General features: G+C 45.7%; 4 protein-coding genes across 20 annotated transcripts in view; 3 read left to right on the plus strand and 1 right to left on the minus strand.

The window, feature by feature from the left end:
• The first annotated feature begins 8547 nt into the window (after positions 1–8547).
• Positions 8548–20360, plus strand: USP1 (ubiquitin specific peptidase 1). Of its 2 annotated transcripts, none has more exons than XM_036387774.2 (9): positions 8548–8637; positions 8812–9005; positions 10188–10311; positions 10634–10741; positions 11235–11395; positions 11898–12610; positions 13711–13881; positions 15084–15285; positions 18726–20360. In XM_036387774.2, exons 2-9 carry the CDS (start codon positions 8845–8847, stop codon positions 19435–19437), a joined length of 2352 nt encoding a protein of 783 aa, XP_036243667.1. In that variant the 5' UTR covers positions 8548–8637; positions 8812–8844; the 3' UTR covers positions 19438–20360. The 2 variants fall into 2 exon arrangements, with proteins under 2 accessions (XP_036243667.1, XP_036243668.1); XM_036387775.2 differs by having other exon boundaries at positions 8840–9005.
• A 2282-nt stretch (positions 20361–22642) lies between these two features.
• On the minus strand, positions 22643–119327 carry DOCK7 (dedicator of cytokinesis 7). Of its 12 annotated transcripts, none has more exons than XM_036387772.1 (51): positions 119241–119327; positions 109404–109509; positions 95742–95917; positions 95573–95641; positions 93053–93182; positions 92735–92947; positions 92293–92378; positions 90345–90411; positions 88580–88729; positions 87779–87859; positions 86576–86741; positions 85790–85932; positions 84136–84229; positions 82231–82393; positions 65950–66067; positions 65159–65229; positions 64314–64452; positions 64043–64144; positions 63705–63791; positions 62722–62953; positions 61247–61411; positions 59322–59491; positions 55580–55672; positions 54291–54380; positions 53175–53270; positions 52940–53080; positions 52712–52825; positions 51432–51602; positions 50579–50718; positions 46966–47135; positions 45990–46144; positions 45197–45379; positions 44661–44796; positions 43561–43657; positions 43106–43123; positions 41204–41300; positions 40325–40459; positions 39543–39695; positions 38910–39068; positions 38551–38651; positions 37589–37781; positions 36970–37113; positions 36079–36210; positions 35482–35496; positions 30193–30318; positions 29257–29346; positions 28215–28451; positions 26500–26643; positions 25611–25717; positions 24493–24660; positions 22643–23185 (listed from the first exon to the last, which is right to left on the minus strand). In XM_036387772.1, the coding sequence occupies exons 1-51, from the start codon at positions 119276–119278 to the stop codon at positions 23143–23145; spliced, it is 6414 nt and encodes a 2137-aa protein (XP_036243665.1). In that variant the 5' UTR covers positions 119279–119327; the 3' UTR covers positions 22643–23142. The 12 variants fall into 12 exon arrangements, with proteins under 12 accessions (XP_036243665.1, XP_036243657.1, XP_036243666.1 ...); XM_036387764.1 differs by having other exon boundaries at positions 55568–55672; XM_036387773.1 differs by lacking the exon at positions 55580–55672.
• Positions 71533–80073, plus strand: ANGPTL3 (angiopoietin like 3). Its single transcript, XM_036387776.1, has 7 exons — positions 71533–72143; positions 73220–73330; positions 74136–74253; positions 74946–75059; positions 76216–76311; positions 77854–78120; positions 79892–80073. Exons 1-7 carry the CDS (start codon positions 71646–71648, stop codon positions 80071–80073), a joined length of 1386 nt encoding a protein of 461 aa, XP_036243669.1. The 5' UTR covers positions 71533–71645.
• Positions 119328–126494: 7167 nt separating the features above from the next.
• ATG4C (autophagy related 4C cysteine peptidase) overlaps positions 126495–142212 on the plus strand; it is a 20835-nt gene continuing 5117 nt past the window's right edge. The window contains exons 1-10 of one of the 5 annotated variants that reach the window (XM_036387979.1): positions 126495–126574; positions 126806–126891; positions 129131–129261; positions 130067–130150; positions 130794–131027; positions 133450–133771; positions 136150–136220; positions 137367–137503; positions 139697–139775; positions 140440–140516. In XM_036387979.1, the coding sequence (XP_036243872.1) occupies positions 129186–129261; positions 130067–130150; positions 130794–131027; positions 133450–133771; positions 136150–136220; positions 137367–137503; positions 139697–139775; positions 140440–140516 (1080 nt within the window). In that variant the 5' untranslated portion in view covers positions 126495–126574; positions 126806–126891; positions 129131–129185. The other 4 variants (XM_036387981.2, XM_036387983.2, XM_036387982.2 and 1 more) reach the window with 4 other exon arrangements.

The raw sequence follows: 142212 nt of genomic DNA on the forward strand, positions 1-142212 counted from the left end.
GATTTAGCTTTTATGTGTGTTTTTTAAGAGAGGCACTGGGCTTTGCTGGCTGGCAAATGCCTGGGAGGGTGGGTGGTGGTTTGGATGGGGAAGGGACTCCCTGGGGAAGGTGGTTTCCCCACAGGGGTGGGACTGGACCCTCCTGGAGGCCCTGCAGCTGCCAAGAGCAGCCAGACAGGAGCAGGGAGAGGCTCCTGCCCTGTGCTGGGAGGAAAACAGAGTTGATGTTGTGTCCAGAGCCTGCAGTGCCAGGGCAGGGGCTGATGTGATGCAGCCCCTTTGGAAAGGCAGTACAGAATCACTACTGTTCTATAGAATGTCACGTTTGTGCCAACATCCATTTTTGTAGATTCTCTGCAAACTTCTGCTGTGCTCACAGAGCTGCCTTGTATGGTCTGGGAATGCCAAAAGCCTGCCCCATCCACCTGCCAGGCCTGTGGCCTTCCCCTTTTGGCTGGCAGCATGAACGGGGGGCAAAATGCTTCTGCCAGGATCTGGGTGCTGCAGGAATACAAATATCAACCCTCCAAAGCAGCTCCATTTGAGAGAGTTTTATGGATCAAACCACGATTATCATGAAACTTGACTGTGCATCCCCTTTCACACCCCAAACCCAGCGCTTCCCTACACATCCCAGCCAGCTGGATGCAGGCAGGAAAAATTGTGGAGTGTAGATACAACCTCTGTGTCCAGGAGAAGAAACAGCCTCCAGGAACCAACCTTCTGCTCATTCAGCCCTGTGCCACATCCTGTGATCCCCAAAGTGATATGGGAAAGACTTCATTTGCTTAGGTGGCACACACATCACCCTTGTGATGTTCACATCAAACCACAAAATAAATTTGCTGTAGTTGTGTTCCCAAAAAGAAATTGTTATGTCCTTCACGTATTTAGGTTGCTTAGAGAAGTTGTGGCTCCCCCTGGATCCCTGGAAGTGTCCAAGGCCAGGTTGGACAGGGCTGGAGTAGCATGGAATAGTGGGAGGTGTCCCAGCCCATGGCAGGGGTAGGAATGGGATGAACTTCAAGGTCCCTTCCAACCCAAACCAGTCTGGGATTCTGCAATGAACAAGAAATGCTGCTGCTCATAACTCAGGTGGCCCTGGCACAGCCACAGCTGGAATCCACACATCCATTGACAGACTCCAAATCTACTCAAAGGGAATTTCTTTGCTCAGTTGTCCCTTGTAAAGTGGTTCTCATTTTTCCATAAATCTCTTGTGGACAGGTGTGTGCTCATGACCCTGGGCTTACTGTGATGCTGCTCTCTTAGGAGAGGGCACCCACTCACATCACAGAGAGAGGCTCAGCTGTTCTCTGCCTTAGCTCTGGTTTCCTGGATTTTCACTCATGTGTCATTTGTGCCCTGCTCCATGGCCTGATTCCACTGAGTCACCACGCTGGGAGCTCCTGCCCTTCAGCAGTGGTTCAGTGCCTGATGACTCAGGGGCCAACTCCTCAGTAATCCTCCCCAGGAGCTGCACCTGGAGAAACCCTAGAGATCCTCCAGTTCCATCCTCCAGGCTGGAGGGCCACATGTGACCTGTTGGCTTGGCAGGGATAAAGATGCTGTTACCTGCTAGAAAACTGCCAATTCTCTTTAAAAGCCAAGCAAGGGCATCTAGTGATGTTCTTGGTGCTGTGAGCTCCACACACTGCAGGAGGAGAAGTTGGTTTTCCTGGACACCTCCCTCCTGTGATCCACTTAGAGCCTCCTCTGGTACCAAGGGGTGGGGCAGGAGGAGGAACTGATTTACCCCTGCACACCTCAACAGCACAAATGCTTTCATCAGGTTTCACTTTCACTTGAGCCATTCATTCACTCACATGGTGATGTTTGTGGCTGTAACAAAGGGCTGTGTTTCATTTGTACATATATCAAGGCTCTGGGATAGGCAAGGAATCTGACAGGATCCCATTCTTCAGCTGGGATTCCAACAGGGAGTTCAGGAATTCCCAAGGGGATGGCTCTGTGCTGGGGACAAGACCTGGCACAGTTCTGGATGAGGCCAGCACAGGCTCTGCAGCTCCCTGTGAGGTGGCTGTGTTTGGGTCACTTTGCTGTGTAATTCCTTAAAACCTGTCAGAAATGGCTCTGCTATGGAGAAAAACAAGTACTCACCTGTTGATTCTATTTGCTTCTTTTTTCTCCTGCCAAGGTGGGGATTAAATGCACAAGATGGAATTTCTTGTTCAGACTCAGATGTTTGTTAGTTCTTATCTCTGTCACAGTCTCACAAACCCTGACTTCTGCAGCACTTCACTCTCACCAACTGAAAATGGAGCCCCATCTCTCTCTCTGCAAGGCCTTTTAAGGATAAACTGTCCAATTAAGAAATGACACCTGAATTATTTTTACTTTTAACCCAATACCCAACCACCCATGCCCCCAATGGGGACTTTTTATGCCGTTACAAACCACCCAAACCCATGGAGAAGAAGGTGAGGAAGAAGGACCAGCCTCTGCCCTAAAACCTCCATCTTGCTTTATATATATATATCACTATATTCTAAAACCTTAAACTCTGTTTCCCCCATGTGATGTTACAGCCTTCTATTCAAACTCCACACCCACAATCCCAGTTCCAGTCATTCCATTCTGGAAGCTTCTCCACGGCCTCAGGTCAATGCAGTGTTTTTCTCTTGGGGGTCAGTGCCTGGGAGCAGAGAAAGTCTGAAATTCTCAGCACCCAGGGCTCCAACACTCACCTGAATCTTTACCCTTTATAACGGTGGCCTCGTCTCCCTAGGTGTGGATGAGGAATTCCAGAATCCCTTCTAGGAATGTCTGTCAGTGGAGATGCTGCCAGCAGATGGTGCAAGCATGTGCAGGTCGGGCTCTCTCCTTCTGTGCTTTCCAGGAGTGAGTAACAGCTCTGTGCGATGTCATTCCGACCTGAGAACGGAGATGGGGAGGGATTTTGTGTGCATTTTTATTTTGGTTATGGTTTGCAGTGTAGCACCTGCCTTCTGATGTGGATTCCAGCCCCTGGTAGCAAACTGCCTCTGCTACCAGAGAAGCTCTGGATCTGTTTTTATATCAAACAGAGCTGCAGGCTGTGAGCTGTGGAAGAAAATATGCACAGCCAGGCAAAAACTGGGGGAAACACCCTTAAGGATGCACCAGCACCACATACAGAACATCCCCTTTTTTTCTGTAGCTTTGCTTTCAGAGAGATCTGAGGAGAAATGTTCTGTTTCAGACCTTGCCACAGAAGCCTCTTGCCCTTGGCAGATTTTCAGAAGCACACTTTTATACCGTTATGAACTAATTAATCTACTTTATCTCTACATTATGGGTGCAATTATTGCTATTTTCTGAGATATCACACATGCATATGTAGCTCTAGAAGTTCACAGATCACATCCAACTGTGTTTTCTCCTAGGAGGGAGATAAACAAGAGCCAAGGCTGTGCTATCAGTGGCTAAATACCTTGACCTCCAAACTTATAAACTCTCCCACATGGAGGAACTTGTTATGGTTTGTGCTTAGACAAGCTCATGGTTTGTGGCTCAGGCCTCCAAGCTGACATTTGCCTTCTGCAGCTGAAAAGAAAGGAGCTCCTTGCAGGCTGTCCGTGGAGTTTACAGAACTGTAGCAATTCCTGATTTATTCTTTCCTGCCTCCCCTAAAGTCTGTATCTTTATGGATGCCAGAAAACAGCTGGCCACAGAGGTCAAGGTTTTGGGCCAGGTTTTACTTGGCAGAGGCTGAAGCTGCTGTAAGGCCCAGGTGGGAATGAGTTGCTCTGTGGCCCAAACTAAGATCTGACCCCTGACAAGAAGACAGTGGCTCTGCTGCTGCCTCACCCCCTCAGTCTGACATCAAATTGCCCAAACTCATCCTGTTTGCTTGCCAGAGCCAGGCACAGCCCTGCAGAGGTGCTGCTCTCACAGGGACTGGAGTTCTGCAGTGGCCAAATTGTTCCCACGTGCCCCGAGGCAGCAGCAGCAGCAAAGTGAAAGGAAGGGTTATGAAACGATCTGAGATGCTCTGAAAGCAGATGTAGCTCGTCAAGCAGGCATAATTCAGGGTTTGTGACATTCCCAGGCTGCTTGCTGTGGGAAGAGTCAAATTTCCTTTCCTGTGGAGTAAAGCAAGTCAGACAATTTGTTCCTGTTTCTGGCTGTGAAAGGGCACAGAGTCTGCATGAACTGTGGGGATCACCAAACAATAAAATCCCTAAATATTCCTTTCTATTCCTTGTGCCTGAAGCCAGTCCTGTCCTGACTATTATAGTCAGTATTCTTATTAGTCTGAATGGTTTCTTACCTTTTCTGTGTGGGGAATTTGACCAACAGTCCTATTCCTCAGGAATAAAATGAGTTTTACCCGGCGTGGGCTGCAGAAATTCCCACCCCGAGGTGCCCGTGTGATCCAAGGCTGCTGAAAGAGCACATTGTCTGCACACAATCTGCACCAAAACTCAAAGAATAATTCTAACAATACCAGGCCCTGACAGATTTATAGGCCTATCACTGATATGGCTGCAGGCTCTGGAAATTGATTTATATGATTCAGCAACAGCCAAAGGTTGGGGAGGTTTTCCCCTGCTGGGAATCGTGCTCTGTACTGGAGGCTGCCTCCAGGACTCCAGAAATCCCATCTCTGGGGAATCTGCTCCTTCCAGGCATTTCATGTGGTTATTTTTGGCCGTGCCTGTGAAGATTTCTGGTCTCCCAGCACAGCTATTTTTGTAACACATGGCTGTGAAGTCCATAGTATTGGACATAATTTGATTTTGCACATTGGACCCTACGTAAGGAATCACTGCCTCCTGCACCTGCTCCCTCTTTGGCCTGTGCCTGAAACACTCCTTTACTGCATGGAGTGAGGCTTCATGAGACAACAGCTCCTTTATGGAGCGTGCTAAGCTGCCATCAATATTTAATTAGGTGTTACTGTGGGTTTGGAGAGATACAGAAAAAAATAATCCCCATTTCCTTACATTTAAACAGAACCTTTTCCTGCTGGAAAAATTTCCCCGCGTTAAGAACTGACAGGGAGACATATTTTAAGAGGGGGCATAAAAATCTGAGATGGTGAGAGGCTGGTGAAGAGGAGATTTGAGGGAGCTGAGGGTTTTTCCGGGGTGGGAAGGAGCTGCTGGATGGCAGGTTTGAGATGGAGCTGTGTGGGTGTCTCTGAGGCAGCACAGCTCCATGTCAGGCTGGTGGGTGAAGCTTCTTCCCAATCAGGGCAGCTCCTGCTTCCTGAAAATAAATCAATCATGGCTTCAGGGGCATTTTGTAATGAATCAGCAAAGCAGGCTGTCCTGGGCATCCAGGGGCTGGCACTGCCTGGATTCCTCCCCGTGCCCCAAACTTTGGATACAACAACGACCTGGACTGGGATTACAGCTGATGAACTCATCAGTGAAAGGTGACAGGGAAGAAAGAAGAGGCAGAAGTGTGACTGTGTTGCCTAATTAAAAAAAATCAATCCACTGACAGACCTGCAGCTCAGATTTCACCCCAGTTTTCCATCCAGGTGGCAGAGGGGAAGCTTAAATATCACTCGGAATGTCTCACAATTATATTGGCTTTGTCTCTCAAAGCCAGAGAGAACTAATTTAGAGTGGAAATTAAAAATGACATATGCATGGTTTGGTTAAAATAATGATGATGGGGAATTAGGGAGCAATTTGTGAGTATATTAAGGGAGAGAAATTATTTACAGCAGGCTCAGGGTTATATGTAATCAGATGAAATTACCAGCAGAAAAAGTAAAACAGGAAGTTTTCATTTTAATTTTAAAAATCCAGGAAGGAGACCTGACCTTGAGCCCTGCTGGGCTGCACAACAGCTCAGCACAGACCCCTTTAAAGGGAGCATTTGGGAATTGTCCCCACACTGTGGGAAAAGAGCAGGAAAAGCTGTTCCAAACGAGTGCTGAGTGAGTATTCTGAGAGGTGTTGGGCTTACCCATATACTGCTAGCATGGCAGATGCATTTGTGTATTGAAATAATGATTCTACCTATGGAAACTGAGCTGGCTGTTTCATTAGCCAAAAAAAAAAAAAATGTAACACACAGAGCAAAGCCCATCACCACCATGAGAAATGCTGTGTGCATTTCCAGTCCCCCAAATTTGCTCTGCAAACATCTCCCTTCCCTCCTTCACTCGGTTACTGCCCCTGAAAAGTCAAGCCATGAGCCTGGCAATGTCCCCAAGTCTGCCTTTACCCCCAGATCTCGGCCCTTTGATGTCACTGAGGCATTCCTAGGCACGAGCACACCTGGAGTTCAGCTAACACATGAAATGAGGAATTACCTAACGTGGACTTAGCCTGTAAAACTCTTGGATATAAATAGTCTTTTCTCCTGTTTGCTGAAGCAGATTGCACAGCACACACTGGGCAGGGCAGGCCTTGGCTGAGGTGAGCAGCCAGGGTCAGGGCACCTCTGCATCACACCAGCCTGGAGCCCTGCCCTCGGAGCTTATTCCAGCCTGGAACCCAGCCCCAAGGCCCAAACACTCCCAGATTTTCTCATTACAGCCCCAGTTTGACTGCCCAGCACCCTCCAGCTGCCACTGAAATGACTCCTGAGCCAATGCCTCAAACCACTGATGCCTCAGGTTTGGCTTTTCTATTTTCACACTCTGTGCTGCTTTAGTGTGTGGGGCTGGGCTCACATCAGGAGATGCTGAGCTCTGTGCACAGAGCAGGGAGACAAAACAATTCCTGCTCCAGCTGGGCACCAAGGACAAATGATCCAAATCTCAGCCCCAGAGCACAAACCCCGTGGGCTGCAGAGAGAAAAACAAGCAGGGTGGGACTGCAGGGGCTAAAGCTGGAATGGGACAATGAACTGCAAGGTGCAAATGGAGCAGAACTGATCCCAGGGACAGAGCCCGTGCCCGGCCGTGCATTTTGGGGCCATTTTGGTTCATCTTGGGTGCAGCCCTGGCTGGGCTCTGGTGCTGCCCAAGGTGGATCCATGGAGGAGATGCTTTGAATAAATTCCTGCTTTATTCTGGAACTCTGTCCAGCCTCTGCTCCAGGGCAGCCTGCACAAGGCGTCACCAGCAGCATCACACAGACTTAATTAATCACTTTATTAATCAGCCAAGCACTTCCTGGACCTTGGGGCACCACCCACCTGGATAAGACTCTTGTCTCACACAAAAGAGCCTCTGTAGTCCTGAGTGTCCATTAACTGCAGGGACCTCGGGCAATGTTTGCTGAGTGGAGCTAAAGTTCACATGGCAGAGCTGTGGGGGAAATCCATCCTTCCATCCATCCATGCTCAGTGGGAATGCAGTGTCCCAACAGCTTCTGGGGAGCTCTGGGCATCCCACAGGCCAAGGAAATAAATCAATATATTCACCTTGGGCATGTGAACCCTGCATGTGCAGGCACACATGGAAACTTTACCTGCAAGAGAAATCAAAACCTGCAAGAGCAAGAAATTTTACCTGCAAGAGCATGGACATGACTGTTGGAATATACACAATTGGAATATACACAATTCCTTCCATAATTCATATGAGTATTTAGGCATAGTGACCTGCTGCAATAATTAATTTGTGCAGCAGCAGAAGAAAAAATCTAAAAATATTGCAAGACTGCAAAAAAAAAAAAAGGGTGATTTTTATGGAGTTCAGTTTGCTTTAGTGTTTAACAGGAGTGCGATGCTCAGGGGAGGCAGCAGCAGCTGGTCCTGGGGAACCTCAGCTTTTGACTGCTCAAATTTAGGGTAATTCCCCCGAAAACCCAGATCTGGGTATTGTCCAAAGTCAGTTATGTAACTAAACCTATAAAGTATCTTACGTGAATAAACTTTCCTGTTAGAAAACCTTTATGTATGAGCAATGTGCATTCTTTATGTACAGACTGGAGGTCCTGGAGGGGCCAGTTTAAAGAGCAGACCGCAGAAATTTACAGCATTTCCCACATTCCGGACCGCTAAACCGCCAGTTTTGCAGCCCTAACAGCCTCGGTAATAACTACAATTCACCGTGGGGTGCACAGGCATGCCGGTGGGGCCTTGGGGCCGAGCAGCGCTGGGAGTTCCCGCAGGGCCGTGCGGTTTCTATGCCAAAGCGCGGGAAGGCCCCGCTCCGGACACTGCGGGCCGGGCCCTCAGGGCGTGAGGGGAAACGGAGCCGCCGCCTCTGATTGGTCGAGCCGCGGAGGGGGCGTGGTCACAGCGGGACCAATCCACCTCCCGCCGGCGGGGGGGGGGGGGGGGGTGAAGGCTCTCCCCACGCAAATGGTACAGCCCGAACCCGAGCCCTTTGGCCGGGCCGTTACCAGCGCCCGCGCGCGCCCAGGCAGGACCCACAGCGGGCTGCCCGCCGCGCTGCCTGATGAGGCGGCGGCCTTGCGGGGCCGGTGGCGGCGTAGTTCCGATGCCCAGCCGCCGCCGCTCTGTCCGCCGGCTCCCGGCAGACGCCCCGCCGCCGCTCGTCATGCCTTTCTCCCGCCGGCCTGCCCCGGCGGGGCGCGCTCGGTTTTCCGGCGTTCTCGCGGGGCGACCGCCGGCGGGGCGGGGGGGTTGCGGCGCGAGGCGGGGCGCGCGCGGGGCGGGGGGGTCCTCGTCGGCGCGCGGAAAAAAACGCGCCAAGTTCGCTGACGGTGTCCCCGCGGTCTCCATGGCAACGGCGAGCGGGAGCGGGGCCGGCATGTAGCGGTGAGTGAGGGGGAGCGGCCGCACCGCGGCCTCGGGCCCCGCCGGCCGCGGGGAACATGCGGGGGGCGCGGGGGGGCGGCCCGAGCCCGGGGCGGGGGGCGGCGGGTCCGCGCTCGGCCCCCTCGGGGAGTAAATGGCGCCTGGTGTGCGCGTGTGTGTGTGTGTGCGCGCCAGGTGTGAGCGCCCCGGCCGCGCCCCGCAGGAACCATGCCCGGCGTCCTGCCCGGCGACAGCGCCAGGGCCAGCCCCTCCAAGAAGAACAGGCTGTCGCTGAAGCTCTTTCAGAAGAAGGAGGCGAAGCGAGTGCTGGATTTCATCGAGGCGCAGGAAAATGAGCCGAAGGGCGCGGAGTTCCGAGGCGCCGAGATGTGAGTGCCGCGCGGGAGAAGTTGTGTGGCGGCGCCGCGGCGGGCTCGGGCTCATCCATCCATCCTTCCCTCCATCCTTCCCTCCACCCATCCTGCCTTCCTTCCTTCCCCGCTCCTTTCGCTTTCGTGTTCTCGCAGCAATAACGCGCTGCAGCACGCGCTCCATGCGTGCGCTTTAATTAAATGAATTAACGTGCGCTTTAATTAAATGAACGACCACGCGCTTTCGTTAAATTAACGTCCGGGCGGCCTCGGCACACTGAGCCAACTCATGGCTGGGACCAATTCCCGTTTTGAGAAAGCGGATTTGCCGCACCGGCGATGTTTAGTTGGCACTAACTTTGGGATCGCGTGCTGAAGTTAGTTTTTAAAACCTATTTAGTCACTGTAACCAACTTCTAATAACTGTTCTAAGAAAACAAGTTTTGTTTTTTTTTCTTTTGGTGTTTAGTTGGCACAAACTTTGAGATCAGTCAAAAAAAAACTTGCTTTGGTTCAAGTTAATACCAGTAGCTATTGTGTCACTGAACTATTTATATTAAAATTAAATTTTCTGCAAGGTGAGCTTTAATGGAAATATGTAGGATGTTTAGTTGTGGGGTTGGCTGTCATTCACTGGGGCTTTTCAGGCCCTGAGCAAATCTGTTTCATTGTTGGTGAGGGATTTAAGTGGGGTAAAGAAAATTGTAGTCAGTTAGAAATAGTTGGAGATTTTAAATTTGCTTCTGTTGTGTTATTACAGTGTATTAATCACTTCTATCAGTAATTAATAATAATGATAATCAGTGTATAGTGTGTCAGGTTTATTGGTTTCTTTTTTTTAGATTTTTTTCCTGGTTTTTTGCTTTGCATCTAGAAATGAAGTGATGTGACTGGAGCAACGTAAGAATATATTCTAGGCACGTTTTTTCTGCCTTATGAATGAAGAAAGAACATACAAAAGTGTCTAAATATGAAATTTTTGATCCATTAAATCAGTCTCCTGCTATTTGATGTGTTGGAACTTAGAGCAGGTTTTCCTCCTGTGTGGCTTTGGGTGGGTTGCTGAGGAGCCAGAGTGAATTCAGACACACTTTTGCAGGGTTTAGATCTGCATTTCTCAGTGCTGAATCCTCTGAGGTGGGGAGGGATGAAGGAGTGCTTTTTCCAGAGTGTCTCTTACCCCATTTCTCTGTTTCCCAGTGACCAGGTGGTTCCTGCAGCACAGCCCCCCTCCTTTGTCAGCTGTGAGAAAAAAGACAACATGCTGCCTTTTGTGGGCTTGAACAACCTGGGCAACACCTGCTACCTGAACAGTGTCCTGCAGGTGAGGCCATGGCCAGGGGGGCTCCAAAATGGACATTCTGGTCCAGCACAAATGGGGGAAATTGCTTTATTCGGGGTGCAGTGAAAAGGGCAGCTTATTACAGCAGGGAAATAAAAATGCTGCTGCAGGAAATGTGTGCCCTGTGGTTGTCCTGATTGGGAAATTCTTCAGTTTCCATACTCAGGGCTCCTCCCTGCTGTGAAAAATCCTGGATCTTTGTGTGCCTGGGGAGGTGCAGAGCTGTGTGGATTATAAATGTGCATTTATGTGTGGAATAACTTCTTACTCCAGTTATTTTCGTGTTGTCAACTGTTGCTTTCAGGTATTATATTTTTGTCCTGGTTTTAAAACTGGAGTAAAACATTTATATAACATCATTTCAAAGAAAAGAGAGTCTTCAAAGGATGAAGGAGAGCAAAAGGCAGAAAAGGTAACAAATCCCCACGTGTTCTTAATTTGTAACCTTGCAAGCGAGGCTGTCCTGAATGCAGGGAAGATGTAACTGGTTTCTGTTCTTAAGAAGCTTTTCAGCATTGTTTTCTGCACTGTTACTTCAGGTGAAGATGTATTTGAGTTGTTTTGAACTTTAGCACAAGTTTTAAAGTCTAACAGAAGAAATTTGAGGAAGATACCTGACCATGCTTCTGGCACAAAGATAATTATGAAACAGTGCCTGGAGCTGATGGAAATGGGAGTTTGGGCAAGGATGGTTTGGGATTTTAAACCAATGGTTAATTGGGCTTTTATGTTTGTTTCCTACTTGAAAAAAACCAAAATACTGTCTGAAACCCACCTGCCTCCCATAGCAGACAAAAAATTCAGCCAAATATAGAAAACCAAGCGAGGGGAGGAGAGAAAAATATTAATTTGTGACCGATGTACCTGTTGCAAGTGTTTTTATTCCTTTTACCTTGTCATTGCAGGGAAGTTGTAAAGAAGATCCCTTGGCAAGTTATGAACTCATCTGCAGTTTGCACTCCTTGATCCTTTCAGTTGAGCAGCTCCAAGCCAGTTTTCTCCTGAACCCAGAGAAATACACGGATGAATTGGCCACGCAGCCCCGGAGGCTGCTGAACACCCTCAGGTACAAATCCCCCCAAATGCTGGCAGAATTCTGTCCTGACATTTCCAGGTCGTTACATTGCCCAGCCTTAGAGGCTGGTGCAAGGTCGATGGTGTTGGAAATTTGAAAATAAATTGTAAGACTGTAATGCAGAAAGGGTTTAAAACAGTGCTTAGGTACAGAAGTGTTACTAAATTACAGAGAGGTTTGGGTTGGAAGGGACCTTAAAGCTCATCCAGTTCCACCCCTGCCATGGGCAGGGACACTTCCCACAATCCCAGGGTACTCCAAGCCCTGTCCAGCCTGGCCTGGGACACTCCCAGGGATGGGAAGGATCCCCTTGGAGCTGAGGAGCTCCAGTGCTGGGTGTGTGTAAATCCTTAATGCAGATCCTTCCCTCAGCTCTGTGACAGAGAGGACACATGATCCTCTATGACTTCTAAATCCCTGATTTCAGTCAATCACATTCCCCAGTTAGCAGAGGATACCAAACCCTCATTTTTTTGCTCTTTTCTTTGCACAGAGAGCTGAACCCCATGTACGAAGGGTACCTGCAGCACGATGCCCAGGAGGTGCTGCAGTGTATCCTGGGGAACATCCAGGAAACCTGCCAGCTGCTGAAGAAGGAAGAGCTGAACAAACTGCCTGTGGAAGAGCCTGCAGCTAAAGTGGAGGAGAAACCCAGCCAAAACTCCGAGAGCAATGGGTGTGTGAGCCCTGCTGAGGAGGAGGATCCCAGCCCGGGCAGCCAAGGCGGAGACGCGGCCAAGGAGAAGCTGCTCAAGGGAAACGGGAAAAGGAAAAGCGACGCCGAGGGCGGCAACGCCAAGAAAAAATCCAAAGTATCAAAAGAGCAAATTGCAGCAGAAGAAAATCAAAGACAAACCAGGTCCAAGAGGAAAGCCACGGGAGAAAAGGTGGAAAACCAAACGGACGCCATCGCCAAGTGTTCCGGGGAGAGCGAGAGCGCCAAGCCCACGCAGAAAAAGTCGCGCCTTAGGTTAAACTGGTTAAAATCTTCCTGCAAACAGCCCAGTATCCTGTCCAAATTTTACAGTCTAGGAAAGTTAACTACAAACTTGGGATCCAAAGAGCCAGGGAAAGAATATGACTGTGAGTTCGAAGAGTCAGCTGTCAAGTGTGAAAATGGTGACAGTAAAGAAGAATATCATGAACCAGCATCTCCTGTGGAAAGCCATCATGGAAAAGGAACTGAAAAAGAACCGAAAAAGGAAGGTTGGTGCACAAGTGGATGGGCTTAAAATTAGTAGGATTAAGAAAGTACAGTGCGTGGGAAGTCAGCCTTCAGACTGCACAGCCTGCAGAGCTCTAAACACAAAATTAGATTTTTCAGGAATTGAAGATGATTTTTAGGAAAGATAATTTATTTTTATACGTGTTTGTAATTTTTTTTCTTTTAGAATTTGACCTGTTTAGCTTAGATCTCGAGGCATTTCTCTTAATATTCTGTAATCATTGTACAATATGTATAAAAAAGGCTGAGTATTACCAGGTTTGTATTTACCACTAATTTTTGTCATCCATAGAAGAGAGCAAGTGAATTTGAGATGTAAAGGGATATTTCTGGCAGGAGCAAGCAGAACCAAACACCACTAGCTATGGTTTTACACACAGTATCCTCTTTTTCCCTTAATCTTTCCATATTTCCAACCTTCCCAAGAACCAGGAAGGACTCAGGATGTATTAAAGATCTAATCCATTTAGATCTAATAGATACCAATTAGAAATGCTAATTGGCTGGCAGGTCTGGATTTTGTTTATGTCAATGAAACAAGATACATGTTGAGGGAAGGGTCTCAGTATGAATCCAGTACTTACTAATTTGGAACTTTCCACCTACCAATTTTTTATAAAAATTTGAAGGAATGAAGAGCCTTTTGAGTTCTGCACTTCTTCTGCAGATTTGGCCAAAACTGGCCGATAAATTTAGGAAGGAGGAGAGGACTGAGAATGAACAGAAACCAGGCAAACCCCTCCGTGTGGTGCTCCTTGAGGAGCTCAGCAGTCCATGCTGAGGAGCCAGAGCATTGATGACAACCGAATATTCCAGAATGTGACATTGTCACACTTCAAGCACAAAACAAGAACCCAATCTTAGAACAGAAATTAAAGTTTGAGGCCCAGGAGACAGAGGGCTCCTTATTTACTTACAAGCAGCTGATACCATGAAAACTGCTCGTGATTTGCTTTGCTTTTGAATTCCTGTCAGAGCTCCCTAAAGGCCATGGTTTAACAGTGATTTTGTGAGGATAACCAGGTTCTGAAGGGTCTCTGGAGTGCCCCTTGCTCAGGGATGTGCCTTGTGCTCTCTGCAGGTACAGAGCTGGCTGTCTTCGAGCTGGTGGAGAAACTCTTCCAGGGCCAGTTAGTGCTGAGGACCAGGTGCTTGGAGTGCGAGTGCTTCACGGAGAGGAGGGAGGATTTTCAGGACATCAGTGTCCCAGTGCAAGAAGATGAGCTTTCTAAAAGTGAAGAGAGTTCTGAAAGTAAGTAATTCCCTCCAAAAAAAAAGGGTTGTGAGGTGTGTTCCTGCCTCAGCCAGCCGTGGGGAAGGACAGTGCTGCAGTTTAGGAAGGAGCGCAGCTCCTGTTTGTGCTGGCTAAAATTAGAGGCTGTTATCTCCTGTCCTGATTAACTTTAGACTTTGGAAACATAGTGCTGATAATGTTGGCAGATCCAGATAATATTCAAATTGTTCCAGATCTTAACACATAGCTTGGACTGCCTACAATCTGTCACATAGGCACCTGCTTTCCTGCTTATGAGTAGGTATTTCCTTTTTTTTTTAAGTCTTCCTTTTTCTTCCTGGATAAGAAATTTTGCTTTTTCTTCTTTTTATAAGAAATATTTACATTTCTTCTTTTTATAAGAAATATTTACATTTCTTCTTTTTATAAGAAATATTTACATTTCTTCTTTTTATAAGAAATATTTGCATTTTTTCTTAGAAATAAAAGAAACAAGAATCCTGGGTTTTTTTCTTAGTTACTCAAAAAAATTTTAGTATTTTAGATTGTTATTTTAATAACATTCGTATTATGTTTGTAAATGTTAGTCATGTGGTCTCTTTCACAAATTTTATTGATCTATATGCAGTTCTTTAGCTATTTTCAAAAGGAAGCGTGCCAAAAACACATCTTGAAATTGAGAATTTTAAGGGAATTAATTTTAGTTGCCACTGACTTAATTTGGAGCAGCTTTTCCTGCTTTTGCTCCCCATTTTGCTGAAGGATTCAAAGGAAAATGTGTGGGGTGGTGTTCATATGTGAGGCACTGCCGACAGCGGGTGATCCTGTCAGCAGTGTGAGGGTGGCAGGGGAGGCAAAATGCAAGAAGTGAGAGGGAACTTTCTGGTTATTTTGGGGGTTTGGCCTTAATAAGTGAAATTCTGGTCTCATACGAGCTCTCCATTTCCAGACATGGCAACAAAATTGTGTGATCTGAAAGGAGCTTTGGGAAAATCCTAATTTTGAGTAATGACATCCATTAAGGGATGTTTTCATCCCTTCCTGAAATGCTCCAAAGATGGGAATACATCACATATTTCACACATACTGAGTGTTCTTTGCAGCCTTGCAGGTTTGGAGTGGTCTGAACTTGGCATATTTTGTTTTGTTGCTCTTCTGGCGGGATGAGTTGGAAATATAAATATTGGCAGATCTGCGAATGCAGCGATTTTCTTTTCTAGTTTCTCCAGAGCCAAAAACAGAAATAAAGACTCTGAAGTGGGCAATTTCCCAGTTTGCCTCAGTGGAGAGGATTGTGGGAGAGGACAAATACTTCTGTGAGAACTGCCACCACTACACGGAAGCGGAGCGCAGCCTCTTGTTCGATAAAATGCCCGAAGTGATCACAATTCACTTGAAGTGCTTTGCTGCCAGTGGCCTGGAGTGAGTATGCATTGCCTGTCTTACCAAAAGGGTCCTGCAGCAAGGGAGGTCTTACCCCAGGAGCTGGAAATGCTTTGGAGTATTTCCAGAAGATTCCCAGATTGGGATGAAGCCCCCAGTGCCATAAAGGCTTTGTGGTGTTCCAGGTAGTGGCAGAAATTATTTCCAGAAAAAATTGACTTCTAGGAGACTCCTTAACAAAATGTTTTAGCTCTACTCTTAGAACAACCTGATATTTCTTACAACTTTATTTACTGTAAATATCCCCCTATTTAAAGGGATAGTTAAGTTTTAAGTAAATAAACTCTGAGTTCAGAGGCAGCTTTAAGTGCTTTACCACAACAAGTAATGAGAACAAATCTGCATTTTATGGTCTGATGTTATCTCTGCCTGAATGTGAATACTAAAAAGATGAATGTTAGTGGGGAAAAAAAATATAATCAGGAGTTAACACACTTTCAAGAGCCAACACTTGTTACCCCAAAATTGACCAATTCCTTTAAGCAGACTTTGGTCTTTACTTGATTGTAAACATGGAATTTTGGGGAAAAAAATAATCAGGTAAACATTTTAAAGAGCTAATATTTAAAAAAAAAATCAATTACTTTGTAAACACAGTAGTATCAGTATCATTGATATTCAATTACAAAGCAATCAGTTTAGTATTGTAATTGTAGCAATCCTTCTATTTTGAAAGAAGTTGTGGGAGTGTTCTTTATCTTTTTTTTAATACTTAAGAATTTAGGGATTTTCTCTCAAATGACAGGAAACAAAGAAAAATCCATCCCTACAGCACTGTACAGGAATATCCAGGTTTCTGACAAAGCAGAAAGGAAATTTCCTCTGTCTCTGCACTGTCTTTCCATACAAGTCCAGAATCATAACATACAAAATTGTCTTTTCATTGATCTCCACAATATTTACTTGAATACTGATTTGTATATACTGACTTAGAGCTGCACACTTAAAAATCATCACAGTTGAGTAAGAAACACAAAAATTATCCTCCATTTGCTCCTGTATTTCCTATTTTCTTGTTTCCATGAGGAAGGACCTGCAGTTAACCAATCCTCTCCTGCCTCACTCACCTCTTCTGTGCTGGCCAGCTTCAGCTCCTTGCACCAAAACACTCAGACCAGTTTCCAGGTCAGAGTGAATTCGGTCTCTTGTGGTTTTCCTCATGTGTCCTCTCAGTTCTTCCATAAATTCTCTGCCAAGGGCTACCAGTCAGAGATTAAGGAAGTCAGAGTGGAAAACCTGACAGAGAAACCTGTGATGAAGCTGAAACTCTTTAGAAGAGTTTCTTGATTTTTGGGTTGGATGTTTTCTCTTGGGCAAAACCCTGTCATTGCTAAAAAACCAAACTTTTCTACTGGCTTTAAACAAAAAATTTTTTAAGATAAGAATCTTCAGACAACTTTTAGCTCCCACAGAAATTTGGGAATCTGGTCTGCTCAGTTTTGCTCTACTGAGTTCTCTGGTGACTGAGTTGTAAACAAATGAGAAGTGAAGGGTACTATAAATATTTGCAGTTAATAGGGATTTTATTCATCTTTTCTAGATGCTGCTTTGCAAAGTGTTTTGTTTTAAAATAAAGCAGCCAGTGTGAAAATCTCCTTGCCTGGGGAGGAGTCATTCTCTTTGGCAAGTGTGTGTGTGGGGAAAAATGCCAGGCCATGTGTGAGCAGGCTGTGAAGCTGCTTAGGAGGAATTTGTTAACTGGTAACACGTAATTAAGCATTTCCACTATAGAAATTTAACAATCTGTGAGAAAACCAGCTTTTTGTCTTGTGAAATTCAGTGCAGTGGGTAAAATGTCACTCATTTATGGTCTCAAAAGATGTGGCTGCAGAAATCAGGTTTGATGTGTTTGAAGTGCATCAGTCAGAGCAGGCAGAGTACTTGGCATGCAATTTTTCTGTCTTCAGATTCTTATCATTAAGAAGAACAAAAAGCTAATAGGAAAAGATTTCCTCTCTTATTTCCTCCTCTCCAAATCTTTCTGATGCTGGATTCATTGAGAAGAAAGGTAGAGCCTGCTTTTTCCTGTTTTCTGTGAATATGATTGTCCCAGTGTGCTTGAGTGGAACTGGATTTGTAATCCAGGTATCAGCCAGCAGTTCTGTGTTTCTTGACTCTCTTCTGAATATCTCTATTTCTGGCTGCTGCTAATAGGGATTTTCAGAAGATTCAAGTTTCATTATTTCTGATTCTGTGCTCTTCTGTGTTCTTTTTGGTGGAGTGAAATGTGATGGTGAGAGAGGTCTGAAGTGAGGTTTCACTGAACTGGAGTGAGTGAGGATCTGTGTGTGTCACTGTGTTTATTTCTGTGTCTCAGGGTTCATGGCTCTGAACAGGAGTGAAGCAGAACCAAAATTAAATCCAGGATAACAATAATCATAACTGCAGTTATGCCATGGCTGCAGTTTCCTTGGATTTAAGTTATTTATTCCTATGATAAGAGCAGTGAGCTCTTGGAAACCTCAGTTTTACAGGGCTTGTCTGTACTCCCCAGTATTTTTCCCTGCAACACCCTCACAGTTGAGTAAGACTTTGAGTCATCCCTGGAATTTATTAGGACATCACAACCTATTGTTAAATAAAGGGGTTAATTGATCTGGGCTGATGCAATGTGCAAGTCATCAAGAGCAGAATCACAAGGAGGCTGATGCACAGTGAAATCCCAACACTGACTTTCTCTTTAAACTCTGTAGAAGATCCTTATAATGAAAGGATTTCTTCCCCTCCTGGTAAATTTGTGTGCTGAGAACGAAATATTGAATATTTATGGAATACTAGAGGCTTTTCCAAAGTAAATTAGCCACAGAATTGATTGAAAAATTAGAATGCCACAGGATAGCTAGAGAAGAATCCCAGGTGAGCACCACTGGCACAGCTACAGTGCACTGAGGGGAGCTGAGGAAAATTAGTCACCATCTCTGAGTGATATTAAAGCTACTTGAAAGTAAAATAAGTAATGCTTTATTTAGTAAATGACTCTTTCAGGAGGAGGAAAAAACAAATCCAACCCTGCTTGGTTCAGCCTTGACTGTTGAAAAGGTTTTTGGTTTGTTTTTGAGCAGGATGGTGAGAGAGAGAAGGGAGTGTTGGTGCAGAAATAGGAGCAGGAGTGATAACAATCAGCTGAACCTGTATCATCACTATTTAAAAGTTATCTTTAGCTGATACTTTAGAAAAATGGGATCTCAGAAATAGCTAAAATTTACAGTTTCTGGGCTGTAAGATTTAACATTACAGTCATAAAAATGCCTTTCCTGACTGGAGGTGCTTGGGGTGCTGGTGCTGGGCCAGGGGAGCAGGGAGCAGTTGCCATCATCCATATCCTTGAGGAGAAAGGGTATGGCTGCACCTCTGGGCCAGCTGAAGTGGTGTGTGGGAGCTGCTGTGGCAGGAGGTGTGAGCACTGTGTCCCTCGGCAGGTTTGACTGCTACGGGGGCCTGTCCAAGATCAACACGCCGCTGCTGACGCCGCTCAGGCTGTCCCTGGAGGAGTGGAGCACGCGGCCCACCAACGACACCTACGGGCTCTTCGCCGTGGTCATGCACAGCGGCATCACCATCAGCAGCGGCCACTACACGGCCTCGGTGAAGGTGACGGACCTGCAGAGCCTGGAGCTGGACAGGGGCACCTTCCTGCCCGAGCCGGCCTACGCCGCCGCGCTCAAGCCGGAGCCGCTGACCGAGGAGGAGGCGCGCGCCGTGGCCGAGGACTACGACGACGGCGAGGTCTCCTTCAGGCTCAAGGTGCTGGGCAAGAAGAACGTGGAGGCTGTGGGACTGCTCGGGGGGCAGAAGAGCAAGGCTGACTGTGAGCTGTGTGCCAGCAAACAGCCCAACCCCGAGAAGCTCCCGAGCGCGGTGCCCGAGCCACGCGGCGAGCCCAGCGCCGAGCCCCGGGCGGAGCAGGGCGAGCCCCCGGCGCTGGCGGCCAACGGACTGGAGAACAAAGCTCTGGAGAACAAAGCTCTCTGCGTGCTCCAGAGCCTCAAGGAGTACGAGGGCAAGTGGCTGCTCTTCGATGACTCCGAAGTGAAGGTCACAGAGGAAAAGGACTTCCTGAATTCTCTTTCTCCGACGTCGTCATCTACATCGACTCCTTACCTACTGTTTTATAAGAAAATTGTAGAGTGATGCTGTACTTGGACTGTAAATATTTGGGATTTGCATACACCTCTGGCTCTGATTTGCATCCAAACTACCTGGAAGCAACGGCTGTATGTTTTTTGAAGCTACTGATTCTTCATCTTTCTGGTCTTTTTTTCCTTCGGTGTCCAGTGGCTCGACTTGAATTAACAAAACATGACATAGGACTTGACTCACACTGTAACTTTTCTGCTGGAGAGTAGTGCTCTGACCTTTTAGAAATACCAGTTTGTATAGATTCTAAACGATGCCTACAGCACCCAGTAGTGGTTTTAATGCAGCTCTAGGTCTCAGACATGCCTGTTGTATTACTAGCTTTTTTTTTTTTTTTTTCCCTTTTTTCTGTTTTTTTTTTTTTTCCCTGGTTTTGGTTTTTTTTTTAAATAAAAGTTATTTGTATTCATACCCTGGAGTAAATGTATATTAACTATCAAATTTCATCAGAAGTTGTGTATTTTTGTAACTTGGGAAGTAACACTTCATATTTAGTCTTTGAATAATGGACATGGTTCATTCTCCTGCTCCCGTTATTTCCTGCTCCTTGCAACTTGAAGCACAAAGAAAAGTCTGAAAACCTTGTCCAAAGCATTGGAGGGAACTGAATTCATGGAAGTGTTTGACTGGTCTAATTTGCATCTTGGTGCATAGGTGTTAATGAGCAAAGTGTAAATAGATGTGATTAATACTTCAAACCAGGGGCAGAGTGTAGTGTAATTAAAATAATTTTGTACTTTGAAGAGTGAAGCCCTCAAATCTGCATCTCTGTTTGGGGTGGTTGGGAACTTAGTGGTGACCTTCTAACTGAAGTTAATTTGTACCTGGAGCTCACTGAAACTGGGGGGAAAGGAGAGGATTTGGCTTTGATGCTTTGTTAAGAATGTACATATGAAATAAAAAAGTTATGATCCGCATCTGAGACAAGCAGATCAGCCTGTTGTGTTTGGAGAGGGGAAAGCAGAAAGGGAAAGGGCTTTGGGAACAGGTAGAAAAAGGCTGGGGAATCATCTTAAAGAACTAAAGTGCTTCTAGAATACATTCTGTGGTTTTTAGCTGGTTCTTGGGCAGTACCTCCTAATCTGAAGGTACTTTTTGACTACTGTGAGGTTAAGGGGAAACACTGCAAAACCAAAAACATTTGCACTAAATACTAGAGGTGAAAATCCCAAACTGTCTGTCAGAGAATCGAAGGTGACTCCTGTAAACTGGTCATTAAGATCTTAACAAATCTGACTCAAAATAGGGGGATTATTCAGTCTGTCCTAGGATGGATGGAATGACACCAAGTGTCACTGCAGGCTTTGAGCATGCCCTGGATATATTTTACCTTTTTCCACTACAAATTAATTTATTTACAGGAAGACCCCTAAAAACCTCTGCCTAGTTAATTCTGCAATACTTAATTTTTACTATCTTTTATTATAATGTTGTATAAACATGGAGGTTAAGTCAGGAAAAATCTCTTTTAGTGCATTTTCCATGTTAGGTTTGACCTCTGAATGTTGTACAGGCCTTGACTTTGCAGCATTAAAAAAATCTGCAATGACAAAATACACTTTCCCTTTTCCAAAGCATTGCACCATAATAATAAATAATTTCAGAATCTTAACCCAGAAAAAAGCTACATTACAAAAATATCAGTAAGCTTACCTTGCAAGGGCAGCCCAATCCCATTACAGAATGCAATTTTTTAGGCTTTGCTGAATTTCAGCCTGCAAATGAAAGTTTATTTTTCCACACCTGGTGCAAGACTTCATCTTTTTCACTCAACTGCAGCAGCAGGAATGTTCCAAGGAAACAAAATACCATTATTTACACCAAAATAGGATGTCAGGAAGACCCAGCTGCCTTCCATCATCCCAGCACAGCCTGGGAGGAGATTCTTTGTGGCAGCTGAAGAGAAACCAGCCTTAGCTGGAAGATGCTGAATGAAAACCCCTCCTCTGGCACAGGGAGAGGGACTGGGGGTGGATTTTTGGGATATTCACTCAAGCACCACTTGCCACCCCCTGAACTTGTTGCTCGTAACTCCTGTCCTGGAGCAGAACTGCTGTAAATTAAAGTTTCATCCTTTCATGACTCCTGGGATTTGTTTGCACTGTGTAAATATTTTCAATGCCTCTTCCTGTAAATCTCTTCCAAAGCCCTTCCCTCCTTCCTTATAATTTTCCATTCTGAGATTTCCCTTATTCCTGTAGCACCTCCAAGGCCTTGTCAGCACCCCTGAGCTTTGCAAGAGCTTTGGAATATCCATGAAAAGCTTGGAGTTTTCCTTCTGCAGAGAACTCCATGCAGGTGTGACACAGAACCAATTCAGGATTATTCTGTCCAGGGAACCTTGCAGAGCCTGGCACACAAAGCATCCCAACTGTGCAGCTGCTGGGATAAGAGAGCATGGGAGAAGTCTCCAATAACCTAAAATAAGTACCAGGAAGGGAAAAAAAGACCCTCCCCACCCTAAACTTCAGTGCTGCTGCAGAAGGGGGCACTTCAAGTATAAACCCATTGTTCCTTCTATTTTTTATATATATAAAGAGTATGTTTATCAAATTCAGGCTTTGTGTGTATATCTGGTTTTTTATGCATATTTAGGTATTTATGGAGAGAATAACTGTGTTTAATCACACACCACATCTTCCAGGGGACTTTGTTCACCACAGAGAGGAAAAATACTAAGGACAAGATTTAGGAGTTGTGGACTCAGCTCCAAATCGGATGTTTCCTCAAAGTGCAGTGTTAGACCCCAAAATATCTGCTGTAAAACATCTTTCTTCACATAAACAGCAATGCAAAGAATGCTTTGTACCCTTTTAAACTGTGACACCATTTTAGGGTTTTTTGCCCTGTGAAATTAGGCTATAATTAAAAAATGACATAAAATGAGTTTAGTTGCATGGACACTGCTAATCCCAGGGGTGAGGAGATGCTGGGACCTCCCAGCTGGTGGAGATGTCCATGAACACACACACAAGTGAAGCTGAAACTTCCCCTGCTGGACTGAAGGAGGTGAAGGGGTACCAAGCTGTGCCTCCATCTGCTGCTGGCTAGAGGTGGAATTATTGGGTTTTTTTTGTTTGCAGCAAAAGAACAGGGATAACAAACAATCAGCACTCTGTTAATTAATGTTACCATGACTTACCTTGCTCTGAACCTTTTCCCCAAGGATGCTGAGCCCTGAAGTCCAATGCACAGGGAATTAAAGTGTAAACATTCACATATTTAATAGTACCATCAAAATAACCATCAGCATCATCACTACATTAAAAACTTCCAAAATGCATTTGCGTATGGTCCTAATATAAATTAAATATAGGAACTAAAAGTAAAATAAATTTAACATTAGGTAATGCTATAAATAAAGGTAAATGCGTTTAGTGTACCTTTGAGTCATAAAAATGCCTTAAAAAACAGGTAACTTTACAGCTCATCACCAATACTCTGGATACCACTGCCATGATGGGTTTTTTTTTCTTTTCAAACATTGAGAAGTCTACATTTGACATTTCAGAATGATTTTTTGGCCACTGAACACTTTGATGGAGGAAGAGGTGTGTGGGATGTCCAGGATGAAGTCCAAGTTTTATTTCACAATAAAACTTCTTTGATTCCCAGCGCTGATAACAAGGCTCTTTTTCTTTTCAAAACCTTAAATTTTTAAGTGCTTTTTTTTTTTTTTTATTTTGGTTTTTAACTCGTTTAGATTTCCATTTTGCGAAGGCTCATCCTGCTGAAGGAGTCTCTGAGGGAGAGAAAATACAATGATGAGCTCAGATTTTCCATGGTGAAATAAGAAGCCTCACCAGATGAATGACTCTGAATTGATTTCCAGTATTTCCTAGAGCTGGTTACAACAAAAATTAAATCCACTGGCATTAAAACTCATTGCTTTTCCAAGGATTTGGGTTTGGGTTTGTATCATCCAGAGCACTGACAGAAAGTTTAATTCCTGTGTACACACAGAAGCAGCACAAACACCTGCACAACTGAAACCTTATTTAAATCTTTCAAACACATCCCTAAAGTGGAATTTGCCAGGAATGCTTGGAGTTGGACTCAGTGATCCTTGTGGGATCCTTCCAACTCAGGATATTCTATGATTTTCAGGGTATTTTATGTCATACCTGTATTAGGCTGATTATCTGATCAGACAATAATTACCACACCAAAAGCACTCGTAGGGTGCCTGGCTGGGTGGGGAGGGAAGCTCTGGTATTCCCACCATGCCAGTCAGGAAAATTTGCCAGGGAACAGCTGGGACACAGAGCTGGGGAGAGCTGCAGCATCCCAAAGCTGGGCAGAGAGGGAAGGGACCTTCCTGCAGCACTCCCAGCCAGAAACCCCCTGAGTTCAGCTCCAGGAACATCCAGCCTTGCCCTGCTGCCAAGGAGCTCCACAGGGGTCACAGATTCCTGCTGGGAACCACTCCTGGCCCTGTTCTGAGAGCCACAGCCTGGCTGGAAAGTGCTGTACCCCAAATCCCCCTGCTCATCCATCAGCTGCACATGGAGGGTTTGGTAACCCCAACCCTGGAATCTTTCCAGACCAGGTTGGAGCAGCCTGCTCTGGCAGAAGGTGCCCATGGCAGGGGTGGGACTGGATGGTGTTTCAGATCTTTCCAACCCAAACCCTTCTGTGATCCTGTGATTCCCACTGGGATTTTTATGTCCTGTCTCACACAAACCCAATCTCCAGCTCCCTGGTCTTCCAGCACCAACAATTCCCCCTGCCCTGGAGCGCCTGATCCCATTTTCATTGGGAATAAACTCCTGCCACGCTGAGGGTGGTTTTGCATCTAAAAGGAATGGGATGCAGGATGGAAACAAACAAAAAACCAACTGTCCTAGCTGAGGAACAAAAGGAACATTGCAAACACCACCTACCACAGCTGCTGGGAAGGGAATGTGCTCTCAGGAGGGACAGAAGGGAACAGGGATGGGCTCAGCCAGGAGAGCCAGGACCGAAAACAAACGGATGGCGCAGGATCCCGGGAAGCTCAGAGCCCTCAGTTTCACACCCTGTGCCCCGAGAGGAACCCCAAATATGCACCTGTGGCATGTGACAGGCAGCACTGCCTTGTAGAGCTGTGGGATCTTCCTGTTGATCAGGGGCTGCAGGGCCTCCTTGAGCCGGTGGTAGTTGCGCTCCAGCTCCCGCTGATATTCCTTCTGGTCCGGCCCGATCAGGCTCTTGTTCTTCCTCAGGGCATCCTCACACCTGCAACACAAACCCTCTGAGAGCTGGGCACGCAGAAACAGCCCCTTGCTGCAGGTCTGTTCATCCAACAGTACAAACACAGCCACTCTGTCCCTCTGGGATCACAGGGATCACCCTTTGTCCTGTCTTTTGGTCATCAGGGCTCAGCTGAACCACCTGGTGTCCAGGGGGCAAGGAGAGGGTGTCACATCTCCCATTTCCAGAGTGACAACTCCTTTTTTATTGTCATTTACCCTCCACTTACATTTATCCTCTCTGAAGAGAAATGAAAAGCTAATTTCCACAGAGCCACTTCCAGTCCCAGAGGATTTAAAGATGACTAGAGTCAGGAGAGATTAACAAACAGCAGCCTGGGATGTTCATCAAGAACTCTTCTGCTTGCAAAGATGTAATTTAAATAAAGGGTAGGAAAACAACTGTATCAGTAAATCCATTTATTTCACAAGGGAAAGCTATGCTTCCACTGGATCTATTTGCTCACAGCTTTTTCATTTCAATTATTTTGGTGGTTTTTAAAATGTTTTGGTGCTATAAAAGATGCTGCAGTTTGCATGACTCAAGGAAAGTAGAGCAGCCAGCACATTTCTCCAGGGAATTGTGCCAGCATCCCTCCACTCTGCTTGGAGAAATTCACTTCAGAAGGAAATTTCATCTCCTGGCCAGTCCAGCAATTCCAGCTGACCCTGCCAGGCTGGGAGCTCTGGCCTGTTGTGATTTTTCTGGGACATTTCACAGCTGAGCTGGGATCAATTCCTCCCTGCTGAACAGCAAGGGCCACGAAGCCAGGGAGCAGCAGCACCAAGAGGGAAGGGCAGGGCAGGTGAGGAAGGAGCTGCACATGGAACCTGGCAGGTGGAGGGACAGCAGGACAGCCCTGGGTCACTGCACTGGCCCCGCTGGGGTGGCAGCAGCCTCTGCACCTGGCAGTGCCCTGGGGACCCTTCCCATACCTTTTGGTGAAGTCCTTGAAGCAGAGGCGGAGTTTGTTGTGGTGTCTGAAGAGCTTTGGATCGTTGGGGATTTCAGACAAGAAAACTTGTGCAACTTCTAATGGTCCCTTTAGGAGAAGAAGGGGCACAGTGAGCTTCTGGGAACTGTCTGTCACACCCAATCACTGGAGAAAGTTCAGCCACATAGAAAACATCCACAAAACACAACGTTTCCTTACACAAAGCATCCTGAAGAGCTGCAGCTGGGAAATCTGGTGTAAATCACCAACCTCAGTGACAACCGAGTCGCCTTTAGGCCTTGCTTTGTTTTATTTAAAACTCTGCTTTTGGAAAACAGTGTGAGAAACTGCACAGATTCTCCATTTGTTTTCCTTTATAAGGACTCCTGACAAAGTTTGCTCAACTCACAACTGAGGCAAAGTTTAAACAATGCAGATGGAAGCCAGGGAGTGTTTGCCAGCACCACAAACTCAACCCAGCACTCAGAACTCCAGCTGATTTTTTTCCAGATCGTGCACTGTGCTTTACTCAGGCTCCTTCAGCTTTTCCTCAGTTTTTCTCCACTGCTTTCCATTTTGTTGAAAATCCACAGCAGGACACAATCCTGCAGAGCCTGGCTAACAAAGGGAAAGTTTAGGCAAGAGGAGCAGGCAGAAACTGCTGCAAGTGCCAGGAAGGAGCAGTAACTGAGGGAGGGATGTTTCTTCCCAGTTTCTTTCCACATTTTCAAGACTCTTACTCAAATAGCAAAATCACTGGGAACAGCTGGCCTAGACCTACCCTAAGTGACCCTAAACACATCCCACAGACTGAGCAAATTCCAGGGGAATTGAGAAACAAGGCCCAAGGCTGTGCACTGCCAGAGCCCAGCTGGGACAGTGATCCTCACCTGATTCACTGTGGTACCTACTGATCCCTGCAGCACCATCTGCAGCATCTTGGGGTCTGCGGGGTCTTGGTGGGTGGCAAAAGCCAATTCCTGGGTTTTCTTCTGCATGTCCTCGATGGCGACCTCGATGGGAGTCAAAATGATCTAAGCAAGAAGCCAGAAGAGGATTTTTGTTATGGCTGAGCTTGGGAACCAGGCACAGACCTTCAGCAACACCCAGGCCACAGTGGGGTGGTGTTGGAACCCTGCTTACTGAGAATTTCAGACTTTCTGCGCTGACAGGCACTAACCCCCAAAGAACATTACATTTGACCTAAAACCATAAAGAAAGCTTCCAAAATTAAATAATATAACTAAGATTATAAATATATAATTTAAATAAAATTATATAATAGCACATAAAAACTTAGAATTCAAAAATTTAAAATATAATATATATAAAACAATATATAAATAGAAATTTTGTTTATATATAAAATAATATATATAAAACAAAAACTAATCCTTCTTCACTTTCTTCAAAAATTAAAATATTATATAATTAAATAAAGAATCCACATTACAAACTCAAAATAATTAATTATTAAATTAAAAATAAAAATAATTTCAATATAATTTCTTAATTAAACAATTTATCCTTAAGAAACGTTATTAAAAAATACAACTCCATTTTTAATTTATTAAAATTCTATAAAACTCACAATTTATAAAACTATAATTTAAATTAAAAACTAGTAAACAGCTAAATCCAAACAAAAATACCATCTCACACATTTAATCCCAACCTTAACAAAAACAAAAACAAACAAACAAAACAAACAAAAAAAAAGGTTTGATTTTTAGCTGTGTTTCTGGGTGCCCTAGAGCTGTCTGAGATGTTTCTGAGTGGCACTTGTGTCCCTTTGGGTCACTGCTCACAGTGTCCCAGTGACCACACCTGATCCTGCCCATCCTTGGAAAATTACCAAACCTCCATTATCACAGAATCATGAAATGGTTGGGTGGGAAGGGCCCTCAGAGCTCATCCCATCCCACCCCCACCATGGGCAGGACACCTTCCCTGGACCAGGCTGCTCCAACACCAACCCAGCCTGGCCTGCAGAGCTCTTCAAGCATCCCTCCCTGGTGTGGAGGTGGTGGGGCAGACACAGCCCTGAATCAGTCTGGGCCTACTTTGGGTCGAATGGCAACAGGGAGAATTCCCTAGGAACTCCTAAGCTGTCACGGACATATTTCATGAAAAATTTTTTTGTGAAGATCTTTTCTCCTGAGAAGCTGAGAAAGTACAGCTTCTCCATGTTTTGCTGCTTTAGAATGTGATTCAAAAAATTGTTTACCCAGCATGTGAAATTGTTTTTACTTGATGACCAATGACAGCCACCTGTGCTGAAGCTGTAAGCAGTACAAGATTTTATTATCATTCCATTCCTTTCTATACCTTGCTAGCCTTCTGATGAAATCTTTTCCTCTATTCTTTTAGTATATAATTTTCTTTTAATATAATATACATCATAAAATAATAAATCAACCTTCTGAAACATGGAGTCAAGATTCTCATCTCTTCCCTCATCCTGGGACCCCTGTGAACACCACCCCACATTTGGTGCCCCCGAGTGAAGAACATTCCCACACTGAGCTCCTAAGGCCAGCTGGAACGGAGCTGAAGGAGCCTCCTGCACCACCAGGCCCCACTGCCCACCCGGCTGCAGCCTCACCTCCTCCTTGTGGATGACGTTGATCCTGGTTTTGATGTAGGGGAAGGCGTGGGAGGTGGTGAGGATGGTCTTGCGCTTGAACTGCTCGTGCAGGTCGCCGTGGGCGCGGCCGTCCAGCGTGAAGGGCGTGCAGTACATGAAGCGCCGCAGGTTGTAGTTCTTGTCAAAGTAGGTGATCCTGTCCTTCATCTCGTACGTGTCGAAGTAGGGCTCCACGTAGGTGATCTGGATGTAGGCCTGCAGCAGGGAATGTGCTCCTCAGCTGTGCTGGCCCAGCTGGAGCTGTGCCCTCCCAACACCGCTGCACCAACTGGGGCTGGGCTCTGCCTTCAGAAATCCCACTCAGACCAGAGGGAGCCAGGTGCTGCTGCCAGTTTGTGGGCTGGGCAAAGCACAGCTCGCTGTCCTTCCCTTCTCATGCCTCTCACATCATGGAATCATGCAATGCCTTGTGTGGGAGGGAGCTCAAAGCCCATCCAGCCCACCCCTGCCACAGGCAGGGACACCTTCCCCTAAACCAGGGGGCTCCAACCTGCTCCAACACTTCCAGGGATCCAGGGGCAGCCACAGCTTCTCTGGGCACCCTGTGCCAGGGCCTCACCACCTAACAATGAATTTCTCCCCAGTACCCAATCTAAACCCTTCCCTGCAGGTCATGCCCTGCCCTGTTTCCCAGGCCTGCTCCTGCTCTTTCTGCTACTCTCAAAGGACGTGGCACAAAGGTGACAAAATGCTGCAGCTGCACAAAGCCAGGGAATGGCACAGCCCCTCCTGCCTTGCACCCAGCAGAGCAAGGCCAGCACAGCCTCTGTCCTTTCACCTCCTCCCTTCCCACCCACCACTACCAGGCCAAGGAAGGGAATGGCCAATCCTGCATCCCTTGCTGGAATTATTTTCCCAAACTCTCCTCCCAAGCAGCCACAACATGCTCAGAACATGGATTTTGTTGCCCACGTGGTGAAATTCAGGGCAGAATTTGTCCCACTGCATTTTCACCCATTCAGGACCTGTTCTATCTCTACACCTGTACTTGTGCCCTTACCTTGTTGGGATCAAGTTTACATTTGTCCACAGGGTTTGAGTCCTTGATCACCTCCAGCACATCTTCCCCAAACCGTTCTCCATAAAACCCCTACAACCAAGGAGAAAAAAAAAATCAAATGCAGCCCTGGTGAGGGCTGGAGGGCAAAGGCACCATTCAGGGCAGGTGAAGCTCCACATGCCTTTGGCAGAATGTGACCTGCTGAACCCAGGAGAATTCCAACAGTCACATTCCAGGGTAATGGGAAAAAACAAGCCCTGGAAAGCAGGAGAGCCTTCCAGCAGTGCCTGGTTCTGAACAAGGCATTTGGGTTTGTTTTGTGTCTGTGTGCAACTAAAATGGGTCAGTTCAGGATCCACTGGTGCTGGAAATAGAATGTCTGAATTTCAGTTATTTATTTTAATTAACATTTAGATTAACTGTTTTAATCATAACCTATATATATATATAAATTATAAATACTGTGATATTCCTAAATTACTCTCAGCCAGCATTTAGCAACGTTGTCATAACCTACTTTTGTGGCAGCACAGCCTGGGAAAATTAATGAAGCTTTAAGTTTTGTTAAACCAACTCTGCTGTGCTTCAATGAACAAAGGCTGGGAGAGAGAGATGGACTGTTGAGTGAGGTTGGACATCTGGAATGCAGAACTTATGGACCACAGGGACATCTTGGAGAAACCAGAAGATAAAGAAGAGACTAAAGATTCAGTCTATGCCTTAGGAAGACCTTACTGGAGTAGAAAGATAATGGGAACTCCACAAATTTTCAGGGAGAGCCTCTGATCAGGGAATTCCTCTCCTCCCACAGAGGTGGCACCAGCAGGAGGGCAGGGGACACCAGCCCAGCTCTCAGACACCCAAACTGCTTTTCTGAGGGGCTGCTCCTGTGAAATAACTGATGATGAAGTTAAACTTCCAGTGAAACCCTCTCACCTCCAGCCGATGGGAGATTTCAGCCAGCTTGGTTATTGCAGGCTCCTTGTAAACAAACTCTTGCTCATCCAGGTCTCCAAACTTGGTTCCATAAAAACCAACTCGGAAGTAGGTGCCAAACATCCTCTTTCCATCCTAGGGATGGAGAAACAAGAGGTTATTTCAGGGTGGAGACACGCACACCCCCAAGCACGGCTGCAGGCAGGCTCCTGAATTTATGCAAAAATGAAAAGAAATTATAAAACAAGAGAAAAAAATTAGAAAGAAAGAAGGGAAAGAAAAAAAAAAACCACACCTGGAACTCAGCATGGATGCATTTAGCAGCAAACACCACAATGGAATTATAAACTAACATGGAATTCTATGGATCAGTTACGACCATCAGCCCAACCCTGCAATGACTTCTCCCAACCCAGGAGGAGCCTGGAGGTGCCAGCATGGAATTATGGAATGGTTTGGGTTGGGAGGGGCCTGAAAGCCCATCCAGTGCCACCCCTGCCATGGGCAGGGTCATCTCCCACTAGCCCAGGTTGCTCCAAGCCCTGTCCAGCCTGGCCTGGGACACTTTCAGGGAGCCAGGGGCAGCCACAGCTGCTCTGGGAACTGGAGACTCACCATCTTCACAGGGAACAATTCCTTCCCAATATCCCACCTAAATCTATTCTCTTTCAGCTTAAGAAGCATCAGATGTCTCTGAGAGGCAGCCAAAGGCAAATAAATCCCTTTGTTGAGATAATTATCTGAGGCTCTCCAAAGCCTGTGCAGAGACCCTGCAGGGGGTCAGACACCCCTGGAATCACCCAGCATGGATTCCCCCCAAATCCACCGTCCAGGAATTGCAGGGTTGGGCCCAAGTCAATGTCCAGTTCACTCACACACACACACACAAGTGCTTTTGAACCAGCATTCCAGCTGGGAGGTGTTACACTCTCTAGGAACTGCCTAGGAGAGAGGGCCAAAGTCACTCCTGGTGAAAGCAGATGCAATCCTGTGCCATGTACCTGCTTCCAGGGGAGCCAGTGGTGAATTTGGCCCCGAAACGCAACAAAAGGAGAGAAACAAGAAAGATTTTTTGCTGGAAAGGCAACGGAGAAAATCTGATTAAAAGAGAGAGAGAGAGAGAGAGAGAGAAGAAAAATGCTTTAAAAATTAAACACACCTTGCTTGTGTTAAAGAACTCACGCTGCATGCACAAACCAGGGATGCCTTTCAGCAAGAAACTCCAAAATGTTCACCTTTACTCTCGTGACAAAGTGTGATGCAGTTAAGGACACTCTGGGTCCCTGAGCTGGGTTAGGGTTTGGCTTCAAACAGCCCTTACAGGTGTCCTGGCTGCCAGGTTTTATTTTAGTATTTTGCTATGGCAAAACTGATCTCTTGTGGTGATGCTGAACACGATCTATGGAAGGCAAAGAGGATAAATAAGCCAAACTAAAATTAAAAAAAACCCTTCAGGCAAACTCCAGACTGCAAAAATCACTGGCATGGCCACTTCTCCTGGCTGGAGGAAACTCTGGAGCATCCCCCTGGAGGTGCCTGAGGGCCAAAAACTTCCACTTCAGAGCTGAGCTCTGCCCTCCGGGAGGCACCTGGGGTGAGTAGCAGCCCTCATCCCAAAAAAGCAACACCAGGGCTCCCTGGACCCTGCTCTAGAGCCTGTCCCTCTGGGAATCCTCCTGCAGAGAGGGGCTCTTCTCCAGCCCCACTGAAACCCCCAGAGCTTTCAGCACACCACAGGACCCCAGGAGCCCTCCAGGGTGGGAACTGCAGCTGCAGAGCTGCTGCTGTTTCACTGGATGTTGCCATTTCCCTGGACTCCCTGCCTCTGTCCAGTGCCCATCCCTCTGGATCCATGCAGGACTGAGCTACTGAACCCTTTTTTCCTCATCACTACCTTTTCAAAGCCACAGTTTTGGATAACATTATCCACACTAAAATCCCTCAATATTCAGCATTTCCAGCTTCCATCTCACTCTCACAGACAGAAGGCTCTGACTCCAGGGCTCCTTTCTCAAAGTCCTTCCCAAGGCAGCACCTGGGGCAAGGTGGGGTTGGAACCTGCTCTCTTTAAGGTCCTTTCCAACCCAAACCATTCCATGACTCCGTGTCTGCCTGGGGGGAGCTGCCACATGGATCAGCTCCCCAGAGCCAAAGTTTGTGGGATCCTGCCCCAGCCCTGGCACTGGGTAGTTGAGGACACACTGATTTCTAATTCATGAGCTTTTTCCTCCCTCCTGGGCCAGGGGTTTCCAGGATGGGAAGCATTTGCAGAACCAGATCCTTACAAGTGAGTTTTTGCCATGGACACCTGCCCAGGCAGCTCCTTTTTACAGGCAGGGTAAAAATGACAAGGGAGGAAGAGAATGCTGTCTGCTGATCAGCATAAATCCCTGAGGAGTCCTGCTGGCATTTTCTAAATGCATAAAATAAGAGTTTTGGGGCACTGGGGAGCCCCAGGAGTGGCAGGGCTGCAGGGAAGCCTGGTGAGATTCCCTGTCCCTGTGTGAGGTCAGCCCCCAGCTCATCCCCACGCTGCTCTGGCTCTCCCTGCTAAATCCAGATGCTGGATCCCAGTTAAAGGGACCCCAGAGGCAGCAGGGAGGAGCACTGCCAGCCCCTGATGTGACTCATGTTGGGAATCTGTGCCTGGAGGCAAGGGAATGGGAGCAAAGGCCTTTGGGGAAACACTTCCAGGCCTGCCAGGGATATTCAGGAGCTGCCACTTCCCTGGGATCAGCCCCATGCCTGGCACTGGGGACAGGGGATGGCTCTGTACTGGCATCTCCAACTCAGCCAACACCAAACCACTTCCCAGCCACAGCAGGGAAAACTGAACAAATCATTAAATGCTCTGTGGTCTTGTTTCTGGCAAGAGCTAAAAATGCAGATATGAGGGAGGAATTATTAAAAGCATCATATCTCCTATTATTTTATCAAAAAATAATAGGATTTTGGGAGGAGAAGAGAATGAAGGTGAACACTGAATAGCCATCACACAACTGGCAGAGCAGGTAACAGCCACCATGACTTATGAAGGTTCATGATTTGTTATTATGCATGGTAAATACCTTTCCAAATATTGCTGGGAATAAAGTTTTGGGGTTATCTCTTGCACGCACACAAAAAGCTTTGCCAACAAGATTTGGGGGGAAATAAAAGATAAATCAGATGCAAGAGGGATCATTGCTTCCTCCTCCAGGACAGCAGCAGCTGCCTGAAGGGTGCAGGAACAAAGCAACTTCTTCAAAATACAGAATTCAACCCATCTTTACCAAACCCAGCACTGTTATTTTCCTGCTCAATTTTAACCCAAGGTCCTTTACAGTGTTGCCAACTACTCCAAGTCTTCCAATATTGATTTTTTTTGGGAAAGAATCAGCTCCTGGAGCCCTGTTATCCACTGGCAACCTCCCCATGCACAGCTTGAAAAGAGTTTTTAGATTCTCGTGGCACAGCATGAAAAGATTTTTTTCTTAATTTTCCTAATTGGAAAGCAAACAAATAGAATGAATTCAACAATTATTCCATGAATAAGCACACCAAGCCCATCAGTTGGTGTGTTTAAGGAGAGCTCAGGAATGCTCTGGTGCCAGCCCCAGGACACTGTAATGCTTGTAGATGGCAACACCACATTCCTTGTGCCATGAGGGGGGTGCTGCTGTTGGCATAGCTCTTTGCTAAAATGAAATTGGGGGTTCCACAGTGTAAAACAAAAAAAAACAAAAAAAAAAAAACCAAAACAAACCAAAAACAAACAGGGGAGGTGGGGGAAAAGGGGCAGAGAAAGGGAAAAAAAATTCCACAAGTAGGAACTTACCACAACAGACAATAGTAAGAGTGGGGAGGAGGGTCAGCAACCAGGGCGATAGAGGAGAAAACAGAAAGTATTTAATTAGGGAAATTCCATAAAACAAACAAGCAGCAAATTGGCAGCAAATAAATTTTAAAATTAAAAAAAAAAGGGGGGGGGGGCGAGCATCCATTAAAATATTTAAAATAAGGGGAGGGGGAAAAAAGGGCAAAACATGCAACAAACCTGAAAGCTACAAAGCACAAAGGTCAGAAAAAGTGTGGCAATGAAGGAGCACGATGACAGACGAGAGCTGAACCCACGGTGTCTTTTACCATGCAGTAAAACATGACCAAGTGGTGTTAGAATCATAACCAATGGCAGGAGTCTCTCCAGGGGTCGATTTAGGGGCAGAATAATAAAACAGATGCTCACAGGCCTTGTTGGCTTGAACACATTTGCATCATTTCCACACCTAGCACAGGTTCTCTGCTGGGCTATGTCTGCCTGGACCTTCCATGGGGACAAAGGGATGATTTCCAGGGCCAGCCCTGAAGTGTCAAGGTTTTTAAGCTGCTCAATTTCCATTTTTTTGCCAGGCTGGAATTGAAGCTGACATTCAGACATCTCCAGCCTTAATTATGTCCCGCAACACCAAAGGTTTTTTTGTCTCAGCCTCGGTTCAGTAAATTTGTGGTGGAAACCTGGAGGGAGGTGGCCCAAAATGAGCTGCCTGATCCATAGAAAAGCAAAAATAAGCTGAAAAGATGAAGCCTAAACAAAGAACATCATATTCACAGAGCTTTTTAGTGCTTTTTGAGACTTCTCCATGCTCATGCACCCACTGTGCCAGCTGGACTAGGGCTGGAGTCAAAGTGGCCCTGCAGATCATTCAATTGCTTTGTCCATTTTTAACCCAAAAGCGTGGTTCTCGTGGTGTGTGTTGCAGAACTGTGAGCACACAGCTTTCCTCAAAAACCCAGGCAGCAAAACTGGCCCCAGTTAACACAACTGAGCCCTTTTACTGCCAGATAAACCCCTACATAAATTGACTGAGAACAGAAGGAAGCAGTTTCTCCTCTGAGATCAAAGGTGCACCTGCAGCAAACCAGGTTTGTGTTTGGTACCTCTGAGCATTGGTGCTTAAATCGACCCCTGTGGGTGGGGTGAAAATATGGTATGGAGGGATGATTTTCTGTGTCAATGCTGATGGAAAGAAATATAAACAAATTATAAAAACAAACTAGTGATGATACAGTGGCTCATTCACCAAAGAACCTCATTAGTGGAACACGTCAGCATCCATGCACTACCTACAGCTGCTTATGAAGAAATTCCTACTACAACCACGGTTTATTGGGATTTCTTTGGTTAATGAATTGTTTTAAACAGCAGACAGCAACAGAAACACCCACAGCTAGCACATGTGGGCAAGCGTTGGCGTGAGTCATCTGGAAACTCAATTAGTGTTCTTTGCTAACTAAGATGGAGTTACCTACCTCCCAGCCAGTACTCTGTGTGATAAAAAGTAAAAAGGGCATGTCACAGAAACCAAAAAAAAAAGAGTTTCAAAGGCCAAAACATGACCAGCAATAAGCCTGCAATGGTTTCAATGGTTCTAAGTCATCATACAGCCAAAGCAGCCTCCTCTGGCCCAGCACAGCCAGGCCCTCACAGCCCTTAATTAAGCTGGTGGCTTTTGCACCATCCAAGTTTGGAAAGGTTCCTTCAATTCTTTAACCACCACATGAACAAACAAATAAACCCCCCAGCACTTCTGGATGTTACCTACCAGGCTAAAGGCAAGGTACAGTGGGTTTTCCCAGCATGCAAAATACAGTTTAAAAGAACATCTGAAAGGGTAAACTGGAATTTTTAAGTCTTGGATAGTTCTGAAGTTACAACAAATCTTGGTTTATGATGTTCTCTTGTATTAAATTCCAGGAAAAAAAAAAACTGTTAATGATCCTTGTATTTACTGTGGATCATCATTTGACAATTCTCTGGAATCTGAATAATGGTTTTTCATTTTCCTTGCACTGAGCATTTGAAGTTTCTTCACAATTCACCCTGCAGCTGAAAATTCAAACCATTACCTGGTGAACAATCTTGCTGAATGCTTCCTGCAGTTTACCATGAATAGTAGACAACTTCTTGGCATCTCTGTTGGCTTCATGAATAGGAATAAGGACTTTGTAAACCTCATTAACTGCTTCATACATGCCAGCCTACAAAAATAAGGCCCATCAGATTGCTCTATCAATTCAACAGCCAGAAAAACACACAGCATTTAAATGATAAAACTGCAAAATGAAAAGGTGGCTGAGACTCCACTGTGGGATAATCACTTCATTTCTTGAAATGCACCCAGAGATAAATGGAATAAAATCCTCAGTTACCCCTGAAATCAAGAGCCTGGTGCATTACACCTTGCTGCCAGTAATTAGGATCATTAACATAACCAATCCTGGGATATTTTGGATGGACACAGGCACAGGAGTAAACAATCCTAACCAAACCTATGGGCATTAAATATGGAAAAGCTCAAGTGCACATTTCAGCTTTTTCTGTTCAGTACATCTTCAGCCTGTTTGACTTCTGCATCCACTTCTGGCACCCCAGAAGAAATGGACTTGGGAAGATGCTCAGGATCTCTCTCCTGGAATGGGTCCAGCCTATCTTGGGCAGTCACTGCACAGAGGGGCTGAGCAGGAACTCCAGGTTTTTGCTCTGGATTTATTGCTACTTGTGCTTAACCCCACTGAATGACACTTCATGTTGTGCCATGGGAATTAATTCACTCCTTCTCCTTGGTTTACTCCAGAGAGCAAACCAGGCTGTTTTAAACAATTAAAACTCCAACTGTTCTGTGCAAATGAAGCATTTACAATAGCATTACACACTCAAGAGAGAAAACATTTTCCTTCCTACTGCCCAGCAGTGTGAGGTTGCTGGAGAAGGGAGGTAAAGAAATGAAAGTCTTCTACCATGGAGAAAGATGCTGCAGCCTGTTCCAGCAATCCCACCAGGCCAGCTTCTGTAAAATACTTCCCAGAACAGATTCCTTCTTCATCTGGTGACACAACATCATCAGAAACTGCTGACTCTTCCAAAACATTGGAAGATATGTTCTGGGGAGATACAAGAGATAAAAATATATTTACTCAATTCAAACAACACTCAACTTTCAATACTTTGAAAGGCAGTCAAATCCTGGAATTTCTGTAGACGTGGCTTTCTATTTTTGTAGAGTATATATATAAAATACAGCTTTCTATTTTTGTGGAGTATACACGTAAAATACGGTTTTCTATGTTTATAGAGTATATATGTAAAATATTGCTATTTTTGTAGTGCATATATAAAATATATCTATTTTTGTAGAGTATATATGTAAAATACTGCTATTTTTGTAGTGTATATATAAAATACATCTATTTTTGTAGAGGATCTGTATAAATACATATTCCTCACAGAGCAGCATCTCATTCATGCAACAAACAGCGAGCATGGTTTGAGGATGTAGGCACAGAACTCCCAGCACATGGAAACACTTTGTAGCTCAGCAGCAAAGCCCAAAAACCCCTTAGAGAGGATGATGCCCACCTGGAATGTCACACAGCCCACAGGGAGGTACTTCCTGTCCTCCAGCATGCTCAGGTACTCGGCCACCAGGGCTGCAGAGTGCACCAGGCACTGGGCAGACTCGGCGTGGTTGCTCCTCTCAGAATGTTTCCCTGCCATGTTCTGCAGCCACGTCAGCCTCAGGTCAGGGGAATTCTGGTAGCCCTTGGCAATCCTAAAGGGAGACAAAACCTCTGTGCTTCCATGTCCTTTCCTTCTGAACCAGCACAGCCCTTCAGCATGGTTTTTTCACACTGTGTTTAGTCGCTTCTGCTTGAACACCAACCCCCTTGGTGCTGTCTGGAAATCCCTGAGACAAGAAGCTGTTGAGATGGAAGCCACCCTGAACTACAGATTTCTGAGCCAGTTAGTGGTGGGTGAGCAGTGGGTGATGCTGAAGCTCCTGCCCAAAGCCCATGTTTCACCTGAGGCTGGTGGCAATCCAAAGGTGTGGCACAATCAGAGCACACCTGCCTGGCTCCCTACAACAAAACCTCTGCTGACCACTAAGAAGCCCTCAGGGCCATTTGTGCAGACAGCACCATGAAATTTGGCACTTGGGAGCTTAACTTGGCTCTGGAATATCTTTTGCATATGGATACCATTGTATGTACCACCAAAAAGCCTTCTGGGCAAGCAAGTGCTGGAAGACCCCCAAGCTTTCCCTGCAGCAAGCAGGGAGAGTTCCCTACTCAGATGGAAGATGAGATTTCCAGGGGTGGCTGGGGAATGAAAACTCCTTTTAGCCAAGATAAGCTGCCCAAATGCCAAACAAAACCTCTCAGCACCACAGTCAAACACAACAGACAGGCATAGATTGGTCTGTGAGCAGTGAGACCCAACCTGCTCCACAATCAAGTCCTCTAAGTGCCCCAATGTGCAGCATCTGAGCCCAAACCCACGCTGAGCACTGACATCTCCTGTCCCTACAGTGCCAACTCTACCTGTACATCAGGTCAATCAGCATTTCTGGATCTTCCTGGTGCTCCTTCATTTTAACTGTGTCTGACAGGATCATATGGAGGTTGAACACTAAATCCTGGACCTGTGAAAAATAAGCTGTTGTAAGGAACTGGCAATGGGAATTGAGCTACACATTGTTATGTGAGGAACAAAGTCACTCTGAATTTTTGCATCTTGTCAGAACTAATCAAAGACCTGAGTTTTATGTGATTAGATGATTAAAAATACCAAAATCCAAACCCTTTCCAGGAACGCCAGCAAATTCCAGTTCTAGATGGAGGTTTAGGCAAAGCCTGTTAATGAATTACATATTGCATGTCTTGTAGTTTCTGTCTTTTACCTGGTCAGGAAATGTTGTCTCCCTAAGTTCCAGATCCTCCTCAGCATATGTCAGAATAGTCTTGAGGGAACGCCGCAGGAATTCTTCATTGAAGTTCTGGGATGTCCCCACCAGGGATGAGAGGGACATGGTCACCTGCATCTTCACTCTGGCAAAGTTCTGCAACAGAGATGTTGTTATGGTATTTCAGCAGCCTGGAGACAGTGCAATAGCAGTGCTTTGTTCATGGCACCCTCCTCCTGACCCGCCAGAGAAAGAAAACTGAAGTTTTGCAAGAAAGGCTGTCTCAGAGCAGTGATTAGAATCAACCTGGTGCAGCCAAACATCAAAATCTGATGATTATTTAGTTCCAGATAAAGGTTCTCCTGCAAAAATATTAATGTTGTCTGTTTGCACATGGTGTCCTCTCACACACTCTGAACAGGATGACCCTCTCATGAAACATCCTTGATCCCAGTTAGTTTTGATTTGGTCAAGCTTTAAAAACTTTAATCCCATTATCTTTGCTGTCAATCCCCCCCCCAGGCCCTGGCCAGAAGCAGGGTGCCCCCCAGTTCTGTGGGGGACTGCACCCACAGCCAGCAGCCCCAACCCCGTTATCTGCAATAACCCAGGGAGAGCAGCAGGACTCACGTTCCCGATCTCGAAGTTCTGCCTCATGAGGAGGTACAGGGAGGCACTGGCGTGGGACCTGATGGGGCCAATGCTGCTGCTGCAGTGCCTCAGGAGCCTCAGGCACAGGTCTGCACACTGCTCTGTCTCCTCCTCAAACAGCAGCTCAGGGAACTGGAAAACAGCAGGGGAGGAAATCGGAACAGGCAGGGATGAGCACTCAGACCAACAGGCAGCAGTGAGGGTGCACTGCAATGAGAGGGAGCCCAACCCCTTCTGTTTTGGGGGAATGATGCTCATTTCAATCACTTTACAGTAAGGCAGAACTGGCAGCACAGGAAGGCAACTCATTTTATCTTCCACTCCAACTTGCTCCTATATCTACACCCTCACAATGATTTACATCACTCCCAAAATCTCAGGCTTAAAACTTTGAGCTTCAACCCGCACACCTACAGAAACTGGGAAACAAATCCATTTAAAGTGAGATTTGTCCAGCTTAAACCCCACCTGTGCCTTGAGCTCCCCACACTGAGCAGAGCTCCCCTCTTCCCACTCAGTGCCAGCCAGCAGGAACTCACATCCCAGCCATGGTGTGTGAGCTGCACTTTTTGCTGCAGCCAAGCCCAAAATGCAGAAATGCAGGTACTGCCCATGAAAACCAGGCCAGGCTATGCTGCCTGAAAATTAACACTGCCCAAAATAATAATTGCTTGGGGAAGTGGCCCCATACAAAGGAAGGAACAGCACCTTCCTCCCTCAGTGCTGCTCAGGGGGGATTTGTGCCCCCACAGGGGATTCACCTTGGAGACCAAAGCTCTCTGTGTGGCAAAGCAGTGCTGGAGGTAAAGGGCACTTTGGTTGCAGGCCATGCTGTGCAGCAGCACTTTGAGCACCCCGCCGAGGATGCTCTCCTTGGACTCCGTCACCGACACGGTCTGCAAAGGAAACCAGGACTCCATGAGAAACAGGGAAAACAAGACTCCATGAGAAACAGGGAAACAAAGATTCCATGAGATACAGGGAAACCAAGATTCAATGAGAAAAATGGGAAACCAAGATTCCACAAGAAAAATGAACCTCCTGTGTGCCTGTCCAGGTGGGAGAGTGCAAATAGCTCTGACCAAGAGCCCTTTGCATGGGGAAATGACCCACTTAGCTGGGCCTGCCAAACAGCCCCGTTCTGAGGCAACCCCCGGGTGAGGAACACCTGAACAATCCTTGGGATTCCTGGGTCTCTCAGCAGATCAGAGGTGGATTTGGGAAGCATGGTCCTGCCTGCTCCCAGTCCATGCCCAGGTTCATCTGTACAGAAATCAGGGGACAAAGTGAGTACAGGCCCAGGAGGTTGACCTGGATCCCAGTGATTCGAGGCAGGTTTGGGGAAAAACTGGAGGAACTGTTTGGGATAGGGCAAGATTTGGAAATTTTTACAATTCATTCCTGAATAACTATTTCTTATATTACAAGGAAGGGAGACTCTTCAAATCTCAATTTCAAGACTGAAGGAAGGTATTGCAATGTAAAACCAGATTGTTCCAGGCTGGTATTTGAAGAGGCATCACTCCCTTGCTGCTGCAGCTGAACAGCTCTCTCAGCACCGAGGCAGTTCTGTTTAACCAAGTGCTGCCTGGCCAGGTGACTGCAATGCCATTACATCTCCATTTTCTTATCAGCCTCACCTGTACAACTATCTCTAGAGTATCCAAAATTATCAGGTTGGCTTCTGTTGCAAGATTCCCGTCGATGAGTGCTTCGTGTTCTATCTCTGCCCTTGACCTGATCAGAGAAAACAAAGAAATAAAATTACTTCCTGATTTAGAAACAGACCTACATATTTTCCAGTCAAAAATGTTCTCTCACTAGCAGGAAACTCCCAGTTACAGTTTGCATATTTATCACTGGACAACACCACAAAGATATTTCAATGCACCCCCTGAGAGGACAGGAAGGAAAACTCAGTTTTTTTACAAGTACAGACTTACAGAGGCTTCACGTTCATCATGCTTGGAGAGCTCACACTGCTCTCTGACACTTCACTACTCTCCCAGAAACACAACAACAGTTTAGAAGCCCAGTCCAACTCCAAACTGGCTCAGCAGCATCGTTAGGCATGCGACAGCACAACCAGGAACAGGACATGTGGCTTTATGCTGTGGACACACGGTGGTGCTACACGAGCTGGGAACCTGCACTCCCCCTCACACTGCAGCCTGCCAGGCTGCAATCTTATCTCTCCAAGCTACACTGCGTTTAATCCCTGAAGCACAACTTCCTCTCTCAGCTGAAGGACAAGGTTTTGCTGTTCCATGCCAGGCACTTGTTTTCCTGGAAAGCCTTGCAGAGTCCAGACACCCACTCACACCTGTGGCTCCAGGAATTCAGCACACCCAGCCCCTTCCAGTGGCACCAGCTGCACTGGGCACAGATCCAGGGGTGTACTCAAAGAGCACAACCCTGGCCTGCCCTGCCACAGGTGCCGTCACTGACAGACTCGTGCCAGGCCAAATCCCAGCAGCAGGGTGACCAAAATCCCAGAAAAAAACACACAGAAAGAGGGAGAAATTATTTGGCTCTTGGAGCTGTATTGCAGCAGCCCTTCCCTGCCACACTCCACATCTTCTGGGAGCTGGCTCACACCCCCAACATCTTCAGGAACCTGATCCCCCATAAAATAATACCATCTGCATAAAAAGACAGCTGTGCAGAGCTTTTGGAGTGAAAAGTCTTGTTTATGGGGTTTCAAAGGGCCAGGCTCTACCTACACACACAGGACACAGCAGAGCCAGTCACAGCAAGCAGGGGTTAGAAAGCAGCTCTAGAGAGTTTTATTTTATCTAAGCAGCTCATTTTGTGAGGTGAGACACCATCCTTTGACCACCAAGGAATTCCACAGCTGTTAGATGTGTACTTGAGATCCTTCTGGGAAGGACAGGACTCAGACCCAGTGTTGGCAGTGAGCTGCTGAGTCTTTCAGGCCAAATTCTAATCTGGTGTGACTCTGGAATTTTTATGTACATCACTTCATCAGCAGGGTGAAACACCCTGGTCATTTGGCTTTCCCAATGACTCAACAGGACTGGAGCCTTGGACAAAAAGCCACCACTTGTCATAAGGAGAAATTACATTTTTGTGTGGGACAAAACAATGAAAGGCTGTGAAGAATTGCTTTCTAGTCCAGGAAGAGTCAATGTCTGCAAGGATAAAATTTGGCCTGATCTCCATGTGGGCTCTGAGGATCCCATTCCTCAGTTTCTTCAGAGCTTCCCTCGGGCTGAGGTTGCTTCCCTAGGATAAGGAACAATTCTTTTGCTGGGAGGATGGAGACTACAGGTTGCAATTTGAGGAGACAGAAAACGTGCACAGCAAAGCTCAAACACAACTCCTGAGCCCTCTGGATTAAACCACACCAAGAGAGGGAATTTTCAAGGAAATGGGTGTAATAAGCCAAAAGAGCTCATTCCAGTCAGTTGCACACACACACTGAGAAGTTCTGCCAAGCATCACAAACAATGCTGTGATGATTGAGTCTGCAGATGTACAAAATGGCAATTTGTAAGAACTGCACACCAATGCTACAGTACCTGGCTGGTTTGTGGCTTCTAAAAGCACAGCACATGTGGAAAAACAATCAAAGTGATGGATTAGGACAGGAAAAGAAAGCGAGCTTTGAGAACTCCAGAATGCTCTTATGGAATAAAGGAAATATGACATGAGATATAAATGCTATCTGTGGAAACTCTTAATGGATCTTCCCTCTAAATTACAGCTTAGGGCAGGGTTTTAAGACAGTAATGGATCGTATAAATCTCTTTAAATCTGATTTGGAAGTCTAAGGAAGCAAGGGACAGCAGAAAGGCAAAGAGTGGGGAGGGCAGTGTTGGAGTAAAAGCTGTTTGTTTGCTTTTTTTTTTTTGCAATGCCAGCCCTGTGCATCTGAGGGCTCAAACCTGAGCTGGCAGTGACCTTCTGTGGGGAGGGGGACCCTGCTCTCACAGGCCTGGCACAGGGGTAGAGCAGAAGGAAAAGGCAGAGTTACTTGTCAAGCTTCTCGGTGTTCTGCCGCCAGTGAGTCATATCCTTTCTCCATCTCAGGTTCTCTTGACTTCCAAAGGCACTCCCAGAAGGGCTCCTCTCTGCAGGGAAACAGCAAAACAACAGCAGTCAGCTGATGCTCGCTTCAGCTGCACGAGCAGCAGCTCCAGATCTGCTCACAAGTGGCAGGTGGCAACAAAGATGATTTTCTAGAGCCTGAGGCTCTGTGCCACTCACCCAGGATGTTTACATGGCCCTAACTCTGTCACTGCTGAGTGGCATGAGACACAGAGAGGCAGCTGAGGCACTCACTGGTGAGAGGAGTCCCCTCCTTGGACTGCACAAGGAGCCTGAGTGTGCCAACCCTCAGCATTCCAACACTGCTGTCCTTGACTGGCACCCAGGAATGTTCTCAGGGTGCTGCCAAGACCCCCCCTTTCCACCTCACAATCTTTTATTCTCATTGCTGGGAGGGCAGGGGAATTTCAAGTAATAAAAGTAATCCAGCCACATTAAGAAAAAAAATAAAGGTTCCCATCTCTGAAGTGATTCCTTAATTATGGCTCTAAACTACTTTTCCACCTTAGCCCACAAGGACAGGCTCGTGTGGCAGACCAGGAGACAAAATCACAGCTCTGATTCTTGTCCTAACCCTAGGCCACCCTTTGAATTTTGGGTGTTCCTAAAAATTACTGGGTTTTACAAACAGTAGAAATCATCAGAAGGAGCCTGTTAGCCCAACTACAGCTATTTCAAGTCTCCTTAAGTCAGCAGAAATGCCCAGGCATTTTCAGAGCTGTCAGAGCAAAATCAGGCAGTTTGTTTTCCAGGACTCTCCAGAAGATGCTACACTGGAAAAAAATAAAGCAAGAACACCCCATAAATGAGATGTGGTGTCACTTAAAAAGGCAATCAAGTAGCAAATGAAGTGCCTGCAATTTAGGAAAGGTGTAGAGATTTTGCAGACCCAGGGAAGGATGCTGCAAACAGCCTTCCTAGGGGCCTCTTTGTATCCTACACCACAGATAGGTGCAAATAATTGTTGGGGATGGGAGGAGCAGCTTTTGGAAGAAAAGGGATGGCACAGAGGACTCCTTTACTTACCCAGCTGTCCTCTACTTCTTCGGACCATTTCCTGCCTTGCCCCTATGCTGCCCAAAATTGCTTCTTCAAGTTTGGCTCTCATGTCTTTTGACTTCTTAAACGTCAGACTGTTCATTCTTTCAAACACTTTCTTACCCTGCGAGTTCCAAACAAAACCATGAGGGAAGATTTTTCAAATTGGGATATTTGCTATGAGTTAACAACTCAAAATATCTACAGACATGCAGCAAGAAAGGAATACAGATTAATACACTCAAATTCCAGCATTGCTACAGAAAACTCTCTTTTCAAAGTGGCACTGCAGCAGTTCCCAGATGAGGGGCAAGCAGCACAAACTGCTTGAGAAGTGGAACAAGGCACAGACACTCACATGGCTGGGAAGTAAACATGGGAAAAGCCTGGCCTTGGGATTGTGAATACAGGAAATACTTTGGAGAGAGCAGGAAATGCCTTTCCGCAGTCGTGTAAAGGGTGGGAGCGTAAAGGTCCTTGGCAGGGCCCGGGAGGGATTGCAGGAGGTTCCAGCTGGGCAGTACCTTGTACTCAAAGCAGGAGACACAGAGATAGAGCAGGTCCAGCAGGCGGTTGAGCTGCAGCACTGACAGGTCAGTGAACCACTTCTGCAGGACGCTCTCATCCGCGTTCTTCAGCACCCACAGCAGGCAGATGAGGAGGCTGCGGCTGGACTCTGTTGAGAAGGTGGAGTGCTGCCTGCCACTCTGAAACACAGGTCAGGACAGGGCTCACATTCCCACCACCACAGAGTGAGGTTCATCCCTTGAGATAACTGTAATAACCTCAGCAGCTCAGGGGTTAAGCAGAGGGGCTGCATGTTATCTCAAGCATCTCTCAGGGTCTCACTGAGAGTGCACCTAAACCCCAGCAAAATGGGGTGGGGCTGTGGTCCTGGAGTAAAGGTAAGAGAAGGCAGAATGGGAGGGTCTGCCTGCTACCAGAATCAGGATTCCCTCTCTGTGCAGAGAACAGGGAACACGGCTCCTCCTTGTCCTCAGCCACGTAGGATTTACCTGGGGTAGAATTTGTTCTTCAGGTTTAAAGCTCAGAGTGACTACTGCACTTCACAGAGCTTTTATAGAATTGCTTTTTTATCAGGAAAGAGAATTCTCCCACTTTCTGAGGTTTGTTGATTCCTACCCCTCCTTGGCATTTTCTTATGCCCCTCTGATACACACACAGCAACATGCAAATGTGCTTTGTCCCCCTTGTTGCCCCTCTGCACACCCAACTACAAACTGATGTGGGTCCCCACAGAGCCTGCTGGATATTTGCTCGTTGACACAGACTGAGGGTCAGGAAATGGATTTGTACCGAAGAAGGGAGTAGGAAACTGCTGGGCCTGGTGAGCTGGGGGACAGAAGTCCCTGCAATGGCCATGGCCACTGTCTGGCTGATCATGCTGCCACCCTCGCTCTCGTAATCGTCCACGGCAACACAGCTCGGCCTCCCTCGCTGGTTGTGGCTCTCTGCAGAGAAATACAGGATTTTAGTCAAGCCCCAAATCAAGGCTTCACCCCCCAGACTCCATCCACACTGCTGGTCTCACTGAACTGGGAAATCAAACTGAAAATCATCCCACTCGAGAGGTCCTGCAAAGAACAGGACAATGATTTGAGGCCAAGAAAGCAAAGAAAGCAATTCCCAAATGCAACGTACACAACCTCAGTGCCTAAAACCCTTCTAACAAGGGACAACAGACCTTTTGTCCCTTTGAATACTCCAAATCCCTTCTTGCAGCTTTATTGTGTCATGAAACTCAGAGGATGTAGAGGAGAACTCTAAATTCCAAACTATTCCTGACTGGACTCCCTGCCCTGATTTGAAATTACCTCTGCTGCTCTTTGGGACACTTTGCAAAGCAGCCCTGAAAATGAACTGCTGATGGAGCACATGATAGGAGGAAGAAGAGGAACTCTGCTTATCCTTTGGAATTAGGAACTCTGCTTATCCTTTCGATTTAGGGACTCTGGTACAGTGAGAGGGGTGACTTTTTAAGCAAGTCAGAGATACAGATGGAAGCTGACTTTGCATTTACATCAGCCAGTAGGAGGTCAACTAAAGCACACTGCTTTTTTTAAATTTCATGCTAACAAGTGGGCAAATGCAACTTTTGAGTGTTAACAGGCATTGAAGGCACACTTTGCAAGTGAAAACAAACACCAAAAAATGTCCAAATCAAAATTCAGAAACAACCTCATCTGACAGCAAAGGTGTTCATAATTTAATTTCAGAACCCAAACACCCAAGTCTGGTGAGCAAGACAGGCAAGGCAGAGAATATCAAATACCTGTGAAGTCATAGAGCTGAGGCACAGTTTCCATGATCACGCCAATCAGAGGTAGATACAGCATTGCCACCCGGGCCTTTACCTGGGGGTCAGCGTACCGCGGGTCCGAGTCGTGGCTGGACAGCAGGTTGTGTACCATGTTGATGACCTTCTTATGCAATCCAAATAATCTGTTAAAAGACAGTTGGGTCATGCACATTAGTTAATATCTTCAAAGCAAACTCTCTTTTAAAACTAAGGGGCTTCAAAAAGGGAAAAAAAAAAAAAAAATCCCGTTTTTTATTTTTAACTTCAGGCGAACTGCCGCTGCATGGGTTTTTTTGATCTCCCAGGGATTTTACAGATGGCTGGCTGGTTTTTCACTGTGCCTTGTAAAATGGGCAAAAATATCTCATGGAATGCACACCCATATAATGTGAACACTCTCATATATTCCATTAAAAACCCTCAAAGTCCCAGTTACTGCTATGCCGAAGCATTGAATCTACTAAAATCTCTTAGAAAAACTTAGGGAATACGGAAAATAGGGAGAGAAACTTGAGAGGACAGTGGGTTCAGTAAAACTATTCATTGTATTCTTTTTCTGTTGTTATTTAACACCATTTACAGAGAGACAAACCCTCCTAAACCAGAACACTGCTTTAATCAAATGATCAGGAAGTTTCTGCTTCAGCTCCCCCCCCTACCCCATGCAAATATTGAACCAAAACAGGAGACTACAGATCCAAAATTCTGAATAAAAAGTGGCAAAGACATGAAGGGATAGAAGGAAAAATAGCCAAAAGGGCTTCTGTCATTATTCAGATGTAAACACTGGCAGAGCCCGTTCTATAGAGCACCACATGTGAACCTCCTTGAAAACACAAAACCTCCCCTGAATCTCTCAAGGACTCTGCTCCTTTCAATCCCCTCAGCCACCACGCAGAGGCAAAACTCTCCCAGAGCAAATAGCAGGTTCTCTCTGCAGCTATTTGCTTCTGTAGGCAAACCAGCCAAGAAGACACTTTACCCCATGCATGAAGCAGCCAAGGAAGCTCAGACATTAGGCAGTAGCAAAACATAAGCTGCAATGTTCAGACCTGAGGTATTAAAACAAGTGCTGAATTTCAGGCAGTATCCACTTTACCTGAAAAGTAGAGGTGAGTTCTGGTTAAAAAAAGAGGCTTTGACTGGATTTTTGGGGGTTTGAAGTTGACTATAAAGCAGCAGTACAGCTTGGGAGGACATCAGCTACTGGAGCTGCAGGTCCTCCCTGTGGCTTTTAATCAAGCCATAATGAGATCCTACAATTGCTTGCTTGTGTAATTAGTGAGAGCCTTAACAACTAGGAAGGAAACGCTTATTTAAGTGACTGGTTCCTTTAGATTAAGGATAAAGAAAAGTCTTTGTATCATTTTGAAGGAGTGGCACCTAAATCATGTTTTTAAAATTTCAAGGGAAACTATCCCAGAGGCCATAAAACTGCAGATGGGGAAAACATCCAAGCAAGGCAGTGTAATTCCAGCCTAGGGATCCATGGATTTCTTTGTCACTTTCCCAGAGCTGGGTGGGCACTGTGGTGGATCAATCCCTGGTGGAGAGGAGGAAATGCAGCCCCCTGCTCTTCCTGCCTGATAAGGCAGTGAATCGATCTCGCCTCCCTCCCTCCCCTCCCTTATCTCAGCCCTGGCCTGGATTTCTGTCAACACCCACCCACACTTGTGCAAAAGCGACTCTGGCACTGAACTCTGAGGGCTGAATTCTGATTTTCTCACTTCTGGCCTGCACCCTCAGCCAAGATGGGCAGCGTGGGCACTGTGTGTGATGGCCAAAGCACCCCTGCAGTGTTTGCAGAGCCAACTGTGCAGGGCCCAGCTGCTGGGACTGTCACGTTCAGCTGGATCCCTTCCCCTGCATGCTTTGTTTGTCCTGTTTTTCAGGCTGCAGGTGCTCTGCAGGGCTGCTCTGCACCCTGTCACACTGAGGGATGCATCCAACACACACCTCCAGGCACCAGGGACCTGACTCCTTCTCTGTCCAACTCAGTCCAAAGAGTTCTTATAAAATGAGCTAAAACTAAACATATCCTGATAGTGGAGCAAAAAGAGCAAGGCCAGAACACATTTAAGGCTCTGGATCACCTATCAAGGCCTAAAGCAGGGCTCTAACACAATAAGCAACTAGCTGAACAGCCCTTCCACTGCTGCTGCAGGATAATGAACTGGGAACAATTCTGAGCTTACTCCAGTGGTGGCCACAATATTTTATGGAAGGCAAGTGCCAGCACTCTCTTCTGGTGATCATGCATGACTGTAAAAAGTCTTCACAGCAAGGGAAGAGCAGATCTGAACACACTTGGTTTACTATCTGATAGATCTACCAGGAGAAATGCAGAGGGTTTGAGCTTGAGAAGTCAACAAACCTGAAACTCCAGGTTTTTTTCTGGAAAACATTAAGAAGTAAATGTTTTACAGGTATACATCTGCCCCCAAATTCAGGAGCTTGGATCCAAATGCATCTCCAGAGCTGAACTGGTACCAGGGGCCTTTTTCTGGCTTGACAGAGAGAGGAGTTGTCTCCCCAGGGGAGAGCAGCAAACTCCTCTGTGCACAGATCACCATCCTGGGCCAGGCTTAAGGGCTTGGTAGGCAGGTAGAGAACAGAAAGTTTGTGAAGAACAAGGGCAAACACACTCAGAGACAAGGCCTGATTTCTAACCAGTGAGCAGGATGCTCCTCTGGCACAAAAAGGATTTCTGCAGACAGCACATATGGGTAAAGATTTGCTGCTTTTTCCATTTCAGGCCAAACAAATGGGACTGCAGCGTGTTATGTATATGTACAGGAAAATATTCCAGTTTATGGCATCACTTTCTTCTCCAAGAGGAAACAGAATGAATGTTTAACTCCAGAGACCTCTTGGCAAAGGGGCAGAATTAACCATGAATCATCAGCATTTGTCGACTCGGCTGATATTTCTGAGTCCGCCTTGAGAAAAATGTCTGTGAGGGAACTCAGGACTGTGGAAGCAATCAATAATTTCCATTGCAACCCATTTTAAAGAGGCAAGGCAGAAAACAGCCCTAAATAACATAAGGAACAGGCTGGATGTCAGGACTAGAGCAGAAAATTATTTGCTGCACAAGCCAGGCGAGTCACTGACAAACTCTGCATGCTTGACTCTATTTGTCTATTTGTATAACCCACAGGGGCCTCATCAATGCATAATTTACAGTTAAAAAGAGCTGGGAGAACCACAGGCAAAATATATTGTAACATTTAAAACCACCAGCAAGAGAGGCTTCCTAAATGTTGGAAATTATTTTCCTGTTACATTTGAGAAAAGCTATTTTCCTTTCAGAGCTCCAGCAGTGCCCCTGTGGCATCTGGGGGCTCCAGCAGGAACCTCTTTACCTGTTCTCAGCTGGAAAAATGTGATTGAAATCACGTTTACAGAGTCTGGGATAAGGAAGAAACAGAAGAGGCAAGAAGAAAGAAGATTCTTAAACCACTGTTTTCTTATCATAGCTTACTAATTTGTGTAAATTCTGGCCGTGCCAGGACTTTCTTTGCATCCACCATTTGCTTGGAATTTCAGAAAGCTCTTGGAAAAACAAAACTTTGTGAAGATTTACCCTTCTGCATCAGGATCTAGAATGACAGCCAGTTCTGTGAGCACCAGCCCGGCCAGGTAATGCTGCTGGCGGAAAGGCACAGACAACTCAAACATATTTGCAATCTTCTGGTCTTGGACATTTGTGGAGAACCCAGAACTCTGAAAAAATCAAGTTTCAGAAGCTGCATCATGAACAGAGTCAAAGCTTAGGAAACACACAAGAAGCAGTTTTCAGAATTAAAGACAACCTCATGCCTTTTCCCTTTTCTGTTTGGATCAAGGCACATCTACACTTAAATTCCATCCCAGCTCAGTAACTCTTCCATTAATTCTGTTTGTTGTTACTGTCTTCCCCTGTTAGGAAAGTTAAACCAAATAACCTTTAAAAGTGGATTGGTTAAACTTTTAACTCGAAGATGCTCTTATCCAGGCTGAAGAAGGCTTTAATTGATTTCGTTTACGTGATTTTGCAACTAATTAATCCACTTGAATGACACATTAATTCAAATTACTTTTTCTGAGCAGGCCAGGACTAAGATGCAGAGAGCTCTGAAGTCCCTTGTGTTGCCAGAAAAGGGGTAACACTGGACAAAGTGTTTTCCTTTATGGCTTATTTGTGTTTGTCCAACACAAGAGAGGACCAGGTTGCTAAGGACAGGGTATGGTCACTACCAGGAGAGGGATACGGGCACTCTTTCCTCAATAATAAAAGCTCAAAAGAAATCAGAACCTCTGCGGCAGGAAAAACTGATTTCTAAATAAACACTTCCAAAAATATTAGCCACAGGGACTAAAGTACAGTGATACAACTGCCTCAGAGGATTTCATTCTCAGCTCTGAGCTCAACTTGTATTTCCCAAATTTCTCAGTACCTGGGAAGTGGCTGAAGACACGGATGGTGATGGAGATGCAGGTGGTGTGAGCAAGCTGCAAGGTAAGTTCAAGGTGACATAGTGCTCGTGGCTGCAAATGATGCGCAGGAAGTCCAGCTTCAGAGATGCCAGGTTGCTTGGATTTGTTAAGGAATACACCTTTGAAGACACCTGGAAAATCCAGCCCACAGCATTGCAGTCAGCACCAAAAGAGAGTGTAACTGCAAGGTGAGCCCCCCTGGCACACCCCTGCTCCCCAGAATCACTCCCAAAGCAAGAACTGCAGAGCTTGGTGTCATTAAATGGTCACATCCATGTCCACAGCACTTTTTTTGTGTTAGAAATTCAGTTCCTGATTTGCAGGAGCCACACACATCCCTGACATATCTCTCAATCCAAGATCTATACAGCAGTAGTATTTAAATAACCAAATGAAGAACTGTGGGCTTCACCTGTTGGGGGGTTGGAACAAGATCATCTTTAAGGTCCTTTCCGACCCAAACCATTCTTTGATTCTGTAATTCCCACTTCCTATTGATTTCAGCAGGGAGTTGTGAGAACCAGTGTGATGCACTAATAGCTCCAAGATGCAGGTTGGGTTTTATACATATATTTTTTATATATAAAAATATAATTAATGACACATAATATATGTAATATACAGCAGGCAGCTTAAAATCTTAAATGCTCTTGCTGTTCTTCTGCCCTTACAGAGAATGTTTTAGACTCTACAGGGAAAATTAGTCTAAGTTTAGCCCACTTCTTACTGATCCCCTGTTATCTCCTCTATACACAGCATCAGAATGGATGTTTATAGTCAAACAAAACTTTGTGGTGTAGGCTGATTTCCCTGTCACACTGCAAATGTGGGAGGAGCCCTCCTTATGGGGAAGGACACCCTGCATGCCCCAAAGGATGGAAGAGGAGCTCAGTGATCAACATGATCACCCAGGGTCACCGTGTCCTTAAGAGACTACGACAGTCTGAGCTCCCTCACAGAACCTCCCACTAATTTTTGATTCAATTACTCTGAACGTGGTGAGCAGAGGGAATAATTCTCCCTTCCTGCTGCCTGCCCATTCACTCCAGGGAGTGACTCCTAATTAACAGTTAACAGTGTAATCAGAGAGGCGTAAACCCTAAATCACCTCTGCGAATGCCCTGCTCTAAGACCTGAACAGTGGAATTCTGTGTCCATACTTTACTGTCTGTCCAGAGAAATCTAACACTAACAGGCTCTGCCACGGTTCAGTTAAGCCACAATGTTTATCTGCATTCACCTGTTTGTAGCAGGTCTTAATAAGACCAAAAACAAATCCTCTGTCCATGATGGACAACAAATCATTGAGGAAAAACGCGAGGCTGGTGTTGAGCCGCTCCACCATTTCCGTGTCCTGGAGAGAAGGAAAACCAGAAAGCAGATGAAGAACCCTGTGTGTTTTCAAGCAAACAAGAGGCAGGAGGGCTGGGGTGGCTGAGCTGGGCTCAGTGTAATCGTTTGCCATCACCTTCTGGAAGCGGGAGACTATATCACCAGCGATTGTGCTGACCAGTGCAGACACGTCATCCATGAAGCGCTCCGGGAAACGATTCTTCCTCGGCGCTTCCAGTTTGTCAGCAAAATACAGATGATGCACCATGCTCTTCACCTATGGGATATAAATTACAGCAGAGCCACTTGCAGCTGTGGCTGGCTCTGTTTGAAAGCAGGGGCTGGGAGACATCAGGGAGGTGTTTGCTCACCATCAGCTCGAAGAAGAACCAGGCCTGCTGCAGGGCCGCCTCCCGCACACTCCCGCTGCACACAACCCACTGCAGGGCCAGCTCCTCGTGGAAAAGCTACAGAGTCAAACCCAGAGTCAGCCCGAGCCTCCAGAGCAGCCCCCAACACAGCCCCCATGAGAAATGTCAGCACGGTCCGTGGCAAGTGTGGCAAACAATGAGTTAAGCAAACTAAATAACTGAGGACATGACAGCAGTGGTGGCATCCCATAAAGAAATCCCCAGCTAACAATGAGGGATGAGGTTATGACATGTGATGTGAGAAACGTTTCACAGCATCTCGCTCCAGGATTGAATCTCAAGTGTCAAAAGAATTTTCCACCCGCCCCCAAGAAATAACAACTTAAAAAAAAGGTTGGTGCTCAAATTAGTTTAGTTTAAAAAGTCTACCTTTCTGCCTGGTCTGATTTTCGCAGGAAAAAGGAGTAAAAAGTGGACATATAACGTGATTTGTACAAAGATGTATATTTACTGTGAGAAAGGACTTAAGACAGTAAAAAAGAAACATGGGGCTCAAACAGCTCTTGGATTTCTTTTCTTGGAAAAGACCAACCCACAGACTGACGGTGGCAGTGGCCACGTTTTCTTTACACAAAAGCTCTGGCATTTTGCCTTTCTGACATTGTTTACGAGGTCCTCATTTCCTGTAAGGGAGTTCACTTTCAAAGTGACTCCCATTCCCTTTCTAGAGTCTCTCTGGATTAACACCTGGATAAGTGAGCTCAGCACACTGAGCCATCCAACACATTTTCATTTTGCACACAAAATGCATCATTTACGTGTCTAGACAGTGCTATTCATATTTTTTGAAAGCCAGTAATAAACTGGCCCCAAACACTATGGCCATTAAATCAGACAAGCAACTCCTGATCATTTAGTTCTTCCCAATTCAATTCCAAATACTTCACATTCCCTACAGCCTGGATATTCAGAGGTGTTAAGCACCAGCAGTTCCTAATGACCTCGGGAGGGAAAAAAAAATAATCAGGCTATAAATAAAAGAATAAATTGCATCACGTTTTCAGAATAACTTGACCTCCCTGCCCCACAATACCAATTGTCTCCACTGAAATCTACCTTTTTGGTTGGTAATCGTCCTGTTAATGTTTGTAAGAAACTTGACGTCTCAGTGTGCGAAGACATACGATTACAACTTCGATCCGTAGCCTACGGAGTGGAGATGAATGAATGATGACAGGACATTAAAGTTTGCCGTGGATGGGTTTTGCAGCTCAAGGACAACGAACGTTTACAAAAATACTCTTCCAACTGTAGGGTTTTTACAGCTTTTTAAGCATTCTCAAACTCTTAGGCATTTACAGATTGGGTCTAAACAAAACGACAGCAATTCTGATTGGTTTTAAGACATACAGGTTATTTAAAGAACTGCATGTTCTGATGCACAAAGACAATGCTGCAAAGCATGAAACTTTTCCATCGTTGCATTTTATCAACATGCACAGGTAATACTTGGAATTTCAGCCCATACCTCTCAATCTACCAGAGGCCAAGCGTGGGGGGATGTACCCACAGCCACGCTCTGCTGCCACGGGCAAGGGGAAAATCACTCAAGTTCTGCTTCAGATGGAAATAATTTGCCACGAGAGCAAGTGAATTGGAACTAAATATTTTGGGAAGGCTGATAAACCTGGGAAGGAGGAGCAGTTGAGAGGTACGTTCAAGGCAACCATGCAGTGGAGAGCAGCAGGCAACGGGGGCTAAATAAACTCTTCCTGACTGAAGCTGCTGTAAAGTTTTCATACTTTGCAACACAGAACAATACAATTGGCCCTGGCAAATCACTGCCTCCAGCACTCAAATTGACATGTTTTAAGAGAGAATTTCATATGTGGCAGTCAATTTGGGTTCACAATATTCCACTCAAACAAGTAATGAAGGATTACTGGACAATGAGTACTAAATGCTTGATGAGAATGGCAAAATGGTTCACGACATCGAAAGGAATGGCAAACATGAACAAAACTATGAAGCTGTGATTAATGTTCCCACTTAGAAATGTGCTCCACCTGAAGCTGAAACTAGTGTGAGAGAAAGAGAAAAAAAAGAAAACAAAAGCAGTCACAGCATTTACATTTCACAGACCAGCAACCACTGAAATGAAAGGAGGGGACACGTTCACGCGATCGGAGGTTTCTCATGCAGTGTGGTGGGGTGGTGGGGGACAAGATGAGAATTTGTAAAATCAAACTGAAAAGTTTTCAAATAAACAATTACCAAAAAAAAAAAAAAAAGAAAAAAAAAAAAAAGAGAAACCATCAAAACTGGAATATGCACTGAAAGGAAGATATTCTACAGGGAAACATCAGGGAAAACAAAGGCAGAAAAACCTCTACCGAAGACACCACCTGTGTTGACTCTGCACTTGGGCTGGGGTTGGATCCCCATGGGGCTGCTTTTGGACCACCAGTGTTTACCCAGGAATTGGAGCGGTCCAAGCCCTGGGCATGTGACAGAAAGCAGTTGGGAAAGGAAAGAAATATTACATGTTGCATGCCATACAGTAGTCAAAGTTCAGTCCTTACAAGCAATCAAAGTGGGTACACTGCAAACACATCAGCACTTAGAACCTGAGTTCTCGGGCGCCTGTCGCGACATCGAGTCCAGAGGATTATTTTATATCTCACATACATACAGAACATTAATCCTGTCAACAGCTCTGGTCTGGTCTGGCCTGTCCTGTCTGGAATGCTTGACATTCAAAAACTCTCCTCCTCATGAAAAATCCCACTTGTCTTTTGCTCAGTTTAAACCCATTCCCATGGAGCCAGGTGAGATTTACACTGTGACAGAGGAAAACTGGTGCTGAGATGTGAGGAAGCTCTCTGAGGTCTCCAGCACCTTCAGGGTAGCCCAGATTTCATAAGCTCTACAATTCTTACAGAAATTCTGAGAAACTGAAGAGACTGACTGTCAATCCTCACAGGGTTCCCTGCCTATGGAATCAAAGTCCAGCACTGCTGGCAGAAGAACCTGTGGACAGGATTTCACATGGACACTTGGGCATTTCCTCTGGGCACTGTGGCAAAGGGAGGGAAGAGCACGTACCTTTTCTGGAACCAACCTATTTTCCAAGCAAAACATTTGAAAAACCATCCTGCTTTTCAAAAGCTCAATCTAGCCTGTACTACAAATTCTACTGCAGTGGATCATTTTGGCAAAATCACTGTGGATCCCTCCTTTCTCTGCTCTCTTCTCCTTGAGACACTCAGAAGGAAGGAAAAATTTAAACTTGTGCTGTCACTCAGGCTGCTCCCAAATCAGGAACATTCAGGGGGATGGAGTGGACTTCCCTGGGTCCCAGGAAGCAGCTCTGGCAGACACAGTTCCTTATAAATACCACACTTTGATTTTAACAACCCTCACCTGAGCGAGAGCTTCCATCCTCACCTCTGTTCCAACTTAGGGCTTTTCCCCAATATACAAAGCAAAGGTGCAGCCCATTTCATCCCAGTGATCAGCATCAGCTGCAAAGTCCACCAAGCCAAATCATCTATTTCTCTCAGCAAACTAAAATCCACCTCAAGGTTGAACCTGGTGTGAGAGCTGTAACCTGGGATTCAAACCATTAATCCACCGAGCTCCTCGAGGCAGAGCTCCGCAGTGCTGTAATTTTGCTTAAGATGTCCAATAAAAAAAATACTGAACGCATAAGGAGAGTGTTTTAATCTCAATTACTTTTTGGCAGGAATAAATCAAAGCCCTGTGCCCTGCTCAGCCCCATAAACATGCTTTATTTTGCTCACAGTGATTTAAAGTCGAAAGGGCTTTGCAGAATGCTGAACTAAGCTCTTGTTTTGTAAAATCAGGACTAATTTTGAAAATGCCTTTATCCCCCTCACATTTCTCTCTCAGGGTTTCCTAATCTTGTCGTTCTGCTTCTGAGGATAACAATTAAACACACTGTGTTTGCAGAAGCAAAAGTCATTTTGCAAAAATCTAAAAAGGGAAGGATTCTTTCCTCTTCAGAAAACAGAAGGAGTACAAGAGCTTCTTATTGCTTGGCAGAGTCACTCCAAAGTTCACAAAGCTGTTGTTAAATTCTGTGCTGCCCCTGGGGCTCAACCTGCATCTGGGTCTGTGCAGGAACATAACCCACACCTGGGAAAATCACTGGCAGAGCAATGAAACCCCACAAACGCCTTCTGGGTTTTTCCCAGCACATCTCCAGCATTCCAGGATCACTATAAACATGTCTTTTTGGGCATTTAATGTATTTTCTTTAGTAGGGAATAAAATTTACATGGTTTCAATTCACAAATGATGGCAAAACAAGTGACAGACCTAAGACCTCCTCTGCTGTGACAACAAACAGAAATCTTCCAAATCCTGTACAGAGTTTTCAAAATGAAGTAAGAGGAGATAAAGGAGACTTACTTATACCACACCTCTAAATACCTTACATTAGAATAAAAAATAACGCTAGACTGGACTTTGAAGACCTCCCTCAAACGACAAACACCCCACAATTGGAGTTGTTTTAAAGCAGAAAACTTCCTGTGATAGGAAACCTACCCTTCAAATTAGAATCTATCTATTCCTTAAGCCATTACTTGGAGAAACAACAGGGATTTTTGCACCCTTTTACTCATGTCAGCATCTCAAGAAGTGTCTTATTTTTGTCTATTGATACTGATAAACAGAAATAATTACACTCAACCAAAAGTCTGTATAGCCAGACTGAGGTTAATTCCTGATGCTCAGACTACCCTAAAGGAAACTTTTCCCTCAGCAATTATCCACAGAACAGGTTTTCCTTTAAGGCCTGGAGTACACCTCTGGAAGAAATCTCTCTTCATTTTGTACTGTGACATTATTCACCAAGCCAGCACACGTTAAACTTCTGATAGCCTGGGTAAATTCCATATGCACATCAGTGCCTGTGGCATTTCACAAAAGGTCAGGCTTGTTTAATTAGCAAGATACTGAAGTGGTCTTTAAAATATTTCTTTAAAAGACCTCTAAGTCCAGACTTTGATGTAAGAAATAATCATTTGCCTACCCACAATTCTTCAGCCTCTTATTTGGTCAGCAAATGATGTTATTCATTTAAAATTGGTAACCTCTTCCTCAAACTGTGTTTTTCTTGCTCTAATAAAACCCAGCATCAGCCACGTCAAGCCTGTGTGGTCAGGGTGGCGGCTTTGGTAACAACCTTGCTCCCTAAACTTCCAAAGGAATTTAACAGGTCCCTGAAAGGGCTCAGGAATTCACCTATGTTGGAAGAGTGAAAGGCCATGGTGGGAAAAAGTCTCACCCTGGTGAAGTTATCACAGTTTGAAGAATAAAAAAAAAAGAAACGAGAAAACCCCAAAGCAGCTCGGGCACCCCTCTCAAGGGAGGGAATTACCAACACTGCTTTGTCCTGGCTCATCCCACCTATTTTAGGCACAAAATGAAGGGCTCAGATTGGGACTGTGGTGGTTCTGTGTAGTTAGAAGTCAGCAGGAGGAGATGGATTTACTGAAATTTACTGAATTTACTCTTTACTCAAAAGCCAGAGTACAACCATGCTGGATGCTCTGCACCCACACTGGAATGTCACTTTCTGGGGTGGGCAGCCAGTGTGGGAGTCAGTGCCCCTGTGCTCAGCAGGCCAGACTGTGCCTCTCACCAGCATCCCAGATCCTCTCTGGGCCACACGGGGAGCAGGAATATTCCTGCTGTGTGCAGGAATACACCCGCTATGGACACGAGGAGTAGAGAAACCTGAGCAGCTGAATGCAGAGCAGAGGAGGGGGTTTGGGGTTGGGAGGAAGAGTGGGGTAAGAGGATGCAAGGTCTGGGGAGACACAACAGAGCTGGGCTCAGGATTTGGCTGCTGGCCATGCAAAAAGTGAGGGGGAGACAAATCCAGAAGGACTCCTGCCCTCAGCCCCCACACCTGTGGAAGCAGCACTCCAGGATGGCTCCAAAAGTCAGAGACATTTCCAAGGAGCGGCATTCCTGTGTGCCAACAGCAACAGCTGGGAGAGGGCTGAGGAGGGGCTGGGACACCCCCAAGCGCCTCCCTGGTACTCAGGAAGGACTGGGAGGTGCTGGGGCTCTGGGGGGTCCCCAGCAGGAGAGGATAGGACAGGACAGCCGTACCTTGGTGCCGATGATGGAGCGCACCTCGTCGTCGGGCGAGGTGGGGGTGCCGGAGATGTCGGGGTTGCTGTTGCTGAGGCTGCGCGAGCGGTTCAGGTTGAGGCTGGCGGGGCGCACGGCCGACCTGGCCATGGTGGCGTAGTGCACCGACCCGCCCAGGCCGCCGGGACCTGCGGGGACACCCGGTCAGTGCGGCCACCCCTCACACAGAGCCCTCAGGACACCCAGCCCTGTCCGGTCAGTGCAGCCACCCTTCACACAGAGCCCTCAGGACACCCAGCCCTGTCCGGTCAGCCTGGCCACCCCTCACCCAGAGCCCCTCAGGACAGTAAGGCCTCTCCTGCCTGGTCAATGTGGCCACCCCTCACCCAGAGCCCCTCAGAACACCCAGCCCTGTCTGGTCAGCCTGGCCACCCCTCACACAGAGCCCTCAGAACACCCAGCCCTGCCTGGTCAGCCTGGCCACCCCTCACACAGAGCCCTCAGGACACCCAGCCCTGCCTGGTCAGTGTGGCCACCCCTCACCCAGAGCCCCTCAGGACAGTAAGGCCTCTCCTGCCTGGTCAGTGTGGCCATCCCTCACCCACAGCCCCTCAGGACACCCAGCCCTGCCTGGTCAGCCCTCACCCAGAGCCCTCAGGACAGCCCTGCCTGGTCAGTACAGCCACCCCTCACTCTCAGGACACCCAGCCCAGCCCGGTCAGTCCAGCCATCCATTATCACCCAGAGCCCCTTGGGACACCCAGGTCTCCCCTGCCTGATCAGTCTGGCCATCCCTCACCCTCAGGACACCCAGCCCTGCCCGGTCAGTGTGGCCACCCCTCACCCAGACCCCCTCAGGACACCCAGGCCCTCTCCTGCCTGGTCACTCTGGCCATCCTCCATCACCCAGGCTCCCTCAGGACAGCCAGCCCTGCCTAGCCATTCATCACCCAGACCCCTTCAGGACACCCAGGCCTCCCCAGTCTGGTCACTCTGGCTATCCTTTATCACCCAGACCCCCTCAGGACACCCAGGCCCTGCCCAGTCACTCCAGCATGGGAATTAAAAGCTGTTTTAGCCACAGGGAAGCACAAGGCTCCCTGTGGGATTGTCTTTAGCTAACGAGATGTTTTCCAAACCTCACGCTCAAAACCCACCCAAGGTGGGAACAGTTTTAGGTACAAAACCTTCCCAACACCTCTCAGAGCTTCCCACTCTGTGCATGAACATCCTTTCCAAAACCTGGTTTTCTATGGCTGTCACTCACACCACCTCTTTCCCATCCCTCGCTTTCAGCTAGGATTAATTTATTTCCCTCCTGCATCCAGACACGTGTTTTAGAGTATTTTGCACTCCTGCCTTAAATATATAATGTCTATATTTTATAGGTATACATAGAAATAAAACCATGTAATATATATGTATGTATGTATATATATATACATACATTAAAATATGTAAAATATTATATAAATAATAAATTCAATGACTTTAGGCTCTATTTCTGGAATCAGCCCAACTTTGGTCATCAATTGCAAGTCTTTGTTTAATTGATTAATAATACCCTTTGGATACCTATTCCCTCCAGCCAGTGTTTAAACTTTTGCTGGAACTGGACTAAAGTATAAAAGTTCTTGTGAAGGAGATTGGGAAACATGACAGGCCAGGAGTGCATCACCCCTGTCTCATAGAAAAAACCCTAAAACCCTTTTTTTTGCCATAATTCACGATCCTTCAACAGTGACACTTTTTAATAATCATCAAATGATTAAATTTCTGAATAACATCAATTAAACTCATCTTAAAGTGGCTACACTGGCAAATTAATAACAGAGCCCTGTAGGGAAGCAGCCACACAGCTGGAGCTCAGGAGCACCTGCCAGCAAGTGGCTTCTGCCATCTTTTACCAAACTTGAAATAAAATGAAAAAGCAAAAGAGCTACCTGGTGATGGTGAGTTGGGGTAGGTGTTGGGCAGACGAAAAACATAATAAATATAGGAAGCAAGCAGGCTGTTCCTGCCATGCTGGTCCTGGTTGCCATCCAGGTTCTTGTGAAGTCTGTTTATGATCGATGCCATCGCCTCAAAAGATGCTTGGCCCAGGTTCACTGAAAGCAAAAAGGGAGGAGTTTGGTTTAGACTGCAGCAGGACCCAGGGGAAATCCTAAATGTGCTGTTCATCCACCTCCTGCAGGGTAAATGGTGGAGCTTCTCAGAGCCCAGCAAGCTTTCCTCATCCCAAACTGAGCATGGAGTTTGAACCAGGTCTGACCAGCCTGAGAGCAGGACAGCCGCTCCAGTGATCAGCTGCCACTTTTATTAATAATAAACTTAATGAGCTTAGGCTCCATTTCTGGAACCAGCCCAGCTTTGGTCATCAACTGCAATGGTAACAAAAGTAAGTCTTTGTTAAATTGATGGATAATACCCTTTGGATATTTATCATGCTTTTCTCAGTTAATTATTTCCTCTATTTAAGCCTTAGCCAAAATACAAACTGTATCAAATGAACAATTTCATTTTGTTGAGAGAAAAAAGCTGCTCGGAAAATGAGCACAAAAAACTACACACTCGAAAAATTAAGGATGAAGAAGACAGTAGCTAGAGAATGAAAATCTTATTTTAAATAAATCCAGTCACTAATGTCCATAATATTCCATACAAACCAACTAAACCAATTCAGAACACTGAAAGAGTGAAAGAACGTTAAAATATAAAATAAAAATGCAGGTAAATTCTTTTCCAGAAAGATTAAATAAATAAATAAATGATACAGCTAAGAAAATACTTTTAAAAGTATTTATTTTTAAAGCAGTCTTAGATCCTTATATTCCACCATGTCCAAACTCAGGTTTCCTACAAAAGAAAATCGGCAAAAACTGCTACTTTAAACAGTAAGGATTTAATCCTGACTTAAACTTGAGATTTTTTTGTACTGCCAGAGCTTAGCCCTTCACAGGAGCAAAAGAAAGGATTATTCACTCTGTCTGGCAGTATCAGATCCACAACAGGAACATGCAGCATCTGTAATTTCCTACTTCACCTGCTTCCAGATTTTCCAAGGTGACCAATAAGGCTGAAATCCCTATTTTCTGTCAGGATGGAGACAGCTTAACAAGCTCCAGTGCTAAAAACATGCTGAGCATCCAGGAAAATCAGGCTCTTTTTTCTGGTGGCTCAATTTGGACACCAAATTCCCAGTTCTTCTTAGAGGCATTCTATTAAATATTAAATATTGCTCCTGTGTATATTACCCCAGATCTGGATGCCAGCATGTTTTATTTGGGAGACACTTGGTATATTAGTGGCACTAAAATAAAGCATAAAAATGGACTTTTTTACTTCTACATAAATATGATAAAATTGGAAGTGTCAAACTTTCAGCTATGTAATTCTCTATAAAACTTAAATAAAATACCTATTTGGCCTGCAATGACAGGAGGTCTTACTACCAGAAGGATCAGTTTGTCAAGCAGGAGATGAAGAAATCGCACTACCGGCTCCAGTTGAGAGGAATTTAAAGCTGAAATGCTGCTCTTCAGTTCATTTTCCAAGTTGTTCTCCATAATTCTCATGTCTCCTATTCGCACAGGGAACATGTGCTCATCCAGAGCATGGACAAGTGCAAAGAACTTGTCGAGGTAAGGGTCCTACAACAAGCAAAAAGCCAATAATCAGCAAGAATCCCCCAAATATCTTCATTTTCTATGGATTTGTGTCTCAGGGATGGGCTCTCACTCTCATTTTTCTATCTGGCCATTTAAAATTAGCAGAAACTGAACATCTTTGAGAGATATGTCCATATTTAATTCTAATTCTAGTTTCAAAGTTATCAAGGCAAAACTAGAGGACCCACAGATTGTGTATTCTTAGACAAACCAGACAAAAATGCACTAAAATCACATTACTACTTACAGCACAAATAAAATACACACACCCCATCCAAATGACACAGTGGGAATTAATAAAACAAAAGCTCAAATGATTAAACAAAGTGATTGTCATCCTTATATTCAGATCAAAGGCAGACAGAGGGAAAATACAGGGAGGAAACAAAAGAGGAGGAGGGGAAAGAGAAGAACAAGAAAACAAGAACAAGAAAACAAGAACAAGAAAACATAATTTGCCTGGGCTGTGTTAGAGCTGTTGTATCAAACACAACAGGCTGAAAACACTGTTGGCCATTCACCCCCCTGTGAATTAAGGCCAAACCACTCATCTTTTTAAGCAGAACTTCTCAAATATACTCACAGCAGAATGTGGAAAAACAGGTGTGCTGGCTCAGAACTGAAAACGAGATTGTAATTTCACTACAAGGGATTGCCATACACAGCATCAACTCTGACAGTGTTTCAACTGTCAGAAGATTATTTTATTCCAGTGACTGCTCTGAACACCCACCTGAGTGTGGAGGGATGACACTGCAACAACTTCCACATTGAAAACCCCTTTGTGGTTGTCCACCCACTTCATCCCAGGGAGAGGAACCTGCACGTTGAGGAAGAATCAGAGAGGATGTGACAGAGAGCAGAGTTTAGGCTCTGCTAATTACAATTCAATTTATTTCATTTCTTTTGGCCAGATCACATGCACATAGCCACACACAAACACTAAAATTCTGTGTAAATTTAACGCTATTTAAGGAATTAATAAACGCACACACACAGATATGTGTGCACATCCTCTCATTTTTTTTCACATGTATTCTGCTGGTTTCCAGCAGGCAGAACTCAGCTCACCTCTGGAGAAAGCACTGAGTAAGCCTGTGGTGGCTTTTCCAATGACACAGGAAGGCAGAACTGACCCGTCTTTAACCGGCCGTTCTGCAGCATGGGGATCCACTGCAAAGAGAAGAAAACAACAAAAACACTCATTTCTTAAGGCTTTCTTTGACTTTTGCCAATTGCCCAAGCTCTCCAATGGGATATGAGCTCACAGGGATGCTAAACAAAGAGCCAGCAAATGCATTTGAATGAATCCTGAAAAATACAAGGATGGAAAGACACTCACGGTGTAGCCGACTGGAGTCTCCAGGGGTGTGTTTTGTTTTTGTTGGCAACTGACGTGGTAGAAAGTAAAAAGTAGGTGGTGGTGGTCTGTCAAAGTGGCTGGAAGCTTAATCTTGATTTCCTCGTGAAAATCAGGAGATCTGTGCAGAGAGCAGAGCCTCAGCTGAGTCACCCACAGTGGTTTGCTACCTTGTGCTCCAGACTGAACCCTTTGAGCTAAAGGATCTGCAGGGAAGGGAGTGTATGGGCAATCCCAAGGGATTAAAGCTCACTTTCTGATCACCAAAGACTGGAAAAACTTCTAATCCACAAAAAAAAATGGGCAGCAACTTCCTCCTCCTCACACAGGCACTCTGAACCGCATGAGCAATAAACTCCTGTCTCAACGTGGATACTGCCACAAGCCTGACCTGCAGGACAGCAATCTCCCCTGGAACAGCTCTCCCTGGCACAGCTGCAAAGCCAGGAAAATGTTCCTGCTGGATTCAGCACCCCTCACCCCAGCTGCAATGGAATTATTCTCAAGATCAAGGAGCTCCAATTTGTACCTAATGTCTAAAAGGTTCCAAGAAAACAACGGGAGCACCTGCACCCGTGAGTTTGGAACATAAATCTTCATGACTGCTGACTGGAGCTGTACTTGGAGCATCTGCTGAGCTGGGCTACGTGCTCAGGATCACACAAAGCTGATCTGTCCCCCAGCAAACAAAGACTCTGTCTCCCAGTTGTCACAAAACTCTAAGGACAGCATCAACTGGCACTGCAGTCTCTGTGAGTGCTGTCCAGACACTGATTGTTAAATAATTAACACCAGTCACTGGTGAGTCACTTCCACACTGTGTTTACCTGTTGTGATACACCACAGCTGTGTATGCTTCCTTGGAAAACTCAGGACAGCTGGATTTGCCAAAGATGACCTGCAAAAAGAGGAAAAAAACCACAGGAACCCCCCTTTAAAACTGTGCCAAGAATTTGTTCCATAATCCTGTAGAGACATTTAGAGATCCATTTACTGCGCACCCATTACAACTTGTTCCCTGCCCCTTCACTTATAGGCAGCACTTACTCAGTCACTGAAAAGGCACAATTTCAACAACTCCAGTGACACACAGACACAAACATGGCAGAAGAACTGATGGTGGAACCACCCCTGCACAGATCCTCTCTGAGTGAGGATCACTGCTGGCCCCGAACAAAGCTGTCACCTTTAATCCTTTGTCATGGAAGCAAAACTTCTATTCCAACCATGAGCAGTGCCTGCTGCAAACACAGAAACCCAGAATGGGTTGGGCTGGAAGGGAATTTAAATCCCATCTCAGGAATGAGACAGGGACAGCTTCCACTATCCCAGGTCGCTCCAAGTCCCATCCAATGTGGCCTTGAACACTTCCAGGGATGGAGAATCTCTCTGGACAATGTCTGTCAGGGCCTCACCACCTTTATAATCAATAATCTCATGTTAAAATTCCAGCTGCTCCACTGTCATCTTGCAAACTCTACACAACTGCACTCTTTGCTCTGAAATATCATTTTCTATTCCCCTGAACTCGTTCTTTTGAAATGCATTTCAGTGAGGTTTGAACAGCCTGACAGGAGTTTTAAGTGCTCCTTCCCATGGAGCACAGGGCCTCCCTCACCGGCATGGCATTGCTGGGGTCCTCTCCATACATGAACTGCACTTTCACTGTGATGTTCCTGGCAGATCCCTGCCGGTTGGCGAAGTTAAGGCTCTGTGGATACACATAAAGGAGATTCCTGCAAGAGACAAAGGCAGCAGCTGATGAGAGGGGTCACACCTTCATTAATGCTGTTATTTAAACCTCTCTGGAAAGGCTCACACTCAGAGGGTTTGACATTTTCTGTTCCATGAGATGCAGTGCACATCCAGACAAACAATTTGTCTTTGGTAATGACCCCTTATTGCACACATCAAAAGACATAATTTTTCAACTCTCATCACATTTTGAAACATTTCTTTTTTGGAAGGGTACTTGAAAAATCCATCTAAAAATTTCCTAGTGATTCTACAATCTAAATTCAAGAGGAAAGAAAATATGAATACAAAAGCTTTATTTACTTTATTTGCTCAACACAGAGCAAATATAACATGAATACATAAGCTTTATTTACTTTATTTGCTCAACACAGAGCAGCTGGTTTCTGTTAAATACCTCCCTCCTTGTGGCCTGTCCTTTTTTTTTCTTTTTTTTTTTTTCCTTTTCTTTTCTTTTTTAAATCTCCTGACATTGGGATAACTTCAGGTTACATTTCTCCTCTGAGATGGATTAAACTGAACAGATACATGTAGCTTCAGGTAATGACAACACTCCCAGGTAGCTAAAGAACTGTTTCAAAGGCTGAAGTAATAAAGTGCTCATCACATCCACAGGGAATGTGGCAGGACCTAATGGGAGGAAATTGCAGCACAGGAGATTTAGGTCAGGCACAAGGGAAAATGTTCTGGCTGTAAGGAGAGTTAAAGCAGTAGAACAAATTGCCTTGGAGGGTGTGAAACCTCCATTTTCTGGTGGTTTCTCAGGACAGGTGAGGCACACACTCTCCAGCTGGGTTTAAAGACAACCTCAAGCTTTTCTGGGCAGGGGACACATTCTGGAAACCCCTTCCAGTCCCATTTCTCCAAGTCCCTGGTTACTTTAACAGCCACAAGAGATGCAAAATTCTGCAGTATTTTCTGTCCTCTGAGCCCTGCTGGGCCCTTGCCAACAAGCTGAAAGTTGGATTCACGCTTCATCAGCAAAACTGTCCACTACAAACCCCTACCTGTCCTTTGTGAAGGCCATTTAGATCTACACAAAGCTCCTTGATGTTCTTTTAAAGACAAAAAAACCCCAGACTTTTCCACCTCAACATTCAGTTATTCAGAGGAAATGAACCTTCTTTTGCTGCCAAACAAGTCTAAATGTATGAACTGTTACGTATCTTTAAAAAACCAGCCTGGCAATCCCCATCCCACCTCCCAGCCAGCCCTGCCCACCACACCAGCATCATCCTCCTTGGCCAGCCTGGCTCCAGCCAGGGGATCCAGCAGGGATGGTCCATGGGAGCTCAGGGAGGGCTTCCAGGGCTGCCTCCAGCTCCCAGGGAGGAAGGACTGGCACGCTGCATTCTGGCCAAACACTGCACAACCAGCCCTCTGACAGCCCTGGCTTGTGAGGCAAGAGGAAAAAGAGGTTCCCTTCCCTCTGGGAACTGTTCCGTGGGTCTGAACACAATTTGTGAGTGGTTTCCAACTGTTCCTTGTCCCACAGAGACACCAGATGCCAGATGGGCTCAGAAGTGAAGTGAGGAGCACAGCAGGACAACTTTTAAGGTGTAATAAAGCAGCTGCTGTCGAGTGCTGGCAGCAGGAGGTTGGTAACAAAAAGACTTTTTTGGATTCTCAGAAGGGCAGTAACTCAGGGAAGGTACCTGGTGCCTTTTACATGCCAGGAGTTTCCAAAACACCTGCACTGGTGGGACACACTCCTGGAGGAGTAGCTGCAAAGGGAGGCTGCCCTTGGCTGCCTGAAATGGCACTAATGGCAAGATTTTGGCCAATGAATCCCACCCAAGGCCTTGGTTCTGATGGCAATTCCTCAAATCTCCTCCCCTAACAGCCCCATCTAGACAGCCCCAGCTAATGCTGATCCTAAGGAATTCCCTAAGAGCAGTCCAGCTCCAGGGACATTTGGGGCAGCCTCATGAACCAGGCTCTGCTTCACCCCTGCAGGCAGAGGAATAATCTTAGCAGGCAAGTGGGAATTTCTTCCCTCTCAAGTCCTTCATGGTGAATTAAGTTTTGGAATCCCATCCCCACTGGTCACTTTGCCAAATCAACGCTCCCCTACTATTTCAGAGAGGGCCAGGGCCATTTTTGTGACTCTCCTAAATTACTTTGTTCTGCCATGAATACATTTGCTGCTTGATGTTCTTTTAAAATGAAAATGGATATGAAAATTTACTCTAAAATGTACCTTGCTCATAAAACTTTTATTAAGTATTATTAGTACTTAAGAGAAAGATTTAAGGTATTTGTGAAGCCAGGCTACAGGATCCCTATATTAAAGGCAGGCTTATGCAAAGGATTGATTTATGCTGAGGAAAGGGACAGGTCATTCCCCTCTCCACTGCTTTTCAAGCCCTCATTAAGGGCACTTCACTGGGAAAAAGCTCTTATGGGATTTGAGATGCACAGATCCCACTGGAATAGGGGACAGGGGATGTTCCCCCCTGTTCAGGCAGCCTCCCTCCAGAGGGTTTCCTATTACAGGCATCTTCCCTTTGTGGAAAACTTACATGGAAAAAGGGGAAAAAATGCCCAGCTAGCAAACCAGAATGTGATTCCCAAATGGAAAAATCCTGCTTGACCTTACCACTGGTCAAGTTGGGTTTGAACCCTGGTTTGGGTTGAAGGGATGTAAAGATCACCTCATGCCACCCCCTGCCATGTCCAGAGGACACGTTCCACTGTCCCAAACCCTGTCCCACCTGTCCTTGGACACTTCCTGGGATGGGGAAACTCTGGACAAACTGGGCCAGGGCCTCACCACCCACACAGACATTAATTTATTCCCAGTATCTAATCTCATCTAAACTACTCTCTTTCAGGTTAAAACCATCACCTCTTGTCCTGTCACGCCAGGCCATTGTCCCAAGTCCCTTTCCAGCTTTCCTGGAGTCCCTTTAGACACTGGAAGGAGCTCTAGGATCCCCCCAGAGCCTTCTCTTCTCCATCCCCAGCTCTCCCAGCCTCTGTTCTACCTCACATCACTAAAAACCTCAGATCTTCCTGTCTAAACACAGCCATGGAAAGGGACTGATGGCTGAAAAAGTGACAGAACATTATAAATGTCTTGATTTCCATCAATAAAAGTTTCAGGCAGGAGCTGTAAACCCAAGGACTTGTGTTTGGAGCTTTTATTAAAATGCCATGCCAAATATATGCAAAGCTTATCCTATTATCTCAAACAGATCTCAAAAGTACTTCTACTTCCATAAAATAAATTGCTAAAGTGCAAAGGCTTCCCAAGCCATGGACATAACGGCACCAGGCACTCCTCTAAATATTTATGTAACATCATTGCAGCCATTTTGCAAAATCCTTCACAAAGGCATTGAAACATTAAGAGCTGCTCCTAACTCTTACACAATGAAAATTCCTATGAATGAATTTTCTTATTATGAAAATTTCCCTTTTCAGTAAAACCCAAAGACCTTTTTCTTTGCTTTATTCCTACTATAAAAATCATTTAAAGCCCATATAATCAGGGTCACCCAGGTGCATGAAAGATCTTCAGGATCATGTTTGTTATATACATCTTTTCCTGACAACTCTCAGAGGCAGGATTCCCTCTCAGGGCTTCCAAAGCTCTTGAATTTTATGGTTTAATCATGGCAGAAGCTCTTCTCCTCTCTGCTTTCCTGTGTCCCACTTTTCTTCTGGACTCTGGGACTGTTGTGACATCTAGGGGTGCTCTGTAGTGAGTTTAGCACTGTCTGACTTCATGGCCTTGGCATTAATATGGAAACGTGCTTGGCAGCTAATTAGTGCTTCATTAATATTTGACATCAGGGCCTTTGGCTGCCTTTTCCCTTTGGAAAACAAACCTTTCCCACGGGTAGTGTCGTGTCTGAGCAGCACAGGGGACACAAGCTGTAGAAACCTGGCAGAATGTCTGATCCCCAGTTGTTTGGTCATTGCTATTTCTTCACTAACTCCCTACATTTTTAGAAAGACTAAGCCAAGAAGAAAGATTTTTGGGAGGTGACGGGGTTAGGAAGAATTCAAAATAAACCATAAATATTTCTTACATGAAATAGTTAAAAAAGAAAATGGTTCATTTGAAACCACATAAAACTGGGGCCACTCAAGTACTGTGAAGTGGATTGAACAATGTCTGTACATAGGTTTGGGTTTTTTTGTTGTTTTTTTTTTTTTTTAATTTTACAACCAGTTTTTCAAGTTTTGCAGCTCAAAATCCCTGTGTCAGAAGCCAGAGAAACAATTCAGAATTGTTTTTTTTTGAAGGAATCCCTATTCTGCCCAGAGCTGGGCCTGATCATCTCCCTACTTCTGCTATTTTTCCATACTTCAGGTACTCCAGTAACTCTGATCCCAATCATACTGGTACAAAATATTCCACAGCAATTAATCTGAGATCTAAAATACTTTCACAGTATTTAATTGTGAATGGGAAGGTCACCTGGATATTACCAACCCCTAAGCACACCAAAAATCCAACATATGAGGTAAAAGTTTCAGTTTTTAAACATTTTTTCTATGGATGCTTCATATCATACGTGCATATGTACATCAACAACACAACAAGAAGTCCAGGGGAAGAATTTCTAAACATACAAGAATTTGGCAAAAACCTGAAAACTCTCCAAAGCACATTGTGCAATGTTTGATTTTGATTTCTTGGATTGCTATGAATGAGTCCAGAAAGAGAAATACCATTGACTCACACTGCAGTACTACCCAAAAAAGCCATGTTTTCATGCAGAGACCCACTGCAGAACTGGGCATTTATTTCAGAGCACTTGCAGCCTTTCTTTATGCAGTGTGAATCTTAAACAGCAAAAAGAATGCTAAGGTGAGAAATGCAAGCGAGGTATTATTTATCTCACCCACCTCTGCAAAGCAGCTCTTAAAAAATAAGTTTTATATGGTGTAAATTACTGCACAAACCTTAACACAGCAGAATCACATCCAGGCAATCTCTGGACCTAATTCCCTCTTTCTCACTTAATCTGGGCTCCATGACAAGTAAATCCACTGCAGCACAATGAGTTACATCAGAAAACGGCCTGAGATGAAAATCGAGTTGTGTGAATCATCTGGGAATATTCTGCCCTTCCACAGCTCATCAAGGAGCTTCACAACCTGAACATCCAGTGCTCTCAAACATGGTAAAATCCTTTCACACTCCCGAGGCAATAAAGGGAACCAAACAACACAAACAAGGAGCAGTTTAAGCCCTTACCCAGATTATGACCCAAAATTAACCTATTAAAAAGAGTTGTGTGAAAAACACCGTGTCATCAATAACATTTTACACCAGAAGGCCTGGCAGATGGAAAAGTTCAGAACCAGTTTAATCAGCAACGTGCCCGTCTCTCAATTTTATCTTCCCAGGTACCAACCTACATTCAGGAGGGGTTACACTCGTTCAAACACACACAGCTTAATGATCAACCTGTGCTCTGCCTCTCCCAAAATGAAGAGGAGTATAAATAGATCAAGTTCTGCAACCCAGAACAGCCACAGAGCACGAGCTGTCACTGGGAAAAGCCTCTGCATCCTGAGCAAAGAGAGCCAGAGGCAGGGAACATGAAGATCATTCCAGTTTTACTATTCCTGGCCCCCCTGGCTCTCCCAGCTGGAGCTGACAAGGATTTTTTCTCCGTGGGTCCCGCCGCATCTCCCGAAACGAAATCGAGATTTGCGATGTTGGACGACGTCCGAATCTTGGCCAATGGGCTCCTCCAGCTGGGCCACGGCCTCAAAGACTTTGTCCACAAGACCAAGGGGCAGATGAACGACATCTTTCAGAAACTCTACATTTTTGACAGGTCCTTTTACGAGCTCTCCCTGCAAACCAGCGAAATCAAGGAGGAAGAAGAACAGCTCCGGCAAACCACGGCCAGGCTGCAAATCAACAATGAGGAGATAAAGAACCTCTCACAGGAGATGAACCTGAAGATTGAAGACCTCATCCAAAACAAAATCCAGCTGCAGGAGCAAGTGTGGGGACTGGAGGACAAGGTCACCAAACTGGCCATTTTCCAGCCTTCGGTGCAAGAGACAAAAGAAATTTCTTCACTCAAAGTAAGTGACTTGTGAAAGGCCCTGACACATTGAGCCAAAATACACTGCAATGCCATCATCAGGAATTGTGCAACAGAAGCTCATGCTTCCCATTGCTCCTCACCGGAGTACTAGTCTGATTTTTTGAGGAAGAAATCACTGTAATAACTTTAAAAAAAATCACTGCCTTACTCTGACACAGCGTTAATTTTGCAGTAAAATTCCCCAGAGAAATCAGTGAAAAATTGTGAAATTATAAAGCTCTGTGTTATTTTCAGTATTGATCTGCAAATTGATTTTAAGGAATTTTGTCACCATAATGATAAAAAAGTTTTGCAATCTGGAAAATTATGAGATTCCCAAGCCCATGGGTCTGTACATCACCAGCTCATCCCAGATCAATGCAGTGGGAACTGCCTGTCCAATGCAGAAACAGGGAGCTTAAACCTTTAGAGAAGGGCATTTATAGCACCTGTAGAACCTCCAGAACCAAAGAACCTGACAGGTATTGATAAAATTAATATGTTAATTATGCAAGCAGTTAGGTGGGTATAAGGTTTTCTATAGAAAAGGAAATATTAACTGTATTTTACAAAAGTATAAAAGGGCCAAGCAATTTGTATGGCAAAATACTGGATGTTTGTGTCAAAGCAAAAAGATGAATCCTGATCTCTCAAATCCCAAGCTGATACCCTAAATGCTGGGAATTTTTCCCTTTTTCAATCTAGTTTGAATCAAGGGCTGATTCCACAGAACATAATTGTTCTGGATGTGAAAAGAGAAGGAAAAGAGCAATCAAAAAATGAGTCTACAAAGCTGCCAGTAGCTTGTCTCCAAAAAATGGGCGTTTGCTCCAGAAGCAAAGAAATTTTTCAGTTTAGAGGCAAAGCATGCAAACCTCTGGAGCTGGACTTTGATGATCCTTGTGGGTCCCTTCCAGCTAGGGACATTCGAGGATTCCCTGGAAAAGGAAGGGAACGTTCAGTGGTTTGTGCCTCTCGAAACTGGCCCCAGGACAAGAGTTACAGAGGCAGCACCACTGCTGAAGGTCTTCTGCTGCTCCTAACCCTCCTCCATCCTCCCCTCCCTGCCCTCAGGCTTTTGTGGAGCAGCAGGACAACGACATCAAGCAGCTCCTGAGGATCGTGGAGGACCAGCACGTGCAGCTGGACAGGCAGCACAACCAGATCATGGAGCTGGAAGATAAGGTACAGGATCCACCCTGCTTCCCCTTCCATCTCTCCTGACACTGAGGGAGCTGAGGGTCCCATCCTTGTTGGGTCAGGCACCCCTTGTTGAGTTTGGGGTGCAGAGAAAGGTGGGACCATTTCAGGTACCTGTTCTGGGGACAGGCTGCAGCACTGCCAGGCAGGAGCTGTGGCCAACAACAGCTTTGAGACCTTGGCACTCACACCAGGCTGCTGCATCTCTGACTGCTCTTTTGGGTTTTTTCCTCTTATTATCTATCACATCATTGCTCCTCCATTGGTCTGGAAGTCTCATTGCTCTCTACCTCTTTCTTAATTTCCAAAACCCACTCCCAGAGTGGAAGTCCAACATGTATCACTGTAATACAGCACAACCAGCGTGATCAGGTTTAATTTATTCTGAGAGGAAAATGCATTTCAGCCTGAGGAACTGTGGGTTCTGTCCTCCTCAGCTGTTGGTATTATTTGTCTAAGTGATGTCACCTGAGGAAATAAGCTAATCTGTTTGTCCATTAAAAATTATTATTAAATAAGTTAAATCTGATTGCCCATTAAGATGCACCACAAGAGAAGGGGTCATTTCCTCCCTCCATAAATCCTACCCTGCCAGAGCAGTGGCACAGCTGGCAATCCCACACATAAAATCCACCAGTGTGGAGCTGCAGTTATTTGTATGTGGTAAATTGGGAATTCCACAGGGTGACACTCACAAGAATAATTATTCTCTGCATGACATTGTCTTGATCCATGAACTTCATCATTCCAGAGCCTTGGGAAGTTAACAGTGTAATTATGGCTCTTCCAGCTAAACCACATCGAGCTCCTGGAGCTGCTGGAGAATTCCTTCCTGGGGGAGCAGCAGGAGGCAGAGCCCATCCCCTCTGCTGTGCACAGGCCCACGGCTGGGACATACAGAGCTGATGGTGAGACCCCGTCTCTGAGACTGACTACAGCACGTGCTGCCTTCCCACCACCCCCTGGGACAGCCCTGCACTGGTTTGTAGGAGCCAAAGACTAAAAGGAGATGATTTTTATGTTATACACTGGGCTGTGGGAAGGAATTAGATTTCCTTCTTTGGAAAAAATGTCATTATCTATTTAGGCCCACTCCAGCTGTACTTGTCTCTGGGGTGACACACAGGAACAATGTCCAAGAATGCAGTAATAGGATGCATTTCCCTCTTGTAAACATGCTGTGACCATGCTTTTACCCATGTCTCTCTTGTGGAACCTGAACAGAGAACTCATTTACTTCACACGGGCTAATTACAAGATTTAGGAGTCCTTTCTTTGAAGTTGAAAGGCACTGATGAAGTGTAGCACTGAGAATGGTATTTACTAGGAGCTTTACAAGGCACAGGAAAGCCCATTTGCCACAGTCCAGTCTTAGGCCTTAGAAACTTTCCAAAATCCTCCAAACTGAAACCCTGCCTAACTTAAAAACCAGAGCCTTATGCACACCTTGGCAGCTGCACTATTATGCCCAAAGCAGTCTGTCCATTCCAAGACATTTATTGTAAAATAGAATTACCAATATGATCGTTCCCATTTTTTTCTTTTGCTCTCAGCTCAGCACACTCCAAGCAGGATTTCTAACAGGCTGTTTGCTCCCCAGGTGCTGCTGCTGACTGCACTGCTCTCTACCACACTGGGGTGCAGGCCAGTGGGGTCTACACTATTCAGCCCAATGGCTCAGAAGCTTTCAATGTCTACTGTGAAATGAAATTTGGTAAGAGCTGTGCCAGCAACAGCCTAATTTTCACACAAGTATCTTCCTCTAAGCCAAACAACTCTGTGTCCTCCCAAAGAACACAAAAACTGTACAAATTCATGTATCTTCTTGACTTCTCTTAGTGGCCTGTCTGCTCTAAGTTAGGTTTCCCATATCCTGCAATCTCTTATCACTGCTCTCATTCTTAACTCCTCTCTTGTTTATACTGAGGAAAGGACATTCAATCATGTGACATAAATTAAGGATATCCAAATCCCAGGCCCCTTTAGCTGTAGGCAATGAAAATGGTCATTATAAAACCCATTACAGGGTAACCATGGATGCATTTCCCAAAGAAAAACAAGCAGCAAACAATTTGCTTTTACAAAAGTAAAATTTTGTTCATTAACAGGCTGTACTTTAGACTGAGCTGTGCCAAAGTGAAGCCAGAGAAGTGAGTCCTGGGATGGGATTCCTGTGCCACGTTTGGGTGGCTCAGCAGCCAGAACACAACTGCCATGTCACCTCCCTAAGGAACCCAAATTTGTTCCTTTTGCCACCCACAGCTTGGCCAGTTCCCTCATTCCCTGGTTCCTCTGCACCCCCAGAGCTGCTCTGCCCCACATCCCTTCCCATGCCCTCAGAGAGAGCTGGGGAGCGTGTGGGGCCACCTCACGTGTTTGGACGTGCACGCCCAGCTCCCAGGGCTGCCCTCTGCAGAAAGCTCCTTTGCTGCCATTTGCTGGAGCAGCTGCAGTGAGGGTGTCATGACCTGGGCTCAGGGAAAACCCTCCTGGAGCTGCAGCTGGGCACAGCCCCGGCACCTCGTCCCTGCCCCAGAGCTGTGCCAGCCACTATCAGCAGAGTCTGACCCTCTGAGCCCATGTCTGGGGCTCTTATCTCTTCTTTATCAATTTCTCTGTCTCTCAGGCCTCATAAACACGTGAAACCCAGTTAAGGCAGCCTAACAGAATAGTTCTGTGAGAGGAGTCACCCCGGGTGTGGCCAAGGACACTGGAGGGGCCCTGAGCTCTCTCCAGTTGGGCTCACTTCAATTCCCTTCATCAAGACCTCAATTAACTCATTCTACCTCAAAATGGGAGCACCCCAGAGCACACTGAGGGACAGGGAATGAGGCCAAGGCCAAGCTGTGACTTATTTCCCTTTTTCACAGGCACATCGTGGACTGTAATCCAGAAGAGAGTGGACGGATCGCTGGACTTCAACCAAACTTGGGATGCCTACACAAATGGTTTTGGTGACCTCAATGGTAAATATTCCTTTTTTGGGTGTGTATCAATCGATTTGAGAAGCTGAATCTTCTTATGGAAAGGAAAGCAGACTAAACCTGCAAATAGCAGCTAACTGATTTATTGGAAATAGCAGGAAGAAGCAGAAGTGCTTACTAGAACACATAGCTTGTGAAATTCTCAAAGACATCCCTTCAAATGTGTGTTTAGAAACTGAATCAAGGCCAGAATGCTATAAACAGTATTTTATCAAGATTTTACTACTTATAAAAACACCTCCCAAAGTATTTCAAACACACACAAAGGCAGACCCTCACGAAGTTGCTGTCACTAGTTTCTCTGCGCCTTCCTGCAATCCTGTTACCCTTAAAACCACATCAATTTTTCCAGCCTCAGGAGAGCCCAAGGCTGTGTGTGCTCCCCTGAGCAAACACCTCAGGCTTCTCCAGAGTGGCCAATCCCCTCCATGGCCGGATAGGGTGAGGAAACACCCACGTTCCCCTGTTAATCATCAACTCCAAAGAATTTGTAGCACCAAGTGCTGCCCAACAGCCTCCTCATCCAGAATATTCTCTGTGTTTTTCTCATATGAGATGAGTGACCTCTTGTTTGGGAAACAGTCTGACTTCCTAAGCATAGCACAGATCTAAACCTCACCAAGGTGAGCAGCAATATTGACCTATTTCCACTTCTTTTATAATAAAGAGCTGCTGGATCTCAACCTTCCCCTCAGCTTTGGGATAGAAGTTCCCAGCTGTAAAGTTTTATCTGATCCCGCTGGATGCTTTAGTGGCTCCTTGATTGGTCTCCCAATTCCCAAATACTGCACCAAAAAGCAGCCAAACGTTTTCAGTGTTGGATTTTACAGAGAATTTCACTCCTCTCAGCTATGTCCTAGTCAGTGCTCTGCTGCATCTTCTGAGGAGATAAAATAAACCAGGTTACAGCTCCTAACCTGGAAATTAGGGGGTATTTTCTTCAAGCATCTTGTGCTCTATGGGTTTAAATGCCAGCTGTGTGCATGGCACTCACATTCAGCCCCACTTTGTACATGTGGCAATTACCTGTGCTGATAATAAGCTACTTAATGAATATAATATATGAAACCAATTAAACTAATGATCAGAAATTCCAGCAAAAGAAAAATTCCCTTTGTACAGGAGGGTGCTGAAACCCCAGTTTGGTTCTGCAGCTCTTTCCTCCCAAAATGCAACAATTGCCATTAGGTTTTATGTATGTCACTAGCTTCATTTGTCACACATTCCAATTACACACTTCTTAAATGTCTCCAGCTCCCTCTCAGAGCTCCACACGAGGTGGGAAACTTAAAGGGGGAAGCTCCAGTTCATTTAGAACTCCCGCTTTTATTGATCATCAGTGTGCAATTAAGCAGAGGTAAACAAAAAGAATGTAGCAGCAGACCTCTGCAAAGATCAACGGTCCCCAAGACTCAAATCACTGATTTAATTAAAGCAATTAATAAAGCCTCTTAAATACTGTATTTTCACACACACTACCTGCAGGTTTATCCCTAAAACCATCTCTTCCCTCCAACTTTGCAGAGGAATTCTGGCTGGGTCTGAAGAAGATCTACTCCATCACCCAGCAGGGGAATTACCTGCTGCGGATCGAGCTGCAGGACTGGAAAGGGAACAGGAGGCACATCGAGTACAGCTTCAGCCTGGGGGGCCCCAGCACCAACTTCACCCTGCAGCTGTCCAGGATGTCGGGCAGCATTCCCAACGCGCTGCCGGAGCACGCCCGGCTCCGCTTCTCCACCGCCGACCACGCCACGGCCGGGGGCTCCAGCTGCCCCCAGAGCCACCCAGGTACGGCCCAGGGCATGGGAGCTGCCCTGCTCCACTGGGAAGGGAGCCTAAAGCTCATCCTGGGGGGCTCAGCCTGGAGAAAAGGAGACTCAGGGCTGCCCCCATCACTCTGCACAGCTCCTGAAAGGTGCCTGTGCTCAGCTGGGCCTGGGCTCTTTCTGCAGCAGCACTGACAGAACCAGAGCACACAGCCTCGAGCTGCAGCCAAGGGAAAATGCAGCCTCAAGCTGCACCAAGGGAAATGTAATTTGGATATTAGGAAAAAGTTTTTCACTGAAACGGTGATAAAGTTCTGGAATGGCTGCCCGGGGAGGTGGTGGGGTCCCCATCCCTGGGTGTGTTTAACAAAGCCTGGATGTGGCACTGGGTGCCAGAGTTTAACTGAGGTGTTGGGGCTGGGCTGGACTCCATGATCTTGGAGGTCTCTTCCAACCCAGTCATTCTGTGAATTCTGTGAAACCCTGATGCCTTCCACTATCCCAGGGTGCTTCAAGCCCCGTCCAGCCTGGCCTTGGACACTTCCAGGGATGGGGAATCCACAGTCTCTCCAGACAACCTCTGCCAGCCCCTTACTACCCTCACAGGGAAAAACTTCTTCCCAATCTAATTTCTTCCCAGTATCCCATCTAATCCTGCCCTCCTGGTGCAACCAACACCAGAAACAGAACAGACAGCCCAGGCTGAAATAACCCCAGGATGAGATTCCAAACTCTGAAGCAAAGGGCTGTCCCTCCTCTGATGCCTGGTCTGCTGTGGCAGCTCCAGGTTGAGTTGTTAGATCCCTCTTTGCAAAAAACTTAAAGACAAACTGACTTCTAACTCATTTAAGCTACAATCCTAAAGTTAATAATGAGTGAGTTTCCATTTGAAGGCAGATTTTAGCTGCTTGTCCTATACACATAATATAATCACTCCCCAAAGAGCAAGAGATGCAAGGGTGAGGCTATTTCTCTTTGGAGATAATTTGGTTAAAGGGTTCTTAATTAAGAACCCTTAAACCCTTTGTAAATCTCTGATTTACAAAGCTTTTATGTTTGCCAGTTTATAGCAGAAAGCAAACAACTGAAGAAGCAATTAAATGATTGAACCACAGGAGACAAAACTGTCCTCCAGCCACCTGCTTCATGCAACAAACACTTTGTACATCATCCCAGGCATTCTTGAAAATTGTGAATGCCTGAAACAATGCCAAGAGGGGCACCTTGTGTCCAGGGAAGGGCCCCTCAAGACAAGGACATGGAGGGGCTGGAGCATGGCCAGGGAAGGGAATGGAGCTGGGGAAGGGTCTGGAGCAGCTGAGGGAGCTGGGCAGGGGCTCAGCCTGGAGCAAAGGAGGCTCAGGGGCCCTTGTGGCTCTGCACAGCTCCTGACAGGAGGGCACAGCCGGGGGGGTCGGGCTCTGCTCCAGGGAACAGGGACAGGAGAGGGAATGGCCCCAAGTTACAGCAGAGGATGTTTAGATTGGATATTTGGGAAAATTTCTTCATGGAGAGGGTTGTCCAGCCTTTGGTGGTGAGGTCCCATCCCTGGAGGGATTTAAAATCCAGGCAGGTGTGGCATTTGGGGACATGGCTCAGTGGTGGCCTTGGCAGTGCTGGGGAATGGCTGCACTCAGTGACTTTAGAGGATTTTCCCAACCCAAACAATTCAGTGATTTGGGAATCCTGGGTAGATGCCAACTGAGCTGGAATTTAGGGTCTAAAGCAGATTTATGCTGCAAAGAGGAGCTGTTTACTCTGCCACAGACTGACATGGCCACGTTTCTCCTCAGGAGGCTGGTGGCACAATGAGTGTGAGGAAACCAACCTGAACGGGAACTACGTCACACCACGGTCCAGGGGAAGGCTGGACAGAGGAAAAGGCCTCTACTGGAAGCCTAAGAAAGGAAGATACTACCTGCTCAAGTCAACCAAAATAATGATCCACCCAACAGACTTAAAAAGCTTTGACTGAGTGCTCAACCTGCTGCATTTGAACTCAGAACAAACACAAGGAACTTCACCACACCAAAGGACTTGATGCTGTGTTTACCAACAGATGCCAAGTCCCAATCCATGCCCTGCATGGAATTTCTCCAAAACATAAACCTGAGGCATCTGAGATGGTCTTACAAAATGTCTGGTGAGTGTTGTCATTCCCTCAAGCCCCAATGTCAATGTGCTGCAACTTTTTGTGGAACTCTGGAGCTTTTCCTTCCCCACAGTGAAATTCTAATGCCTAGGAGCCAACCTGTCACATATTGGATAATGTGAACTGTTTGGGGGAATGGGTTTTCAGGCTGTGCATTCCTTTCTGGGTTGTGTAGTAGGGAAAACAAAAAGTGTTTTCTGGGAACAAAGGGCTGGCAAAACCCTACTGAAAACATTTAGGGAAAGAAAAAAAAGAAATTTGCTTTCTTGAAGTAACTAATTGAATGTTTGGTTCATGTTTTTTGTTGTGGAATGTTTTAGGAGCAAATGAAAGATGGGTAATTCCTCGTTTTAGGGCTCTGGGTATTTCCAGGAGTGTAGCTGAGGCCAACCCATGCCCTCTGGAGCTGTGTGCAGGTGTGTCACACACAGGGGGTCAGAGCAGCCCTGCTCCCCTGGATCCCACAGATCCCACAGGGCAACTGCACAGCTGGGGCTGCCCACTGCAAGTGAAGAGCCAAACTTCAAACTCACTGAAAGGAGGGAGAGATCTGCTCTCCTCACCTGAAATGAATCAGAGCCAAGCCTTTGTGACCTTTCAGTCCAACCAGCCAAGGAATTAAACAAACAACCAAGTGAGCACACACCAAAACGCCTTTCACTTAGGGAACAGCTGCTCCAATGGGGTCAAGCGTGCCAACCCACAAACCCAGTAGGCACAACCCGTGGTAGAGGGCTGGTCCAGCTCCTGGGGACACTCACAGGTTGAACTTCAGCTGCAGAACGCTGAGTGACAGCCTTGGGCTGGCCCTGGAAGTGCTGACTGACAAACCCCCAGTCCTGCAGTTCCCCTGAGTCATATTGACTTGTTTATCTTCCCCAACCCTTGTACAGCGTGGGTTTTTTATCTCAGCACAGGAAATGGTTTTGGTTGTCACTTGTCAGATTGAAACCCCATGAACAGAGTGTGTTAATTACAGAAATTCTGCAATAAAAATCCTTTTCCTTCACATGGGTTTGGAGCAGAGATGAGATCGTGCAGTGTTGCTTATTTGTACTGGTTTACTGTAATGTTAAATTACCTGTCCAATAAATAAAAAGACAAATAAATGGCTGAGACTTTTCAAAATATTCCTCCCTTTTTCAAAGGGAGGAATTTCTACACTTGACAGTGTCAGGCCCTGGAAAATGAAATGGATTTCAAAACTCTGACCTGTATGTGGTGTTTAGGACGTAGACATCCCTGGCAGGGAACTCCAGGATATGGAACTTGGCTAAACCCTTCTTGTAAGCTTTGATTTGTAAAAACCTGGTTTGTATCTAAATTTAAATAAAGGATTTGCTAAGTTGGTGAAATCACTCAGCTGATGAAGACAATTCCACCCAGCCACGTAATGTCTTCAAAGATATTGTGAAAAAGCTTTAAATTAATAATGGTACATAATGAAAAGAAATCTGGTTCCAGCTTGGATTGTGTTATAGAAAGATTATTGTTTCCCAAATTATTTAGAGAAATTTCCTATTTTTCAGGGCTTCAGAGGATTTTCTGTCAAGTATTGTAAACAAAGAAATTGCTTAGAAACCAACATGGAATTATGAACAAAGGGATAATGCATTTTCTCTATTTCTATCCCTAACTTTAAAAAAAAAAAAGTCACTGAAAGTGACATAAATTAATAAAGCCAGTAGGAGAATGGTGACTTTAACAAAGAAAAAAAAAACCCTACATAAAACTGAAAAGAATTTAAGCAAATGGAGAAACCTCTCCTGTGTTCTTATTCACAGCCAAGTTTGATGCAAGCCTGTTTGTCCCTCCCCAGCTGAGCCTTTTTCCCTGTGTCAGCCTGAACCCTTCCCATGCCTCTGGCACAGCACCTCTGCCCATCCACCAAATTTTGCAACAAGCCTGCTGATAAGGGAGGAATTTCTACACTTGCCAGTGTCAGGCCCTGGAAAGTGAAATGGATTTCAAAACTCTGACCTGTATGTGGTGTTTGGGACGTAGACATCCCTGGCAGGGAACTCCAGGATTTCTCGTGTAGGTCTGACTCTGCTGTCTGGGTAAAGCTTGACCTGCAGCAGCTCTGGGGTTAGGCAGTAGTGGGGGTTCTCTGGAGCTGGAGATATGTCTATCTTCAACTGAGCTGCAAGAAGAAAGGGATTTTATTCATTAATACATAGAAATTAATTCTTAAAAGCATAATTGTGCTTTGTTTCTTCAGGTTAATATCCTATATATTCATTCATTGATATCCTATATATGAATTTAATGAATCAACAAATGATAAATTACAGCTGAAGTGGATTTGTTAACAAGTATCAGTGGATCCAGCTGATACCTAAGGCAACTGGGGACCAGATAGTAAGAACCAACAGAAAATAGGCACTTTAACAAGGCATAGATGCTTTTTTCATAAGAAATCTGGGGAAATGCAGTCCTGATAATGCTCCTTGGAGGCCCAGCTATTGTTACAAACAAAACTCATCAGAGGAAAGGTTGAAAAACCCTGAGATTGGTCAGGCTACAAACCAGAGGTGAACTGGGTGAACTGATCACAACATTCAAGTTCTTGGAAGGTTGTGGTCACTGCCCCAGGCCATGGCACACCAGAGTCACATTAATTTGCAGCATGATAATTTTGCAAAGTTTTCTTAAAACCTAACCTGGCTGCAAGGCAAACTGAGAGCTGGGGAGATGGTCCAAGGAAGAGGCAGGATTGCTGTCCCTGGAGAGCTTTAAGAGCAGGTTAAGTAAAGTAAATATTGTCAGGGATAGCACAGGTCAGGGACCAGCTTCACTGAGGTGTGCCAGGGTTCCTATTCCCCTTCTCAAACAGAGGTGGAGCCTGTTCCTATTAACCAGGAGAGAGATCTCCTTTGGGATAGAGAGTGGGAAACAGAGGTTCCTGGGTTTGGGGTTTTGGGGTTTGCATCCTCCCCTCACACACTCCACCCTGAGTGTGCCAGTGACAAACCTGCCCCATCACACCTTCCATGCTCCTGCTGCCCAGGGATTGCTCTCAAGGATTTCCTTGGGGTGCCTGGGGGAGGAACCAACCAAACACCTGAACTTTTGGGCCCAGAAAGGCTGGCTGTGTGGGAATTGGAAAACCAGAAACTTCCACAGACACTGAAGGGTTTGATTTACACAGAATCACAGAATTATTGGTTGGAAGAGACCTCCAAGATCATGGAGTCCAACCCAGCCCACCAGCCCCAACTAAACCCTGGCACCCAGTGCCACATCCAGGCTTTGTTAAACACACCCAGGGATGGGGACTCCAGCACCTCCCCGGGCAGCCATTCCAGAACTTTATCACCTTTCTGGAAAAAACTTTTTCCTAATATCCAAATTATATTTCCCTTGGTGCAGCTTGAGACTGTGTCCTTGCAGCCTTGGAAGAAGCTTGGATTGATGTGAAGCTACAATACACAGACATTAAATGGAAAATCCATGGACTTATGGCTCTACAGTTGTAAGAAAGAATATGCCTTAAGTAAGAAACTGCATTGCTAAGATGGTGAAGGGTTTATAATGCAGGGGTGTGGTTGTACAGAGTAAGCAGAGTTTAGAAGTTATAACAGAAGCATTTGTGTGTACAGATAGTAGCCATTGGGTAAAAGTAGAGGTAAGTACTTCAGTGCAGTAGAAGTAAGCAAAGGTGATAGGTTAGAAAAGCAAAATACACCCTGTGGCAACTGTCCGTTGGGTTAGAAAGTTATTTATTGCCTTGCAACAAAGAACTTGTGACTACAATGGCCAACAGCTTGCTCCTTTAAAATCTCACAGCCTGTGAGCCTGATGTTTATCTGGGCAATGAATGGTTCTTAGCCCCACGGTGGCCCCATTCCCTCATTAGAAGCAGAGCCAGTGGCAGCTGCATACCTGTGATGGGTCTGAGCCTGCGCAGCACCGACGAGGGGCGTCTCATGTCAGCCAGGAACTTGTACAGGTCCTCGTCGCTCAGGCGATCCCCCTCCTGCTCAGGGGCAACATTTGGTTACCCAAACACCCTCCAGGGCTGCCAGAGTGAACAAAGCCTCCCACCCCACAGGCTCTTCCCTCTGACACCCAACTGTCCCCTCCCAGAACAAGGTGTTACCATTAATGTGTTAAATTACACTGCATTTCTCCCTCCTTTCCCCGTCCTTCATCCCTTATTCATCACCCTGACAGCTGCAGGAACTTTTAATTGAAAGCCTTTTCTCTCCCCATTAATATTATCTTTTTCCAAACTGGAAATGGCTGCTAAGAGATTTCCCAAAAATACCCATTTTTTAGCAAGTGTAATAGTTTGAAAAAGTATCTGTCACTCAGGAGGTGATGCTCATTCCTTCTCCTCTGCCCTTCCTTTGGGATGAGCCCAGAACAGCCTTGTTTTTCTTAACCTAATCTAAATAAAAGGAAAAGCAGGAAGTACAAGGAGTCTGTTGTCAGTCTTCCTCATGCCCATTCTAATAGCTCAGAGTTTTGCTATTTTTGGAAATATTACAGAAAATGGGACTCTGCCACCCAAAAACAGAAGATACCTGATTTTAAAGGTAAGAAATCACAATATAAAAAAGAAAAAAAAAAGAAGCAAATGGAATGAGGAAAACACTGGGTAGTGTTCAATAATTATACTGAACAGGAGAAAAGGAAGACAATAAAGAATCTGAAATTTAAAATCTTAAATTAATGTTTGGCAGTTTTAAAGGACAAATAAAATAAAATGAGCCGCTTCAAAGTAAAAATAACCTCAACAAAGTAAATAAATACAATGTTTTGTAAATCATTACTAACTTCGTGACCAGTTTTTCCTTGACTAGATGTGACATTAGGCAAATCTTGGAAAATTTTCAGCTCATTACTTTTTGCTAAGCTTAACTAAAAAATTTATTCCCTTTATTCATGTTTTCCACTGCTCAGGAAGATCCCAAGCTCTGGCTAAGAGGAGCTGCCACTCAGCAAAGCAGCACAAGCAGAATACTTTTATTTTCCTCAGGTATCCCTGGATGTGTCCAGGGAACTGATGTCAACCTTAAATCACTCTGAGGAACTGGAGTCACTATTACCAGAATTAATGTATTATATAATACTATGTAATGTATAACTTAGGAATTGGAGTCTACTACCAGAATTAATATATATAATATCATATTATGGAATATATAACTTAGAGGAGGTTTAGATTAGACATTAGGAAGGAATTGTTCCCTGGGAGGGTGTGAGGCCCTGGCACAGGTGCCCAGAGCAGCTGTGGCTGCCCCTGGGTCCCTGGCAGTGCCCAAGGCCAGGCTGGAGCCCCCTGGGACAGTGAAGGTGTCCCTGCCATGGCAGGGGTGGCACTGGATGGGCTTTAATCTCCCTTCCAACCCAAACCAGTCTATTATTCCACGATAATTGATAAATAACATAACAAACTCAATGCTGCTCAAAGCCTCCCTGCGACTGGGGAGCAGAAATCGAATTAATCACAAATTAATCACCCAGTGACCTCGCACCATCCAATCCCCCTGTCCCAGAAATGACTCCTAGGTGGGACATTGCCCTGCCAGACCTGTTTGAAGAAGTTGGTCACTGTCAGGGTGGCTGGCCTGAAGCTGCTCAGGTTGCAAGCCTCGTCCCCACTCGTGGTCCTCTCCAGGGAGCGCCTCCCGACGATGCTGGAGTTCCGCCGCTCCGACCACGACCCTTTACGTTCTGCCAAACACAGCAGTCAGAGGGAATTAAAAATAAAGCAGGGAAAACTACAGTCCAAGAGCCTACTTTGGTTCCAAGCAGGATTCCTGGGGAAGGAAGAACTGCTTCCTTCAGAGCAGGAGAGGGAATGATGCCATGAGGTGACAGAAGAGGCAATCCCGCTCCAGAGGCATCAGGAGGCTGTGGAGCACAGCTGACTCCTGCTCCCCTCCCAGCCACCTCACCCCAGTGCCTTCCTGCTGTTATAAAAGTCTTTATCATGCTGAGATTTATGTATTTCCCTCGCTCTGAAAGATGATGAAGTTGGCAGTTTTGGGGATGCTGAAGAGCAGTTTCGGATGAGCTATGTGGCTCGCAAAGATTAATCCACTCCTTTGGAAAATGTTCATCAGCCTGTAATGCTCCCTCAGTCTCACAAGCCTGGTTTTAAATAATATAACAGATGGTTTGCTAGTAAAATCCTTGAAAGATAAATCCATTTGTTATCATGGACTTTTCTGGTTTAGTTCAACCATGACCCCAGACCATCAGAGTAGGGAGAGGAAAGCAATAAAAGGAGCAACAGCAGCTACAGGATATGAATCAAAACCTCTGGATTTGCCCACATTGGTTCCCTCCTGCACATTCCCTCCAAGTCCTGTACCTCCTGTGCCAACTTCAACTTCTGTGGAATCTCTTTCCAAGCTGCCAGCACTGCTCACAATGTTCATGAGGTGAATGGCTGTCCAGGCAAAAGGCATCCGGTACTTCCCCAGTCTTTGGCAAAACTGCTCTGCCTGGCCCTTCAGTTTTTCCAACTTTTCCTTGTTCTGTGAAGAAAATAGTCAATCCAAGAGGTTAAAAAGAGAGGAACGAGGTCAGAGGTTCACTCAGCAAAATCAGTGAGGAATGATGGTGTCTTTTCTAACTCCCAATGATTTGTGTGTCTGTAGCACCTTCCAGAGGAGGAGCATCAAGTGCTGGGAAAATTCAACTTCTGCTTCCCAAAAGAGGCCACCAGAGGACAGTCAGAACAGTCTTTATGTTCCTAACCCTCCTGAACAGCCTGGCAAATCCCAGTGATCCTTCAAGAACATCTGAATTTTCCCCTGTGAAGTCTGAAAGGGCCTTTCCTAATGTGATTTTATGCAGGAGATGCTCAGATCATCTGGAGCTGTGTGGGAAACTCAAAACACTCCTCAAATAAATACTATCATACTCATACTCATTTTGCCAAGGAAAAAAAAGGAATAAAAGAGGATCTTTCCATAGCTCTGCATGTTAAAGAGCAATTTTTAGAGCTTTAGGGAGGAAATAATTTATTAAGAGGTTGATTAAAATGAACAATGCATCCAAACTGAGCAATGGAGAGGGCTGGGATCACAAGAAGGGCTGGAGCCTCTGCTCTGCCCTTCACCCAGCCCTCATTATCACCCTTGGATCTCCACCTGGCCCAACCCAACTGCACACCAGATTAGGAACCATTTTGGAGGTGCTTTTAGACCCAGGCAGAAGTGATGGGGTTAAAGCTGCAAAAGCAGTGGAAAAGTTGAATTTTTTACTGCAGATTCCCATCCAATGCTGCCTTCCCTTGACCCAGCTGATCCTTTGGGACAGGGAATCACAGATGACTGAGTTTGATGGGAACCACAAATCTCCCCTGACAGCCACAAAATCTGCTGACCTTTAACTACTCCACCCCAATAAGGCATCAAGACTCAAAGGTCTTTGGCTCTTTTTTGGCCTTTAGAATGGGATTAAATTCCTAATTAAAAATGGATTCTTTTAAAGACAGGAGCAGTATCAAGAGTCCAAGGTCAAAGAAAATACATTTAATTTTTTATCCAAACACCAAAAAAATTCTTACCTTTGCTGCATCAGATTCTTTAAAAATCATATAAGGCTCTGCACACTCCCCAATATCTCCCTGCTGTAACACTTTTTCCAGCTGAGAAAGGAAAATGAACCATTATAAGGACATGGATCCAGCAAGGATTAATAAACTCAACAAGCACAAGGAAGAAAAAATTCTTCCACAGGAGCTGGAGCCTGGTGAGTCCTTGTGTAAGAAGCATTTCCTGCAGAACCTTCAGACTGCCTGAAAATCTGCCTTGAGCTCCCCTTCTGACCACAGGATGATTTTTACCCAGGTCCAGCCAAAAATCTTGACTCAAACACCCACCTGAACGAGCAACATTTGTGCACTCATTGAACCAAAGGAGAGAACAGAGAATAACTTTTATTTTTGTGTACTTTATCCCAGGAGGGACCAATGTTGCATTTTATTTCAGTTATGGATCTCACTCTCTTGGCAATTTCTGCCCTTAAATACATCTGAAGATGTGGCTGAGGGGCGTGGATCCTTTTTGAAATGAGATTCAGATCAATAGATATTTTTAAATCACTGACTTATCTGTCATTTTAAGGAGTCAGCACATTGTTTGATATGAAAACCAAGGTCAAGCCCCAGAAAACTGATTTATACCATCAAGCAAACCTTTGTGCTCTCTCCGACTTCAGTGCACTGAACTGGTTGTTACAAAGGAACTGAAGTGAGAATATCTGAAATAAAGCAGCACTGTTTACACTTCTGAGAACAGAACTTCTGTTTTACTTGAAATAAAAACCAGAAGGCCACAATAATTTCAATTTCCCTGGCATTTCTTACCTTTATTACTAGAAAGACATCTTGGGATGGGTAGGTGATAGAAAAGATGGCAGATCTGGCCAGGGTGGAAATAGCAGCAGGGGGCACATGAGGCCGAAGCATTCCCTTCATTTGCTCAGAGTTTAAATCAAAGTAGAAATTCTCTGAAATCTAAGGCAGAAATTGAGTAATTTCAAGCATTAGTTATGTATTATTTTTTGTAAAATCTTCATGAAAAATTTTAAATTCTTTCTAAATACATGTTAAAAACCCCTCGTGTCAAACCATGTATGAAAAATAGGAGAAAAAATTGAGTAATTTCAAGCATTAGTTATATCTTTTTTTTTTTTGTAAAATCTTCATGAACAATTTTAAATTGTTTTAAAATACATGTTAAAAACACCTCATGTAAACCATGTATGAAAAATTTTAAAAAATGGGTCGTTTCAAGCATTAGTTATATCTTTAATTTTTTGTAAATTCTTCATGAACAATTTTAAATTGTTTTAAAGTACATGTTAAAACCCCCTCGTGTCAAACCATGTATGAATAGAAAAAAAAAAAGCCTTTTTGATTAAAAAACCAAGGCAAGACAGTGAGAAAGAAAATGGAGGAAACACCAGAAATAAAATTTCCTCCAGCTCCTCTAGGGTGTGCAGCTCCACACAGGATTAGGATAGCATTAGCATTGTTAGCCATCAAAATATCAAAATAGAAAGAAACAAAGAAAAAATAACACCCCTTGAAGGACAGACACTGAGCCTTCTACCCTGAAACAGCAAATCCTTGACTGCAAAGCTTCAGAGCCAAAAAAGATGTGAGCAGGTTATCAACACCAGAGGTCAGTAAAGAACTTAATACGTTAGAGCCAAAAAAAAAGGAGTAATGAGATGATAAAATTGGCTTATGAAATGTGATTTAAATATTAAACAAAGTTCACATAATATTCCACATACTCTCATCTACATAACTTAAATCTCAATGCATGAAATTCAAATCTTAAAGAGATAAATGTCAAAATGCATATTTTTAACATTTTTCTCTCCACTACTGCTAATATCTTGAACAAGGAAAACTAAGAGACTCTTTAAATATTAAATACAGAACATAAATAGGTGAATAAATGTATTTTCCATTTCCTATAACTTAGATCTTGAAAAGACTCCTCAGTTTTGTTTTGATTTTAGCAACTTTAGCATGCATGACTTTCTGTGCTTTATTGAAGTGTTGCTTGGACCCATGCCATGCTGAATCACCAAAAAGAGATTAAGAAAGTCATAAAAACCTCACCTAAATGAAAGGTTTCAGTTACCTAAGTTCTCTCTGGGGAAGAGACTTTTGAAAGCCAAAACTGGACTACATATATATATATATATATGTGTGTGTGTGTATATATATATATATATATATAATATAAATATAATATGTATGTGTGTATATTATATATATGTATGTATATATATTAAATATTTATACATATAATATGTATATAAAAATAAAAATATAAATATATATATATATATATATATTCTGATTTCAGGCACTCACATATTAGATAATATTTTAGGAAAGTATTAAATCATATATTAGATAATATTTTTAGGAAATTTTTATACCTCAGCTGCTTTACCAAGAAGAACACACAAGGTGGTTCATGAAATGCCTTCATCATTCTTCCAACCTCTATGTCACTGTCCTCTTAAAGCTTTGCCACCACAATTAATTCCTCCATTTTTTGTGTTTAAATTTCAGTGGAAATGTCACACTCCAGTCATTAAAAACCTACCTTCTTCTTTTCTTTAACATCATACAAAGCCAAACTTGCAAAAATGGGCTCAATTTCAATTTCAAATCTTGAAAGAAGGAAACACAGAATCAGTTTGACCTGCATTTTGTCAGAAGGAATGACCAGCCCTGTCCCCAAATCCTCCCTGGGTGATGGGGACTGACCCCAGGGCAGCTCCTGCTCCAAAGGGATTTTTTTCCCAATTTCCATCCCACTCCTGCCCTGCTCCCTCCCACCAGGGCCATCTCAGGGCTCCCTGGACCTTCCAAAAGCCATTTTAACTCACTGAAAGCCAAGCAAAGCAGCCCAAAAGGCTCCTCAAATGGGCAGGAATTGTTAATTGGGGTAACTGGAGCACTCAGCTCCCCTGATGCCCTGGAGAAGCCAATTTCCTGTGTTTTCCCAGATAAATGGCCAACTGCTCCTCTCACATCCAGGGCTGCTGCCTCTGGATATCAGGGACACTTACTTTGGCAATTTTCACAGTTGACTGCTGTCAAAAAGTCACAAAAACCCCCTTAGAAAGGTGCCAGCTCTTCAAAGTGACTGTTATGCAAATTCCAACCCTCCCAACAGGAACACTGACCCACCAAACAGAGCTGAACTTATTGTCAGAACACCTGGGGAGTCACAGGAATTTAAAAACATTCAAAACCTGCCCCTGCACCACAGTGAGCAGGGGCTGAAATGCCATTTTTGTCTGCACAGCCTCCCCACAAAATCCACGTCCCCTCCACACCCAGGCCTTGCAGGGAGCTCTCAGCTTCAGCCTGGAACTCCTCCTTCCAGCAGGGACACCACCACCAAACAGGTGTTTTCTCCAGTTTTGCAACAAAGCTGAGATTAACCTGGAAATAACCCTGCTCAGATCATCTGAGCTTTCCCCCTGGGGAAAATGTCCTTGTTTTGTGCCACTGAGATGGCACAATCTTGGATTACATCCCAAGCACAGGCTCAGAGACTCCCGGGTACACAAGCAAACATGGAGCCGGGCAGATTTGCCGTAAATTTGCAGTCAGCAAGAGATGCTTAAAGAGCAGAAAACATTAATTTCCAGCATCTAACTTATTTATGCTAAAGACACCCTCCTTTGGAGGGAAAGCTGCACTGCTACTGCATATTATGTTGTTCCAGTTCATAAAAGGCTGCAAAATCAGTTCATCTCTATGGCTATATTAGGTCCTGGAGTACTCTACGAGCAGGAGAAATGTCCCACACATATATCTCAGTTATGAGCAGCAACTGGAGCTCTCTAATAAGAAGGGTTGACCTAACTGAGGACACAGAAGATGAATACAGCAGTGTGGAAAATCAGTTTTGTACTTTATTTCTCCAAGGGAATAACAGTAAAATTTTACCTTGTGTTATTAGAGAAGAGTTATAGGCAATGAACCAGCTGCAGGTAACCCTATATTCAGGAGCTCCACTTCATTAAACTTGTTTAACAGGTTTCTATTCCTCCAGTTAATGCTTACTAAGTATATAAAGTCTTCACTCTTAAAGGGACACAGTCAAGGTTGTTGAGCCTAAACTTTGGCAAATCTTTGGCTGTCTTAACGTTTTTAGGGCTCGAGCATTTTTAATCGTTAAATTTAATCTGACATTTCCTGCTTAGGGAGGGGAACACCAGTGAGTGGCCAACTTCAGAGCCCTGGGGGAGCGTGGTGAAGCCTCATGTCATGTGCCAGTGACATGGAACAGGTAGAGCTGGAAAGCAGCAGGGAGAAAAGCCAAGGGAGGAGGATATTTCCTGTCTCATCAACCTGCAGGAAGTCTCGAAGGTACAACTGTGTAACTCAAGCTTTACAAAATGAACCTGGAAGCCCAGGACCAAACAATGCAATCACCCTTCCAGGGCAATAAACAAGGCAGTGGAGTTATTCCAGATGCACGTGGATACAGCAGCAGATTTAAATTCTGAATTTGTGCCTGTTGGAGTGGTACTTACTTCAGGGACAAACACTTCACCAGGAGTCTTTGGCCAAAGTGTTCTTTGGGTACTTCAGGGACACTGAGTCTCTCTATGGGCTCCTCCTGGAATTAAGAGACACAACCCCTGTACAAACCACCAGCAGAACCAGGAGGCAAACACATCTATCACTTTTTTTCTTTTAAGACACAGCACCAATTTAATCCGAGGCTTCCCAGGACGGTGCATTCATCAGCAGCTATAAATATGCTAAATTAAATCCCTTTAATGTTTCTACATTACTGGGGATTGCATAACCAGAAGGGAAACCCAATCTTCAGAAAGTAATATCTATGGGCAAGACAACACTCTGAAAAACACAAAATAGCTGCAGCTCTCATGCATGTTAAACACATGTTAAACATAGGTGATCTTAAATCCTTTCAATCCCTGGCAAAAATACCTCATCACTCAAAAATACCTCATCAGGTGCTGGGTGTAGTGCAAAAAGCTCCTTATGCCTGCTGGACTTCCTCTGGTCCTCGTTGTGGTGGTCAATCTCCTCGTTGGGGGTTCTGTCCAGCAGGTTGGGGAGGAGGGCATCGGGCTGGGAGTTCTTCAGGTCGAAGATGCTGCAGGCCCAGCTGCCCCGGGGCGTGTCGTCGATCGACATTGAGCGGCGCTTGAGGTCATCCTGAGAGCCAACAAATTAAAGCAACTTCTAATGGGAAAAGGACTGCACTTTTAAAGGAGCACCATAAATTAGGTTTTATGGAGCAGGGTTTTAAAGGCACATTACTTGTTCATCCTGGTAGCTGTTGCCATCAGGAGCTTCGTCAGACTCGAAGACCTGTCTGGGGAGCCCTTTTTGCCTCTCCTTCTGTTTGTCCAAGGTGTTGGGGTTGAACCCAGTTCCCAGCTTGTGGTATCTGCAAACAGAGGATTTCAACCACGTTCTCAGCAGCCCTTTTGACCCTGACCCTGGAACAAACCCAGCATTGTCAGCGTGGGTGCTCCCGAGGCAGGAGCTGCTCTCTGCAAACACAATCTCCAGTCAGCTCCACTGGAGCTGGGGCATCATCCAACAGCCACTATTCCAGCACTACAATGTGACTCTGTTCATCTATAAAGCCACTCTGGGTGATGTCAAAAGGAGGATTATCAAGGGCCAATTAAAGCTGCTGTAAAATGTGCCATTGTGATGCCAAGCTAAAAACAGGCCGGGAACACGAGGGCTGAAGGCCAGTGGTTCTGCTGGAGCAGGAACTGGCTTGAAGCAGATAAAATGATTAACTGGAAAACCAAAACAGCAACTCAGGAAAATCCTGAGCACCTCTGGAGAACAATTTTCCAACCCTGACTAAAACAAGTGTCTTCACACAGCATCTCTGTAAGGAAAGTGGGTCCCTCAGAGCCTTCCAGAGTGTGAGAGCTCCTACAAGTGAACAGGCTGCCTGCTGTGCTGACAGGAGCAGATCTCTTTGACTAACAAATTTTTGGGTGCCAAATGGCACCAGGTCTGTATTTACACACACACACATGGGTAGAGGCACGGCCTCCCTGCAATACTCACTCCAAGTCAGTTCCTGGGATCACAGCAAGAATGAATTGTTCTTACCATGCCCTGGCACTAAAGTTACCACAGAGGGATGCTCCAGACATTGGAAAACCATGGAAATGCTAGCAGCAAATAAAGGAAGGGAAGAGAAAAAAGGAGGGATGCATTTTCCTTGCTAGGCTGTAATTCTTGAGAGCTGAACAATAGGATCTGTATAATCCTCACCTGGATGTCTGCATTTCCATCACAGCTCCACCAACAACTGCAAATTATCTCTAATCCACACCTGACTTCCTCAGTCTAGCACACAGAAATTATGCCATAAGCTTGAAATCAGAATATGCTAGTGGGTTTTTTTCAATATCATTTTCCAATATCATTAAAGGAATTACTGAATGGGTGGATTTGCCTCAAAAACATTTTGGTTACAAAAAACTGGAGGCAGAGATGGACATAAAGATTATTTCCCCTGGGGTGGGGAAGAAAAGGATGGAATGTCACAAATCAATTCAGCAGTTCTTCCAAGAGCTGGGGTTTGTGCCCCTGGAGCTAGCCAGAGGACTTGGAACCATCCAATGGGATGGATTAAGAGGAAATTGTTGGTATCCTTACTTGAAAAACAATTCAGTCCTTCTCAGCTGAGCCTTTGGGTTCTTCCCCTGCTCCAGCAGCAACTCTTCCATTTCTACCCAGTGCACTGCCATGATTTTATCCAAGCAGAATGTGCTTTGACTCTCAGAAGACAAAACCCCACCAAATAAAGCTCATCAGAGCAGGAATCACGGCCAGGAGTTCCAGGTACCCATGGAAGTCACTGAGAAGCCAGGAGTGGGTGGCTGGGTGGGTCACACTGTCCAGGTCTATCCAAGACTCTGCTGCCAAGGCTGGGAGTTAATAAAGCATCTCCCTCCCTCTTGGATTCCTTTCTGGGTGGGTTGTTTTTTTTTTTTTTGGTATGAGATTACAAAACACTTTTTTATTAGGTCGCGTTAGCAGCACCAATCACATCCTGAGCATCCCCTGAAGTGGCTCTCAGGACAACATTAAAGCAGTGAATTGTAGCAACTGCCACAAGGGCAGAGCTGGAGCTGCAGCCAAGTCATTTGTAGGTGATGCACATCACATGGATCACTCACTCCCTGACAGCAGCTCTTGAAGTCATCACACTTCCAATCATCCAGAGAGTCCCTGCTCCAAGTGAGCCTCTCAGAACCCTTCCTGCTAATTTGCATGGAATAATCAATGCATGCCCATCCTCTGAAGTGTTAACTCATTAGGTAAATGTTGTGATGGTTCAAATATTAACAATTATTTGTCTGAATAATGTACTTTCACCAAGTCTCTCTGGGAACCAATGGAAGCTGCAGAGGGCACCTTGTCTATCAGATGGTGGTGACTCTTTCATAAATCACTGCAAAATTAATGCAACTTGTCTCTAAAAAGAACTAAAACCAGATGGAACAAAGGAAGAAACAAATGCTGAAAATAATTTTACTTGTCCACACTCTCCAATTGCTCTACCATGGCAAAGGAGCAAGTGTGGACTGAAATGGCCAAGATTTTCCAAACTGCCCCAAGGGGTTTTGACACCCAAGATCCAATTTTCCAAACACAAAGCATCAGTTCAGCTGGATCAGGCAATGAAAAGCCAGAGCACATGGAATCAGCAGCCAGGACAGTATTTTTGAGCCTCCTTATAACGCTTGGCCAATATTTAAATGTGAACTTCAGGTGACAAGCACCAGAGGGTTTCTCACTCACTTTCTGTTGACGATGGCCCAGTCCTCCGTGTAACTCCTGACGCAGTCCCTCACGTGCGGGTCCATCTCGCTGTTAAAAGAACAAACAGCAAAGGTCACAGAGCTGATGAGGATTTCCCAAACACATCTTTCATTCCCTGGAGCACCCCCACGGTGAGCTGGGGTCCCACCTCTCCTCGGGCACGGCGGACACGAGCGTGCGGCACTCGCGGGGCGTGGACACCACCTCGATGTCATCGCGCGGAAACTCCAGCAGGTCCCGCAGCGGCCCCGACTCCACGGCCAGGGGGTGGCTGTTGAGATATTCCTCCAGGTCCACAGGCTCCACAGCTTCTGTGAGAGGCACCTGGGGACACAAAAAGCACCACGGGGCTCACAGCGAGGTGAACAAACACGGGAGGATCGCGCGCGCCTTTTCTGCTCTCTTTTTAAACCAGTTCTTCTGCCTTGTAGGGGGGCTTGATGCAACAGCAGGTGATTAATCCCTGGTGTTAACCTCAGCTAACACATCACAGAGCTGCTTCTCCTCTCTTAGCTTTTATCTGCTGTTCCTCTGCGTGTTTCTCTGGTGCCTACCATCACCACCTAAAAAATACAGCTAGAGCCAGAAAAGGTTACATCTATTTCCAAGAAATACAACAAAAGGAAACTTGGTACTTTATTTGCCACCTATCTGAGGCTGGATTTGTTTTTACCAGGCTCTGATCACAAAGGGAACCTTGATCCTGATCCAAGATGCAGGAACCCTTCCTCCCCCAGGCAGAAGCCAGAGCAAGGCCTGATTTACCAGGAGCTCAGGCAGCCACACAGCTCTGAGGACTAACATTATTTTGAATTAAACCACCTCTCTGGGGAACACAAAACACAGTGTTCACCTACCACAGGTACAAGTTTAACCACCTCTTGTCCCTGGTATTAGAGCCTTCAGTGCCACAATGACTCTGCCCATGCCAGGAAGGGACACTGCCCTCAATAAAATGGATGCTTAAAAATCATCTTTATTGGGCACAAAGCCTTTACCTGAAGCACAAGGAATGACTGAAAACGTGCAGGAAAACAGGAGGTTTCACTGGCAGTGCTGATCTCACCACCCTGAGCTTTTTTTAGATACATTAGAAGAAACTTTGCATAAACTGGGTACATACTCCCATTGCATAACTTGTATTTTTACATATCCCATTACATAAATACATATAAATATTCTGATATGAGATCATTATGCTATGAGGCTATACATAAACATAGACATTAAGAAAATGAAACACTAAAAACAAGTTTTGAGGAAGCTGTCTCTACAGCAACTGAGAGATTTCCTAGAATTCCCTGGCACATGCCAGTGAGGCTGAGTGTTTTAACAAGAGCCACAAAAGTACATCCAAATTCAGCAGTCTTCTGACTGAAACTTCCCCTTTCCTGCCATCCAGATGATTTCTGTGGGACAAGGAACTATCCTGTAGCTCGTGCTGGAGATGACTTTATAAAGAACACTTGGCACTTCAGTTTTAAACTTCTCAGAAACATTCAGAGATATTCTGAATATTTCTGCTTATCAGGAATATTGCTATACAAATCCCAAATTCCAGTTACAAACTATTGCCAACAAGTTCTGAAATTAATCAGCTTTTTATTCAAGGGAAAAGACTCAGCTAATACTGAAAGAATCTCCCTACCACAACCAACCTCAATAAACACTGCAATTTTCCTACAAGGCAAACCCTTCAGCAGGAAACCTGTGACTCCAAGGAAGTCAGGGAGTTGGACCAGGTGACTTTTTGCCAGATAAGAATCTGGTTCACCAAAAAAAAAAAAAAAAGTGATGGCTGGAAATGTGGTATTTGATTCTGTAATTTGGGTAAAACAAACAAATTAATTTCTGTGTAAGGAAATATGGAAAGAATCAGAGAAGGGTTGGAAGGGGCCCTAAACACCAGCTCTGCATGGGCAGGGACACCTTTCAAAAAGAAGATGAAGATCATCTCATTAACCTCACAACCTTTTCCCCCCTTTTTATCCTGAACTCTTGAAATGGACTCAAAGTATGTGATTTGGAGATTCTGGAGAATTCTGAAAACACAAACCAGACACTTTTCACTGTTTCCATCACTGCAGCACTTGCCACGAGCAGAGCCTGTCACTGCTGCTGCCACACACAGCTGGGATGTCACCACCCCACCCTGCTCCTCACAAACAGCAGAGCAGCTCCACTTGGCACCTCCAGACCCCTGACAAATGTCACTGAGGGGTGATGCTAGAACCCTGGTTACTAAAAGTTTTAAACTTTCTGTACTAACAAACACTAACTCCCAAAAGAACACTACATTTAACCTAACACCGTAAAAAAAACCTTCCAAAATAAAATAACAGAACTAAAATTTAAGTGCATAGTTTAAATAAAAGTGTATAATATCACATAGGAGAAAACTTAAAATTTAGAATATAACAATATATATCAACCAAGACAGAAGTTTTTGAGCAAAAGCTAGTCCTTCTTTTTTACCTTCTTCTTCATCTTCTTCTTCATGAGTTTAGGTAATGTTGTGTAATTAAATAAAAAAATCCACATTGCCAGTCATGAGTAGTTTATTATTAAATTAAAAATAAAAATAATTTAAGTACAATTTCTTAATTAAACAGTTTAGCATCAAAAAACCTTATTAAAAAAAACACACCTCCATTTTAGCTTGTTAAAGAAAACTACTACAGAACCCACACTTTGTGAGACTATAATATAAATGAAAACTGATAAACATCTGAATCCAAGTAAAAAAATATCATTTCACCATTTAATCCCAACCCCCCCAAAAACAAACAAACAAACAAAAAAACCCCAAAAAATCAACATTAGTGGTGCCCTGCATGAGGATGAGGATGCAACTCATGACCCTCAGAGGGTGACAGCTTTTCCTCAAGGAATTGCCACAGGTGCCTGCTTGTTCCCAAGTGCTGCTGCTCTGTGCCAAATCTCCCCTTCTACTGACAAACCTCAGAACCAAAGAGGAGGAACCACCCAGCACTGGAGACTCCTTGCAAATGAAGCTAAAAGTAACAAAATGAGTAAAAAATCGTGGGCAAAAGCTCCAGAAGCAGGGGGTGTGCAGAGGTGCTGGGAAAAGCATCCCCTCACATCCTCCCCTGGCCAGTGCAGAGCTCCATCCATGCTGCACCTCCCAGAGGGGTAAGGAAGCCTCAGGCCATGACTTAAAGCTGTTTAGCTGACCCTGGGTTTAAGCTCTAACATTTTAAGAATTACTTTTATCCCTCTTTCTGACCTGGGATCTTCCAGAAGTGAGCTGCTTGTGCAAGTGCTGTGTTTTAATCTGCACAAACTCGTTTGCCTGTGATTCTCTAACACACAGGAACCTACCCTTCATCCTCATCCCTTCCAGCCTTTCCACCCCACTCATCCTGATAAACAGAATTACACAAAAGATGAGGAAAAGCCTCAGTATAAATGTATAAATATGCAGAGCTCACAGGGACATGCAGGACCGAGGCTGTCACAGGCCAAAACACACCAGGTCCCCCCATCCATCCCTGCATTTCCCATCTCAAGTTGTCCTTGTCCAAGAGCAGCACTGGGATATGCTGGACAGGAGATGAAGGAAGGGGCCATGCCAGTGAAAATTCACCCAACCCAGAAAGGCAGGCAGTGCTCAGGGGCTCTCTGTGCACCCTGGGGGGTTCCAAGCCCTTCACACATTTCAGAATTTGCACATCCCAATTTTCCACTTTGTCTCTTTGGGTTACTATTGTACCATGAAGACGTAAACAAACATAACAGTCAAAGCCAGAGGTCTGTGTTAGACTCACCATCTGTGCAGCCAGAAATACTGTCTAGCACCTGAGTAAAGAGGCCAAACATAAATCCATGGCCATGGAGAGGAACTACTCGGTGTCAGACTATTGGCAGACAAAAGGCAAGAACATTATTTTGGGCTTCAGATATTTGTGGGGGAAGAAGTGATGAAAGAGGAGGAGGAGGCAAGAAAGATGAATAAATGCACCAAAAGGGAAATGAACCTGAAAGATGTCCCCATGTGTGAACAGAACCACAAGAGCTCCTCTCAAGGCTCTTGCTGACGATGGTTTAACCTTTCCCCAGCGCTGCTCCATGCTCCAGCATTGCCCCAAAGGCTTGGATGGGGACAAGGACACACAAAATAACCAAGGGTTGTTCCTGTGTTACTTGGGCAAAGCATCAGCCACCTGGAATTGCCACACAAACCCATCAGGTGGAACGTGCCCACTGAAGCAGCTGGACAAGCTCAGGTAAAGAGCAGGTGGCCCAACCCCATCATCCCAACCCCGCTCACTGCTGCTGGGGGAGCAGAACCTGCTCTGCCATCTCACCTCCAGCCCAGCTGAGCCCCTGTGGCACCAGGACAAGCAAGAGCTGACTGCCCTGGCCTGCAGGAGCTGCCACTGGGCCACAGCTGATCCCAACCACCAAAGGAGTGCCGGTCCTGTCAGCTGCACGGGAAAAGGTTTGAAATCTGCTGCAGCAGGAAGGGGCAACAGCTGAGGAGGATAAAGCTGGGCTCCCCACAGCCCTGCTGGCCACCTTCAGTGCAATCCTCATCCTGCTCCCAGGAAAACCTTCTCCATTCCTCCTGGTGGCTCCAGGGAAGCAACAGAGGGGTCTCCTTCACAAAACACAGCCAGCTCTTCCTCACTGGACTTCCCAAGGCAGAAGGACAACGCCAGTCAAGTATTTGCAAACATGCAGACCACCTAGCAACTGATCCCAGCATCCCAGAGTGGTTTTGCAGGAAAGGACCTTAAAGCTCATCTTGTTTCAATCCTGACACCTTCCAGTATCTCAAGTGGCTCCAAACCCCAATGTCCAGCCTGGCCTTGGGCACTGCCAGGGATCCAGGGGCAGCCCCAGCTGCTCTGGGCACCTGTGCCAGGGCCTGCCCACCCTGCCAGGGAGGAATTTATTAGTATCTAATCTGAATTTCTCCTCTTCTGGTTTGGAACCATTCTCCCTATCATTGTCTGCCTGTGTAAAAAGTCACTCTCATTTTTTCTAAGCCCCCTTTCAGGGCTGAAAGGCTCCAGTGTGGTCTCCCCTAATAAACCTGATGGGGAATACTGGAGTGCTACTGCAGGAAATCCTTGCCAGGGGCTCCATTTCTGTTGAGTTTATTAAGACCCTCCAGAAAACAAAGTCTGCAAGAGCCCTGAGCATCTTCCCCACCAGGACCATAGAATAATGTAAATTAACAGCAAATACATGCTTAAAAATATGCAGAGGAATGCTGCTCCCAGAATTGCTGCTCTTTAAAAAAATACCCTTTGATTTTGTGCAGGCTGTAATTACAGATGAAATTTTGGACAATTCCCTAACCCGGTTTTCACTCAGTTTTTATCCCAGGATCAGGCACTGCCACCTCACTCATGGCAAGCACTGTTCTGTGCCATTAAAATCTACAGGGGGACAATGTGGGGAGAAAGGGCAGCTGAGGATGAGTAAGAGGGGCATAACCTGCTCCCTGGCAGCACAAACACTGTGTTTATCAGAGCACTGATAAACTCAAAGCACAGAACAAATCACACAGGACTCCCTCTCTCAGACTTACCCTAACCCCAATCAAACCCCCCACCTGGAAACAGATATACATTAAAAATACCAATTCTGCATGTCCTTAACCTGAGCACAGACATGTCCAATCAGCTAATTCAGACAGCAGCCTTGATTTGGCTGCTCTGGCCCATTGAACAGGCAGTTTCCAGAGGTGCAGCTGTGCTGCTGCAGCTCTGGCTCTCAGCACTTGCAGGACAAAGCCCTATTTCACAGGTTTACAGCTCTCCTGCAGTGGGGACACTCGAGCTTCCTTCTTTAAGGTTGTGTTATTCTTCACTGTTACATCCCCTTAAAAGCTGGAAAATCAAACTGCCTTTCCTATCGACTTTGCCCTTCTCCAGACAGCAAACATTGTATTTTTGTGGAGATTTAGTGCACATGTCTCTCTCCTATTTATTTCCTCCTTTTCAGCACCTACCTGCATCATCATCATCATCATCACTTCCAAAAGCACCTGCACAAATCTGCAGGAGCCTCAGAGAGGGGATGTGGCATCACTCCATGGAGGGTAACACAAACCTTCACTACTGCAGCCAGGCATCCCAAAGGGATAACAAAGGGAACAAAGGGATAAAGTGCAGGGAAAGCTACACCCAGGGCAAGCTCACACAGGGAAACAAAAAATACAATGCAGAGGTCAGGTTTGTACAAGACCTGCACTGTGCAGGTAGCTGAAGGCTCAAGATCCTGGGCACTGCCCAGCAGCTCAGTAACAACTAGGGCAGAAAAAGGGACAATTATTGTCTCCATCTCACAGGAACTGACTGAAATACAGTGCCCTGACATCCACAGGCATTCCCAGGTTTGCCTGGAGGACTTCAGCCCATCCCTTCCCCAGAGAGCCAGCTGGGCACAGGGGATTGCAAGCGACACACTCAAATCCCTGCTAGGACCCTGCAGACTCTTCCAGCTTGTGTATGACAGCACAGCCATGGAAAACAACATTCCCTCCCATTTCCTCCTCCCTCCCTCACCTCTGCCCTCCCAGGCTGTCCAATCCCCCAGGGAGGGAGCCCCAGGAGCACTGAGAGGTTATGGCATGGCAGCTTGGCAGGATGCATCTGGCACAACAAGGGTCTGAACCCAACAGCTGTGGCCCAGTCCAAGCCCAATTTCCCTTTTGGCTCAAATAAGATGCATCATTCCCAAGGGCAGAGCCCAGCCCCTGTGGGGATCAGCACAACTGAGGGCTCTGTAAAAATGACAATGGCAAAGTGTGCAAGGTTGCTCCTCCTGCCTCCTTCCTGTGTGGGAGTAGAACTCCCTGTGAGGATCCCATAAGGGACCTTGAAAAATTAACCTTGCAGAGAGCTCCTCATCACAGGGAGGATCCTGACTGCTATTTTTACTTGGCAGCTAAAGCACTTCTTCAAAATCAGGGTGATATTTCTTGCCAATTTTGAAACCAGGACAAAGTTCCATCTTAACTTCTGTACCTCCTTAAGTATTAAGCGATTTATAACGTGCTAAAACCGCAACAGATTGTGCCAAAGCTCCAAATTCTAAATTAATACCAACTTCCCACCCACTGCCTTCCCTGGGCAAAATCTTGGAAGGACAGAAGCAGCAGATTAACATTTCAAAGCTGAGCCCCAGCCTATCTCTGGGTCTCCAGGGCAAACAGGCACTGCCCTTGCTGAGCACTCGGGAATGCAGATGGCCTGTGCTGGCTGGGGCAAAATCCTGTCACCCTTCAAGGGATACTGGGATCTCAGGGAACAGGAGTCAAATCTGATGTACTGCAGGGACTCAGAATAAATCTGAGAACGTAATATGCTAAAAAAAAAATTACAATTTGCAGGCAGGTTAAAGAAGGTAACAGTAGAAAGAAATGAGCTTGCTAAACAGAGGCAGTGGATTTATTTTTAAGTGTGAACTACAGGCAAGTCACTCTAAGAGTGAAACATGAGCAGTGTAATATTAACCACTGACAACACTCAAGTAATGAAAAAACATGTTTTACTTGCAAAAATGACATTTTCTTTCAACTAAGCACTCCAAAAATAACCCAAATGGATCCAAATTCAAAGACTCACACATTTGTCTGCTGCCATCGCTGCATTTCAGAAAACCCATGCTCCTGATGCCTGGTGAGCCCAGAGAACTCCTGCATTTCATTTTTTGGCTGCATTTATAATAGATGGAAATATTCAAATGAACCAAGGGGATTCCAAGGCAATCTCTGCTTTCCATCAACCACAGGCAGCTCCCCAGGCTCAGCAGGGATGGTGACACCTCCCCAGCCATAAGTGCAGTCATTACCTCCCCACTGCCTCTGGAATGCAGCTCCCTATCTCCTGCCCTGCCTCTTGCTCCTGCTTGTGCACGGTGTTCTGTGGGATGGCATCACCACAGCTGATGGAATTCCTTCATTTCCAGACTGCAAACCTGCCCCAAAAATGGCTGTAAGCATTCTCTGTGTCTGAAGCCTCCATTTTTAAACCTGAAAACATTCAGTTTTAAGATCTGCATTTTGTGAGATCTGCAGTGTGTGTCAAAATTCTATCACAGTGCTTGATTTAGAAAAAGCCTCTAATGAAAGGAAATGGATTCTCCATCCCTGGAAGTGTCCAGGGCCAGGTTGGACAGGGCTTGGAGCACCCTGGGACAGTGGAAGGAGTTCCAAGGTCCTTCCAACCCAAACCAGTCTGGGATTCTGTGAAATAATTACAAATATACCTGGCTAAAGAAGGATCCTACATGTAACAAGTAACAGCCAGTCCCAAAACCAGTGAGATGCTTTATGTACAAATAGTGCCAGGTTATTTGCTGTGATAACTGGCTGCTAATGTAGAAAGCCATTTGGGTATAGAAATATTAATATTAATCAGAGATTAATTAGTTATCTGGGAATACTAAAGCAATTTCTTAACAACCCTAGAAGACACGAGTTATGCCTCCAAGGACGGGTAAGAAGACAAGACCTTGATGAGTAAGAACTGTGTAATTTCACCAAGAGTATTTGGAGAACACAAAGACTTTGACACCGAAAATGCAAGTGCTGAGACTCATCTTGGAGAGTCTCCCTCTGACAAATTGTGACAAAAATGAAAGCAGAAACTGAGACAGCGACAGAGAAATGAAAAAGCCAAACAGTTTGACCAGAGACTGCAGAAAAATCACAGATTTCCCACTTTTGGCAGAAATGTTACATTAGGCCAGGAGAGATGGAGCCCTCCAGGCCCTTGGGGCTCACAGAGGCAGAGCCTGGTGGCCCTGAGCCCTGCCAAGCACAGAGATGCTCTCCTGAGTGGGAAATCCTTGGCACTGGCACCTCTCAGCTCCCAGGGGACACCTTCTGCCCTGCAGGGAGGGATGACAGGGCTGTCCCATGGCCTGGGACACTGCCAGGGATGGGGCAGCCCCAGGGCAGCCTGGGCCAGGGCCTCAGCACCTTCTGAGCAAAGAAATTCCCCTAACAGCTAACCTCTGGCAGTGGCAGCCATTCCCTGTGTCCTGTCCCTTGTCCCCAGTCCCTTCCAGCTCTCCTGGAGCCTTTTAGGCTCTGGAATTAGCTCTGAGCTCTCCCTGGATCCTTCTCTTCTCCAGGCGAGCACCCCCAGCCTGTTTGTTAACAACTACTTGCTATAACACTATTTAGTTAAGAGTATTGATCTCTGCTAACACTGCTGAAGTTATTGCAGAGACTTCCAGTGGGCAGCAGAGTCACCTGAGCAGGTAAAACACCCCTGCCCTGTGCCACAGGCTCACTGCTGCCCTGTGCCATGGCATGGGAGCACTTTCCTGAGCCACACAAAGTGCCTGCACCAGAGCAGAGCTGACTGTGAGCAGCCCCAAGGGGAGAGGCAGGCAGAGGATGTGGATGCCTCTCCCATCCTCCCCTGCCTGATGAGGATAAACCATCCAGCCAGGCAGGGCAAAACCTGCAGGAAATACAAATAATGGGAGGCACCCTGCAGCCTTCATCAGCCCTGAGACAGCACAAAGACTTGGCTCATTCTCCTTTGCAATTTTTGGTGATAAAATTACTTGGCTCTGAGCGCTCCAAAATGCCCTCTCAGTGCCACACAGGACAGTGTCATGTTTTCCTTTGCTGTGCTTGCCATTCATTTGCACAAATCACCTTTTCTTCTTCTCCTAAATTACATTAAAATAAACAATGGAAATGTACAAAGGAACCTATATTCTCTTGCTGAATAATTAGATGCTATCTTTGAATACATGGCCAAAGTCTGACATCCAATAAATCCAAGACAAAGGCTCAATTAGCCCAGATAATGCCCATAAAGCCAGCAGTGCTTTACAGAGATATGTAAATGTCAGCACCTTCATTTTACAGGAGAAAATGAAGTGCTGAGAGCAGCCCTGGTCAGATCAGATCACATCCAAGAATCCAGACCCCTTTATTCCCAGACTAATTAGCATCTCTTATAACAGTGTTCCTTTACATACCAACAATCATCTCTGCTGTAACATACATCAAAAAGCAGGAAATATCACACCCAATCCCTTGGAAAAAGCTGTGATTTTTCTATAAAACAACTGAATGTACGTTCACTCTGCTTATTTGCAAGTTCAGTAAAAAGCTGCTCTCCTAATTAAATTACAGAATCATTAAGGTTGGCAAAGTCCTCCAAGATAATCCATGCCCAAACTTTGACTGAACACCATCTTGTCAACCAGACCTCTGCACCATGTCCAAACATTAAATATACCTCTAAAGATGTAAAGGAATAGAAAAAAGACCTGAAGAGATTTTTAAAAATTAAGAGAACTTTTTCTGGGGAAGAAAAACAATCAAGTTTTGGATGACAACCAAAAAAAATTTCAATTATTATCCTTGGCACTCAAAAGTGAAAAAAAAAAAAATCCAAGATTTTATAAGTCTTTATCTTCTTCCAGCAGACAGAGTTAACTGAGCACCAGGAGCTGCTGCACAGAAAAAAACAAACTTGGGAAGAAAAGAAAGTGGTTAGTCATGAGGGATTATAATGGCCCATAGTAAACAGCCTGGGTCATCAAACAAACAGAGCAAATTCCCCATCCTGCAAGAGGCTGGGGAATTCTCCCAGAGGAAGTGCAGGTGGGGTTGGTGGTGAGAAGCAGCAGCTCCCAGCAGGGAATGCTGAATGAACCTCTGGGGGCACCCAGGGTGAGCACAGCCCATGGATTCTCCAAGGCACAGCACACCCAGCAAGGAGCAAATGCACACCCCACTCACCAGTGGGCTTGGAGAGACTGGCAAAAATAACTTAAAAAAAATAAACCCTCCTTCATGGAGCTCTCTGAGCTCACAGCTCCCATTTCCCAGTAACAAACTGTCAGTGCCTTCTGCTGTGGGCTGCAAAAAGAAAAAGCTCAGAGCTGCAGGATCCTGCCAGGATCCCAGCCTGGCACATTGGGTTACTCAGGAAAAGCCTCTCAGGGCCTTGGACCTGTGTCTGGGGTTTGAGGAATGTGCAATTAAAATCAGCTGCTCCTAAAGTGGCAGAAGGGTGGAGGCTGACAATAATAAACTCATTTGAAAGCAGCGTCTTCTCCCCAGCTCTACCAGATACCAAATTAGAAACAGTTCTGGCAGCATTTTGTCTGCTGCTTGTGAGGCAAAAGGGAAGAGACTTGCTAAAATTCAGCTGCCAGGTTTTTGCATTCATCCCAGGTTCAGCCAGGGCAGGCCTGGGGAGTGGGGAACATCCCTGCACTGGCCCCAGCTGACAAGGCCCAAGCAAGCACGGTGCTGAAGGCTCCTCATTCACAAAAACTCCATTTCTCCACAAAATACCTCCACTGGACTGGTGAGACTCTCACACAAAGCATCAGTGCTGACCTTTCCTGGAGCAGAATTCCCAGCACAGTGAGCAAGGTGGGCATGAGAGACCACACCTGCACAATCACTGGAGTCACAGGATCATGGAATATCCTGAGCTGGAAGGGAACCACAGGGATCACCCACTTCAGCTCCTGGTCCTGCACAGGGCAACCCCAACCATCCCACCCTGTGCATCCCTGAGAGCATTGGCCAAATAATTCTGCAGTTCTGGCAGGCTGGAGCTCCCCATCCCAGCCAGCTGCCATTGTGGAGATACTGCAACTCAACCACACACCATCTCAGCAGGAATTTCCTACTCACTCCCACACTACATGCCCTACTTTAGGCTTTTAAACCAGTGTGGCTACACAGAAGTGAACTTTTCCAGCTTCACACAGCAATGCTTTCCCTCTGCATAATGCTGATTATCAAACCAGGCCAGGCAGGCACAGCAGATCCTGACGGATGCCTCAGGGAGAGAAATTAACCCAAAATTCAGACAAGCAAACCTCTGTTGCATTATGCAGCCTCAGGATACAGACTCATGACTTAACTAAATAGACTTTTCCTACAGACTATCTCCTACAAACCATCACCCCATGTTAATCAGGCTTCTGCAGAGCATCTCTGCTCAGCACCCAATTTAATGTGACAAACTGGAGCTTATCACAGCAGCCATCACACAATGCAGCTTGATAGGAAAAGCTCAGAGCCTGCTTCCAGCCAGCATGACCTTTTCCAGCATTTTTATAGATCCTTGCATATATTTACTAGCAAACACCAGGGCAACAGGGTAATGAGAGCTACTGATGATACCATGACCAACAAGTCTGATCCTGTATCAAAAATTACATGTGAAGATCAACAGGACTGAAGCTTTGAGCATGAGTACTTGGTTGGTGGCAGAATGGAAAAACCTCAGGAATAGGAGGAAAAAGCAGAAAAAAGGTAATTCAGAGTGAAAGGAGGTGATACAAGGAAAACCTGATGAAAAACATGGCTGGGTGAGGAGCAGCTGGAGAGGCTCACAGAAGACATCTCACTTGATGAGAGCAGAAAGACAATTCAGCCAACTCCTTCCAAGATAAAACCGAGGTGGGCCAAGGGAGCCCAGCAGTTCCTGGGATGGATCTCCAATGGGAGTGCACTCCTCAGCTGCCCAGGCTGCAGAGAAGTGGAGTCAATGACCCTGAGTGCTCCACACTCCAGCTAATAGCAGGGGACCCTCCCTGCCCTAATGCTGGATTATGCAAAAGACCATCCAGAACTGCCAAGTCAGGGCTTTGCATTATCACTGCACAGCCCAGCAGAGGCACTGAGATAAGGCATTAGCCTGGGCAGCAGCTCTCATTAACCCTCCTCTCATTAACCTGCCCAGTCCCCACCAGGCTGCTGCTGACAGAGCAGCCCTCTGCTCTCCCTGAGCTCCTGGGACAGGACAGAATTCCAGCCCTCCTCCATCCCCAGTGCCCCTGGCACAGCCAGACCCCAGAGGTGAAACCTGTGCCTGCAGTGCAGTCACTGCTCTGAGCCAGAGCTCAGCCTGGAGGTCCCTTCTGAGGTGACACTCAGCTCAGAGGACACCTCTGTGCCCCACAGGAGGAAGCTTTAACAGGTTACACTGCACATGAAGCAGAGGGAATTCCCATGGACTCATCCCCACAACACCAGGAAATGAGGAAACACTACAGGACCCCACTCCAGAGAGAAGAACTCTTGTAAACTCACAACACTTGCACAGACCATCAAAATCAGGGCGCATTTCCAGCCCTGCCTGACCTAACCACCCCTCTCTGAAGAAAACAAGATGCTCTAATATTTATTTTCCAAGTTGACTGCAGCAAAAGGAACTGCTGTGACCTGAAGTGAAACCCCAAATCAAACATTTCCAGCTTGAAAAAGTTTGTTGCGCTCTTGAAATGTTTACCACAATAAATCCGGAAGGTTACTGGTAGGCCATGCAAGAAAGTCTGACTTCAGAAAGGGTGATTGTGACAATGCAGCTCTTCAAAGTGGGCTGTAAACTTGTAAGTAAATACAAGAATAGCCACACTCAGCTTGCACAATAATATTTAAAATACTTCAGAAGAGCAGATGAGTTGCTGTGGACCTGCTCTGCAGGGTGACAAGGACAGGAAAACAGCACCCTGAAGTGCAGGAGCTTGCAAAGAGCTCTCCATGCAGAGAACCACACACACACATGGAATTTAATGCTCAATGCAGGCTGTTTGGGGATAAAACAACCAATATCTGAACAAGAAAGCCCCTTGTCCTACAAAGATTCTGCAGAAACACAGTTTCCCAGCCACAACAACTGATCTGCAGCACAGAAATCCCCAAAATCAGTGGGTTTTGCATGGAATTTTGTCCTTGGTGTTAGCAGAGCCTCTCACATCAACAGCCTGTCAGCAGAGCAGCTTCCTCCCAGTGGTGCAGTGAGTGTGGAGAGCAGCCTGAGCTGCAGGCATGACTTACAGTGGTGTGATGAGAGACACTGCCTCCGATGTTGAGGTTCTTGAGGAGCTGCGGGGAGCCTCCATACTGCCCCGAGATCTGCTTCCTGACCTCGGCTGCCACGGTCCTGCAACGACACAGGGACACAGTTACCCCTGCAGGGAATGGCATGGGCATGGGCACACACCCCAGTGTGACAGACTGGAACCAGACACAGGGACACAGTTACCCCTGCAGGGCCATGGCATGGGCATGGGCACACACCCCTGTGTGCTGCAATGGAACCAGACACGGGGACACAGTTACCCCTGCAGGGCCATGGCATGGGCATGGGCACACACCCCTGTGTGCTGCAATGGAACCAGACACGGGGACACAGTTACCCCTGCAGGGCCATGGCATGGGCATGGGCACACACCCCTGTGTGCTGCAATGGAAGCAGACACAGGGACACAGTTACCCCTGCAGGGAATGGCATGGGCATGGGCACACACCCCTGTGTGCTGCAATGGAACCAGACACAGGGACACAGTTACCCCTGCAGGGAATGGCATGGGCGTGGGGCACAGCCACCCCTGTGTGACAGAATGGAACCAGACACAGGGACACAGTTACCCCTGCAGGGAATGGCATGGGCATGGGCACACACCCCAGTGTGACAGAATGGAACCAGACACAGGGACACAGTTACCCCTGCAGGGAATGGCATGGGGCACAGCCACCCCTGTGTGCTGCAATGGAACCAGACACAGGGACACAGTTACTCCTGCAGGGAATGGCATGGGGCACAGCCACCCCTGTGTGCTGCAATGGAACCAGACACAGGGACACAGCTACCCCTGCAGGGACATGGCATGGGGCACAGCCACCTGGGCCATCAAACAAACAGAGCAAATTCCCCATCCTGCAAGAGGCTGGGGAATTCTCCCAGAGGAAGTGCAGGTGGAGTTGGTGGTGAGCAGCAGCAGCTCCCAGCAGGGAATGCTGAATGAACCCCCAGGGGCACCCAGGGTGAGCACAGCCCATGGATTCTCCAAGGCACAGCACACCCAGCAAGGAGCAAATGCACACCCCACTCACCAGTGGGCTTGGAGAGACTGGCAAAAATAACAACTGCTGGAATGGAAGCACACACTGCTCACTGCACTGAGCCTGTCACAGCCCACCAGGAACATACCAAACTCACAGAATCACAAAGCCCTCACAAGGCTGCACATACACATTTTTAACAGCAATTAAATTATTTTTTTCCCCTTTGTGAACTGCTCCTCTGTGCACATCTGTGGCAATAAGATGCACGTGACCCTGAGCACAAATGAACTTGTTCCCAGCAGGCTCTTCCAAGGAAAGCTCTTCTCCAGAGCTCTCCTCACCCTCCAGCAGTTCCTGGTCACACAGCTGCTCCTGTACTCTGCATTTTCATCCCTCTGCCTATTTTTGGGGTCTGAAATCACAGTCAGACAAAGGACCAGGAAACAAATGACTGGCTCAGAACAAAAAGGTGTTTCCCTTCCTGTGTAGGAAAGGTAAAGGTGACAAGCAGAGGAAGCACTGGCACAGAGCCTCGTGTCTCTGCCAGACAGAAATTCCACCACTGGGGAATTTCCTCACCAGGAGTGGAAAGCACAGAGCAGCCCTTCCATGCCTGGAGGGTGAAAGCCGTGAGCCTCCATGGAAAACCAATTCTGGCCAAAGAGCCACATTGTCTCTGGTAAGGCTGAAAACACAAGAGGTGGGTAAAGCCACCTGGAGGGGGAACGAGGAGCACAAGGGAGGAAATGCTGCTGGCCAGGGGCTGTCTGAGCACAGGGCCACAGGCCCAGCCCCACCATGGCATGCCCACTCTCCATCCTGCATCCCAGCAGGAAGCTGCAGCTCCTCTCAGCAGGGACAGCCCAGCCTCTGAGCAGGGTGGAAATGGTTTTGTTCCAAAAGCAAACCAAAACCCAGATTCCTTCCACAAAAAAAGCTCTGTAGCTGAAAAGCTGCTGAGTAGCCCTGGCCTGCAGGACCTCACAACACAAATGCTGCTCTCCAGGAGTCAACACCCAGTTTATTAGTGACAAACCCACCAAGAGAGCCATTCACCACATCACAGCCCTGCTGGCAGCTCTGGCTCCCAGAGCAAACTCCCAGCTCCAAGGAGGCACTAACCAGCCCATAAGGCAATGAACAGCCTGCAAGGACTGGGGGGATTTTATTTTCTGCTGTATCAGTGATCTTTGAGCATCCTCGTGGCTGAGAGACTCCTGATCTCATCAGGGGGACTGTGCTGCTTATTAGAACAGCACATGAGCTGCTAAAATCCTGCCAAGGAGATGGTTCAACCTGTCCTGAGCTAATCCTGGACACCAGGATGGGCTCCTGCCTTTGGGATTGCTGCTGGGCAGGAATGGAGGCAGCTGCTGTCAGTGGCAGAGAAGGGAACTCTAAGAGGGAACTGGCTGGGACAACTGAGGCTGCCATGGGGAGCAGATGTTTCCTCAGGCCAGAGGATGGACATAAGATCAGCTAGAGGAAGCATTATTTTGTCTTTTTAAAAAGTAGACTGCAGGAGGGGGAAAAAAAATCAAGTTTTAGGTGTTCTGACTGCAAGAACTCATTTCCTTCATGTTTGCCTTTATCCACAGGAGCTGATGTTTTCACTTCTGGTGGGTGGCTTCTGTCCTGCTGGGGACAGGGAACACCCAGGAAAAGCCATGTCCCTGCTCCCACCACGTGTGCACACACAGACACACGTGAGAGCAAACCATGTGTGCTGCTGGCTGTTGCAGGGAAATGTGGAATGCATTAAAATGGCTGCTTGGCATGGAAAGCACACATGGAGCTGTGGCTGGGCATGGACAAGCTTGTCCCCAAGGGCTCTGCTCTGCACCAGGCTCTCACTTGCTGGGTTTTGTGGCACTCCTGAGGAGGCACACATAGAGCCCAGCACAGCAGGGAAACCTAAAAACCCTTCCCCATTTTCAAGAGGCATTGTTTACAGATGGGAAGTCCAGCCAGAGGAGGGGACCTGTCCCCAGCTGTGGAAGCACAGCTGTGCTGGCTCCTCCTCAGAACCTGAGCAGCTCTGAGGTCCAACAGGGGAGGGAATGTGGTGCCACAAAGGGTGGCACTGCTCAGCTCTGCTGCTGCCCCATCCATAACCTCACTGGATTGTGAAAATTCCCCCAAAGCACACAACCACAGCCTGTCAGAACTGAAGCTCCCATGGGTTTCACCAAGGAACCAGCATTGCTCTCTAGTCTGAAGCACTCCTGCCTCTCCAGCTTTCAGCAGCACCCATCAAAACTCTTCCCATGTGAAGTTAATGGGCACTGTGTAAACCCCAGAATTCCTGAGTGGAGTCTGCAGGAGTCACTGTTCATTCCAAGCCTGGAGCCCAACCCACAGCTCAGGCTGGCTCCTTTCTGTGCCTCTGCATTCACAGAGGTTCTGGACACCACTTCCCCAGGGAAAGCATCATGCCTCTGCCACTCAGAAACCATCTCCTCGTGTAACCTGATCTCCAGATGTATTCAGGGGTGATCTATCCCTCTCTGGGTTTGTGGCAGCATGAGCAGGTTCAAGAGCTCTCTCCCACTCCTTTCTACCTGCCAGGGGTCCCCTTTGGACTCCCCTGATCACCCAATGGCTTTTCTAGAGTTGTTCCAGTTGGGAATCACCTTTCAGCAGATGTGCTTCACCCTGATCACTCACTCAGAGAAGGACCAGAGCCTTTGGAGAACCAAATGAGTATTTCTACACTGAGCAAGTATCTCAGCTGACTTCTCTTAGGGCTGCTTCCTCACTGGTTCCTCCCAGAGGTTCCCAGTTTCCCTAAAACAAATAACCCCTGCTCTGGTGGAAGGTGTCCCTGACCACAGGGTGAGCTTTAAGGTCCCTTCCAACCCAAACCATCCCATCACTCTATGAACACACCTGCCTTCTCCTCCTCCTGCATTCCCAAAGGCTGTTTGTCCATGACAAACTGGTCATGACCAGCAGCCCATGTTACACTGTAACCCTGAGCACTATTTCTGACCTAAAGCAATGCTGGTGTGATACCAAACCCCATCAAAACAAGAGAAATAAATATTCCCCGAACGTTAAAAAAAATATTAATTTGGTAGAGCTGAAGAGCCATTAAAGCTTTGATAATTAAAAGGACAAATAAAAAACTGCCTCTTTAATAACTTATCTAATATTCAACATGTAACCTGGGAACCTCAGACAAACATTCCAGTTAATTACAGCCCACAGCCTCATGAATGTCTATGTTTAAAGTACATCTTCCCCAGTCACTTCCTTTCTGACCTTCTTCACTGGTTAATTATTGTGTGTGCATGTGGTTCACACAGAAAAAGAAAAAAACACACAAAGAAGAGGGGAAAAAAATCCTCTTGGAACTGGCTCCTAAAGCAAAACAAAACTGGTCATTCTCAAAGTACTCTGAGCTGCAAATAACAAAATGAAGCCATGTTTGCACTCCCGGGGTTCTTTACTACACACAAAAATCATTTCTCTATGTGTCCTGCCTGGTCAAACGCAAAAACTGTTCCTTTTTTTTTTTTTTTTTTTTAAACTTTTTTTAGCTTAACCAGCAAACTAGAAATATGAGTTCTTCTTTTTGCCTTCCCAAAAAAATCTGCCCAAGATCTGCCTGGTGATGCCAAGCGAGGTCAGGAATTCTCCTGTTTCCAGCAAAGGTGGGGCAGGGCCAGCCTGGAGTGATGAGAGGAAATGTCCCTTTTCCACAGCCCTCTCCACTGGGAAAGGGCAAGGCAAACTGCTTCTCCTGCTAATTCCAGCAGTGCTGCTCCTGCCTGTTCCTCAGCCTGGGGTCACATGCAGGGACTGCACTCCAGGGAGCTCTGAGAGGGCAGCCTGGCACTGAGAGGCATCTCAGCCCCAGCAGAGCTGCTCGCTCTGCCCCAGAGAGAGAAAGCTGCATTCACACATCATTTACTCCTTCACCCTCTGTCCATCCACCCTCCTGCCTCACTGTGCGTGCATGTCAATCCCAAAGCCCAGTGGCACTGGCTGAGTGTCACCTCTGCAGAGGGAGGAGCTGGCCTCTGTCCTGCCTGCAGCCCCATCCAGGTGTGAGCCACAGCCAGGGAAGCTCTGCTGGGGGAGGGAACCTGCTCCAGGGAGGCAGGGAGAGCTCTGGCCTGGAGCCACCCTGCCAGTGCAGCCCTTCCTCCTAAACCCCAGGTCCTGTTTGCTTCTGAGTGAACTCCTTCCCCTTGGAGTGAAATGGGTTTGATTTCCAGCTGAGGAAATGCCCAGCCTGACCCCGACTGCTGCAGGGTGTGTGTGGGTTCTTAAATTAACACAGATGAGCAACAACATGTTCCCTTTTTCCTCACCATTGATTAAAAGGGAAAACATCACACAACGCTGCCTGTGGTGCTCTTCTGATCATCTTTGATTCTTGAGGCTGAAATATCACCCCTGGGCTGCAGTGCAGGGACTGAGCTCCCAGGACACCTGGCTGAGGTAATCACCCCAGGACAGCAAAGTCACACCTCAAGCTAAAAACACCAACCAAAGAAGGGAGCCTTGGCCAGAGAAACAGCTCTGTGACAGAGCCCTGGAGATGAAGGGCTGGGAACACAAACCCTGAGAGGAATCCCTGAGGGAGCTGGGGGTGCTCAGCCTGGAGCAAAGGAGACTCAGGGCTGCCCCCATCACTCTGCACAGCTCCTGAAAGGTGCCTGTGCTCAGCTGGGCCTGGGCTCTTTCTGCAGCAGCACTGACACAACCAGAGCACACAGTCTCAAGCTGCACCAAGGGAAATACAGGCTGGATATCAGGAAAAAGCTTTTTCCAGAAAGGTGATAAAGTTCTGGAATGGCTGCCCAGGGAGGTGGTGCAGTCCCCATGCCTGGGTGTGTTTAACAAAGCCTGGATGTGGCACTGGGTGCCAGGGTTGAGTTGGGGTGCTGAGGCTGGGCTGGACTCGATGATCTTTCAGGTCTCTTCCAACCCAGTCATTCTGTGAATTCTGTGAAGTTTTGTCCCTGCCTCCTCCCCTGCTTTAAGCAGTCAGGGATTTTCTTGTGCTTCCCAAGCGCTGCCAACTCCCCCATGAGAGATCCAGAGAGGCTGCACGGGGACAGCCGTGGGACTTTTGGGGAGAACGGGAAAGGGATGCTCTGAAATTCCTGCTAGAAATCCTTTCAGTTATCTGTGACAGTGTTTTGACAATGCAAATGGCATCTGGATGTGGGAAGAGAATAAACTGTGATGAATATTCTGCTGTGACCACGCTTCTGGCCCAATCTGGTGCTCCTGGGAGCCAGTGACAGCTCTGCTATTGCTTTCAGTGAGTGCAGGTTTCACACCATCCCTCTTTACCCTGGGGCTGGGCAAAGGAGGCTGTCAGCCTCCCTGACACATCATTCAGGGAGTGTAAAAGGGCTCTAAATGAACATAAATGAAAATTTAGCCTTCCCAAGTCCCCTTTTACAGCACCCCATCAGTGTAAAGGGAGCTGCAGCAGAAATAAGATGCTCTGAGTGTAGTGAACACAAGTGTTTTCCCCTCCATTCAAATCCATAAAGACAAGCTGTGATTACTCCAGGAATCCCATGTACTGTAAGAGTCCTGGATGATGGGGAATTTCCAAGTCACTGAATGTCTGAGAGCAGGATCAGCACCTGCTGAAGACCCCCCAGGCCCAGGGAACAGCCCCTCATGGGGCTCTGGTTCACATGGAAGCACCTGGGAAGGGGCTGGACCCACCAGGTAAAAACAACTTTCTCTGGACTCCACTGACAACTGGGCACAGGAAAACTGAAAACTCTCAGCAAGAGAGCACAGAGCAGTTGTAAAAATCACACTGTGGGGTTTGTGTGAGGCTGACAGGCACTGTAAGACAAAGGGCAGGGCAGGTGGGCTGCTCCAAGTCACAGGGATCCTCTCCCACTGTGGGAGCAGAAAGGAAGATCAGAACTCTTTCCAAGCAAAGACACTTCCATGGTGATGGTCTGACCAAAGGAGCAGCTCTGAATTCCCCACCTGACCCAGCCTCAGGATGCTCCAAGAGCACTGACAAGGCACTGAGTCAGGGGCTCACATGAAAACCTACATGAGTTTATCCCTGTAATGTTTTTGCTGTGTGAGGTTTAAAGGGGAGTTCTCCTTTCTCTCTTTTTGAAGTCTAAAAACCCTGCACACCTTTTCCTCTGCCCCGGGAAGCACGGGGGTGCTGGGATACAACATGCTCAGTTACTGGGACAGCCAGGAACTCAGAACTGACCCTTTTGGTGAGAGGATTTCCACACCCTATTTCTTTGCCAAGCAGCCCCATATCCAAAAAATATCCTGGGCTAACACAGCTGGGAATGTGCACCAGACACAGGAGGCACTGAAGCTCCTCTGCTCTCACACTGAGATGGAAGGAAGAGCCTCCATGCTGCTACAGAAGCAGCAGGATGCTGCAGAAGGATGTAATCCACTACAGCTTTAAAAAAAATTGCTAACAATATAGTTCCAAATAAAAATTAGCAATTTCATGCAAGATCTTATTAGCCCACTATATATGTTTAACTCAGAAGTTTCTTCTGATGGAGTCAAGACAAATTACTGATTTCCAAATTCTAATTCAAACCCATCCTGCAAAAACTCAGCAGGACCTAATCAAGAAAACACCTTGTAACATAGTCCTAAAAAAGATATTTTGAAACTCCTGGGGCAATGACTGATAGCCTCTGCCCAATATTTAAAGATTTGGATGCAATGAGCAGGCAGGGCATGGCACCAGCATTCTGATCATGCTCTTGAGGGGCACCACCGTGGCTGAAGAAATCACAGAGATAAATCTGAGCTGTGGAACACATCCCTGGGCTTTCCAAGAAACAGCTGAGTCCATCCCATGTTTGTTTCTCTACCTCTACTGCAACAAGCAGTTTAGAAACGTGCAGCTGGACTAAAGGAATCAGTCTTGGTGGATCTGAATGACATCCATTTGGAGCACACAGGCAAAGCAAGAGCAGCATGGCTGCTTCCTGTGAATAAGACAAATGCTATGTCTACCTCGATGAGTCAGCCAAACCGGGGGGCAGAGTGTGAAAATGTGAGGGATCTATTCTTCTGAAAACAATGGAACTGGGGAGGGCTTCCAGCAGCCACCAGCACAGCTCTGGGACTTCCGTGCACCGCCTGCTCCAATCTCTCATGCCCTGCAACAGCAACATTCCCAGCAGCTCTGTGCCAGCAGGAGAAGGAAGGGCAGCAGCCCAGCCTGGGCATCCCCAGGTGAAACATTCTGCCCACAAGTTTTTGCCTTCACATGCACTGCATGTGCAAGCCACGAAGCAGGAACTTGAGATTTGTCAGAATATGACACTACAACATGGGAAACCCCATAGAAAACACAACAATCTCACAAGTGTAAAAGAAAGGTGGAGATGCAACAGCCCCGACCTCACTGCAAAGCACCTGGGTCCTTCTACAGGCACAGGTGAACCAGACCTGTTTAATGACCACACTGGGAAACACAGGGAGTGGATCAGATTAGCCCAAAAGGTGCACAGAGGTGGCACAGCTGTGCTACAACCCAGATTAACTACAACCCAGATTAGCCCAAAAGGTGCACACAGGTAGCACAGCTGTGCTACAACCCAGTGAACCAGCCAGGACTCCTGAGCACCACGTTGATCACCCCAGGGCCACCTTACTGAACGTCCTGCCAGGGCTGCACAGCTCGGACACCGACTGCCAGGGCTTGTCTCTCATGTGACATTCCTATGACTGCAACCAAGGAGCAGGAAAAACGGTCAGGCAGCAAATCCACCTCTCCCCATTCCCTGATCTGTCACGCTAACCCCTGGCTGGTGCACATCAAAACGTGCAGAGAACCTGAAGAGCAATGTTTTCACCTACTTCCAGATCGTGAGTGGGGTGGGACTGATGTCACTCCTCTACCTCCTAGCCACCCTTTTCCTTTGACCCTTCTCCATCACATCTTCTCTGAATGCAATTATTTGTACCTACAGCTTCTCGCTCAATGGCATGAAAATGAGACTCCTTTTGCTACTGTCCACATCCTCCTGAACAGCTCTGGCACAACTGATGGATCTCGCTTTCACTGCACTGCTGGCTACAGGTAGGAGACGTGCCATGGTCACCAAAGGCTACCTGGTCAGACCTGCAAACAGAAAAACTATTCCCACCTGGAAACACTGCCTAACTCGGCATGTAAATCTGCAGAAACCTGCCGTTGGCAGGTAAATTTCTATAAATACTCCTCTTCGAAAAATAACCAAACTTTGAGGAACGCAAGGATGCTCAGCACCGCGAGCCTGGCGCAGCTCGGCGCGTCCAAGGAGCGCAGCAGCCGCGCTCGCACACAAAAGGAAGGAAGGAAGGCGCTGGAAGGGAGCTCTCTCTCCATTTTCCAGCCGCGGGAGGTCGGCGCTCCCCTCCCAGGTGCGGAGCCGGGGCAGCGCCGGGAGGCGGCCGGGGCAGGGCCGGCTCGGCCCGGCCGGGAGGGCGCCGTGCCGCCCACTGTGCGGCGAGAGGGGCTGCACAAAGCGCCCGGCCGGCCTTTGTTCGCGGGAGCGGAATTCCACGGCTCCTTTCCTCCTCTTCCTCCCTCCCCCGCTCCCCGCGGGAGCTCCCCCGGGGGAGCGGCCCCGCTCTCGGCGCCCGCCGCGCCCGCTCCCGGCCCTTTGTGGCGGCCAGGGGGAGCCGCGGCCCCGCGGCCGGACCCTGCCCGTGGCCGCCGGAGGCCGGCGGGGCGCGGGGCCCGAGGGCCGCGCCGGGCCCGCCCGCCCCCGGGGCGCGGCAGCGGCGGAGCCCCCGTGGCCGGGCCCGCCCGCCCCCCGCGCGGTGCCGCCGCCGCCGCCCCGGCCCGGCCGTCCCCGGTACCTGCTGATCTTCTGGGCGAAGGCGCGGCGCTCGGCCATGGCCGCGCTGCGGGCTCCGCGCTGCCGGCCCGGGCAGCGCTCGGCCGCCGTAATGCTCCGCCGAGCCGCGCACTTGAGCGGCGCAGCTCCCACCCCCGGCGCTCGCCGCGCCCGCCGCCTCCTCCCCTTCCCGCCGCGGGGCCGCTCCTCGCAGATATACGGCGGGGAGTGACCGCGGCCAGCCCGCTCCCGTCCCCATCCCTGCCCCGTCCCTATCCCTGCCCCTGTCCCTATCCGTGCCCCTGTCTCCATTCCCGTCCTCTGTCCCCATCCCTGTCCTCGTCCCTGCCCCTATCGCTGCACCTATCCCTATCCCCGTCCTCTGTCCCCATCCCTTCCCCTGTCCCTATTCCCATCCTCTATCCCCATTCCCATCCCTGCCCCCGTCCCCAGGGTCCTGACCCCACGGCCTGGGGCTCCCCCCTTGCGGTGCCGCTTTATTCCTGCGTGAGGGCAGAGCGGCTGGGGCTGTTCTCGGCACTGACGGGGATCTGCCTGTGGTTCGGGGAAAAGGCTCCTCAGCATCGCTCCCCGGCCCTCAGTCCAAAACTGTTGCCAGACCAACCCTTGGCAGCACCAGAATCCCAGGATTACTGGGGTTGGAAAAGCTCTCCAGGAGCATCGAATCCAAGCTGTGCCCGATCCCCACCTTGTAACCAGCCCAGAGCACTGAGTGCCACCTCCAGTCCTTCCTTGGACATCTCCAGGGATGGGGACTCCAAACCTCCCTTCCAATGTCTAATCACCCTTTCTGTGAAGAAATTCCTCCTGATGTACAACCTAACCCACCCCCAGTGCAGCTTAAGAGCCTTGCTGGGTGTCATGGGTCTGCAGGGCATGGCCAGGTCCCCCAGCCAGACAAAACTGAGCTCCCAGTCAATCCTGCCCCATATCATCCCATCTTTTCCTTCAAAAAGGCTAAACATTGTCCCTGATGGTGACTTAGGAGATGGTTGGAAGATTGTACCATCCATTCCCATCAGACGTGCCATTACTAGCAGTGTCTCCAAACATGTCATGGTTTGGGGTTATCTAATGGGAAGAGGAGGTAGAAGGTGGGGAGTCATTAACAAAAATGACTGTTTTGTGACTTCAAAAAACAACTGAGCCCAGGACATGATCTAGCAGATAACACCAAGTCCCTGCTACCCAACATATGCTGTGCACTAATCCAAACCAGGGAACTATTAATAGTCACCCAGGAAGTGTCCAAAAGCAGGAGTGTTAATTCCCCCCACTCCATCTGCTTGGCTTGGGTGAACATTGCCCTCGTGTCGAGGACACCAATCCTTCCCCTGGCAGGAGCTGCTGATTTCCAGCTGTGTGCAATTCCTCTGCTCTGCTGTCTGTGTTTGCACAGGCAGTGCCCCAAAATCTGCAAATATCCCCGTGTGTGAGTGATCCCAGGGGATTTAATGCAGCCACCAAGTGCCTCCCCTGTGGTGAGGCTGTGCCCCGGGACACAAAGGTGCTGTCATGTGTCACACACGTGCACACAGACAGAGATCCTGGAAGCAAAGACCCATTGTAGGCACTGAGAAAGGGATGTTCTTCTCCAAGGGGGAGGGGAGGAAATATCCCAGAGACCTCTGCCAAGACAAAAGACTCTTGCTCTGGAGCTGCTGCCTGCTATGGAATTGCACACCAGAGAAGGGCCTCACACTGTGCATGGGGATAAGAGATTTACCTCCTTATAGCCACACAAAGTGTGGCTGCCCCATCTCTGGAAGTGTCCAAGGCCAGGAGGGGCTTGGAGCACCCTGGGATAGTGGGGAGGGGGATGGAACTGGATGAGCTTTCAGGTCCCTTCCAACCCAAAGTAGTCTGGAATTCTAAGACCAAGTTCCCAAATCTGAGTGTGTGTGCTCACAAGAACAGACCAAAGCATCAGAGACCACCAGCAATGCTTCCTCTTCCTTTTTTATGCCCAAAATGGCACCAGTCTGGAATGGAGGAGGCCAAAATACCCCTGCCTAACCCAAACTCTGAGACCAAAACTGGGAATCTGCAGTTCTGAGAGGAAAACTCTTCCTGCTGCCAGAGGGTGCAAAGAGCAGCCCAGCCCCGGCAGCCCTGACACACAGGGCACAGAGTATCCAAGGTCCACTGGAGACCTTTGGGATTTTAGGTTTCATTTTGCCCTCCTGCCAGTCACTACCACAGAGAAAGGACCTTGGTGAGGTTCTGGGCAGTACTTGCTGAGTTTTGATGGCTCCTTTGCTTTTCCTTGACTTTTTTTGTAGCTGAGAGCTGGGCCAGAGGAGCTCCAGCCATCCCACCTGGATATAAAATGGACCTCTATCAAATAGAGACATATTATATATATAAATACGATATATAATATCTATATTATATTATATTACATATTATATATGTTATATTAAATTAACCAATAATATATATTCTATTCTATATAAATATCTATTATATATATATAAATTATATATATGTATGCAATATTATTATATTATTGCTTTCACATCAGGAGGGCATTACTTTGCAAAGAAATAGGTTTTCTCCATATAGTTGGGTTAAATATGAGCAGAATCCCTCAATTAATAGTCAATACCCAGTGAATTTCAGAAAAAGATTCCTCATTACTTGTCAGATAGCAACCAGCAAAAGTCTACAAAGTCTGTGGGTTCAAATAGTAAGAGATCACTAACATTGGTAGAAATGTACGTGACCTTGCAAAAAACCCCAAGAGCTTCTGCAAATTGACCCTCAATTTTGAGGTGCATGTAGCATTAACCAAAAGATATCAAGGAAAAAGTGAAGAAATAAGAGAGAAAACAATTTGCAGTCTTTGGCCATTATAAATCCAATAATGCCAAATAAAAAATTCACGGTAAGAACATGGGGGGATTGATGTGGTGGTGTCAGGGTGTTATTTTGGGTACTAAGGTGAGGGTTGCCTCTTACAGGCACAGTCACAATCCTTCTGCCTCTTGTTTTGTCATCCTAGAAGTGAATAAACTGAAGGAAATTCTTGGCCTGAAAAAACAAACAAGCTTAGCCAAGAGGAGAATGTGACCACCAGAGAAACCTGTTACATGGAATTACAGTCTGCACAAAAGATACTTCTTTAGGAACTAGCAGATCCCTCTGATTCAGAAACAACAGTTGTGTGGCAAGTTTTCCTGCAAATGGAACCATTTTCTTTTAAAACTGGGGGAAATTGTGTGTGATTCACGATGTACTGGGAGTGTTACACTGTTTATTTTGCAGAGTTTCTTGTGCCCATGTATTGTCCTCAAGGGTGGCTGGTATCTCAGAGTGAGAGTGAAGACAAATCAAGAGTGGAGGGGCTGTGTACATGCAATTAATACCTCCAGACAGCCCAAGTTAATTTTAATGAATGCTTGAATAGAGGCTACATAGTAACCAATGTAAAACCTGGAACTTTACCAGCATTATGAGGATACTGAATAGTTACTCTTCTTTAACACACTGAAATTCTTTACCATGTTTCAGGAAACAAAGCAGGAACCTGGCTTGTTCCACACTGGATTCCAACAGAAGAACACATCAGCCTTTGGGAAACATCCCTGGCTGGGGATGGGAAACTCCAAGAAGGAGTCCGTGGCCTGGACACAGGACTCAGATCCACTCTCACACTGACAGGGGAACAATGAAGCAGCATTTTAATCAATTCACCAGGATACCTGTCCATGAACTACCTAACCCTAACCCTAACTACCTGTATCCTTTAAAACATGTGACTAAAGTGGTTTTTTTATAATTGAGGATGACTTTTACTGGGCTATAATCAAATTTGGTAAGTGCACCCTACCAACACAGATGTAACTCCTTGAGCCTGATAGAAGTCATCTTACAAGATTAGGTCCTGCACAAGAAAAATCCCTTTGGATCCCAGCCAGAAAACATTTGGACAGAAGTGAAGTGATCCTTGCCTTGCCTGTTAGCAGATTATTTCCTGAGCCCAGGGCTTTCTTGTTCTTCTGACGTAAACTTCCTCAGGGCAAAGGCAGGGGAAACATTTTCCAGGGAAAAGGCGTCCGGAGTAATTCCCTAAACAAAGGCGTAAATAGGGACCGCAAATGCAGGGAGCCACCTCCTGGCAGCACCGGGAAGGGCCAAACCTCGGCCTCTCCTGGCAAACGTTTCAACCTAAAGAGTTACACGTGTGTCACAAGCATCATCTCCTCTGGACAGCTCTGGCAAGAGAGAATGTGCTGCTCTTCTCAGGCTGCCCAGTACACAAATTTTCCTGGAGAAACCAGGAAATTTAAGGAGGGAGGACTCTCCAGATTCCTGCAGCCTTCACCACATCCCTGACATCCCTGTTATTTCCTTTTACAGAACTGTACCAGCCTTTCCAGAGCCTTCTTCACATGGTGGTCTTTGATGGCAGCTTCACTTCTGCTTTACTGTCTCCTGGCACATTCATTTTAGGATTTCTTCACTTCAAAAGCTGGGTTCAAGAAATTAAATCTTCCCAGAGAAGGACTCAAAGTCTCCCAACTGAGCTTCCATTAATTCCTGTTCATGTTTATCATTTTTGTAGTTCATGTTTCCACCTCGAGCACAGCTCTCAACCTTTCCCAGTTCAGCACCCTATAAAAGGCATTAATGTAATTTATTTCCTCTTGCATAATTAGGATCTTACATTAAGGGTAGCCTGGGCACAGACTCTTCCCAGTATCCTGATGAAGCCTCTTCCTCCTCACCCTACTCCTGGGACAGAGAAAGGAAATCTGCATTTGGGGGGACTGAGTGGTCCCAGCAGAAGTTTGCTGGCTAATTTTGGGGGGAACCACATCAGAGCAACCCAGCTCCTGCTGCCCCTTTCACCCTCACTGTGCTTGAAAGGATGCACAAACTCACACAGTGTGAATTCCCATGTTTTCCCCTTTTCCTGTTCCAGAGTCTCTTTTTATCTGAGCAGTTACTCCCACAAAAACTGGAGTTATTTAACATCTCTGAGGCTCTGCAAACTTGAATTCAGAGCAGTTTCAAAACTTTCCAGAGGGAAACAGACCTTACTTCCCTAGGAATGAAGCTAAAAATAAATGAGGAAAATTCCCTTCTCTCCAGCCACTTGACCCAAGGTCTGCTCTCTTCAGGCAGCAATGTTTGGGAAAGCACAATTGGCCAAATGTTTAATGAGCTTTTCTAAATATACTGCAGATTACTGATGATGGAAGAGTGGCAGGAACAGGAGCAGAAGCTCCATTCCCCACTGCCCAGTGTTCTCTCACCATTCTGCAGTGTTTGGAGGATAAATGTTGTGTATCTCCTCTAATGTTTAATCTTGCCATTGCCACTTGGTGTTACCCACCTTGTTTACCTATTAAAAAGTAAAGAAGAGACAAATTATATTTTCTAGGAACAGAGATTTTCAAAATCTCCTTATGGCGTTCAAATGGAGCTCAGAGATGGTTTTATGCCATTAAAATGTGATATTTGTTGTAAGTTTGTTGAACTTGGTTCCCTCCCACTCCCTCTGCAAACCTTTCATACAGAAACAGGAATTGGTGGATGTGAAGAAAACTCTCTCTTTTACAGACAATTATTTATGGTTGCCTGAGTGATTCTTTGGCAATCACAGCTTTGTTTTGTGAGGAAAAAACAGCAGAAAATAAATACCTTCCCTCTCATAACCTGCGTGCCCAGGGGATGTACAGGGTATATCCAGGTGTGGCCCATCAATTCAGGGCATGGTTATTAAATTTGAGAGCAGGAAGGTGCAGGAAGGGGAAGAACCATTTCCTTTGATCAGCTGGATAATTCCTTGCACATTTAGGCAGATCCAAGCCCTGTCAGCTCCTCAGCTCTCCACCTTGCAGCCCCTACACAGACAGACAAGAACATCCATCTCTGTCTCAGGGAATAAAAGCAAAGATAAAACTTTAAACAACTATAATTCCTAGAACAGATAATGAAATTCTGGGGGCAGCAGGCCTCTTTCTTTCTGCACTGTCACGGTTTTATGAGTTTATGCAAACAGCAGCAGGGTTTTATTTTTAAATATTTTTTTCTTGATCTTGGGAGCAAAGGGCAAGCAGGGAGCTGAAAGGCAGGGAAGGATTAGAAAGGTGATCTGCTACATCCCCACCTCAGGCCAACAGCAGACTTCTGGAACAAGATGTAGTCTGCACATTAAAACCTACAATCCTCTTTACTGATCAACCCTCCTATGTGAAATATATCCATGAGGCTGCAGGGGGAAAAAAAACCAAAACACCACGAAATACACAAAGCATCTATTGTGGGCATTTGCACTGCAGCTAAATTTTAGATCATGTGCTGTTTATAAAAAATTAAGCTCAGCCTGATCATCTCTGACCAGCAGAAGGCAGTAAAATCACAAAATGGAAAAAAAAAGCCCCACATGACTTTGCTTCATGAACCCAAAATTGGGCTGGTGAGTACCAGGGAAAGCAGGAATATTAGGATCTTAGGATGTTGAGCACTAATGCCAGTTCCAGACAGCTGAGAAATTCAACTCAATCCTCCACAAATCCTGCACTTTTTTTTTTTTTAAGCTTGGCTCCCGATACAGCCAATGAGTATTTTTAAGCAGCTTAAGACAAACAGATTAATGAAGAACCTACTTTACAAAACACTTTTAAAAAAACCTAAAAAAACCCTCAGGAGAGACAGAGGAGATGCAGTGGTTTTGGTGGGACTTTTAGAGAGGAAATAAAAGAGAGCACACTCAGCTGGGTATTTAGCCTGGAAACTGAAATCCTTCAGGGAGTTTGGAGACATGAATAGCATTTTGCTGTGGAGAAATCAAAAGACACGGAATTAAAAAACAAAAGCAAAACAAAACCAACAAAAAGCCCACAAAAACAAAAAAAAAAACCAAAACCACCTAAACCAAAAAAAGGAAACCACACACGCACAAAAACATTTAAAAAACACACCCAAAGAAAACCACAAAAAAAAAATCAAACAAAACCAGGCCCCTCCTAAAAAAACCCGAGCAAAGAGAGAAGCGCTGTTAAAGGACAGCCGCAGACCCCGTGAAGGGGTTGGGATTTCGCTTCCAGCCGCGGCCCGACCCTGCCGCCTCCCTCCATCCTCTTCCTCCCTCCTTCCCTCCTCTTCCTCCGTTCTCTTCCTCCCTCCCGCCTCCCAGCCGCTCTCCCTCCGGACTACACTTCCCAGCGTGCCTTGCGCGCGCCCTGCCGCTCGCCGCGCCTCGCCCCGCCGCGGCGCCCGCCGGGAGTTGTAGTTCGCGCGCCGCTGCGCCGCGGCCGGAGCAGCGCCGGGAGGCCGCGCGCTGCCCGGGCGGCCCCGGGCATGGCGGAGGCGGCTCCGTGAGGGGTGAGCGGCGGGCGGCGGCGGCGGGACGGGCTCTCCGCGGCGGCAGCTCGGGCGCGGCCGTGTCCTGTGGGGCCGGGAGCCCCTTGCCGCGGTGCTTGTGGGCTCCTGCTCGGCTGCGAGTCCTGCCGGGCGAAGCGCTCCGTCCCTGCTGCAGGACTGAGGAATAATCTGGTTTTCTTTGCGAGCCGCCTTCCCAGTATCGTTTCTAACTGCCCTCGAATGTGTTTGCAGCGCCTCAGAAATGACCTCCGGCCTCTGCTCCCCGTCCTTCTTCCGTGTGGGTGCCGCTGACTGCTGCCGCTCCGGGCTCCGTCAAGGTACAAATGAAAACCATAGAGGTCTTAGTTAATAGGAGATCATTTATCTTATAATTACCCCAGTGAGGCTTCATTCATCCTTCCCGCTGCGGTCTTACCGGCAGCTTGCGTTGCTTTTCTGCTGTTTATGCAAACAAACGCTGTTTTGGGGGTTTAGGATCCCCTCAGGGGGCTCAGGAGCTGGGGCTCAGTTCCAGCCGTGTCCTGCTCTCCCTGAGGGAACATCATCCTCGTGATGTGCGTCTGAACAACTTCAGAAATCAGGCAACTTCGGGAGAAAACCGTGCGCTTTGGTAATTTGATATTCAAGCCCGTTGCCTTTAATATTCCTGGGACCTTTAATATTCCTGCTGCTGTTCCATTAATGTCGGTGGAACTCTTACTGATGATTTCTTGCATTGATGGGAAGAACCCTGTGTTTTCCCCATGAAAAAATTATACCTGGTTTGTGTTAGCATTTTTGGAAGCCCTTTTTGCATCTTTAGCATAATGTCAGAGAGGAAATGTACCGAGAGGAAAGATAAATGTGCTGTGGTGACCATTGTCTTTGAAAAGAAAATTAGCTTCTTTCTCATTTACATAATTTTGTCTTCAAGCCGTTTCAGAACTGTAGAGTTTGTTTCATTTCTAATTTTAGCCAGAGGAAGCTTTTACAGGAATTGGTTTTTAAGGCAGTAAGTGGTGTCTGGATAAATGGTTGATGCTGATGGATCATGTGAGGGAACACAGACTAAACACTCCTCCTGAAAAAGTTCATTTCGCCACTTTGCTGTCTAGAGCTGGTGATACAGTCAACCTTTCCTTTTTTTCCTAAAGAAAAAAGGGGGGAAAAGGCAGGAAGTTAAAACCCAGCTTGAAATTCTCCTTTTCTTCCTTCCCCAGCTTAACACAAGGCTAATCACAGCAGGGATGTAGACACTTGTTATTTTCACTAGGAAAACCTCAGCCTTCCCTCATATTAGTGAGTTGGCACTGTTGTTTTTTTTTTTTTTTTTGTCAAAAATCAGATTTTTATGAGATAATACGAGGGAATAGTGGGAAAGTGCTGGGGCTGGTTTGGGCAGCAGATTGCAGATCCCCAAAACGTGGATGTGTGTGAGTACCCTCAGGCTCAGGTGATGCTGCCACCCTGACATCTTCACCATCTCCTTAATTACACTGTCAGTGATTGGGTTTACTTAAAATTTGTTCCCAGTGGAGAGAAGTGACCCAGTTAAGTCTTTGTCCTGCTTTTGATCCCTGTTTCATGGAGAATAGCACACAGAAAGGTAAATACAGTTCTAGATACTCCTTTTAAAGCAAGGAGGCTTTTTCCTGGCTCAAGTTTATTAATTAAATGAGGAAGTTCACTGTTGCTCATGTCAGCTGGTGCTGTCAGGACTTAGATAAAAATTCTGTGAAGGCTGCAGTGATGTCCCACTGTTGATCAACTTCTGATGTCCCACAAGAGCTGCTGTTGAAGCAGGAGCTCTTAATTTTCCATCTCTCTGTGCAAGGGTTTGGGCCACCAAATACCATCCAGGAACTTTGTGTGTCAGGTATTTCAAGGTGGATCCACTGACAGAATGCACGTGGGGAAGGCAGTTCTGTTAATTACAGCAAACTTTCTGTTACAAATGGGGCAGCTGGACTCTGGAGGTGATTCTGTCCTATTTTCCCAGATTTATTGGAAACAGGGATACAAGGCATTACCAATTACCTATTTATTGATGTATTTATTACCAATTGTTACCAGTTCAGGTTGCTTTTAAGGTGAAATCTGTCTTACCTTGCAGCACAGAAAGAGCCTGTAAAGGTGCATTTCCTTAGAAAATTTATCAGGAGTTTTTACAAAATTAGCCAGCCCTGTGGTGGATTTTAACACAAGAAGTGCTTTTTGTTTTCTCTTCAGCAGAAAAGAGCAGCATCTTCTCTGTTTCGTGGGCTGCATGTCCTCTCTCCACCTCAGTGCTGATAAAATTAGTGTGCTCGTGTGCCAGCACAGGTTTTGTGCTCTGGAGCAGTTCATGGTACAAGGCAGAGCTGCTGGAGAACATTATCTTTTATTTAGCTTTGTGTAGTGCTTTTATTGGTGTATATTTGGAATTAAATTATTTTATTACTTATTCATGGGACGCAGGATTGCTTCTCAGTGCCTGGTGGTGGAGGGCTCTGTGAGTTTATTGCTGTTCCTGGCCGCGTTGGGTTTAAGTGCCTGAGTGGGGGCTGCTGAGTGTTTATATTTTGGTTTTTGCAGCAGCAGCAGAACTGAAAGCCTCACAAGACAGCGATGGCTTTTTCTCTGGAATTTGAATATGGAGGCCACGGGGACAGATGAAGTAGAAAAGATCAAATCAAAGTTTATGTCTGCATGGCACAACATGAAATACAGTAAGTGGAGCAGAGTGTGGTGAGATGTGTCCTCATTAAAAGGAATGGAGTGTTTCTTGTTGGCATGGATGGAATCATAACTAATTAATACTACAAATGCAATGTGGCCCTTGTAACAGGTTCTTCTTTGATGTTATAAATTAGCCCCACTAAAAAACTTCCTTTGCTTTTCATTTTTTCAAACAAATCTTGCATAATTTCATTTTGAATTACTTCTTTTGCAAACAGTAAATATATTCTGTAAATTGCTCTAGATTTGCATAGGCTTTTAAACAGGGATAACATGGAATCATCTGTGCAAAGATTTATTTTGTTTATAAATGTGCTTTTATAGAAAAAAATAGGATGGTGTGTGAGATACAAATTCCACTGAAGAATCTACCCCTGAGTAACATTTTTCCACAGCTGAACATCAGGAATTCATTTATGAGCAACCAGATTTTCAAGTGTGCCCTTTTACTAATCTGTCCTTGATTTTTCTGCTTTCCCTTTAGGACTGAGGTTGCTCAGATTTACCACCAGATTTTTGAGAAACTTTATTAATCATAGCTGAGTTTTGGAGATGTCTGACAAGATGAAAAGATCCTTTTTTTTCCTGCTTTCTTTGAGGCTGTCACATGGTTGAAAGGGAATAGTAGCCATTGTACCTTTTATGGGATTTTTTATGAGACCAAAACCCAATATCAATGCTTCTTTTTTTTTTATTCCCCTTTCAAGGGTTACCTTTGGCTTAACCAGATGCTGTCAGCATTTCCTTTTTGGAAAGTTCAGTCACAAATTTGTATTTGTTTTGCATCTGTTTCAGGCTGGGTGTTGAAAACAAAAACTTACTTCAGTCGGAACTCTCCAGTTTTTCTGCTGGGAAAATGTTACCACTTCAAAACTGAGGGTGAGTACAGAGCTCTTGCCTCATTCCTCAGCAGGAATAAGGTATTTTTAATCTTCTAGAAAGACTGCCATTAACAATTACCAGATCCAAAATGTAAATATGAAAAGCTTAGAAAATACTCATTTAAATGTCCACCTCTAATGCAGCCCATCCTAACCTGCTTTATTCAGATTTTACACCAAAACCTTGTGCTTTCTGTAAAAATTTGTGTTGTAATTTGCACTTCATTTACCATCAGCTGGAGATTTTCTCTCTCAAAACTCCTGATGGAAATGGTGACAAGGCCTGATCAGGGTCACTGCACCCACACCTTTGTTATCACTTTCCAGTGTGCAGTTTTTTAAGTCTCTCTCTTTATTTGACCATTCACAGTTGGGTGAATTAAGCACTTACTTGCAGGTCAGTGGTTCCACTGGCACAGTGGTGTCTGCATGGTTCTTTTGATTTTTTCCCTTTTATTTTTTTTATAGATCTGGCACATTTCTGTTATGTTGGCCTTCCAGTTTTCCTTTGTTGTACTTCAGGCAATTGTGAATTTTTGTAAATTTGTTTTTCTACTAAATTTGCTACTTGTTACTTGCTTTCTAATCACAGAAGTACCATAACAAATTCATTAGAGCTTAAGCTGTGCTTTGCCTTGCAGAATCTGGGGAGCTCTCTACAGATGGGTCGAGTTTTGACAAAATCAGCACCGAGATTTCGGGGAACGTTGAGGAGTTCCGCAAGGATTTCATTTCTAGGATCTGGCTGACCTACAGAGAGGAGTTCCCTCAGATCAAGGGCTCTGCTCTGACCACTGACTGTGGCTGGGGCTGCACACTCAGAACGGGGCAGATGCTGCTGGCTCAGGGGCTGATGCTTCATTTCCTTGGGAGAGGTGAGTTAGAGAAGATCTCTGTGTTTGCATAAGCACAGGCATGCTGTAGAGACCAAAATGGCCTTTTTTATCCCAAATCTGAAGGACCAGCTGGTTTTGGTTGTGGGCTCCTCACTCCTGTTGGAATTGTGTCCCATTGCACAGAGACTGGGCTGTCCTGGCCTTCCTTTTCTGAGAACCAAAGTGTGCCAAAGCAAACTTCTGTGGAGTTCCCAATATCCAGGTGTGAGTTAGTACATCACAAAAGTGTGATTCCCCTGTCTGGGTCTTCTTACCCATGCACATGCCCAGTTCTCTGGAAATTTGATTGTTTCTTCAACTCCAGATGTAGGAGTAAGTTCCCCAGCCCATAGCTGTGGGCTATGGCAGAAGTGATGTTCTTTTCTCAGTTCTAAAGTTCTCCATTATTGAATTTCTTCTGGTGTTAATATATTGAGTCCCTAGAAGGATTCTAATGTAACTTCAATACATCATTCTCTGTGTGGAAATGTTCACTGTGTCATTCCTGCCCTTCCCCCGTGTACTTAGAGAGGAACTTCCCTTTTTTCCTTACCACTGTCTGTCTCAAAGGCCTCCCTCAGTCACAGCCAGCCGAAGCTTTAGGAGCTGTGGGATGCTTTCTGCTGCCATGGGCTGAGTGTCCATCTGCTCATTCTTCCAGGCTGGGCCACTTCCTGCATTTTAGGCTGGCAGAGTTAAACACCTTTTCCTTCCATGCCATTGCCAGTCCCTTTAGAGCAGTCATCCATTGCTTGCTTCAGAATGAGCCAAGGCACGGGCCTGACCGCCCGGGGGGGTTGGGAGAACACAGGGCATTGTTTCCTCAGCCATTTGTGGGCTCTCAGGAACACTCCAGCACAAGATCCTTCTGAAAGCCCATTTTGATCACACTTTGCCCTGGCTGTGCAGCTCTGATGGAAGCTGGGAGCAAGGTCCCAACCCAGCTGCAGCACAGAGTCTCTGTTCCAGCAGTGTCAGGACTGAGCTGTGGGGTTGGCTCGGTGAATGTGCCTTTGGCTGTGGGTATTTAACTCATGAAACATTCATTATCTCTTTCAACTGACTGCACAGATCAAAAAGTGTGTAAATACTTCTGCTGAGAACACAAATCCCTTAAATATCACTCTTCTTATACATACATTTAAAAGAAATTCAAGACCTGCCCAGAAGACTCCCTGTGAGCAGGAGTGTGTAATGGCTCATTTGGAAGTAACCCCAAGCAAAAACCACTCAGGTTTCTATCTTAAAAATCCACGGTTCCAAAGAATTCCTTGTGTGTCCCCCTTGTATCCTAATTTGGAAGATGATGGGGCGATTCCAGAGTGCTCTTGTTCCTGTGGCAATCCAAATCCACAGAAAGATGGGGTAGGGATGGTCTTTCTGGGCTGCTTTGCTCCTCACTTGGTCTTCTGACAGCTGGTGAATTATCTTTTGAAAAGCTTTTTATGAGATCTGGGCAGCTTTGGAAACATATTTAGATGTTTACAGGAAGTTTTTCATGGCTGTTTACTCTTTTCCCAGAGATGTTTTTGTTCTTGTTTAATGCTGTTGTTTCTGTTAGGAAGCAAAACTTGCCTGAAGTTTCTAGCTGAGATATTTACACTTCCACTGCCATGTGGAATGTTCCAGATATTGCTGAAGGTTGTTGGGAATGAGTTTTGATTTTAAATTTGAAGTTTTACTTTGAAATGCCTTTGCTTGAGACACTGGCTGGAGTGTGAAGCTGAGAGCCCAGAGGAGCAGGGCCTGTGAGGATGTTTCACTGAGCTGGCTCTGTGTTGGGAGTACTTGCTGGAATTGGGGGACAATTCCAGGCATCTTCCTGGGCCTGCTGAACCCCATTCTGCAGGGGGAATGCTGTGTGGAATGCATCATCCATAGGGAAACCTTCAGCTGGAAAAGCAGACTGGAGATACTGAATGATATTTAAACAAGTTTTCCTTGTAATCTAAAGGAATCAATGAATTTAGTGAATGAAAAAATACTGCCTGCCTGTTTTTCTGCTGATCTCCTTTGCCATTTTGCCAGGAAGAAATGTTTGCTTTTACATCAATAATTCCTCAGGTCTGCCTGGTTTTTTAATAACTGAAAAATGAGAAGAATTAAGAGCTTTTGGAACTTCTTGTTTGACCCAGATAAAAGGTTTTTGGGTAGTATTGAAGTAACATTCATGTATTTAGTATGTCAGAGAGTTCTTACCTGTAATCAGGTGTATTTTCTTTATTCAGCTGACTGGGATGGTCACCAAAAAATCACCAGAAAAATCAAAGCAAACGCTGCTCTTCCAGAATTCTTTGTTCTCCTGTTAACAGCACCATGTAAAACACACATTATCACTTTAATGAGGGGGACAAAGGGAAGTGCTTTGCTAATTATGGCATAAAACGAATGTTAACGAGGATTTTCCCTTTTCCTGCTGCAGCCTGGGTGTGGCCAGAAGCCCTGGCCATGGACAGCTGTGACTCGGAGTCCTGGCCCAGCAGCACCGTCAGAAAGCTCACGGCCTCCTTGGAGGCGTCGCTCACGGCTGAGAGGGACCCCCGGCTCCTGGCCCGGCCCCCTGCCAGGAGGGACTGGGATGGCACCGAGAGCAGGAACGAGCTTTATCACAGGAAAATCATCTCCTGGTTTGGGGACTCCCCCCTGGCAGCCTTTGGGCTGCACCAGCTGATAGAGTACGGGAAGAAATCCGGGAAGATGGCGGGGGATTGGTACGGGCCCGCCGTGGTGGCGCACATCTTGAGGTAAAACACCTTCCATTCTCTGCTCCTTCCCTTTGGACATTTTGAGGTAAAACCCCTTCAGTTCTCTGCTCCTTCCCTTTGGACATTTTGAGGTAAAACACCTTCCATTCTCTGCTCCTTCCCTTTGGACATTTTGAGGTAAAACACCTTCCATTCTCTGCTCCTTCCCTTTGGACATTTTGAGGTAAAACACCTTCAGTTCTCTGCTCCTTCCCTTTGGACATTTTGAGGTAAAACACCTTGCATTCTCTGCTCCTTCCCTTTGGACATTTTGAGGTAAAACACCTTGCATTCTCTGCTCCTTCCCTTTGGACATTTTGAGGTAAAACACCTTCAGTTCTCTGCTCCTTCCCTTTGGACATTTTGAGGTAAAACACCTTCAGTTCTCTGCTCCTTTCCTTTGGACATTTTGAGGTAAAACCCCTTCAGTTCTCTGCTCCTTTCCTTTGGACATTTTGAGGTAAAACACCTTCCATTCTCTGCTCCTTTCCTTTGGACATTTTGAGGTAAAACCCCTTCCATTCTCTGCTCCTTTCCTTTGGCACATCACAGAGGAGCATTTCTGAGTGTCCTGAGATTGCTTCAGCCTAACTGAGCAGCAAACTGTTCATTATTAGCTTTGTAAAACACCCATAGCAGGAGCAATTCCAGAGCTTTTTCATAGGCAGGAAGGGAAATAGCAGCAGGTGCAGGAACTGAATGCTGAGCTTTTGTCAATCTTATTTCAGGAATAAACACAACATTCCTGTTTTCTTGTGGAATCCCAAGTATCTCTCCCAAACCCTTTTAAGTAGAGCTGCATTTAGTGAAATGTTCTACAAACTAACCACTCTTTCAACCTTGGAACATGCATAAGATTAGAGATTTTTTTTTATACTGTAACCTGGGGGCTGTAATGTACTGATAGTGTAATGAAATGTCAGAGCTAAAATTGATGTTTTCAGCATTTCTTTGCACACATCAAATTCTTGTGAAACTGTAAATGTATGGGACTATTAATATTATAATTATATCCCAGTAAAAGTAAAGGGTCTGTGACATTCAGCGTGGTTAAAAAAAAAAAGTCGAAAGTCAAATTTTTCCATACCGTGAACCTTGATATCCAATTCTTTGAATGTTTTGGGGTTTTTTTTTTTTTTTTTTAGTCTTTATGTTTTTTTAATGGATTCCAGTTTACCTATAAACCAAATCACTAATAAATCATTTAAGCAGCAGAAGGCAAAGTTCATGCATATATATATATACAAAAATAGGAGAATTTGATATTTAGTGTAAATGTTATGTTAATCTGAAGTGCAGCTGTACTGAAATAATCAGGTGTGCATCCCTGCAGATGCAAACAGGGATGTAGGAGTTTAGCATTTTTAATGGGTTTTATTCTACTTTTTTCTCAAGGCGGAAGCAGTCAGATTTTTTTGCTTGCTTTAATAAATTATCTATTAAATTATTTGTCTGCCTAATGGAGCAGGGGGGTTTGGTGCAGAGTTACCACAGCCCCAGGGGTGATTTCCAGCTGCAGAGCTTTCCTTTCCTGGAGCTTTCTCTCTTGCAGCAGCACTAACAGTGCACAGCTCCCTCATAATTTGGGAATGACTGCGTTAAACCATTCCTCAAAATAGAGTGGGGAATAAAGGGATAGTGACCATTTAATGCAGGTTTGTGCTTGGAATCAAAGCTAAATCCTGGATATTGGACAGTTCCCTTTCTTTGCAAATGTTGTCCTGGTAGATGACCATGGTTCTGACTATCAACATGGATTTGATTTTAATTTTTAGGTTTGTTACTCTTAGTCTTTTGAGGAGACTCTAATATTGTAATTATCTTTTTGAAAGTTTTGGTGAAACTTTTTATTTCCAGGTGCTAATTTGTGGCTTGTTATATGAACTGAGGTCAAATAAAGAGATCTAATGAGTTGAAAATAGTATTTTTGTCAGCAAACTTAACCTTTATCATCAATCTACATGACAGAAAATGGTTATAAACAGAAAGAAACAAAGTAATGAATATGAATTTCATTGGAAGTTATTGTGGGATTTGGGGCCTTTTTTTATGAGTTCCATTGTTTCTTCTAAATAGCCAGACATTGTCACCTTGGCTTGGAAAAATGTGGTGCCAAGGCACCCATGGAAGCTACAGGCTGGATCTTGGCCTCCAGTGTTTAACAACAAATTAAAAAATCCCACCCTACCACTTGTTTTTGTCAGGAAGGGAAGGTGTCTTGAATCAAACAAAATAACCCCCATAAAACCCCAAACAAACAAAAAACTATCACAAACAATCAAAATCAACCTGTTTCTAAAAAAACCAAAATCATTTGTTTGTTTATTGGTAATTTTTTTAATGAATGGCAAGTTGAATAGTTTTGTGTTTGCACTTAGAAAAGCTGTTGAAGAAGCAAGAGACCCTGAGCTGCAAGGAGTAACAGTCTATGTTGCCCAGGATTGTACAGGTAACTGTGATTTTGTAGATTTTTGCAAACATTTTAATGCTTTTTATGCTTTTCAGTTAGCACTTAACAATAGAGCTTTAAAGGGAACAAAAATCCCTATGAAGTGGATCCACAAAATTGAGATTTTGTAGACAAAGGGGTTCTTGATATGTGCAGATTGTTCATTGCTGGTTTGGTATTGTATAGTGGAATTCCAAATCAGCAAATCAGTTATTCCTCTCCTCCTTTTACATGGAGATGTTTCTGTTAGCTGGAAGCTTTCAAGTTTTAATTATTCCTTTTAGAAGTTTATATGCAGCAATAAATATTTATTGGCTTTCTCCTGACCTACCCCTTCTGCATTTCCTTGGCATTGCAGCTCAGCAGCAGCGATTCCCATTCCACAGAATATTGCTGGGAGTGAGGAGGCTCAGCACTGGTTCTGAGTCACCTGGCTGTTGAGTTTTTGGTTTGTTTTGTTTTTTTCTTAGAGTTGGGATTAAATGTGTGAGATGGTATTTTTTGTTTGGATTTGGATGTTTATTAGCTCTTATTTATATTACAGTCTTATAAATTGTGAGTTCTATAGTACTTTAACAATTTCAAAATGGAGTTTTATCTCTCTTTTTATAAGGTTTTTTAAGGATAAACTGTCTAATTAAGAAATGATACTTAAATTGTTTCTACTTTTAACTTAATAACCAACTACCTGTGCCTCATAACGTGGACTTTTTTTAAATATAATTCCACAATATTATTAGAACTCATGAGGAAGAAGGTGAAGAAGGACTAGTTACTGTTCTAAAAGCTCTATCTTGCTATAAATATTACTATATTCTAAAACTTTCCATTTTTCACCATGTGATACTACACACTTCTATTCAAACTGCTTACCTGTAATTCTAGTTCCGTAATTCCATTTTGGAAGCCCTCTTCCTGGCTTTAGGTCAGATTTTAGCAGTGTTCCCTTGAGGGTCAGTGCCTGGCAGCACAGACAGTGTGAAGTTCTCAGCATCCCGGGCTCCAGCAGCTGGGCTGAGTTTTGGGAGGACAGCAAGGTGTGGAGGGGCTGCAGTTCTCCTTTGTCACCCTGGGATGCCACGTTGGGGGTGTGTCCCTAACACCTGGAGGCTCTGTTTGAAATTGGAATCTTCCTGTGTGTCTCAGTCTACAGCTCGGATGTTATTGACAGGCAGTGCTCCTTTGTGGCTTCTGGGAAAGCAGGCACAAAAGCTGTCATTATATTGGTTCCTGTGAGACTCGGTGGAGAGAGAACAAACACAGACTACCTGGAGTTTGTAAAGGTACGAAATGAGGGTTCAGTCATTTTACAAAGAGTGCCACAAGGGGATATGAAAAGCAACTTCACGAGGGTGATTCTCCCCATTAAACCTGTGGTGGGGATTTTACAGTTGAAGGTTGTAAAGTTTGACTTTACAGATTTGAAATTTCCCTATTACGAGATCAGACATAATTGCAGAGCACATGATGTCCCTTGGTAAGGCAGTGATAACTGTCCTGCTCCTCCAGCAGCCACCTGAAAAGACATTAATGCAGTGCCTCAAATTACAAATGGTAATTTAATCTAGCAGGACTCTAATGGCATATGTAACTAAGGATCAGGCAGCATTTTAAAATATAAATACACTCCATTCCTTGCTCTGTTTCTTATTTTCTTAAATTAGAAAATGGTTCAAATGGTTTCAAGTTGTTGCCTGTCTGTTCTTCCCGTTTTCTTTTGTCTCTTTGTTCCCATGGAATTATTTGATATTTTTATTCACTACCTGAATTGTTTTTTCCCTGTCTGGATGAATGTTTCTGAGGATGGTGGTGCAGGAGCAGCAAGCAGTTACCACAATAAAAATGAGCTGGAACAAAGGCAAACTGGAGGAGAAGGCAGAGGGGGGAGTGTGTGCTGTGGTTTTGTCAGCAGAGGTTCTGCAGGTACCTGGGGCTGTGCTGTAATCCTGCCTCTTGCTCCTCTTAGGGAAGGCCTTGTTCTCTTAGCCCTGCTGCTTTTGTTTCATTGTCCATGCTCCTCCTGATCTGTCTGAAAACTTTGGGTTCATTTTTAATTTACCCCAGTGTAGGAGCACGGACAAAGGCTGAGAGTCTGTAACATGATTTATTTTGTGGCTTTCTGTTCAGTGTAACATTTCAGGAAAACATTTTGATTTTTACTGGCATGGGAAGACAGACTGGTAAAGACCTTCAAGTTATGAACTTAAATTGTTATTCAATTTTTCCCTGATCGTTTTCCTTGTGTTTTCAGACAGTTGGTTTGGGAAAGTTTTAGTTTTCAGCTGGCTGCAGTGAGTGATTCCTGCTGCTCCCTTGCCAAGGCTGTTGCAGCCTGATGGAGGCTGAGATAAGAGGGCTCTCAATTGCCTGAATCAGTCACTCCAGTGTCTGCCCTGACTGTTCCCAAGAAGTGACCACATTTCTTGGAGTCTGGCTTTAAGTTAAAAATGCAGATTTTAGAGTGTAGCACAAGAGGTAATTTCTACAGAGGGTTTTATATTTATGGGTGAAAATGGATAAATTTTTTATAATTCACTTTTACAAGAAGCTTGCCATAGATTAAACAGTTATCCATTACTCTGAGCAGCTTTGCTCCCTCTCTGCTCTGCCCTCCTTGGCTCTTGGAGCCTTTGCCTCTGATCTGCCTGAGTGTTCTGTGGTGCTCAGAGCATTTGCTAAGGAAACCCTCTCATTTATATTTTAAAGAAGATCTTTCAGGAAACCTACTCATTCTCATTTTAAATAAGCATCACTTCCTTAACCTGTGTAAACCATGCTGGGTTTGACTCCGTAGCATCTCAGGGGAGCTTTTTAAGTGACTTTATCCTTGTCTAAGCAGGGAAGGTTTTCTCTTGAGAAGCCTTGGTGTGAGTAGTCTGACAATATCAATCTTCCTGTTGAAAGAAAAATTCCCTTCTTACACTGAGTAATGTCCCCTTCCCAAAAGTTCAGCCTTCAGAAGGTTCTGGTTCCTGTGCCCCCCAGGCCACCTGCAGGGATGTTTATGGGGCCTGGCTGCTGTGTGTTGCTCTCTCCTCCTTGGATATGGGGTTTTGGAGCTGGACCTTGTAATTAGTTACTCTTAACTTCAGCTGGCATTTCTGCCCAGGATGTAAAAGCTGATGCTCTGGCCAGGCTTGTCCATTCGAGTGCAAAAAGAAGGGAGTCCCCAGGGACACAGCATGTAAATGTGTGTGAAAGCTGGAAATCTCAGTACTTTGGGATATTTGGACTGAGGAACTGGTGCTCAATATGTGACATGAGATTTTGTCTCCTCCCCAAAAACATGTGTGGTATCTCATGGGAAGTCTCTGGAATATCTGCTGGTGTGGTTCCACTTTGGTCAAGCCTCAGGAAGTCACGGAGTCAATCTTAAAAAAAAACCCAAAACCATTTGCCTAAAAGAGCAAAGAGCAAATATTTTAATTCAATTTAATACTTTGGTTAATCTTAATGATTCCCTGTTCTTGTTTTAGGGAATTTTGAGCCTGGAGTACTGTGTTGGCATCATTGGTGGCAGACCCAAGCAATCCTATTACTTTGCTGGATTCCAAGGTTAGTGTTTGACTGTGTTATGTCTCCTCAGTATTTTTTTCTCTCAGAGTTAGGAAGTTAATACTGAAGCAGTGGGAAATAGCGTGATTAAAATAGTAAAATGAGCACCTTATTAATTCATCACATCTCCCCAAGTCCAGCCATTTGTCATTTACCCCACGGAGTAATTGGATTCTGTAAAATGTACATTTAATTTCCCTTGTTGCATAAACAAGGCATAATTTATCTGTTTCACCAAACTTGAGGAGCGTTTGCTGTTCCTGCCTGGCAGTTCTTATTTAGGTATTTACTCTCTCCTGCTTTAAGTGGTGTTAGTTGATGCCTAAATGACAAGCAATATATTCTTGCTGTCAGGATGAAGCAGGGCGATACATTTTTCATATGCAAACTCCAGAATATAATTGTGTGTTTGTAAAAGTAATTTTATCACCAAAAATTAAATGACAGTTTCATCACTTTATAAAAATTCTGCTTATACAAGCATATTTGATTATGCAAAAGTTAATCTGTCCTGCAAAAACCTATGCTTCAGTCAATGAGTATCAGCCTGGCAAGCAGTTACTCACTGGCTTTTTTTCCAGCTGTTCTGCATAGAAATTGGATTGTAAGCAGTGTAATAATAAGGTGTTTTTTGAATTACTTGTCTTCTGTTTTGTCCTTGCAGATGACAGTTTGATTTACATGGATCCTCATTACTGCCAATCTTTTGTAGATGTCAGCATAAAGGATTTCCCTCTTGAGGTACTATGGATATAGAGCTGGCACTGTTTTCTTCCCATATGAATCAAACACTAATTATTTAGAGCTGTTCTAGCTAGCTGCAGCTTTATGGTTTTACAGTTACATGTTATTTATCAATGTCCTGCCCTTCTTTATAGGCCTATAATCAACAAAAATGACCAGAGGTTAAATCTCAATATGGAGGTTTAATTTTTACTTCATTAATCTTCATCTGTTTTCTTTTTAATGATCATAAAATCTCCAAAATAGATGGAGATTACTTCATTTAAGTGATTTCCTATCAAAGAAAATAGATGATATTTGTAGATCTTAAACCTGTTTGGATTTGGGGTTGATAAGTTTGTCTTTTTGGTCATTTTATTTTATTTTTTTTTAATTCAAATTGCAAGCAACATTAGGGGAATTCCTGTGGTGTTCAATAGTAGGAGCCTGGAAATAGATGGAGCTAAAGGAAGTGATTGGAGAACTCAATTTACAGCTGCCCTGGGAAAACATTGTCAGCTGCAAGGAGATGCTCAGTGCCTCAGCACTCACAGTCACATCCTCAGGGCCATGCACACAAACTCTCCTTGGTTTTGTGCCCAGCTTCAGGTGAACTCCAGCAGCTCCTGGCTCAGCCTGAGGGGGCATCCACAGCCAGGGCAGCAGCAGCTGCTCCAGGGCAGGGCTGGAGCAAAATCCCATCAAATGCTGTTCAGGAGAACTATTGATATATAAATAAAACATCCCAAAGGGCCTGCACAGGGCTGGTGTCAAGTCCTTGCAGCAAACACTTCATGTTTGTCATTATTTATGCTTAGCAAAATGCTTTAGTTAACATGTTACACAACACAGAAGTGGAGGATTCTCTAGGACGTGAGAAGGTTCTGGATGAAGCAGAAGAACACAGCAGCAGAAGGGGTCAGCAGATAGCCCAGGCAGGAGGTGTGGCTGTGTTTAGAGATTCCTTTGGGGTTGCCCTTTGTGTTTAGGGATTCCTTTGGGGTTGCCCTTTGTGTTTAGGGATTCCTTTGGGGTTGCCCTGTGGAGGTGTTTGGAGCAGGAGGTGCTGAGTGCCAGCTCCTTCCCCCTTATCCTCACAGCTGTGTTTTGCTCCAGTGCCCCTGAAGATTTTACACTTTGGGGAACACCAGACAAAAGATGTGGGAAGAGCACAGAGCAGCAGAGCTGAGGTGAATTCCTTAAGGTCCTGCTGTGGCCAAGCTACAAAAACATCTTTTGGGTTCTGTTCCTATGACTCAGCCTCAAAATTGTGCTGCAGACTGGCATTAATCTGAATTTCTAAATAATAGCAAGGTTTTAAGCTGTGTTTGGAAGGTATGCAAGCTGCCAGCTTGACTTGATCTCATCCTAATGCTTTCCTGCAGACGGAAAATAGATTGCAATTTAATGCTTGCTGCATTTAATAGTATTATATCTTTGTCCAGAAATGTCAAAAGTAAACAGAAATTGCTTTCTTAGTGTGGATAGTTGCTTGTTAGATTTATCTGTAGGGAGTATTTTCAAAATTGACAAATTGTCCAGAATAAGTTGGAAATCAATCCACTCTGTATTGGCTTCCAGCATCCATTTGTTTGGAGGAATGGGAAAAAAAAAATCCTCCCCACTTCTCTTTGTTGTGCAGTGATTTGTGCAGCATTAAAGCTCCTGCACAACTGTAGGGACAGGGTTGCTGCTGCTGGATGTGGAGAGCAGG

The sequence above is a fragment of the Molothrus ater genome, chromosome 9, assembly GCF_012460135.2.
Source record: "Molothrus ater isolate BHLD 08-10-18 breed brown headed cowbird chromosome 9, BPBGC_Mater_1.1, whole genome shotgun sequence".
Classification (NCBI taxonomy): domain Eukaryota; kingdom Metazoa; phylum Chordata; class Aves; order Passeriformes; family Icteridae; genus Molothrus; species Molothrus ater.

Coding starts and splice junctions, on each gene's coding strand:
- DOCK7 (XM_036387764.1), bottom strand. CDS start 119,278: ATGGCCGAGCGCCGCGCCTTCGCCCAGAAGATCAGCAG. Junction 44,797..45,196: donor TCTCCTGCTTTGAGTACAAG/GTACTGCCCAGC, acceptor TGGAACTCGCAG/GGTAAGAAAGTGTTTGAAAG. Junction 29,347..30,192: donor AAATCTCCCATCGGCTGGAG/GTGAGAGGGTTT, acceptor CCTTGGTTGTAG/GGGTTTTATGGAGAACGGTT.
- USP1 (XM_036387774.2), top strand. CDS start 8,845: ATGCCCGGCGTCCTGCCCGGCGACAGCGCCAGGGCCAGCCCCTCCAAG. Junction 10,742..11,234: donor GAGAGCAAAAGGCAGAAAAG/GTAACAAATCCC, acceptor TTGTCATTGCAG/GGAAGTTGTAAAGAAGATCC. Junction 11,396..11,897: donor AGGCTGCTGAACACCCTCAG/GTACAAATCCCC, acceptor TTCTTTGCACAG/AGAGCTGAACCCCATGTACG.
- ANGPTL3 (XM_036387776.1), top strand. CDS start 71,646: ATGAAGATCATTCCAGTTTTACTATTCCTGGCCCCCCTGGCTCTCCCA. Junction 76,312..77,853: donor TGGTTTTGGTGACCTCAATG/GTAAATATTCCT, acceptor CCAACTTTGCAG/AGGAATTCTGGCTGGGTCTG. Junction 78,121..79,891: donor CTGCCCCCAGAGCCACCCAG/GTACGGCCCAGG, acceptor GTTTCTCCTCAG/GAGGCTGGTGGCACAATGAG.